This window comes from Arvicola amphibius, chromosome 12 (genome assembly GCF_903992535.2).
Source record: "Arvicola amphibius chromosome 12, mArvAmp1.2, whole genome shotgun sequence".
Lineage (NCBI taxonomy): Eukaryota > Metazoa > Chordata > Mammalia > Rodentia > Cricetidae > Arvicola > Arvicola amphibius.
The window spans coordinates 80,316,043-80,460,221 of record NC_052058.2 but is presented as its reverse complement, the minus strand read 5'-3'; the positions used below and the strand labels follow the sequence as shown (position 1 = coordinate 80,460,221).

Here is a 144,179-nt window from a genome sequence, read left to right as displayed (position 1 = left end):
CATCTGCGGTTCAGTTTCCCAACATCCATCAATATTCTTCTGGCTCCCGTTAGTTCTGTTCTACTGTCTCAATGGGTAAGCGCACCCCTTACGGTCCTGACTTCCCTGCAAGTCCAGTTGGAATGGGACTGATGGAACAGGCGACCAAGCCAGACTCTCTGAATGTGGCTGACGGTGGAGGAGGACTGAGAAACCAAGGACAACGTCGATGGGTTTGGACTCTTCAGCATGGACGGGCTCACTGTGAGCCTTATCAGCTTGGTTGCTCACCTTCCTGGACTTAGGGGGAGTTGGGAGGACCTTGGACTTAACATAGTGAAGGGAACCCTGATGGCTCTTTGACCTGGAGAGGGAGGGAGTGGGGGTATGGGTGGAAGGGAGGGGAGGGAAGGGGGAGGAGGAGGGGAAGAGATGGAAATCTTTAATAAAAAATGAGAAAAAAATATTCTCTGGCTTTCAGAGTCTCTATTGAAAAGTCAAGTGTTATTTTAATGTGCTTGCCTTTATGTTTGACTTGGTCTTTGTTGTGCCCAGATTATAACCCCCAGAGAGAGACCACCAGAGAGGCCCAGACTGTAATAAGCAAGGTTTAATCAGCATAATACAAACATGTTTGGAACTCATCTCCATCCCCAATACAACAAGGTAGAGAGGAGTTGTATCTCCTCTGTGGGGTAAGCTTTTAGAGGCATAACTACAAAGAGAATCTTTGAAGATGCTTTGGCTCTGGTAGAAGGACTTTTGCTCACTCCCATTCTTTTTCTTATTTTTAGAGCAACGCCACTGTTCATGAGTTAGGCCACCTTTATCAGCCTGTACCAGGTGGCTGGCTGGGCTGAGCTAAGTGACCTTGTGCTCAGAATCTCCTGGGTGGGAGAGGGGAAGGCCACTATCTTCCTGGGAAAACATTCTGCTAGGAAATTTCTTCTTGCCCCTTTGAGAATAAAGGGTGAGGGTCCCACAGTCTTTATCTGTTTCAACTTTTATCATGTGCCATGGGGATTTTCTTTTCTGGTTTTTATCTATTTCCTTTTCTATGTGTCTTTTATACCTTGAAAGCATCATTCTTTAGATTAAGGTACACTTTCTTTTATGCTTTGTTAAAATTACTTTCTATGCCTTTTATCTGTTTTTTCCCTTTCCTCTGTTTATGGGTCTTTTTTTATAGAGTCAAAAATTTTCTTAATAATTGGTTCCTGAATCTTCCTTCTTTCTTTCCTTCCTTTTTCTTATCTTCCTTCCTTTCTTTATCTTCCTTCTTTCCTTTGTTATTTTCTTCCTTCCTTTCCTTCTTCCTTACTCCCTTTCTTCCCTTTTTAATATTTCTTTTGACTGAGCTATCCATTTTTCTTCTATCATGTCTTCAAGACTTAATTCTCTATTTAATTTTATTCAGTAGTTTGAAAAGGTTTTCCTCTGAGTTTTTGTTTGGATTTTATTTTGAGTTTTAGTTCAGTTTGGCATTTATTTTTTTAAAAATTCTTTAAAAGAATTTTCTCATTTTACATACCAATCCCAGTTCCCCCTTCCTCCCCTCTCTCTGTTCTTCCCAACTTCCTGCCCTCCTAATCCTCTACCATTCCTCCGAGAGTGTGAGGCCTCCCTTGGGGAGTCAACAAAATCTGTCACATCACTTGAGACAGGACCAAGACCCTATGCCCTGTATGTAGGTGGGGCAAGGTATCCTCCATAGGGAATGGACTCTAAAAAGCCAGTTCATTCATTAAGGAGAAATACTAGTTCTACTGCCAGTGGCCCCACAAACTGCCCAGGAGTTTGACAATTCTTTAGTGATTTTATTTTGTTGTTGTCTCCTTTTATATCTGGGATTTTTTTCATTATTTCATTCAACCATTTCTGTGTTTTCACTGCCTTCATTTATTATTTATTGGTAATCTTTTTAAGTTTCTCCAACACACTCCCAGTTGCTCCTGTGAAGAGCTTGCTTTATTGCTTTTCTCATGGCATTCTACGATGGGGCCTCTGACTTCTAGAGAAAGCATATTGTCTTGTTTATTCAGGCTTGTGTTTTGTGCTAGGATCTAGACATCAAGAGGTATGCCATTTGACATTCTCCTCGCTGCAAATATTTCATCTGACCTTTGTTGAGTGGGACTTTCACACTTGGGTTGCTGTTGCCCACTCTGAACTGTAGCCATGTGTAGTGGCTCTAGGATCTCCAATTTTCAGACTTGTGTGCTGGCGGCAAAAAACTGTGCAGTAGGTCTATAAGGAGTCACAAAGGAGTGGAGACTGGAAGGAATGGATAGAAGCTAATGACTAGAGGGATTAGGGGAAACACCATGAGGCCAAGTCCCAAGGGGATGGAGGCAGGCTGGGAGGAGAGGCAGCAACTTGCAACACTGCCATTTATTAAGACAAACTTGGCTTTTATGTTTATTATATTTAATATTATTTTTTCTTTATTGTTTTGGGGGCAAAACTTGCCTGTTCTACAAGTTACACAAAATTTTCATAGGTTTTTAATGTCAATATTGTGTTAGTCAATGCATTCTTCTACCCAATTAAAATTTAAGTCTTTTTTATAATTACTGAAATATTTAAACTTATAAAAGTAGTATATTTAGAAGTTAATTCATTAAATTTTTCCTATTTATTAATTAGCAACAAAAGCAAAAATGCACAAATTACTTATATTCATTAGTAATATAAAGTATGACATTTTGTTCTTTCAGATTTATGAAATGTTACATTTTTGAGGACTGAGACACTATGTCTCATGTTCACTGCAAATCAGAACTGTATATCAGAAAGTATAGAAGAAGCTTTGGGAAAGTGGTGGATAGAGAAAGATAGGAAAGCAATTGTGTCTATTCCAAGACGCATCATGTTCTGGGAACTTTGAATAAACTGCTTGTGCCTGTGTGTCAGCATGCTCTGCTGCCAGATTAGTCACAATGCATCAATACAAGCTTATAAATGAAATTTAGTTACCCAATACTTCAAAAGTAAAATTAAAACTATTGATTATATGCACACACCTTAACTGGACAAAGGTATGTGACTAAATTCTACTAATGCTTTTAGTGTGATTTTGTGCAAGTGGGATAATTGATGTGAACGTTGATGCAGAATGTCTGGAATAGTTGAGATGTTGCCAGGTGATATCCATTTTTACACTTAAATTCTTGCATCTCCCCTGATTTGTAATACCGCTTTTGTTTTTCTTTCCATCGGAAAATTATGTTATGGTTTTCCATAATTTCTTCTGATACTATGCATGGATCTAAAAGAAAAAAATATCATAAAATTTCAACACATATATCTACAGAGATTTAGTTTTCACATAGAAACTATTATGTTTAAGGTATTTTTTGCTAAGCTGTTTTTATTTGTTTGCTTTTTTGAGATAGTTTTTTTTTTGTATAGTCATCCTGGTTGTACTGAAACTTGCTTTGTAGACTAGGCTGGCATCATACTCACTGATACCTGCCTGCCTCTGCCTCCCAAGTGCTGGAATTATAGATGTGTGTTACTGCAACCTGACTGATAAATTCTTAAAACAATGAAAGGAGCACATAAAGTTAAGTAAATAGAGAATAATACATGATGTAAAAGTTATAGCTTTAATATAATAATTAGATTCATCACCAAGTGCTCCTAACATCTGTAACTTGCACTTCAGGATATTTATGTTTGTTTTCTTGGTTTAGGTATTGGGCAAAGTTATACAATTTGAGCCATGACATGTATGATAATCAGATCTAATGTTCAGTGATTGACAATCATTAAAAATACTGTGAATGTTCTGCTGATGTCCACAGCTCCTTATTGGTAGTGTAGCAGAAGCCAGACCAATGGTTCATAGCAATGAACTCTTTAAAGGAAAGATGAATGGACATAAAGATAAACTGTGTGATTCACCAGGTCACACTACAGCTTCCATGATGAGATGATTTTCCTTAATTTTTGTTTGTTTGGTTTTATTTTTGGCTTTTCTTTTAGATTTTGTTTTGTAGTGATGGGGGAGGTTGCAAGGGTAGAGAACAGATGTGAGGGGACAGGGAGATAAGTGGCATCAGAAGCATGATATGAAATCCAAAAAGAATCAATAAAAGTTAAAAGAATTTAAAAAATATTGTGATTAGAAAACCTAATCATAATTGCATTCACAATATTCATCATATATTCACAAAGTAGTAACTATGAATGTGTCGTGAATTTTATTTTGAAAGTTCTTTTTAAAAGAAATTTCTATTTATCTATTGAATAACCAAACTGTACAAGTGGCAATCCTGGTGGAAATTAGATTACCAACCACTACCTTGGACCCTGGGCTTACATCATACAAGTATACCATATTGTCTTTCGGCATTCAACAATTGACAGGAATGTAACAAATTTCCCATCTTAGGATCTATGAAGTAGTATGTGCATTAACATATATTTGAAGACTGAGTAGGCTGACTTTATTTCTATGGGCATATACCAAAGAAGGGATATAGGAATGATATAAGGTAGGTTTATTTTCAGATTCTTAAGCAGCCTTTATATTGTTCTCCATAGTAACTGTACAAAATCACATTCCTAGCATCAGATTAAGAGGTTCGTTCCCTCTACACAGTCACGAACATTTGTTATTTTAAGGAATCCTTTCTGTGTTACAGCTCTAACTGGATGATATGGTATCTCATTGTGGCTTTGATTGGCAGTGCCATGAAAAGTATGGAATTAAGCATTATTTCCCTCACTGTCATGCATAGTTATTCTTTGGTAAATGTCTGCTCATTTTTCTCCAGTTTTGGTAGATTCACTTATCTTTTAAAATTTATTTAAATTGTTTCATGTATCCTTGATATAGGAAACCCTTATACTACAGATGTAAACCACTGACCATGAGTGGCTGACAATCTTTTTTCCAATTCTAGAGTCTGTGTAATAATTGTCTTGATCCTGATCTTTACTATACAGACATATTTGAATGTCTTATACTCCATTGCCTAACGTTTGCTTTTGTGTCTTGTGTTTTGGGATCCCATCCAAAATTTAGTGATTAAACCCACTTCTTTGTTTTCCCATTGTTTTTGTTGTACTTTCAGTGTTTTGTACTTACTTTTGATCCACTTGGAGTTGATTTTCTCCCAGAATGAGAGACAGGAATCAAATTTTAATCATCTCCATGTGGATCTCAATTTTCCTTATATCATTTATTGAATATTCTATTATTTTTTCCAATATCTCTTATTAGAATTCTATCCAAGTCAATTAACTATAGATGCATAGATCAAGTTCTCAAATATTTATTCTCTTTCTGTGCATCAGTTGTTATCCAAATATCATAATGTTTTAGTGGCTGTGCTACTGGTGAATCTTGGAACAAGATATTATAAAAGTCCATGTTTTTCTTTGTTTAAGCTTTTTATTGTACTTCTATAAGAATTTTTAAATTATTTCTCATATCTATGTGAAGAATGTTGTCCATATTTTAGTGGAGTTTCATAGATTCTACTAATTGCTTTGGGAAACATGGTAATTTTAATATTAATTCTTCCAACCCAATAATATATAAAATTTCTCCATTATCTTGTTTTATGAGTTTTTTTATCAATTAACTTCAGAATTCAGAAGTCATTCAATTCTGTTAAATTTATTGCTAGATAACTTTTTAAATTACTGTGAATAATAATGCTTTTATTGTTACTTCTCATAAAAATGGGATTGGTATATAAAAAAGACTGATTTTTTTTATATAATGATACCCATACTGTTTCTTTATCAGATTTGTTTTCAGTTCTTATATTTGGGTGCCTCTTCAGGATTTACCACATAGGACAATATATACTTTGAAATAAAATGAGTTGACTCCAATCTTCATATTTGGATACTGACTTTCCCAGGATCTCTGAAAATGAGGTACTCACATAGCAACATTTTGGCTTCTTTGACCACTCTCCATCTCTACATGTTATTTTCTTGTTGCCCTGAAGTTGGTAAAAGGACTGGCACTGATATTCAACTGATGATAATGGTGCATATACTGGTAAGGGGAAGGAGGTGATGTCCCCATTGTTAATAGGTGGAGGAGGCCCGCATGTCTTTGTTGAATCTAAGAACACACATTTGAGTGTTTGAGAGATCAAGTCAAAGTACAGACTAAAGCAAAAACCAAGAAAAGTGAGGTGGTAAACATAATATTAAGGTTTGGTGATTTTTGGTTACAAAAATGATTGTTTGAAGAAATTTTAATCATATAAATTGAGAGTTAAAGGGCAATTTCTCCCTTCTTTCTCACCTAAAGCACTTACTGAATTAGAACAAGCGTGTCTGCTCTGACACCTTCCAGTGCTCCTAAGAACAGTGCTGAACAGACAGACGTCAATGCAGACAGACAGAGTTTGTTTTCAAGACACTGTTCCTGTATCCACATATTCTTGATCTTCATCATCACTTTGTAGAAATACACATTTATTGACAAGAGGTAGATAAGGCTTGCTGGTTTCCTGATACGGTCAAGGTGAGTATAGGTATCTCTAAGTTATATTTTTCTGCAAACTGCCTGGAAGAGGCTGGCACCAGCATAGTTCCTGGGTAGATCTTTAGATCAACTGAGTCACATGGAAAAGACATTTTCCAGCCTGTTGAGCTGCCAGAAACGGTGCAATGTACTTCATGACCCATATTTTGTGAGCTGTCACCTATGATGGGGGAGAGTGCTTTGGTAATACAGCTTTCTTTGAGTCATATCTACTCCTGTAAGTCAAATTTTACTTATATTTCTATAAGTAACTTCACTAAAACTCATGGTTCACCAAGTTTGACTTTGGTGTTGGCTGTACATTGGTCTCTTTGGTCTCCTTATCTGGGGCAATTAGCTACTTGTTTATCGTATGCACAGGAAAAGTTTTGTCATGCAACAGAATTGTACATATACTTTCATATTATTTTTCATCTTATTTTCATAGATGGCCCTAAGGCCACGGCTTAGCCAAATGTTGTCCCAATGAACTAATAGTTCTACCCTTGCATTCTATGTTAGCATTGTTTTGAAGAAAGCCATGATTTCATAATATTGAAAGGCTTATAATCAGAGAGAAATTAGTGAGCACCATTTGTTTAGTTTGATTTTTATTTATTTTAGGGGTCGCAGGTTTCTTCTTGTTTGTTTGTGATAAGTATTCAAAGAAACCCCAAACTTGTCTAGAATTCAAGACACTCATGCTTCTGTCTCCCAAGTTCTACAATGACAGGTGTGTGCCACTTTGCCAGATATTGACATCCTTAATGAATTAAATTTGAATGGGCCTTTGGGCTGAGAATCAAGTTTCTCCGTCTGTTGCTATCCTTTCAAAGTTTCTACTCTGTTATTGTCCTTCATCTTCCCTCACAGTGTTCAAGTTTGCATGACCCTGCTTCCTACTGCAAATCATTATTTTGATAATCTCGACATACCTTTAATAAGAACTGGCATTTATGATAACAAAACAATTACATTCTAATCACAGATATAGGATATACACAGGTCAGACACATGAGTCATTAATTTAATATTTTGTTCATTTGTTTTTGGAAACAGGGATTCATTATGTAGGCCAACACATTCCCAAATTTAAAACATCTTACTTCAAGGCCCTAACTGCTAGAATCAAAATATGTGCCATCACACCTGATGAATGTCCTATGAGAAAAACAGATTATTGACAAATGAGAAGGCTTAGCCACAGAGAGTGCTTGCCTCCAAGCCTTGTGACCTATGTTCAATCCCAATGGCTTACTTGGTGAAAAGAGTGAGCTAACTCTCGTAGACATGGGACATTTACATGTGCAATGTGGCACACATACATCCATTAACACCCACATGCATGCAAATACACAGGATAAATAAATTAATGTAATGAATTAATAAAAACAAAATTACTCATCTTTGGACTTCCAAATAGTTTTTTTTTTCTCTTAGTTTACATTAAATCACAAGGAAAATTTTAGGAAATTCAATTTCTTAAAGTAAAACATAAATCTTTATTTTTTCGTGAAAAGAAAAATTCAAGAGACAACAGTACTCACCATAACATGAAGGAATATCAGACCATCCATCATCATTACATATTATGAAGTCTTTGGTACGTTTATGTTTACATATCCAGCATGGCATTCATAGTCCAATTTATCATTGAGTTTAAACAATGTGCTGTTATTTTCGATTCCAGCATTCTCAAATATAGGCCTATCACAAGACTCTTATGCAAAATAAAATTGAAGATTTAATTTGTAATATGTTAATGGATAATCTCAGTAATTCCCACAACAAGAACAAAAGGCTTTATAGACTAATATATGCTAACAGATTAAATACTGTATAAAAACATCTAAGAAGACCAACAGTAGATAATTTTACTAAAACATTTATTAAAATGAAAAATAGGTTTTTATATAACATTTATCTCCTCACTTAAGATTTCCAAAATTAATATTTTAAAAATCATTTCATAACTCAATTTTCTTTATATTTATGACATATTACAAATAAATAGACAAGTGCAGAAGTATTTTTTAGGAATGTATAATAACATTTTGTGTATTGAGGTTTCATATTTAGTAGTTAATATGAAACAGAATTTAGAAAAGTAGATTAGCTGAATTTAAAATTGATATATTCATTGTATTATATCAAAGGTTTTCTCTTAACTATATGAAAATCCAATGTAGGCTTATTAATTATAATTTAATTTAATATAAATGAATATTATATGGAAATAATTTTAATTGCTTTGTCTTTAATTAGATCCTGTAAAGTACAATGAGTAGAGAAAATAGAAATTAAGAAAGTAATGAATATTTGAAAGATCCCTTTCTAATATTAAGGTATGTTTAGTGGTTTTTGTAAAACACCATCGCTGTTTTTCTGATAAATAAGATAAGATGAACTAATTAATCTTAGAAAAGCTTCATTAATTGTAGGTCCTATAACAAGGGAAATTTCAAGACAGCAAAGTGTGTTACTACATGGAAGCATTTCTTTCCTTCCAATATCAAGATATTCGTAAAGATTTTCTAGGTGGCAGACATTACAAAATGGACTTTAACTGACAGTGGCAAATATATATTATAAAGGTTTTCATATATTCTGGGATTTAAAACGTGAATATATATCTTCACTAAAATATTTTACCATTGCACATGGAAACAAAGGCTTGTATATGCAAGGCAGAACATCTTTAAAATTTCAGCTGATCAGATAATCCTTCACTAGATTTAAAATTATATGATATTTTAAATCACTTAAAAGGAAAATGAACTGATATTCTACAGTATTGCAATGAGTCCAAAAGGAAAACCAAATAGTCGTGTGAATTTTTTTCTGAAGTTTAAAACTCATCTTTGAAATGAAATGACCACAGTCTCCTCAAAGGAGAACAATGCTAAAGTCTCATACATTACCAGTATAATGGCAGCAATACAACAAAGCACTCACTAATGCATGAGGGTTGAGCTGACCATCCATTTTGTAGGCAGGTGATTGATCCTGATATTTCTCCATTTGATGTTACATATCCTGGTTTACACCTATACTGTGTTGTTTTATTTAATGAATATTTATAATGAATTTCAGAAAGGAACCCATTTTCGATCTCTATATCTGCCTTTGAACATATCTCTAAAAGGGAAAAGAATAAGAAAAAGATGAATGCATGCTCAGTAGCTAAAAGATCTACAATATGAAAAGGTGCTAAGAATAACCATTAGTCATTATACACAAAGACCTGGAATAATCAAAATCATTGTCATTACTAACAAATCTTATGTTTAAAGATACACCATAATCCTCTGTGAATGTTTTCCAACAAAGCAAGATTTAAATCTTCTAAATCATATTCTTTTCTAAAATGTATTAAACTTTTTCTTGGCCCAAGTTTGTTCATAATCCTATGGAATATCAGAACTCTGAACAATACATTTTTTCTTGCACTTTTTTAGACTAAAAAGTAAATTGACCCTTGTAGGAAACTAGACTCATTTATCTAATTAGAATTTTAGGGGCTGGGTGATGATCTCAGAAAATGTATCTACATAGCTGATATAGATTGCAGTGCCAAAGATTGGAAATGTCATCATAACTGCATACCTAAAATGCAGTAGATGTTCAAGTTCAAAGAAGATCAGAAGAAACAGTAAGCTTATTTAATCTTCTTATGCCAAGATGATGTTTTCTCAACTACTCTGCAACTGAACATAAAAGTGCAAAATAAATCTCTTAATTTTATTTTTCTTATAAGCCGAATAATATTTCATTGAGAAATGTACCATATCAAAGTATATTGCATAAAAATTCAATTTAAAAAAGAAATTATAAAAGTATACTTCTTTCAATTATTAGTTTTTCTCAGTACACATATTTGCTTGTTTATGGACAGGCATAAAATCAGAAGAAAAATTTATATATTTTATATAAATGCCAATGAAACATTGCATAAAACATTGGCAGGAAACACTAAGTATTGAAGAGACAGGAACACCATCAAACAGATGGAAAAGAATAAAATAATAAAGAATAAAATTCAATAAACATTTTCATTTTGTTAATTGGAAAAGGAAGCAAATGCTAACATAAACACAAGTTGTGACAACCTAAAATGATGAACAGAGGGAGGGATCAAGAATGTGCCAAATAAAGGAAAGGAAATGAGTTGTAATTTTTGTAAAGGAATGTAATAAACTGTAAAGAAAAGAAAAAGAGAGCGCCAGACACAAACAAGAAGGGAACAGAGAAATATAGTTGAAAATTACCAATGCCTGTTATTGGAAGACAAAGAATACCAGACTAGAATTCCAGATAGCAATAGATTAATGAAGTCCCTTATCAACTACATATGGAGGGACTTTACAGAAAGTAGCACAGTGAGAAAGATGCCAACCAGAAAAAGTGAGTATTTTACTGAATTTAAACAACAAAAGTCATTGCTGTCAATGACATTGGAATTATTGGAAGCTATGGCACAGAAAAGCAGAGAAGAGATAACATTGAGTAAAATTCTCCAATCTCCACAGCCATCCTTTAGCTTCTGTCCAGAAGCCAGTATGTCCCACAGTACAAGACTGTAATGCAAAAGGACATGAGAAGAAAAACCACCCTAAATAGTAAGATTGAAGGTTCCCAGCACACCAACAATGTGAGGTATTCAAACTGGTAGAGTAGAAGTATTCCTTTGCATCCTCATGATCCTTTAGAAAGTCCACAAGAAGAAGTTGCCCCAATTTTTTCAGATTCTAGGTCCTAAGGCACATCCCATGCTTCTCCCCCTCCAATATCAATATGAGCAAGGCAGCTGAGATATGCCCCAAACTTGTGGAATTCCTTGCCCTAGTGTACTCTCCACCATCCAGTCAGGAAGTGAGGAATAGCCTGCAGACTTGACCACCACTGCTGCCACCCACTGGATTCTTTTTCCTGAAGATCCACTCTGCCACACGAAACCACTGACCTAATCACCCTCTCTGTGACCAGCCTTTACCACAACTTCAGTAGACTTCATAGGCACAGGTAGAATAGAACAGGGGAATAGGCTGGATCTATGCACCCATACCTCCACAAACCTCAGCCAAGATACCTACTGGACCTGAAGACATGCTAGTCACCAGAATTCCTGGCATTTCAGGGCAACACACCTGGGAGGCCAGTCACTCACCTGTTCTTCAAATTGGTATGGGCTGCACCTGTGCCTATGGAGTCTGCTGGAATTGCTGAAAAGGGGTGACCATAGGGAGGTTGGTGAGGTGGATGGGGTTTAACAACAGAGTGTGTCTTCAGAAAATATTCTATACATTTAATAACATAATTGAAGGCACAAGGTCTCACTCCTAGCTGAGGTGCTATTTGCAAATATTAGCAAGCAAATAGCACCTCAGCTAGGAGTGAGACCTTGTGCCTACCTTCCCAATGCTGGGATTTGTCTAGCTTGAGCTTGTGAAGGTCTTGTGCATGTGGTAATGTGGAATAGATGTCACACAGAGAGGGCTGGTCATGGACACACATCCAGAAGTAGATGGGCAGCACAAATTGGATTTGATATTTTTTAAGAACACAAGTTGGATGGGTAAGGACATGGAAGGAGTTAAGCAACAGAGGTAATGGAGGTGAATGTGGCTAAAATATGTTGTGTGAAATTATCAGAGTACCAATAAAAAGGAGGATGGTAAAAAGTAAACATTTGCGTGTGAGAGACCAAGAAAATGTAAGTATGACTGTGCTTACATTTGGTGAGGAAGTACTTGTGAAGAAGACTTGCCTATAGAAGGCTGATGGCATCAATATACTAACTAGTCTCAAAATCCATTAAAAGCAAGCAAACAGCAAAGGCAAAGTGGGCAAAGCTTTGAAGAACCCTTTTCAGTGAAGGTATGCAGATGGCAAATGAGAGGAGGAAAGTATGCTCTTTGGCTTTGTTCCCTCAGGACTGAGATGCCACCACTAAAGACTTACCATCACAATGCCAGGAAACAACTACTTTTCCAGAGTCTACATATGTGAATATAGAGTGTACTGACACAGAAAGCTAACATACATCTACAAATGATCCAGGAAGTCAATTTGCCAAGGGAGAAAATCAAGCCCTACCCTGGAGTACCTCCTATCAACCACAGCAATGACCACCAAGGCTAGATATTCTTAGTTGTGCAATAGTGGATTATATCATTATTCCTATATGTACACAAATATGTGTTTTTTATATATTTATATGTTTATATGGTATTCAAAAGATATGTATAACATTTATATATGTATCAACTGATATATGTGTGTATATGTGTATCTATTTATATCTATATCTATTTCTATATCTATGTATGTAGACTTATATCACTATCAACAAGAGGCAATTTGTGAAAACCAAAACAAGTAAATTAAGAAAAACTTATTACTACCACTTTATAAAAAATTTACAATTTCTAAGGGAATTTTGAATACTTATTTTTGTGTACACAGATATGTTCTGCTCCTACCCCACAAAAAAAGAAACTTTTCTTTTTGTGGTAAATGGAATCTACAACTGGTCATAATGCAGAGAACAATGACTATTTGTTGAATAATCCAAATAATTCATCTTTAGGACAACCTCTACACCCAAGGCTTGAGGATCAAAATGGAAGAAGGGACAGAAAGACTATGAGAGCCAGAGAACAAGGATGTCTGTTGTGAGATAGTGGCTTCTACTTAGTACAGGGAAACTATACCCATAAAAATCTCAAAAATATGATGATCTAAATGAGTTCAGCACAATACCAGTTGACATACAACCCATATTGATATTCTGATATTCTGATATTCACTACTTCTGATATTCTGGCAATCACTACTTCTAGAAGAAGAACTATATGCAGTGAATGTTTGCTGAAAGAGGAAAATCAATTTTCCATAAGAATGAGCCTGGCCCTGATAACTTATCCAGTCTTGAGTAATTTTGTTTTAAAACATTTAACACTTGTACATTTAAGCAGCACTAAATGGACTCAGTAAGTTATGTGTGCATGTGTATGTGTGTGTGTTTGTGGATTCCATGTGTTTATTAAATAAGTATAGTTAAAAAAGGAGAAGTCATGAATATGAGAGGGGAGGAAAGGGGAGGAGTCAGTGGGAGGAGAGAGATGATGAAGTGATGTAAATACAGTACTCATGGACGAGAGATGCACTTTTAGTAAATTAGCACATCTATCAGCTCTCACCAGAGACGCTTCTATTTGTAGTAAAATTAATTTGAAACTAATACTTAAAAGTGATCAGCATGCAGAAAGTAAGAGACTGAAATGTTCATAACCTTTTGGGATATCTTTATCTCATGCTCTCCTACCAAGTTTCAAGAAACACTAAAGAGGAAAGGGAAGGATTGGTAGAAGAGTCAGAAAAGGTACATGACTACCAGGAAGTAATATTTTCCAGAAATATCAAGGAAGATGCATATATGAATTCTGAGTGGTTGTGAGAGCATGCACAAGGCCTATACAAGTGTGAGTTAGGCCACTTCCTATCACAGAGAGGGGTGATAAATCAGCCATTCTCCAGTGTAATACCACAAAATAAAAATAGGACAAAATTATCTTCTTGGTCAATGAAAAATGATGAGTAGAGTTATTGGGTGGCTAGTAGAAGGGCATATACCTGGGAGTAGTTGATATGATCTAAAGACATGCTATGAAATTTTCAAATAATAACAAAAAGAACATTCTCAAAAATTAAAATTATTTTTAGGTGTCCTATATAAACAAAAATAATTCACAAGTATCTCTTGGGCCTCACTGGGTGTTAAAATATACTGACTAGAAATAACAATTAGAAATTTGTAAGATGAGTCATGTCATAAAAATTCAAGAGTTGCATCCTAGATATGTAAAGAACTGTAAAATAAAATTAAAAGAAATATTTATTTAAAATGGGTTTTTAGGTGATTGTTATTATTAGACAACCATGAATATGAAGGTAAAGTATGAACTACTCCTTTTGCTGATTCATTTAGAATCTAAAATGTGATTCTTGGGATTTTTAGAGGAAAACAAGTCAACTTGCTCATTGTTGTCATTGGTACAAAATATGCACACATCCTGAAAATCTACATGTTAGCTTCTTACAGAGTGAATTATAGACATGTCATAGTTCTCATTTTAGGTTTTAAGAATTACTTTATAATTTGAAAGCAATGGCTTATCTTCAAATCTTCATAAATGTCTTAAAAATTTCCAGAATTTAAAATAGCTTTCTGTTTGTGAACATGGTATAGAAAGGGAAGTTAGTATATATCTATGTAAAAAGAAATAAAGCTAAAGAAATCTATGGGGATAAAGCTGAAATAATATCTTTAAAAAGCACAGAAGTATGAAAAAGTTGTATCCTCATATAGATCAGGTCAGCTAACAAAGACCACAGAAAGAATCTGTAAAATTAAGAACATAAGCAAAACTAGCATGAAAGAAAGACTATCAAATAAAGATTCAGTATAATTTTTAAACAGGTCAATAATATTTATCATATAGAAATTTAAATCACAAAAGACAAAAAATTCATAAAGATGAAAAAATTAAGGAAATGTATCACAAAAATAATACTAACAAAAGTTTCTCATGAGTAAACTGGTACAATAGAAGGCAACGGACATACATTTAAACTGATTAAACTTTTAAAGATGTATCACATTCATAAATATGAAGATTCAATACCATGTGATTGATTGTTTCAAAGTGATTCTGAAAGGTCATGATAATATAATATATAAAACTAAGATGATTTTAAGAAGTTGGTGGTCCAAAGTAAACAACATATTTATGATACATGTAACTCAAAGATACTAATTTTTAGACTTCTTAAGATTCCAAGAAAAAGTCAAAATAATATAAATTAGAAAAAGACTGAATTTGAAAATTAAAATAAATAACTATAAAATTTCTTGGGATTACATTTTAAACTTTCAAATGTTAGCGAAAAGAATATCTGAAAATTATTATGCTGTAGTATTTATAGACTTTTATTTTGAATATAAAGTGTGATACCACACAGTCATCAGCAAGGGTTAGAACAAGAAGAAACCCGTAACGACACAAATTAATATTGCAACAGAAATTGGAGAAAACCATGAAAACTAGACAATGTCAAATATCCCGAAATTCCATTTCAATCACACATCACAAAATATTTAGAGACAACATTTCTATAAAATGGGTTACTTCTTGAATATATGAATGTGTGTAGCTACTATCATATGTGTTCAATTTTGAGCTATTCTTTTATAATTGTTATGAATCAAATGACAAAGTGGGTTCAAAATATATACTGTTTTAATTTAAACAAAAGTTTACTAAATGCTCTGTTGTGTTATGGCCTAATATCTGTTAGGTGTGTTCATTTTGATATACACCAGTATTCATATATACACACTTGAAAAGAAGCATTTGGCCACAGTTAATACAGATGGGATGGGGAGTTGAGAGCATCTTGTGATCTTCTCTGAGCCTGTTACTTATTGACATGGATGTATTTTGGTTAAGGAAACCAGCCATTGTCTGTACATGTAACTATGTCCTGACCATTTGGAAGACTGTAGCCAGAGTAACCACGGACTCTTACAGAGTAATCCTGAACATAATTTCCTTTTTTTGTTGCAGAAACTCCACATACTCCACATAGTGGAAACTACATTGCCCTAAGGTTCATAAATTTACAATAATTGTTAAAAAACTGATTTTTTAAATAAAACCTAACATTTATTTTTATAATAGTTAAATGAGCACGTGTGTCATAAAAAAACCAAAAGAAAATGTTTTAAGAAGTAGCATTTAAATTAAGTTTTTATAAATCAAACATTCAAACAATAGAGGCATTCTTAGAGTTCCATTTTTGTCATTCATTTCATGAAGAGCTGCTCATAAAGAACAAAAATTAGTCTTTATGCTCACAAACTCCTCTGTTTCTTATTTTTGTCATGAGAGACTTAACTGTATTATTATGTACGGGTTGTCTTTCCAGTCTTTGATAGAATTAAACACAATTTAATAGAGACATTGACTTACTGCGGCATGGAACTGCAGGATCCCACCCTTGTATAGTGCAGCAAATGTAGTCCCAGTTTGTCCCTGAAGGAGTCACAAATCCTCTGTTGCAGTGATAAATGAACTGCTTTCCGACAGGTACTGGGAAGTAGGATCTGAACCTCTTTATTAACTAGACCTCCATTTTTGATTTGTGGAAAATCATAAGGTGTCACTTGCAATAAAAACAAACAAACAGGAAAATACTCATATCATACTTGGTAGACTACTTGATCAGTGAGTTACTTTTTAAACTATTAAAGCAACTCAATGTCTCTGAGTGTCCAGGAGGAAACAAATAGAATTCAGATTGCTGCGGTATATGAGAATGTTTTTCTTCATGAAATCAAGTTACACCTTACAGCTTACCAGAGAACTGGGACAAGAATACATATTCATTATGATACCTGCTTATTCATGATTTTAATTGGAACTAAATCTAACATGATTACATCAAATTGACCTATATTTGTACCTTCATATTGTGGTACTACATTGTTCATTATATTAATGAATTTATATGGAATTGTGCCATTAAATTTTTCTCTTCCTGTTCTTATTTATAAATAATTAGTACTTTTAATATCAAATAGTATGAATTTTTTGAGGAAGTATGATTCTACTTCATGTAACCTCATGAAATATGTTAAAAGAATTTCAACAAACACAACTGACAAAAGGACACACATTCTTTATTTTTTAAAAAAATAATAAAATCTTTTTTACATGAAGATTTTTCTGTCCTTTCTTTTTTAATTTCTTTTTTATAACTTTATAAATAATACCAATCAAAATTTTCACTTCCTCCCCTCCTCCCACTTCTCTTCCATTCCCTCCACTCTCTTCCCCACCCCCTCCAGTCCTAAGAGAGGGAAGGTACCCTGCCCTGTGGGAAGCCCAAGGCCTTCCCCGCTACATCAAGACTTAGGAAGGTATGCATCCAAAGAGAACAGGATCACAAAAAGCCAATTCATGCAGTAGAGATAAATCCCAGTGATATTATCATTGGCTCCTCAGTCGGACCCATATGTCAGCCACATTCACAGCGTACAGTTTGATCCCATACTCTTTTAGTCCCAGTCCAGCTGGAGTTAGTGAGCTCCCATTAGTTCGGGTACACTGTCTCAGTAGGTGAACCAACCCATGTTGGTCTTGACTTCCTTGTTCATATTCTCCCTCCTTTAGCTCTTCAACTGGACCTTGGGAGCTCAGTCCAGGACTGAGATGTGGGTCTCTGTCTTTATCTCCATCCGAAGCCAGATGAAGGTTCTATGTTGATATTCAAGACAGTCATCAGTCTAACTACGGGACAAGGCCAGTTCAGGCACCCTCTCCTCCACTGCCCAGGGTCCTAGCTGGGTTCATCCCCATAGACTCCTGAGAACTGCTCCAGAGCCAAGCCTCTTGCTAACCCCAAAATGGCTCTCTCAATTAAAATATCTCCTTCCCCGCTCCCTTATCCGTCCTTCCTCCATCTTATCCATCCCATCCCCAAGCTCTCCATAACCCTCCTTTTCTCCTGTCTCTCTCCCCCATCCCCTTCTCCCCTACACTCACCCCATGCTCCCAACTTTTGCCTGGTGATCTTGTTTTTCTTTGGGTTCACCTTATTACTTGGCTTCTCTAGGATCACGAACTATAGGCTCAATGTCCTTTGTCTATGACTAGAATCCACTAATGAGTGAGTACATACCATATTCATATTTTTGGGTCTGGGTTATCTCACTCAGGATAGTGTTTTCTACTTCCTTCCATTTGCATGCAAAATTCAAGAAGTCATTGTTTTTTAGTGCTTTTCAGAGTCTGCTGAGTAGTACTATTTTTTTTTTTCCGAGACAGGGTTTCTCTGCAGCTTTTGGATCCTGTCCTGGAACTAGTTCTTGTAGACCAGGCTGGCCTCAAACTCAGAGAGACCGGCCTGCCTCTGCCTCCCAAGTGCTTGGATTAATGGCATGCACCACCACCTCCCAGCTCTGCTGAGTAGTACTCTAATGTGCAGATGTGTCACACTTTTTTTCCATTCTTCCATTGTGGGGCATCTGGGTTGTTTTCAGGTTCTGGCTATTACAAATAATGCAGCTATGAAGATAGTTGAACACATGCTTTTGTAGTATGATTGGCCATCTCTTTGGTATATTCCCAAGGGTGGTATTGCAGGATTCTGAGGTAGGTCGACTCCGAATTTTCTGAGAAACCGCCACACTGACTTCCAAAGTGGTTGAACAAATTTACATTCCCACCAGCAACGGATGAGTGTTCCCCTTATTCAACATTTTCTTCAGCATAAGCTATTATTGTTGTTTTTGGTTTTAGCCATTCTGACAGGTATTAGATGGTATCTCAAAGTTGTTTTATTTGCATTTCCCTGATAGCTAAGGAAGTTTAACATGTCCTTAAGTATCTTTTGGCCATTTGAAATTGTTCTGTTGAGAATTCACTGTTTAGTTCAGTACCCCATTTTTTAATTTTTTTTTTAGAATTTTAATGTCTAGCTTTTGAGTCCTTTATATATTTTGGAAATCAGTCCTTTGTCTGATGTGGGGTTGGTGAAGATCTTCTCCCATTCAGTAGGTTGCCTTTTTGTTTTAATGACTGTGTCCTTTGCTTTACAGAAGCTTCTCAGTTTCAGGAGGTCCCATTTATTCATTGTTGCTCTTATTATCTGTGCTATTGGAGTTATACATGGAAAGTGGTCTCCTGTGCTCACTTCCCACTTTCTCTTATATCAGGTTCATTGTAGTCCAGATATATATTGAGGTCTTTAATCCATTTGGACTTGAATTTTGTACAAAGTGATAGATATGGATCTATTTTCATCCATCTACAGGTTGATATCCAGTTATGCCAGCTCCATTTGTTAAAGATGCTTTCTTTCTTCCATTGTATAATTTTAGGTTCTTTGTCAAAAATCAGGTGTTCATAGGTTTGTGGATCAATATCCGGGTCTTCAATTCAATTCTATTGGTCAACGTCTCTGTCTTTATGCCAATACCAAGCTGTTTTCAATACTGTAGCTGTTCTTTCTTACATTCAAATTTTCTCACTTATGAAATGAGGCTATTGGGCTTTGAGTTCCTCCCTATTGCATATTCTGGTTTATGTATGTCCTTTCGCCAGGATATGCTGCATTAAAATTCCATTTATGATAAGGCATTCCCAATAAAACCTCATTGGGCTGACAAAAATTTCTTAAATCTTCCTTGTCCATTTAGTTTTCTTTTATAAGAGAAAATTTTCAAAATTTTAATGTACATTTGTACATAGTTTACAAATGTATAAGCTTTCTATCATAAGAGTTTGTCTTCAATAAATTAGAGAATTATGTTTTTCATAGAGCATCATTAAATAAGACTAGCTCATTGAAATTTCTCTTAAAAGGGTACCAACAAGTCACATGGTTTCAAAGAAGAATATCATTACTACCTACAACAGTCTAGCTCTTAGGTAATCATCCTTCTTATATGGGCATCGGATAATCTGTCTTTGTCTACTTTAGTGGCAATTCCTTAAAATATACCTAGTATTCCTTAAAGTGCATGATCAAGAGAGGTGGGCTTTACTTAAAATAGCCCCACCTCACATCTTACACTTCTCCAGATGCAGGCTGTGGCCCCATCAGAAGTGATGGTTGGTTCATCTCAGTGCTGACTCTGGATACTAGCAACATTGATTTATATATTTACCATTTTCACAAGTGTTCTAAATAAGTACTAACACAGCTCATTTTTGATCTATCCCTGGGCTTTTAGTTATTATTGACAAATTTCCTCCCACTACAGATCCAACATGGCACACATGATAAATTTGTAGAATCTCCTCATGTAGATTCATGATCATCATCCCCTATATTGTTCCAGCAGTGAAGTTTTATTGTGCTTTCCTCTAAACTGTAAACCATCTGATAAAAGAAATAAGTAATTGAAAAGATCTGAGAAGGGAGCACTATACCTTTTAAGTAGAACAAAGTGATTTAATGAAACCACAGAGAGATTTAACATCTTTATCTTATTCAAGAAAACATCATATATTCAGGTGTGAAATAATTCATATTCAGGTAAATTTAGTCCATAGACAGTCCAGATATGTTTAGCAAATCTATGTCATAGATCTACATTGTAGAATAAAAGGGTTTGAGGCCCACCTCACTACACTGATTGCATAATTGTGCTTTTAAACCTATCCAAAAGCCATGGCAGGTATTATAATGAGTAGAGGGCGTGGTAATTAATTCTGGTATTGAGAATGTTTTATATAATATTGAACATTAATCCCAGAAGCCATTCTATTCCAGTCACTATCATGAAGGCAGAGATTCATTAAAACTCAAAGTACTGGTAATAGTGAGTGTTTGATCACTGTAAAACCTCACATTACTCCATCACATCCAAAATTTAAGGAATATGTGGAGTAAGTTCACAAAGACATAAGAGCTAGAGTTTAGTAATAAGGGCTGTGTAATATCTTCTGGACTGTACAACCATTGTAATCACAAACACTCAACGACTACAGACACCACAATGAGTCTGTTTAAGAATGGGCTACCAGCATCCAGGGATGAACGGAGTCAGGTCTTATGGAACCATGGCCCTCACTGCTGAACTGTTTCATGCTGATAGATGCAGGCAAAAGTGCAGCCAGTGCCTTTGGAAATCAACTGCCAGTGACCAAAAAAGGTTCCACAAAAGAGTTCTAATTCACTGTTATGCATGTGGCCTGGATTCAATTAAATACACTACATATAAAACCTCAAACTTAAAAATCTGGGGAAAGAACAGGCAAGGATGAGGTGTTGTTGATAGAGTTGGATGGATGTGACAGAGGTAAGGAGGTAGAATAATTAAAGATATATATATATATATATATATATATATATATATATATATATATATATATATAGTTGCACACGGTTCTCAATTTTTACTGAAAATAGCTTCTTCTATTCTTAAATTATTTGGATCTCATATATTTTCTAAAATCTCATGTCAGATAAGGTTGGTTCCTCAGTGCTGCTCCTATTGGGAGATGGTGTAAAGTTCAGGAGGAGTGCTGATCTGGTTGAAATAATTCAGGTCACTGAGGCTATCTATGGCTTTGTGAAGGGGTATTGGGATGTCGGCCATTCCTTTCTAGCTATGTTTCCTGGTGGACAGGAGGCAACAGCTTTGCCTTACAACTCACGTCTTGACACAATACTCTAATACTCTGTCACAGACTTAAAATGATGGCACTAGTTGACAATAAATTCAAGTTACTGAAACTGTAAGTTACTTACTTCAATAATATTGATACAAAGACAGAAAGGTGACAGGAAGTGATCCTTGGCCACTCATTTGTCATTTTTTCTTGCTAATGGTTAAGTATGAATCTTAGGCTTAAGTATGAAAAATATTTACCATGGGCTGAACTGCTAGATAGAAATTAAGAAAAAAAAATAGATGCAGATAAGTAAAATCTGAAAAGGATGAAGGGGGTATCCCAGAAATAAAATACTCTTGACTCAAATGACACTGTGCTGTGAAGCCACTGATATCCTTGAAAACAACTACCTCCAAAGAGGGAAACTGGGATAGTGGACTTAGTATATGAAAACCAGCCATGGTAGACACAACTGTGTGTGAGTAGATCATGGGACAGGTTCTGGTGCCCCATTGTCTGTCACTGATGAGCAGCTCTGGAGCAAGTTTGCTGTCATCATCCAATCTTTTGCAGAAGCTTGTCTCATAGGGAAGTGAGGCCTCTTACCAAAGCCATATGAGTGTGACATGTTGGATATAGGGCATAAACCCAGCAAAAGCTCCTGATGATTAACAGCCATGGCAGTCTCTGAGAGTATCTCACTGATACAGAGCCAGTAGCCAAGCCATCCTCAGTTCTGGACCACATGGGGGATACCACATTAGTTCATTATGAAACAAATATATTTTATGGATATTTGCTGCAAAATAAATATAACTAATTCTTCCATGACAGTATCCTTACCATATAATTTGCTAAAAATCTTTGAAAAGGCTTATCATTAGAAAAATATATGAAGCGTTTACTATTTGTTCTTTATCAATAGAAAATTGGAAGTCAGATATTGAGGTAAGAATGATCAGAAAATCAGAGGAGCAGCTACCAGTCACCTCTTACCTCTTTCATTTCTTCCTACATAAATGCTGAGATCCTCTCTCAGGCCCACCTTACTACTTCCTGTCTCCTGTCTGTCTACAGTCCTCTGAACCTCAGTGGTTAATTTTGGTCAGTTAGTGGCTATCTTTGCCTCTGACTCCAAGCAAGCTTTGCCAGAACACAATCAAAATATCACACAACACATATACCAAATTTGAATATGTAAATTATGAATTTTTGTTTTCTAAAATGTGACCATAATATTTCTTGAAATCTTAAATTTTAATATTACTTATAAAGAATATATTACAAAAATATTGCTTTGAAATGTAGAGTGTTTCTATGGGTTGTATACAGAAAATGTCAAATATTTGCTAGTAATATATCTCTGTGAATATTTAAAATAATAATTTCAGGATTATGGGGATTAAAGTTCTGCATAAATTTACATATACATCTTGGAGGAGGGATCCAGCCAGTACTCGTACACAATAGCTTCCCGGGTTGCACGAGAGAAGCCATTTTTACATGTATATTTGATTTCATCATCAGCTCTGTGTTTAATTCTATGAGGTAAGTAGTCACCATTTTCAATAAAAGGAGTGCATGTTATTTCTGAAAAGAAGGATATATAAATTAGGAGAAAATTTAATCTCATTATGATTAATAATGGAAAACTGACTGATACTATTATGTGCACTGAAAGCTATACAAAAGACATTTAATGAGCTCATCTTTATATGCTTGACATGTCAATCAGGTGTCTGATAAGTGTTGCAGGTCTGGAGGGAAAAGTAGGCCAATGAGAAGCCAGGCTATACCTACAGGTTTGTTCTGGTGGGGAATGTTTTCCCTACAGCAATATAGCAGCTCTGGTCTTCTCTGGAAAGCCATTACAGCTCTGCTCTGCTCTGTTCTGCTCTGTTCTGCTCTGCTCTAAGAGAGTTTTCCAGCCGAAATGCAGCAGCTTTGCTCCTGCTCTGGTGAAAGTTTTAGCACAGAATTCTATCACATTTTCAGGGCAGAGTTATTGTCAATACTCCTTAAATTATTTAGAAATAGAAGGAGAAGAAACATTTCCAAAGTCATTTTATAATGCTACAGTTACCCTAATACCCACAGCATATAAAGGACAACCAAAAATTTGAGTAAGAAACTAATTTCCCTTATTAATATAGATACAAAATACTCAAGAAAATACTTGCAAACTGAATTTACAAACACATCAAAAATTATCCACCATGATCAAGGAAGTTTCATCCCAGAGATGCAAGGATAGTTTAGTATACAAATATCAATAAATGTAATCCACCATATAAACAAACTGAAAGAAAAAAATACACAGGATCATCTCATTAGATGAAGAAAAGACCTATGACAAAAAGCAAACACCCATTCGTGATAAAATCATGGAGAGGTTAGGAATACAACTTGATATGATAAAGGTATTTTTAGCAAACACATTGTCAACATCAACTTAAATGGAGATTAACTCAAAGCACTTCCAATAAAATTAGGAAAAGACAAGGCTGTCCATTCTTTCTATATATTCAATATAGTACTATTCAATATAGCACTTGAAGCCTTAGCTAGAACAACAAAACAACTTACGAAGGTCAAGGGAATACAGATTGAAAAAGGAGTCAAATTATCTTTATTTGTAGGTGATAGGATTTTATATATAAAGATGTATAAGATTGTATACACAAGTGACCCTAAAAATTCCACCACAAACACCTACGTCTGATAAGCACTTTCAGCAAAGTATCTGGATACAAAATTAACTCACAAAATCAGTAGCATTCATATATACAAAGGACAAAAGGACTAAGAAAGAGATCAGGGTAACATTACCATTCACAATAGCATCAAATAATATAAAATATCTTGGGACAACTCTAACCAAGAAAGTAAAAGACATAATAAAAGTTGATTAGTTGATTCTGTAAGCTGTGTTCTTGTGGTGGTTTTTTTTTTTTTTCTTTTTTTTTTTTTTTCCCTCTCTGGCTCCACAATCCTTCCTTCCTCTTTTCAACTGGATTCTCTAAGCTTTTTCTAATGTCTGGATGTGGGACTCTGTGTCTGCTCCCATCAGTTGCTGGATGAAGCCTCTCTGATGACGGTTATGCTAGGCTCTGGTCTATGAGTATAATAGAATCGCATTAGTAATCATTTCATTGACGTTTTTTTCTTTTGGGTCAGTCATGTTTGGTTCTATCCTAGGTCTCTGGGCTATCAAGTACCTGGTTCCTGGTTACTGACTCTTTTTGCCTGCCACTGTTACCCTTTTCCTCCTACTTGATTGCCCCATTCAGCCTTAATATGAGGGAACGTGCTTAGCCTTAGTGTAAGTTAGTATGCCACGTATGGTGGTTTGAATGCAATTGTCCCCCATAAGCTCATAGGGAGCGGCATTTGTGGCTTTGTTGGAGTATGTGTGGCGTTGCTGAAGGAAGTGTGTCACTGCAGGAGTGAGTTTTGAGGTCTCTATGCTCAAGCTCCATTCATAATTTTTCATTATCAGCAGATAAAGATGTGCTAATTTTCAGTTCCTTTTTCAGCACCCATGTTTGCCTGCACTCCACCATGTCATTTGATGATAATGTACTAAACCACTGAAACTATAACCTATGCCAATTAAATGTTTTCTTTTATAAGGGTTTCTATGCCTGTTGTATCTCTTCATAGTAATATGAACACTAAGACAGAAGTTGGAGACAGAGACTGGGGCATTCCTACAATATGCCTGATCATGCTTTTGTTTAGAGGAATTTGAACTTCGGGAGTTTAGTTTAGGAAAGCAGTGGGATGATTTAGTCACTGCTTAATGGGACATACTACTATGAGGGAGCCATGTTCTGGTTTACAGAAACTGAATGCTTCAATAACGCAGAAGACACTCTTAATTGGACCAAATGGCAACCTACAGAATGAGAAAAGATTTTTACATATGTGATAGACAAAATGAGAGGCAGAAAGGTATCTAGGCAGAGAGACAACAAAACTGATAGGAAAACTTTGTTAAACGGACTCCAGAGCATAACCTGAAGACATTAATGAGGCAAGCCATTTATTGCAGCCAGCTAGGGTGCCAAAGAACAGTTTCCCATTACAGGAGGCTTCCAAGTACAAAAATAAAACTAATGGAAAGGTCATACCATCAAATATTCTCGCAGATATCCAGCATAAACTGAGGAGGCACGTGTAAGGTTAGCCAGCTGGAGTTTCCCATCTGGATTTCCAGGAAAAGCAGAGAAAACAGTGAAAGATGAGCCCTGGAAAGTTTATCTGCGGGGTGGGGATGGGAGAGGAGGGAGGAATCAATCGGAAACTCCAGTTTACTGTTTCAGCTCTTCCAGTAAGTTCCCGCTGGATGTTGTGATCTCAGTCTGTTGGAATTTGCTTTTTTTTCTTAGAAGTTTCATCCAAGAGGACTCTCAAAGTGGAAATTCAGATACCTGCCATAAATTAGTCACCTTAGAGGACCAAGACTTGATATCTAAGGACCTGAAATACTGTTTTACTGTCTGCTTGCCTGCTTGCCTGCCTGTTTTTCATGTATTTATCTACCTCTTATTTACTATGTATTCTTCTACTTTTGTTGCTGTATACTTAGTAAACTTAAAAGTAAATTTAAAAGGGAAATTATGAGTACTTTAGGTCATTCTCCAGTCTGTACAGAATACCAGACAAACTTTTTTACAAATAGTACTGTATAGACTGAGCATGTATGTATACACATATACACACATATTCCATGCACATACACATACATGTGTACATATATATTTACATATATTCCATTTATATATATATACACATAAAGATGCATAAATATACACACATGAATGCAATAAAAATTAGTAAAAGAAGAGGCCATGAGACAGAGAAAAATGAAGGATATATGGGACAGTTTGGAATGAAGAAAGAAGGGAGAAATGTAGTTATATCAATCTTAATATTATAAAACTGTAAAAAAATTTAAAGTAAACATTTTCTGTTCTTTGACAGGATGGATTTTTCTCTCATTAGGTGACTGCTTTCCCACAACCAAAGTGAAATGTCATAGCATAATAAAATGTTTAAGATTTCTGGTATAAATTTGGTTAAAAATGTTAAAGGGTGAATTTTTTAAAAGTTTGAAATTGTCTTGATCCTAGCTTTTTCACATGAGTGAGAGGACTGGCAAGTTACATGTATAACCCTAATTATATGTAAACATGAGCAAACAACAAATAACACAATATAGAGTACCTAACACCAGAGTCAAGCATAGTGACAAAATTCCAGAACCCTATACCCGTTTAAGGCATAGTTTGAGATTCCTTAGATATGATGGCATTCTCAAACACTGAAAGACAGATGTAAAATTCTGGTAAAGCACAAAGTAATAATACAGAGGTGACATAATCTCCTACTTTCTAAGTTCATTGGAGATCAGAAAGAGCCAATTGTTGGCACTTTGGTGCCTTACATTCACAGTATAAATATTCTTGATTGACTTATTAAAAGACATTTATATCTGATGAATGATAATTTTGTTTAAATGGGAAATGTTACTCATTTTAGTGACTATGACATTAAAACTTGTACAACCTGAAAAAATAAAATCAATCCCACACAGACACAGGGATATTTAAAGTCTGTTGGGTGTTTTGTCTTGTTTAGTGGCTTTCTTTAATTTAAGTTGAATAGCATTTTGAAAATTGATCTTGCTATATTTATTATTTATACATTGAAAGAGTTTATTTTGTCTCTCAAAATTATATTTAGAAGCCATTCATACTTTGAGGTTTAGAGAACAGAGAAAAGCCCATTTTGTTAAAAATTTTCTCCATAATTCCTTATCAGAAACTCATAAGTTGATCAGTTTTTAGTATTTAAAAATTTTTCTAATTTTTCACTTAAAACTTTTTTATAGTTTATTTTCTATGTCCAACATTTTATAAAAAAGTTTAAAATTAACAAAAAATATCCCCATACACACAACAGATAAATACATTTGATAAGAAAGTATATTTTTCAAACTATCTCCACTTACCTTCTCCTTTTGCAGTAGAAAGCCATAGAGTTAGAACACTGGCTATGAGTAACACGCTAGACCACCCCATCTACTAAAGCCTAATGTTCTCCAGCAGCAGTGGTGCTTGTGGAAATCCTGTCATTAACAATACTGCGTGTGGCTTTGATTTTTAGTGCATTACTGGAAGCTAGTTCAGTAAATATCAAAAAAAAATCAGAAAGATGGATAAAATAAATAACATTCAAACACTGTTTTCACAATATTCAAACATTGTTTTCACAATAGTACTCTAATTTAGTCATTTTACTTTTGTTAAACAATAAAAACCATCCAATTTCCCAAGCACTTAGGAGGCAGAGGCAAGCAGATTTCTGTGAGTTCAAGGCCAGCCTGGTTTACACCACAAAGTATGTTCTAGGACAGCCAGAGCTGTTACAGAAAAAACCCTGTCCTGAAAACAAAATCATAACAAAAAAAGAAAAGCAAGCATCCAATTTCTTTATGCCAGTCTCCTAGACAATCAAACAAAAATTCAGAAAGGAGGACAAGAGATTAAATTTCTTTTTAATTTAAATTTATTTACTTAAAAAACTTTTATTGCATGTTTGTTTTGCATCCCAACCAAGTTTCCCTCCCTGCCCTCTTCCCAATTCCTGTCCCCTCCCCAACTACTCCACTTCCTTTTTTTCTCTTCAGACACAGGCAGGACCTCTATGGATAGCAAAGCTGCATGGGGCAATCTGTTAGGAGGAATGGGTCCTAAAATCAGGCAAGAGTTTCAGAGACAGCCCTTGATCTCACTGTTAGGAGTTTAATATGAAAATCAAGTTGCACAACTGAAACACATATGTAGAGCACCTAGATCATGCAGGTTCCCTGGTTGTCAGTTTGGTCTCTGTGAGCTGTTGTGAACCCTTGTTAGTTTGCTTTGTGGGCGTGTTTGTGGTGCCCTTGACACCACTGAGTCCTAGAGTCCTTTCTCCCCATCTTCCACAATATTCTTGGAGCTCCACCTAATGTTTGGCTGTGCATCTGTTTTCAACAGTTTCTGGGTGAAGCTTCTCTGATGACATTTAGGTTAGGTACTAATCTATGAGTATGGCGGAATATCATTAGTGGGTACTGGGAGAGACAACTGGAATCTGGGGGCATCTCTGGGGTGAGCTAGAAACCTAAAGCAATGGAATCTATCAGGGTAAGTTTACCCAAGACTTCTAGCAATGGGGGATGCAGAGCCTGAACTTGTCATTTCATGTTACCAGGAAAGACTTACAGTGGACACCAACCCATTCACAAATCCTTCAACGTATAATTTGTCCTTCCTACAAGATATAGTGGGGTAAAAATGGCACAGAAATTGTGGGAACAAACACTGAGGGCCAGAACTCAGGGCTGGGATACCCAGGAGACCTAGGATAGAACAAAACATGGATGGCAAAAAAGCCAAAAATTTATAATTTCTAAGGAACAGAGTAAAATACTAAAAGAATTGAAGAAGACAATGGAGATTATCATAAAATGTTTTGACTAGTTCTCAACATAAATTTGGAAATTAACAGCAGTTTAACTCGTGTTAGTTTGAAAGCAATTTCCCCCATAAGCTCATAGTGAGTGGTACTATTAGGAAGGTTAGCTTTTTTTGAGGTAGGTGTGGTTTTTGAAGTAAGTTACTATGGGAGTGATCTTGGAGGTTTCCTATGTGTCAAGCTATGCCCAGTGACTCAGTCCACTTCCTGTTGTCTTTCGATCAAGATATAGTCAGCATCATGCCAGTCTGCATTTCACTATGCTCCCTGCCATTGTGATTATAGATGGAAACTCTGAACCTGTAAGTGAGTCACCCCAATTAAATATTTTCTGAAGTGATGAGGTGAGCAGGCCTGCTTTTCGCCTTGCCCGGCTCCTGAACGGCTCGCTTAACACCGGAAATAACAACACACAAATTGTGTTCATTTAAACACTGCCTGACACATTAGTTCCAGCCTCTTATTGGCTAATTCTTACATCTTGATTAACCCATTTCTAATAATCTATGTAGCACCACGAAGTGGCGGCTTACTGGGAAGATTCTAACCTGCATCCATATCGGAGAGGAGAGCTTTGACATCTGCCTCACTGCCTTCTTCCTCCCAGAATTCTGTTCTGTCTTCCCCCACTACCTATGTTCTGACCTATCAGGCCAAGCAGTTTTCATTATTAATTAACCAATGAAACAATAGATAGAGAGAACACCTACCTACATCAATTTTCCTTATAAGAATTGCCACAGTCATGGTATCTTTTCACACTAATAGGAACTACATATGTCTGAAAATGTCAATGTGCTCTACTAAATCCACTCAAAACCTGATAAAGCTTAAAAAGGAATCCTAGACACAAAAGAACAGAGTTAAGCATGATTTGGTAGCAGCATTTTCTTGAGTGGGCTCTGTTTGCTAGAAGCAAGAATAGGCATGGCTTCTTTAAGAGAGGTTTCTCTGATTCAGCAGTAGCAGGAAAAAAGCCACATGGCTTTAAAATGGCAGCTTTCTGGGCCACGATGCCAGCATAAACTTTAACTCTTTTGTGAGAGCCAGCTGTGGAGCATTTAAATGGGGTTTATGAGCAGACTGATACAACTTGCTTAATGGTGACATAGACCCACTGTGTGCCTCAAATTGGGGCAGTGTACATGGCTCTCAGAAGCAGCGAACACCTCTGCCATAATGGAGTGGGTGGAGCAAGAAGGCTGGGCCATAATTGCTCTAGCACTGCCACAGCTTAGGTTTTAAGAAGCACTTAGCATTTTAAGAAGCAGCCCTGTTCAGAAAATAATTATAAATATAAAATAAAGACAGATTCAAATGGAAAAGACCTCTAAATGGGTCACAGTGTTGAATATATGTTCATTGGCTTAGGAGAGAGAAGAAAAAGAATATAAACAGTTATAAAAAGAAGTAAATGGTATTTTTTAAGAAGGTTAATTTGTTAAAGAGTACAAACAGTCATAGATTAAAGGAGTAAAGATAATAAAATAAATATTGAAAAGTAATAGAACAAAAACAAATAAGCCACATAAAGATGGAATATACACAGAGCATCTGGATTATGTATATTATTGTGTTTTCTTTTAATTTTTTGACTCTGAAAAAGCTACATAAGGAGAAACATTTCATTGTATAGGCTGCTAAGCTAAATTAATATATATATCTTTTAAAGTTATCTTGATTTCAAAATTTGGGTCTAAAAATATGTTGCTTTGAAAAAGAGGTTCTTCTTTTGTCTCTACAGAGGATGATAACCCATGGAATACTTCCAGACTAATGTGGTTTGTTATACCAAGACCCTCTGAAAGGTTGCCTTGAACACACTTCAAAAAATTACTTCACCCAAGAAACAGGAGGAAGCAGTTTGGAGAGAACTATGCCAATAGTCCCAAATATTGTTCATAAATGTTTCTTTACATTTAAAAGGGGATATGCTATAGAGATTTGCATTGGTATTGATCTTTATTTATTGATACAAATTTAAGGTCAATTTTATTATATTGTATATATATTTTTCTGCTCTTGATTAAGATATTGTATTTGTGTGGATCATTTTAAAATGTAATATATAATTAAGAACTATAGGTTAATAGATAACCATCTATAATAGTCAAGTTTGTACTCAAGTTAGTTAGGCTATATATATATATATATATATATATATATATATATATAGAGAGAGAGAGAGAGAGAGAGAGAGAGAGAGAGAGAGAGGGATTTCAGCTAAATAGTTATTCTTCAAATCTTTCAGAGACCCTCGGAATATGGCATTTAAATTTTTTTTAATAACTTAGGACTTTTTATGACAATGAGACACATCTGCTCCTGTCAGCATCAATGTACTTCAAGAGAAAGAAGGGCATCAAGAGTTTCCTTATGGAGTTTGTTAACCAGTTGGGAAACAAACTGGTCTTGCCTGTAATACTTCCTGGTATGCTGTGTGAACTGAACATTCAGGACTCACAGGGAAATGGCTACTGAACTTGACTAAAAGTGAGACCATCCTGCAGGTTTCATGAAACAGTCTGAAAGACATTCTGCAAGGCACAAAAGAAAGTTACTGACAAACTGCCAATACAGGTGGAACTGTCTTTGAAAATTACTGCTTCATGGAAAAGTCTGCCAGATACTATGGGCCTATAGGCTGAAGATGGATGCCCTAATGATACAGAAGAACTTTAGGTGACTGTCCAGGCAGCAATATGTCTCTATCAATTCTAGAATTTTAGACATTGCTTACAATGCACTCCTGTTTACTTAGGTAATATATCCCTCTTGAGTCTTTGACAAAGTTGAAGAATAAATGGTTATAGTTATAGTTTTCCTTAGTTATGATAAAAGATAAAGTAGACATAAATATTGTAACTGTAATTCTTGCTTGATAACTTTTGTCATATATAATTTTACTATGTTAAAGTTAAAACCTTTTAAACAGAAAAGGGGAGGTGATGTGGTATTCCCCTCTGTATGCTGTGAATACTATTGGTTAATGAAGAAACTGTCTTTGGCCTGCATAGGGAATAGAGGTGGGTGGGGAAAACTAAACTGAATGATGGGAGAAAGGAGACAGAGTGAGGGAGAAGCCATGTAGCCCCGCCAGAGATAGACACTAGGAATATTACCCAGTAAGCCACAATCACGTGGCAATAAGCATATTACTAGAAATGGGTTAAATTAAAATATAAGTGTTAGCCAATAAGAAGCTAGAGCTAATGGGCCAAGCAGTGTTTTAAATAATATAGTTTCTGTGATTATATTGGGTCTGAGCTGCCGGGCAGCCAGGAAACAAACAAGTGGCTTTACTACAAGATAGAACTTGTGGGAGTTGACAACCAATGTCTGATTTGACATATGGCCCACTCTACAAGAAGGAACCCATATGTCTTATTGCTTGGGTAATCAAGAATCAGAGACTAGATGGCTTAGAATTACTGATGTAAAATATATCAATAAAATGACTTCTAATGATTTTTCTATCATCACTGATCAGTGCCTCATCTAGTCATAATCAGAGAAATTTTCTCCAATAGAATATATGAATATGGGAATATATGAAGAAACTCACAGCCAGATATTATGAGAAGAGAATATCAATAGGATGTCTCTATCAAAACCCTCACCTCAGAACTCAGTGAACCTGCAGAAGAGGAAGCATTAACACTGTAAGAGCCAGAGGGGATGGAGGACAGCAGGAGAACACAACCCTCTGAATCAACTAAGCCAGGTATATATGAGTTCACAGAGACAGAAGCAGCAAGAAAAAAGCCTACATTTGTCTACACTGGGGGCACGCACACACGCACACAGACACACGTGTGTGTGTGTGTGTGTGTGTGTGTGTATGTGTGTGTGTGTGTGTGTGTTCATGGGAATCTTGATTCTGAGAAATACATTTCTCTCTGAATATTATTCTTGTTTTGGGGACTCATCGCCACCTGTTGGCTTACCCTGCCCAACATCAATATGAAAGTTTTTGCATCATCTTGTCTTTCATGTTGTTATGTTTTTTTTCTCTTAAAATTCTGTTCTTTTCTAATGGGAGACAGAAAGGGAATGGCCCTGGAGAGGAGGTGGGGAGAAAATTGGGGGAGTGAAGGAATGGGAAACCATAATTAAAATAGACTAGGTGATAAAAGAGTCTATTTTTAATAAAAGGGTGATGTAGGATGTCCTTCTGTATGTGTGTTGCTTTTATTAGTTGATGAATAAAGCTACTATGGCCTATAGCAGGGCAGAATATAACCAGGTTGGAAGAGACATAGAGAAAGAATAGGCAGAGTAAAGGAGATGCCATGAAGCTGCCAAACAAGGTAGATACCACATAGCTGTCCAAGAAAAAAGAGGTAACAAACCATGAACCCTGTAATAAAATTTAAAATAATAGAAATTGGTTAATTTAAGATGTAAGAATTAGTTAATAAGAAGCCTGAGTGAATAGGCCAAACAGTATTGTCATTAATATAGTTCCTGTGTCATTATTTGGGTCTGGGTGGTCAGGAAATGAACAAGGAGTATCTGTTTATAAGAGGGGACAAAAACTAAAACAAAATTAGAGACATTTACTGCTAAACTCTTACTCTAAAACCTAAACTTGACACTGGAAGCCATCAAGGAGGAAACAAAAACTGATAGACCAGAAATAGTTCCAGAGTCAACACACTGATACTGTGATACTATTTCCATTACAGTGCAGGATCTCTACCATAGGAGAGAGTATGACTGGGAACATTTCAGCAGGCTCCATTGAGGAGGATGTCAGGAACTTTATTGAAAATACTGGTAACCATGATTAGGAGGGGCTTAAGGAGGGGCCTTCTTACCTAGAACTAATGGCAAACTTATGACAAAGGTTGATAATTAAGCAATGGGAAGGGCTGTATTGGAAACATTGTGGCATAATTTCCTAAAATCTCCACCACAGCTGTGGATCAAGAAAGACTACCATGAAGCATTACGTGAATAAATTGGACAATCTAGAAGATATGATCATTTCTTTTCATAAAGTCCCAGAGTTCCTGAATGTTCAGTTTCAAGCATTTTACTTAGACATATCATTTATTGTCTCAGAGTAGTTCAGTTCCTCTACTTTGTCTTCAAGCCCTAATATTCTCCCTCCCATGGATCCCTTCTGTTTGTGAGACTTTCCATTCAGCTTTCTGTCAGACATGCTGTCATTTTCATTGCAAATTTTACTTTTTTTGTTTGTTTTTCTTCGGGATTTTTATCTCTTTGTATTGTGTTTTATTTCCAGATTACAAATTGTATATTTATTTCATACAACTCTTGGTTTGTGTTTTCTCGGTTTTTATTCCATTGTTTAGTCATATCTTCTTTGAGTTCTTGACACAAATTTGTACATGTTACTTCTTAAAAGTTTATTTCTCCCACATCTCTCCCTACCCCCTGTTTCTCTCTGTGTGTGTATTTCTGTGTGTTTTATTTACATACACATTTGTTCCTGTGAAAGGCATGAGATCATGTGGAGCAGGAGGGACGTTGATTTTTAACCTCCTTATGTGAGTACCATGAAAATAAAAATTCTATTCTTCTGAAAGAGTGGTACATGATACTGACCCCCCTCTCCAACTCCTATAATTGTTAATTTGAGTTCATTGTTTTTGTGTTATTTATTTCTCAATGAACATTATTTTTGGAGTACTAATTTTAGAGAATACGTATCATCTTTTTTTGTCATGTCTTTTTTAGTTTTGCAATGGGACTAGAGCAAGAAGGTCATCCTAGGACCCTGTCTGGCTTGAACTTGTGCATGATGCTAAAATCTCTACAAATTCTTATGTGCATCAATCCTGTTGTGTTTGGAGGACATTGTTTTCTTGGCATCATGATTCTCCTCTGGGTCTTGCACTCTTTCAACCTCTTCTTCTGCATAGCTCGCTGAACCTTGAGAGGAGTGATTTGATGAAGGTATCCCATTTAGTACTTCATGTTCCCAAATTTCTCAGACTCTGCATATTGTCTAGTTGTGGACCTCTGTTTTACTTCCCATCCACTGCCAGAGGCTGAGCAAAGAACAAAATGTCCTAAAGAGTCATTTCAGTGCTGAGAAAGGGAAGTGACATCTACCTGCACAAAATGGTTTCTCAATCATATTTCCTTGGGAATGTTAACTGAAGAGACTCATAGACCACAGGGTGCTCCCCTCTGGAACCAGTATTAGTCACAACCCACACTCAAACACCAGTTTCCAAAACAAAGGGATTTAAGGTGTTTGAATGTGAATCAGGCAGAAACAGTAGCAAATAGCTTTGCAGGTGTTAATTTTAAGAGGGACAAAGGGGCAGTCTGTGTTAGAATGGTCTAAGATGGGTTGTTAACTTCTGATTGGACATGTTAATTGGGGTAGCCAAATGGGAATTTTTGATTGCTGGACCTAGATGTTTTGATAGTTGGATTTTTGTGATCAGCTTCAGGAAGGAGTCAGGCATAACACAGTGGCCAAATAGATCACAGTGACTAGTATTAGGAATGCAACCGAAGGTTCAGCAAAGGAGATGGAACAGGAGGGCAAGACCTGTTGGTGCCAGATTTGCCACAGTTGGGCCTGCTAGAGTTCATCATTAACCACACTAATAGGTAGGCCCCACGCCCAGAGTTAGATGGCCAACACAAAACAAACTCAATGATATTTATATAGATTTTAATCTTAGATTTCTTTTTTGGAGGCATTTCTTTTGTCTTACTGCCCTTTTGCTTTTATAGTGTGGTTTCTAAAATTGTGTTTTTATTGTTTTTGTTTATATATATGCATTGGTTTCTTATGTTTTTTTTTCTTTCTTTTTCTTTTGCTTGTTTTTTCTTTTGGCTTGTTTGCTTTGTAAGATAAAGGAAAACGTGTGTGGATTGGGTGGTTGATAGTGCTTTGAGTGTCTGGGAGAACTTGGGGCAAAGAAAACCATGATTAGAAGATACTGGCTGAAAAATATTTGTTCCATTAAAAACCAAGAAGGTTGTCACTATGTTTCCTTCAAAATAAAAGGAATTAAAAATGAGGTGTGGGTGATCAATAGGGCACACAGGCATGCACAGGACTTCAGATGACACTGTTAGTTTTGCAATTTATAGGAGGAGGGAGAGCAGAGTGTTCCTTTGCAGTGTACCTGGGAGTGAAATGCAAGACATTTTCCACTCAGGGCTTGGGGTCCCAGGCTTGTGAAATGCTACCTGTGGAATGGACATGCACGTGGCTCCAGAGGCTCAAAATGCTGATCTTCAGATGGCATGGAGTAGCTTTGTGAGGAGGTGAGAGTAAAATCTCAGTTAGGTTTTAAAGTTGATTTTCCTTGCATAGTGTCTGCTTTATCCCTGGACAGTGTTTTATATGCCGTTTGATGTGTATACTACTCTATTTATATAGCATTTTCAAAATAAGTTCAATTACCTATATTTGTTAGTAGTGTGAAGTGTGTCCATTTGGCTTCACTTAATTGTGAACTAATGTAAATTTTGAAGATCAAGAGAATATGTATGTATAACATTCAAGTCTGGTGTTGTTTACTGTGTGTGTCTGTCTCAATAATCCACATTTAAAAGAGGGCTATGGAAGAACTCAATTGTTTATTCACTTAAATGTATTTCTTCTTCAGATTTATAAATATGTTTCATATATTAAATAAGTTACACACATATCTAATTTATGTATATATATACTTAGTAAATTTATTTTACTACTTTACAATTATCTTAATTTTTCATTTTTACTTTTTGCTTTATGTTCTATTTTGTCTGATGTGAATAACCATCCTGCTTTGTTTTTGGTTCCTGTTTCCATAGAATGCCTTTATCATTTATTTGCTATAGTCTTAATGTGGTGTCTCCCTAATAATACATTTTGCTTCCACATCATCTTCACAGTACAATGATACCATAGTGGGGTTTTCCAGGTGATTGTGTCCAGAAGCCTTTCCTCACTAATGGAGTTAGTTTCATTAAAAAGACACTGCAGAAAAACCCCCTCCCTTCTTCCTCCTTCCTTCGGAGGCCATAAGATCCCCCATCTCAGCCCCTTTGGGCACTGGGACGGAGTGGTGAGCTCAATCAGGCAGGAGTTCCTTTGTTTCAATAGCCTGCCTGCAGCAAGGTAGGCCTTTTGTCTGTGAGGTCCCTGGCCAGTTAGGGGAACTGATCCTGAACCAGAAGATCCATTAGGGATCATTCGGAGGGAGAGATGGGCAGGTGTCAATGCAAGAATCCCTCCAACAATCTGAAAAACAACATGAAAATACTGGAACCCAGTGAACTTACAACAGGAGAACTTGAACACCCTAATCAAGAAGAAGTAAAAAAAAATTGACTTTATGAAAGTAATAGAGTCCCTTAAACAGGAGGTGAAAAACTCCCTTAAAGAAATTGATGAGAAGAATAACAAAAAGTTTGAAGAAATGAGTAAATCCATAAATGATATCCTAGGAAATCAAGAAAAAAACAATCAAACAGATAATGGAAACAGTTCAAGACTTGAAAACTGAAATGGAGGCAATGAAGAAAACACAAACCAAGGGTTGTTGGATATGGAAAACCTAGGTAAATGGACAGAGACTACAGAAACAAGCATAACCAATAGAATACAAGAGATATAAGAAAGAATCAGATTCTGAAGACACCATAGAGAAAATAAATGCACTGATCAAAGAAAACAGCAATTCCAACAAATTCTCATCACAAAACATTCAGGAAATCTGGGACACAATAAAAGACCAAACCTAAGAATAATAGGGGTAGATGAAGGAGAAGAATTACAGCTCAAAGGCCCAGAAAATATATTCAATAAAATTATAGAAGAAAACTTTTACAAACTAAAGAAAGATATTCCTATGAAGTTTCAAGAAGCATACAGAGCACCGAATAGACTGGATCCAAAAAAAATCCCCTCGCCATATAATAATTAAAACACAAAATATACAGAATAAAGAAAGAATATTAAGAGCTGCAAAGGAAAAAGGTCAAGTAACTTCTAAAGGTAAACCTATCAGATTTACACCTGACTTCTCTATGGAAAGTATGAAAGCCAGAAGGTCCTGGATAGATGTACTGCAGAAACAAAGAGACCATGGATGCAAGCCCAGACTACTATACCCAGACAAGATTTCATTCACTATCAATGGAGAAAACAAAATATTCCAGTATAAAACAAATTTAAACAATATGTAGCCACAAATCCAGCCTTACAAAAAGTAATAGAAGGAAAAATCACAAACAAAGGAGTCCAACAATGCCCACGATAACTCAGACATCCAGCAACCCTTCACCAGCACAACTCAAAGAAGGGAAACACACAAACTCTACTACCAAAAAAATAACTGGAGTTAACAACCACTGGTCATTAATGTCACTTAATATCAATGGACTCAATTCACCTACAAAAAGGCACAAGCTAAGAGATTGGATACAAAAACAGGATCCAACATTCTGCTGTTTATAAGAAACACACCTCAACCACAAAGACAGACATCTACTCAGAGTAAAGGGTTGGGAAAAGGTTTATCAAGCAAATGGATCTAAGAAAAAAGTGGGTGTGGCCATACTAATTTCTAACAAATTTGACCACAAACTAAAATCAATAAGAAGAGATGGAGAGGGACATTTTATACTCATAACAGGAATAATACATCAGGATGAAGTCTCAATCATGAATATCTATGCCCCTAATATAAAATCACCCAGTTATGTAAAAGAAACATTACTAGAACTCAAGGCAGCCATCAAACCACACACACTCATAGTAGGAGACTTCAACATTCCTCTCTCACCAATGTACAGGTCAACTAGACAGAAACCTAACAAAGAAATAAGAAAATTAATGGAGGCAATAAATCAAATGGACTTAACAGACATCTATAGAACATTCCACCCAAATAGGAAAGAATATACCTTCTTCTCTGCAGCTCATGAAACCTTCTTGAAAATTGACCACATACATAGATACATAAAAATATTAGTAGCCACCTGTGTCTTATTGGATCACCATGGAATAAATTTAGAATTTAACAATAATTCTACCCCCAGAAAGCCTAGAATCTCTTGGAAGCTGAACAGTCAACTACTGAACCACCCTGGGTCAGAGAAGAAATAAAGAAAGAAATTAAAGTCTTCCCTGAATTCAACGAAAATAAAGACACAACATACCCAAACTTATAAGACACTATGAAAGCAGTGCAAAGAGGAAAATTCATAGCTCTAAGTGCCCACATTAAGAAAACAGAGAAAGCTCACATTAGAGACTTAACAGGACAGCTGAAAGTTCTAGAAAAAAAAGAAGCAGACTCACCCAGGAGGAGTAGAAGATTGGAAAATGAGGGCTGAAGTCAACAAAATAGAAACACAGAAAACAATCCAAAGAATCAATGAAACAAAGAGCTGGTTCTTTGAGAAAGTCAACAAGATTGACAAACCTTTATCCAAATTAATCAAAAGGCAGAGAGAGAACATGCAAATTATCAAGATCAGAAATGAAAATTGGGGCACAACAACGGACACTGAGGAAATCCAGAAAATCATTAGGTTTTACTACAAAAGCTTATATGCCACAAAGTTGGAAAATGTAAAAGAAATGGACTTGTTTTTAGATAAGTACAACTTACCAAAATTAAATCAAGACCAGGTGAACAATTTAAATAGACCTATAAGTCATGAGAAAATAGAAGCTGCCATAAAAAACCTCCCAACCAAAAAAAAAAAAAAAGCCTAGGACCTGATGGTTTTAATGCAGAATTTTATCAGAACTTCCATGAAGACCTGATACTTATTCTCCTTAATGTGTTTCACATAAGAGAAACAGATGAGTCATTGCCAAACCCTTTTAAGAAGCTACAGTCACCCTGATTGCAGAACCACACAAAGACACAACCAAGAAAGAGAATTATAGACCAGTCTCACTCATGAACATTGATGCAAAAATTCTCAATAAAATTATGGCAAACAGAATCCAAGAACACATTAAAAAATTATCCATTACGATCCAGTAGGCTTTATCCCAGAGATCCAGGGCTGGTTCAACATATGAAAATCTATCAATGTAGTCCATCATATAAATAAACTGAAAGAAAAAAACCATATGATCATTTCATTAGATGTGGAAAAAGCATTTGACAAAATTCAACACCCCTTTATGATAAAGGTTTTGGAGAGGTTAGGAATACAAGGGTCATATCTAAATATAATAAAAGCAATATATAGCAAGCCAACAGCTAATGTCAAATTAAATGGAGAGAAACTCCAAGTCATTCCACTAAATTCAGGAACAAGAAAAGGCTGTCCACTCTCACCATATCTCTTCAACATAATTCTTGAAGTTCTAGCAATAGCAATAAGACAACATCAGGAGATCAAGGGGATTCGAATCGGAAAGAAAGAAGTCAAATTTTCATTATTTGTAGATGATATGATAGTGTATATTAGTGACCCCCAAACCTCTACCAAAGAACTCCTATAGCTGATAAATAACTTCAGTGAAGTGGCAGGCTACAAGATCAACTCAAAAAAAATCAATAGCCCGCCTATACACAAAGGATAGAGAAGCTAGAGGGAATTCAGAGAAAGTTCACCTTTTATGATAGCCACAAATAGCATAAAGTATTTGGGGTAACTCTAACCAAGGAAGTGAAAGATCTATTTGACAAAAACTTTAAGGCATGGAAGAAGGAAACTGAAGAGGATACCAGAAAATGGAAAGTCCTCCCATGCTCTTGGATGGGTAGGATCATCATAGTAAAAATGGCAATTCTACCAAAGGCAATCTATAAGTTCAACACAATCCCCATTAAAATCCTGACAAAATTCTTCACAGATCTTGAGAGAACAATAATCAACTTTATTTGGAAAAACAAAAAATCCAGGATAGCCAAAACAATCTTATACAATAAAGGAACTTCTGGAGGCATTACCATCCCAGACTTCAAACTCTATTACAGAGCTACAGTAATGAAAACAGCTTGGTACTGGCAAAAAAAAATAGAAGTCTACCAATGGATTCAAATAGAAGATCTGCATATTAACCCACAAACCTATGAACACCTGATTTTTGACAAAGGAGCTAAAAGTATACAACGGAAGAAAGAAAGCATCTTTAATAAATGGTATTGGGATAACTGGATGTCAACCTGTAGAAGAATGAAAATAGATCCATATCTATTACCATGCAGAAAACTCAAGTCCAAATGGATTAAAGATCTCAACATTAAACTGAGCACACTGAACCTGATAGAAGAGAAAGTGGGAAACGGTGTACAACATATGGACACAGGAGACCACTTCCTACATATAACCCCTGTAGCACAGACAATAAGGGCAACAGTGAATAAATGGGACCTCCTAAAACTGAGAAGCTTCTGTAAAGCAAAGGACACTGTCATTAAGACAAAAAGGCAGCCTACTGAATGGGAGAAGACCTTCACCAACTCTGCAACAGACAAAGGTCTGATCTCCAAAATATATAAAGAACTCAAGAAACTAGACTTTAAAATGCTAATTAACCCAATTAAAAATGTGGTACTGATCTGAACAGAGAATTCTCAACTGAAGAAGTTCAAATGGCCAAAAGACACTTAAGGTCATGCTCAACCTCCTTAGCCATCAGGGAAATGCAAATCAAAACAACTTTGATATACCATCTTACATCTGTCAGAATGGCTAAAATCAAAAACACCAAGGATAGCCTTTGCTGGAGAGGATGTGGAGTAAGGGGAACTCTCATCCATTGCTGGTGGGAATGCAAACTTGTGCAACCACTTTGGAAATCAGTGTGGTGGTTTCTCAGAAAATTTGGGATCAACCTACCCCAGGATCCAGCAATACCACTCCTGGGAATATACCCAAGAGATGCCCTACCATACTACAAAAGCATTTGTTCAACTATGTTCATAGCAGCATTATTTGTAATAGCCAGAACCTGGAAACAACCTAGATGCCCTTCAGTGGAAGAATGGATAAAGAAAGAGTGGAATATATATGCATTAGAATACTACTCAGCGGTACAAAACAATGACATCTTGAATTTTGCATGCAAATGGATGGAAATAGAGAACACTATCCTGAGTGAGGTAACCCAGACCCAAAAAGATTAATATGGTATGTACTCACTCATTAGTGGATTCTAGCCATAAATTAAGGACAGTAAGTCTATAATTCATGATCTTAGAGAAGCTAAATAGGAAGGTGACCCCCCACCCAAAAAAAAACCCATGTAGTTTTCCTCCTGGATATTGGAAGTAGACAAGATTTTCCGGCAAAAATGGAGAGCTTGGGGGTGGGGGTGGGATGGGGTAAGGAGAGATGGGGAGAAAGAAGTGAGAAGGGGAGAATGGGGAGAACTTGGGGGAATGGGACAGTTGGGATGGAGGAGGAGTGGATATGGGGGCAGGGAAGTACATATCTTAATTAAGGGAGCCATTTGACGGTTGGCAAGAGACAGGACTCTAGAGGGGTTCGCAGATATCCAAGGAGATGTTCCCAGCTTGTTCCTTGAGCAGCTGAGGAGAGAGCAACTGAACTGTCCCTATACTATAGCCACTCTGATGAATATCTTGTATACCACCATAGAACCTTCATCTGGAGACGGATGAAGTTAGAGACAGAGATCCACATTGGAGCACTGCACTGAGCTCCTAAGGTCCAAATGAGGAGCAGAAGGAGAGAGAACATGAGCAAGAAAGTCAGGGCCGCGAGGGGTGCGCCCACCCACTGTGATGGTGGGGCCGATCTAATGGGAACCCACCAAGGCCAGCTGGACTGGGTCTGATGGAGCATGTGATCAAACCGGACTCTCTGAACATGGCTTACATGGAGGGCTGACTGAGAAGCCAAGGACAGTGGCACTGGGTTTTGATTCTACTCCATGTACTGGCTTTGTTGGAACCTAGTCTGTTTGGATGCTCACCTGCCTAGACCTGGATGGAGGGGGGAGGACCTTGGATTTCCCACAGGGCAGGGAACCCTGACTGCTCTTTGGACTGGAGAGGGAGGGGAATGGAGAATGGGGGAGGGGGAGGGAAATGGGAGGAGGGGAGGAGGTGAATATTTGAAATAATAATAATAATAATAATTAAAAAATAAAAAATAAAAAGACACTGTGGAGCATTTCCTTGCCATATGCTGCCATTCAGTGGCACCTACATAAGGAAAAAAAAAACATGTCATGGGCAGTTACTAAATTTTATGCCATAATCTTAGATGTGCCGTTCTGTACAACTTTCTGACATGAGTGCCTTTAAAGGCAGCAAATCCAGTTTACAGCCACTTGTTACAGTGGTGCTGACAGACAACTGCCTTCACAAGTGTTAAAGTTCAATACGATTATTCTAAAAACTATTTTAAGCTAGTAATAGTTAAGCATTTTCTTGGCATTTCAACAGTATGTCCACTGTTTAATATTATATAATATACAAGAAACCTGCTCTTTTTATCTTTTAGATTTCAACATTTTGAAACGTTAGACTTTGTTTTTGCCAAAAGTAATTAAAGGAGGGCTGTTTAAGATGAGTGAAAAAGATCACCTTAAATTATGTATTTGAAATTCCCAGAATTACATGCTGAAATGCCGAACAGAATATTCTAAACCATAAATCAATGAACTTCTATTTGATATTAAAATCATCACTGACATCTTTATAAATTTCCTAGATATTAGTGAACCTTTTTGAAATTCTTGTCTTAAGTAACTTATTGTTATGGTTTTAAATTGATTGTATTAATGATAGAGATATAGAAAAATAAAGATAAACATCTATATTCCTCAGTTTATGCAAGAGTTATATCCTTACTAGACATGGTACACTGAAAACAATGTTTAAAATTCATTTTACATACTAATGTTTTATTAATCAGAGTTAAGAGCACAGGGCTTTTGAAATGTTGCTTGTTTTCACTGGTCAAACAGGAGCTATGGTGCGTTACTGCCATGCATTTTACAGCGTCATGTTACATATTTATAGCCCAGAAATAAAACTATAAGGTTGCAGCATCAGTTGCTGAATATATATCACTTTTTCACCGTCATAAGGTACACAAGTTATGTTTGGTACTGTAAACTAGAAATTGTCTTTAATGATATCAAATAGGAACCCTTAACACTATTACCTCTAAAGATAAATATAGTCTTTAAATAAATTTTATTGTATTTATTGTTAATTTCCTTTTCTATTACTTTGGGTACAAGTATATGTGTGCTTATTGCCTGTTCAGAATAATTATAGTTTTTAATATTGACATTATGATAGCTATGGAATCATATACCCAGTTAATTTTAATTTCTTTGTGTAACTATTGAATATTTAAATTGAGAAATTAATATGCTCAGGAAATAATAAAAATACTTTTAGATCTGTTTATTAGCATAAAATATTATGTAGCATTATTTATATTAATTATCAGTGTTATGACAGTTTGGTTGACATATATTTGTGAAATAATACTAATTTGGAGACTGAGACAATATGGGTTCAGTTAACTGCGAATCAGGGAATTAGGTTCCCAGTACTGAAGAAAATTGGAGAACTGAAAAGTGGTCAAAACAGACACTGACGTCATTGCACTTTCTTGTCATTGTTTATTGTACTAGGACTTGCCACACTCTGGTTTAGGTATTTTGAATGTACTTTTTTTTGCATTTGTAACAATCATGTCTCAAGCTCCAAATTAATCAAGTTTATACTTATGAGAAGAAATTAGTTAAACAATACTTCAAACATAAATTGAAACGGTATGAGTAATATGCATGTATATTTCTAAACAAAGGTTCATTCATACACTAAATCAACTTCTTTTTGTACAATTGGGATAACTGATGTGACCATCATTGCACATTGTACGTAATGGAGGTGACGTATTTGTCATTTTATATCCATGTTTACATGTAAATTCTATATAGTCCCCTGACTGGATATAAATCTTTCGAATTTTTGTCCATTTGGGACTTATATTGTGTTTTCCCATAATTTCTTCTGATGTTATACAAGCATCTGAAAGAAAAAAATACCAAAATATTATTAAGTAATTCATAAACCTACAGAAACTCAGCTTTCAAGCATTATTTTTATTTGAAAAACCTGTGTAATACAATAAGTCTGACTCAAACTAGAAAATAAGCAGCCAACAAAAAAATCCTAAAGAAAATAAAAAAAAACTGAAGGAATGTATCTCTAACATAGCTTCCATAACATAATATTCTCTGGTTAGAGCAACATTTAAAAATGAAAAAAAAAATAGCTGCCAATATCAAACATTGAGAACATATAATTCTCACCACAGCAGAAGATTCATAAAGCAAGTGTGGGGAAGAAGTAAATATAGGTGCAAACATTCTCTTAAAAGTCCCTTTGAGATATTTCAGAATGAATGTGCTGAAAATGGCTAAGATGGGAAGCCATCTTGATTACCGTCAATTAATGAATGCATAAAGACAGTGTCATATATTCATATGATAGAATATTTTTCAGACATCATAGATAATTTTTTATTATTTGAATGAGAAAAATGACTGCAGGACAATAAGTGGAAATGAGCCAAAGAGAGGATGATAAGTTTTATGTATTCTCTTTTACAGTGAAAATAAAAAAATGTCCTCCTGAATATGTAGCAGTGGTAGCGTTTGAGTGGTATGAATGGGAGGGTGAGTTAATAGAGGTGGAGGGACATTATGTGAAATAAGACAAACACAAGAATAAAAGTCCTTTGTGATCTTTCTCACACAGTGGAAAGAAAAACAGATTCCTCCTGAGTGCCTGGCAGTGAATAGTAGAATTAGATGGTATATTTAAGGGGAGGGCAGGGTGTATGAGAGATGCTAGATTTAGTCACAGCAAAATGTAGACAGGTATGGAAATATTATGCTGGCATGAAAATTTATGAATATCTATACATGTTAATAAGCACTCAATAATGAATTGATGGGGAATCTTTGTCAACCAATTATCTTCAAGAAGTAGGACCAAGTTAGTGTGTGGCTTTTTGGGACCCAGAGAAAAATGGCATGTGGCCCAGGTGCCCTCTCTCTATGTGGTTTTCTCTCAGCACAGCTGAGTTTGGACATCTCATTCTTGTTTCATGAGTTTTCCCCTTATAATATATAAAATATAATTATTTTATCTTTTAGCTACCCTGGTTATTTCCCGAATTGAGCTAACTTCTATAATGAATAATGTAATTTTGTTAACTATTTTTATATAAAAAATCTAATAATCTTGTTTTCTTTACATGCTGATATTTGGTAATTGTGCTTATGAGACAACAGTAATTATAATGTATGAATGTATTATTATAAAGATAAAAATATCCCAATTATGAAACTGACTTTCCCATGATCTACGAAAATGAGTTACTTACTTAAACATTTTGGTGGCTCTGACCATTCTCCATTTCTACATGTTATTTTGTTGTTGCCCTGCATTTTATTGAAGGACTTGCACTGATATTCGACTGATGATAATGGTTGGTATTCTGGTAAAAGGAAGGAGGAGATGTCTCCATTGTCAATTGATGGAGGAGGCCCACATTTCCTTGTTGAATCTAAGAACACAATATTTGAATATTTGAGAGTTCAACCCAAAGTACAGGCTCAAACAGAACCAATGAAAGTACAGATTAAACATAGTATCAAGGTTTTAGTGGTTTGTGGCTACAGAAATTATTGCTTGAAGAAAGTTTAATTACCTAAACAGAGAAAATACATGTTATATTTATTTATGAAGAACCTTTGAGAAGAAAAACAGTGAAAGAAAATAAAAATATAGTTAAGTGGAAACCCACCTTAAATGAACAGCACAGAATGCATTAGTAACTGATATTGTTGCTATGAGAAAACACTTGGCAAAAGGAACTTACAAAGGTAATTTTTTTTGCTCTTTGGCTTTGCCTCACAATTGGAGGGTCCAGTCATTATGCTCTGAAACTCATAGTAGTGAGAACACAAGTAGCTTCTCAGACTGTGTTTGCAGTTAGGAAACAGAGAGAGGTTACTATTGTTACTCAGCGTACTCTCTCCTTTTATGAGTTAGAGGTTCCAGCACATGGAACAATGTTTACCAGTGCAGGGTGTTCCTTCCCATGCAGTACCCCAATCTATTTATCTTAGATATGCTCAGAGACATATCCAGATGCTTGTTGACTGGGTGATTCCTGCTGACAACCAATACTCATCATCACATTGAGATAACAAGTGTATGGTGCAGGATTAGCTTAATAGAAAGCAAAGTTACTTTTTTTCCTTTCATTCCCCTTAAATCAATTTTTGTACATTGCACAAGATATAGCATTTTCCCCTGAGATTATAAAATCAGACACCAATTGCTATTCTTTAATTTCTTAAAACCAAAGCCTAACACCTCAGCTTTTTCTCACATCTATTTCTGAACCATGATGATCTACACTTGTTTATTCTCTATATTATCAAATTATGGAGTAAAACATTAGGATTAGGGTATTCTCTAGAACTGCACTGTGGATATGCTCACCATACCCACAGTTTTATGAAGATAATATAAACAAACTATAGAACACATATAATTTAAATGGCAAAGAAAACTTTGCAAATATCTTATTTATAACATCAAGATGAAGACACCTATCTAGCTTCTTTTTACCCTTTACTCTCCATTCTCTTATTTTTCCTTCTTTTATCTAATTTTTTTCCTTAAGAAATGAGATTGAAATCAGAGGAGAAATGATCTCTTTGAAGTAGTGTAAAGGTACAACTGACTAGGTTAAAACAACTTCATATAGGTTTGTGTATTTTATTAATGTATTTTAAAATAGGTTTTACTTATTTTATTCTCTTTATATATCACCATATAATTCTATAAAATAATAGTTATTAATTCTTTTCTAAAACAAACAGCTTGACTAGCTCAACTATCTTTACTGAGGCAGACCAGGATGAAATGCTGTTAGAGCTAGAGGGGATGAAGGACACCAAGGGAACAAGGACTTCTAAACACATTAGGCACATGTAAACACATAGGGTGTGTGACATTATTCACAGAACATGCATGGGTCTAAGCTATGGTGTGGGAAGTCCTCTATGTGTGTGTTGCTTTTGTTGGATAATGAATAAAGCTGCTTTTGGTCAATTGCTTGTCAGAGTGGAGCTAGTCAGAGAAAACTAAACTGAATTCAGGGATAAAGAAGACAGAGTCTATATAAATCATGGAGCCACCAGAAGAGAAAGATAAGAGCCACCAACTGGAACCTTGCCAGTAGGGCATGAGTCTCATGGTAAAATATAAAATCATTAGAAATGGGTTAATTTAAAATATAAAAGCTAGCCAAAAATATGCTTAAGCTATTGGCCAAACAGTATTGCAATTTATACAGACTTCTGTGTGGTTATTTCAGGTTAGAATAGCTGGGAAATAAACAAGTGGTGTCCTCCAACAGAATGGCTCACCAATGTGGGTAACTAAATCCACAGAAAAACCTGAGAGAGCAGTATTTTATTCTAGACAAAATAAACCAGAGTTTAAAGCAAATTCTTGCTCTGTTTCTGACAGCAAGCAGAGACTGACTCCTTTAAGAGAGGTCTTCCTGATTCAGTGGCAGTAGTAAAAGGAAAAAAAAACTGCATGGTTTCCAAATGGTAGCTCCCTGTTTTGTGCTGCCAGCACGAGCTCTGGCTCCTTCAGGGTGGTCATGCCCTCAAATAGGGTTTGTGAGTAGCATTTACAATCTGCTTAATGGTGCTACATAGATCCATTGTATACTTGGAACTGTGTCAGTGTGCAAGGTTCACAAAAGACAGTGACCAGATCTCTGCCATGTGGACTGGGTGGAAGCAAAAGGCAAAGCAGCCTTAGTCCTAGGAATACCTCTGAGAAGCATTCCTTGACAGAAAAGGATTTCAGATACACAATAGGACAGATTTAGACATAAAAGACCTCTAAACAAGACACAGTGTGCATAAAAAATGTACATAAACATGGGAGAGAGAAGAAAAAGCGTAAGACACAGTAAATGAAGAGTACAGATAGTCATAGATTAAAGGAGTTCAGATAACAAAATAAATATTAAACTTGTAGAAAAAGTAATAGAATAAGAAAATAAGCCACATAAAGATTAAATATATACAGAGTCTGGATTATGTATATTATTGTATTTTCTTTAAATTTTTGACTGCGAAGGAGCTAAGTACAGCGAGACATTTCATTGTATAGGCTGCTAAACTAAACCAATCAGTATCTTGATTCTGAAATTTGGGTCTAAGAATTTGTTGCTTTGGAAAAGAGGTTCTTCTTTTGTTTGCCTATGGATTTCTTTCAGAGTAATGTGGTTTGATGGACCAAGACAACCTGAAAGATTATTGTGAACACCCCCAAATTACTTCATGCAACAAAAAGCAGGAAGCAGTTTGGAGAGAACTATGCCCAGATACCCTAAATGATTGCTTATAAATGTTTGTTTACACTTAAAGGGAGCTATTATAGAGATTTGCATTGGTATAGATCATAGTTTACTGATAAAAATTTAAGGTCAATTTTGTTATATGTATATTTCTGCTCTTGATTAAGGTATTGTGTTTGTGAAGCTCATTTAAAAATGTAGTGTATAATTAAGAAATATAGGTTAATAGATAACTATCTATAATAGTCAAGCTTGTAGTCTTGTTAGGTTTTCTAGATATATCGAGATATATTTCAGTTAAATAGGTATTTTTCAGATCTTTCAAAGACTACAGAATATAGCATTTAAAATGTTTTAAGAACTTAAACTTTTCATAACAATTAGAGAACATTTTGGAAGTTGCTTACAATGTACTTCCTGTTTATCTAAGTAATATTATATTTTTATGGGGTCTTTGATGGAATTGAAGAATAGGAAGTTATAGTTATAGTTTTCTTTAGTTATAAAAAGATAAAGTAAGTAGAAATATTGTAACTATAATTTTGTTTGATACCTGTTTTGTTATATGTAATTTTACTATGTTAAAGTTAAAACCTTCCTTTTTATTTAAACAGGAAAGGGGAAATAGTGTGGGAAGTCCTTCTGTATTTGTGCTGCTTTTATTTGATAATGGATAAAGAAACTGCTTTTGGCCAATGTCTCATCAGAGTGGAGCTAGGTAGGGAAAACTAAAATGAATTTTCAGAGAAAGAAGGCAGAGTCTGTAGAAACTATGAAGCTGCCAGATGGTAAAGACATGAACTGCCAGCCAGAACCTTGCCAGCAGGCCATGAATCTCATGGTAAAATATAAAATTATTAGAAATGGGTTAATTTAAAATATGGGAGCTAGCCAAAAATATGCTTAAGCTATTGACCAAACAGTATTGCAATTTATACAAATTTCTGTGTGGTTATTTTGAGTCAGAGTGGTTTGGAAATGAATAAGCAGCCTCCTACAACAAAGCTACATATGGCCCCAGTCCTTTAGAGAGAAGTAGACACAAGCCCAGAATCTATCTCCAATTGATTACAACTCACAACAGAAAAAAATTTTAGTTTTCTCCATGGTAGTCTCGCTGAGTATACAAATCATGGTAATAGCATATCTCATGCCTAGCAGCAGATAGCTAGCACAAAACAAACTCAATGACATTTTCAAACCTTTAAAAAAATAAAATTTTCAAGTCTTTTGCATATTATCATTTTCAGTTTTGTGTTTATGAGATTTCTTTGTGCATGTGATGTGGGATTACCCTCTGTATGCTGTGAATACGATTGGTTAATTAATAAAGAAAACTGCCTTAGCCTGTTAATAGAGCAGAACTTGGTTAGGTGGAGAAAACTAAACTGAATGCTGGGAGAGAGAAGGCAGCAGAGTCAGGGAGAAGCCATGTAGGCTGCTGGCGCCAGATGGAACTTTACCTGGTAAGCCACAGCCATGTGGCAATAGACAAATTACTAGAAATGGGTTAAATTAAGATAGAAGAGTTAGCCAGAAATATGCTTAAGCTATTAGCCAAACAGTATTGCAAATAATATGGTTTCTGAGTGATTATTTTGGGGCTGAACAACCGGAAAACTAACTAGTGGCCTCCTTACAATGTGTTTACAATGTGTGTTTTTGTTTCTCTGTTCCTTCCCATCCCATAGCCTCTTCCAAATAATCACTCAGAAACTTATATTAATTATAAATGTTCAGCTGGTAGCTCAGGCTTATTGCTAACTAGCTCTTATACTTAAATTATTCCATAATTCTTATCTATGTTTAACTACATGGCTTGGTATCTTTTTTCAATAAAGCATTCTCATCTTGCTTCCTTGGTGTCTGACTGATGCCTCCTGACTGTGCTGTTCCTCTTACCAGCATTCTTAGTTTGGTCACTCTGCAGATGCTTCCTGCTTGGCTACCAATTAGAATGGTAAATATTTACAGCATACAAGAGATTCCACACCATTTTTCTATGGCTAGCTGTATTTCTTTCATTTTTTCCTTGCCTCTTTTTCTTCTGTTTGTTTATTTGTTTTGTCCTACTTGACTTTGTTTTTATTTTATTCATATTTTTAAATGTCTCTTTGTTTTCTCATAAGAGAGAGAGGGAGAAGAGTTTTGGGGTTAGGATGAGGGAAGATCTGGGAGAAGATGAGGAAAGGGAATTTGTGTATTGAATGAAAAATAAATCTTTTCAGTTAAAAATATTTATAAAGTAATTACAAGCTTGATATTTTATTGTTAATTACTTTGGTAGGTTTAATGATATCCCCACCTGATTCTATATATTATGCTCCAAAAGCAAAAAAAAAAAATATGACTTTGTAAGTCAAAGTAACTTCAGAATTGTGATTAAGAATCTTGAAAGAGGATTACTATATCTTTTTTTGGGAGTTCACCTTCTTATTATCTTCTCAAGGATCCCAAATTTATAGGCTCGATGTTCTTTAATTATGGCTAGAAACCGATTATGAGTGAGTACATCCCATGTTCATCTTTTTGGGTCTGGGTTACCTCACTCAGAATAGTGTTTTCTATTTCCATCCATTTGCCTGCAAAATTCAAGATGTCATTGTTTTTTACCGCTGAGTAGTATTCTAGCATGTATATATTCCACAGTTTCTTCATCCATTCTTCCACTGAAGGGCATCTAGGTTGTTTCCAGGATCTGGCTATTACAAATAATGCTGCTATGAACATAGATGAGCATATGATTTTGTTGTATGATTGGGCATCTCTTTGGTAGATTCCCAATAGTGGAATTGCTGGGTCCTGGGGTAGGTTGATCCCGAATTTCCTGAGAAACCGCCACACTGCTTTCCAAAGTGGTTGCACAAGTTTGCATTCCCACCAGCAATGGATGAGTGTACCCCTTACCCCACAACCTCTCCAGCAAAGGTTATTATTGGTGTTTTGGATTTTAGCCAATCTGACAGGTGTAAGATGATATCTCAAAGTTGTTTTGATTTGCATTTCCCTGATAGCTAGGGAGGTTGAGCATGACCTTAAGTGTCTTTTGGCCATTCGAACTTCTTCTGTTGAGAATTCTCTGTTCAGTTCCGTGCCCCATTTTTTAATTGGGTTAATTGGCATTTTACCGTCTAGTCTCTTGAGTTCCTTATATATTTTAGAGATCAGACCTTTGTCAGTTGCAGGGTTGGTGAAGATCTTTTCCCAGTCAGTAGGCTGCCTTTGTGTCTTAGTGACAATATCCTTTGCTTTACAGAAGCTGCTCAACTTCAGGAGGTCCCATTTATTCAATGTTGCCCTTAAAGTCTGTGCAGCTGGGGTCATGCGCAGGAAACGGTTCCCTGTGCCCATTTGTTGTAGAGTACTTCCCACTTTCTCCTCTATCAAGCTCAATGTGTTCAAATTAATATTGAGGTCTTTAATCCATTTGGACTTGAGTTTTGTGCATGGTGATAGATATGGATCTACTTTCATTCTTCTACAGGTTGACATCCAGTTATGCCAGCACCATTTGTTGAAGATGCCCTCTTTCTTCCATTGTGTACTTTTGGCTCCTTTATCAAAAATCAGGTGTTCATAGGTTTGTGGTTTAAGATCCGGGTCTTCTATACGATTCCATTGGTCAACTTCTCTGTTTTTATGCCAATACCAAGCTGTTTTCAATACTGTAGCTTTGTAATAGAGTTTGAAGTCAGGGATGGTAATGCCTCCAGAAGAACCTTTATTGTATAAGATTTTTTGGCTATCCTGGGTTTCTTGTTTTTCCATATAAAGTTGATTATTGTCCTCTCAATCTCTGTGAAGAATTTTAATGGGACCTTGATTGGGATTGCATTGAATCTATAGATTGCTTTTGGTAGAATTGCCATTTTTACTATGTTGATCCTCCCAATCCACGAGCAGGGGAGATCCTTCCATTTTCTGGTATCCTCTTCAATATAGTAATCCTCCTGGATATTGGAAGTAGACACGATCGCCAGGCAAAATTGGGAACTTGAGGGTTGGGCAAGACTGGGCCAAGGGAAGATGGGGAGAGAAAAGTGTGAAGGGGAGAACAGGGGGAGCTCGGAGGAATGGGGTGCTTGGGATATAGGAAGGGTGGATATGGGAGCAGGGAAGCATATATCTTAATTTAAGGAGCTACCTGAGGGTTGTCAAGAAACTTGACTCTAGAGAGGTTCCCAGGTTTCCAGGGAGACGCCCCCAGTTAGTTCTTTGGGCAGCTGAGGAGAGGGAGCCTGAAAAGGCCAGTTCCTATAGCCATACTGATGAATTTCTTGCATATCACCATAGAACCTCCACCTGACGATAGTTGAAGAAAATGACAGAGCCCCACATTGGAGCACCGGACTGAGCTCCCAAGGTCCTGATGAGGAGCAGAAGGAGAGAGAACATGAGAAAGTCAGGACTGTGAGGGAACCTCCATCTGGCGACAGATGGGGAAGGTGACTGAGCCCCACATTGGAGCACTGGACTGAGCTCCCAAGGTCCTGATGAGGAACAGAAGGAGCGAGAACATGAGGGAGAAAGTCAGGAACTAGAGGGGTGCGTTCACTCATGGAGATGGTGGGACAGAACTAATGGGAGATCACCAACTCCAGTTGGAATGGGACTGATGGATCATGCGACCAAACCCGTCTCTCTGAATGTGGCCAACAGCGGGGGCTGATGGAGAAGCAAAGGACAATGGCTCTGGGCTCTGATTTTCTTCTGCATGGACGGGCTCTGTGGGAGCCTTCTCAGCTTGGTCGATCACCTTCCTGGACCTGGGGGGAGTTGGGAGGACCTTGGTCTTAGCATAGAGTGGGGAACCCTGATGGCTCCTTGGCCTTGAGAGGGAGGGAGGGGAGGTATGGGTGGAGGGGAGGGGAGGTATGGGTGGAGGGGAGGGGAGGGAAGGGGGAGAAGGAGGGGAGGGAAGGGGGAGGAGGAGGGGAGGGAGGGGGGAGGAGGAGGGAAGGAGATAGAAATTTTTAAATATAAAAAAAATAAACCATGAGAAAAAAAAGAATCTTGAAAGAGGTGGTTATCTTTATTATCTGCTATGGCAGAAGACAATGCTATGGCAGAGGTAGGAATCATGAGGAAAATGTTCAGATATGACAAACTACTGAATTTGAAATTGGAGGAAGATGATCCTCACCAGACAAAACAAGTAGAATCTTGCTACTAAAAAGGCAGGTGAATAGAACTGCTCTTAGAGAAAATAAAGTAACCATGGAGGCCAACACTTGGACTGGAGCCAAGAGGCAATGCCTTGGATCTCTTGTCTCCAAAGTTGTAATGGAATAGATTATACTGTTTTACTCCACCAAATTTGTAGTGACTTGTCATGGTAGTCAGAGAAATAAATCCAGTTGTACCAAGGCAATGATATGCCATTTTGTGAGAGTTTAATACTAGAAAAAAAAGGTTTTCTTGTGTTCCTCTAACAAATATTATCAACTGATGTTTACAAACATATCCCATGCAATCAAACCTGATTGTTTTCTTTTTCAGCAATGGTTTAAAAATGACAACCATGCTAAAAATTATTACATTAATTTTTGTTATGTGCAGACAGTGTTCTTCTGAATGTGTATCCACGCATCACCTGTACCCATGGTATCCTGAGATGTAAGAAGATGACACTGGAAAATCCAGAATTGGAGATACAGAGGGTTGCGAGCTGACACATGGGACAGAAAACACAGTCCTCTATGAGCAGTCAGTGTTCTTAAGTGCTGGTCCAGCTCCAGCCCCCTGCCCATGTTCATTTTGAACATATATGGGATTTAAACTCAAAGCACAAGGGCTTTGAACATTTAGATTTTGCTGTGTTTTGAAACCTTCCCCCCCAAAAAATAGTTTATGTTATATCAAAAAAAATTTAACCAGATGGTAGTTTAGGAAGTTATAATTGCAAGAATAGTTTTAAAAACTAGAGGGCCAGCTGGGAGGTTGTGGCACGCACCTTTAATCCCAGCACTCTGGAGGCAGAGGCAGAGCCAGGCAGATCTCTGTGAGTTCGAGGCCAGCCTGATCTACAGAGGGAATTCCAGGACAGGTTTCAAATCTACAGAAAACACTGTCTCAACAAACCAAAAAACAAACAAACAAAAAATCAAACAAAACTGAACAAAAAATAGAAGGCCAAAAGTAATGTTAAAACTGATGGAACATTTTAAAATGTCTATGTATATTTAATCATTCAAAAAATGTCTTGATTCCTATGAATCATGGTTTTGCAGACAGAAAATGGTTTGACTTTATCATGAGCAGTATGTCTTCAAAATGTACTCCTATGATATTTCTACTTATTACATCCACTTGAAATAGACACATAAACCAGTATATTTGGATATCCCTTTAGATGCATCTGTAAATCAAGTAGAAACGACTAGTGGCAAAAGTCAGAAAAAAGACCTTTAACCCATATCAGTAAACTTGATTTTAAACACTACAGACAATGGCAGGAAATGAGAGCACAGTGTGGTACTTACTGGCGGAAATGCATTTGGGAGGAATGGACCAGCCCTCTTCAGTGCATGTAATGCTGCTCTGATTATTTTGAAGGCTGTAGCCTTGATTGCAAACGACTTGTACAGTATCACCTTGTAAGTGTGTTTGTCCTGAAGATGTAGAATCACCATTTTCCACAAAAGGAAAGAAACATATCCCTTAGGAAGAAAAAGAGAGTAATTCACATTATGGGAGATATTAAGAGCATGTTAGATTGCATATTAAAGGATTGTTAGAAGACCGACACACCTGAAGCGAGCTATACGAATAAAGCTCCTGAAGCTTGCCAACTGCTGGCGGTCTATAGTGTGAGTTCTCTACGGGGATGCCATGTCTCTACTTTTGAAATAACTTTCCAAATTCAGTATTTTCTAACTGAAAGACATTTATATAAAATAGTTTTTTATATACTTATTTTCTTTTATTTCTGGATGTTTCTTCAACAAGTGATGATTTTGTCTGCTGTATTGACCTATCCTGTTTCCTATCATTTTCTTTTAAAACACCTGTCTTCCCAGGGTGTGCAGCACACATTCACTAAAGGATCGATGTATTATAGATGACAAGTCTAAGGATATAATGAGCTTTGGAACGTGCAAAAGTAAAATATCTTTCCATAGAATATTTGAGAGTTGTTTTGATTTGCATTTCTCTGATGGCTAAGGAGGTTGAATTTCTTAAGTATATTTTAGCCATTTTATATTCATCTGTTGATAGTTCTCTGTTTAGGTCTGTACCCAATTTTTAGTTGAATTATTTGTTCTTTTGATGACAAATTTCTTGAGTTCTTTGTATATTTTAAAGATCAGTCATCCGTCTGATATGGGTTGGAGAAGACCTTTTCCCATTCTGTTGGTGGCTGCTTTGTCTTGTTGACAAGATTTCCTTAGTAAACAGGGACCATGGGGATCATAAGATATGGTAGAAGGTGAGTGGGGAGGAGAGGAGGAGAGTAGAGAAAAATATATAGCTCAATAAAAACAGTTTAAAACAGAATATTTGAGAGAAAAGATAATCCAAACACAATGGATACACAAAGTGACTTTTATTTTTACACATAAAAAACATGGCTAAGTTGCTACTAAGTAGATGTTTGACAAGATATGTTAGTTGTCAAATATAGTCATAATCAGCTTTCAGTTAGTAACTATTTTTTGTAGATCACCTGTTGACAATATGTTCTCCATTGGATTTTCCTAAGAAAAATAGTTCACAAAATAAAGACTGTACCTGACCCTTCCACAGCCCAACTCTGTCATATTCTGGACCCCACGAACCCTTCTTCTCTTTCTATCACTCAGTATTGTTCTAATAGGCATTTACTCACTGAGACACTTTGGTGCTGGCGACCATCCTCCTTCTGTGCATGTTATGCGAGTCCAGAAGGAATTTGAAGGAGACACAAAATTATATTCACAAGAGTAGTATAAAACCTTCCCACTAGGAACAGGGGACAGTGGGTCATATTTCTTTGCATCATATAATATTCCATGGATTATTTTTGGAAAATCACAAAGTCTCTCTGGAAAAATAAAACAAAGACAAAAAAGCAAATGCTAATCATCACTAATTAAACATCAATTTTTTGTATTTGATGATTATTTTTATTTCAGATAGGTTAAGTGGATATAGTTTAAGTGTCTTCTGGTGTATTATTTCATCACTGAAGAACAATGATCACCAAGAAGCTCATAAGTATAATAATTTCTCTATCAACCCACTGCTGTGTTTAATTAGCCAGTACTCCTTGAGTATGTGAATATTTGAGACTGTTAGTATTAATAAACATGAAGTTTACATTTTGGATTGATATGAACTATAAAGTTTTTGGAAGTATTCAAAAAGGTAGCCTGACAAGACTTTTTAAAACCTGAAATAGGATGTAAGCATAGAAACTTGACTGCATAGTTATGGGTGGATGAGAAGGCTGTGCTTTGCCATCCTTCCTTGTTCTTCTTATGGATATCATTGATGTGTCTTCCAGGATTGTCACTAGTGTATGTTTCATGGTAGTAGTAAATATATTGAGTAGTTAGTTTAGTATAATATATAGGAACATAATTTTATTTTGTCGGGTTTCTTGATAAATGTACTTTCATTAAAATTAGCAAGGCACAAAGAATCAAAAAGATCAATCCAATTAATATAAATATAGCTTAATTCTGGTGACATTAGGTTGTTAGATACAACTTTCTAGAATAATGTGGATAATTATATGTGTATGTTCAATATCTACATATAAAGACATAAATACATTAAAACAGTTGACATGTAAATTGTTAGGTCTTTTATCAAATTTTTACAATTTTCTACAGGTAAACATTTTTAGACTTGTTTTAGGAAAGTTATTCCACATGAAATTTTAATAGAACACAAAAATCATATGCTGCTCTTACATGCACACTGCACAGCTTCGTACCAATTTAACTTTTACCTAGATTACATAGTGTATACTAGAAATTTTGATAATATTTTGTAGTCATATCCTCACGAATAGTGAAACATTTCATATTCATTTACTTAGGGTTAATTTGCCTGTTTATGTGTTTGCTTTCTTTTGCATATCACAGTGTGTCCTGTTTGTGGATTAAACTCCTTGGTGCCTAATGAAGCGTAATACATAAATGCTTTGCTGCTGTAAGTATGTAAAGATTTTGCTTATATAAAAATATTACTTTAGTGTATTGAATTTTTTGTTTGGTCAATATGTGAACAGGTAACAAAAATGCAGTTCACACAAGTATTTGCTTCAGACACTTGTGAAAGAGATTCATGACCCCTCCCCAGGACCCTAACTTCTCCTTCAGCTTTCTTTTCTGGGGATATCAAAAGTCCTTATATCATTTATACAATTTATATTTCCCCCATCTTCTTCTCCCCTTCCTATAAATTCCTTCTTAACACCATCTCCAACTGAGGTTTAAAGCATATAGATGATGAGTGATGGTCTTTGAACATCTGCCCTTCATTTCAGGCTTACCAGGATAGCTGTACTGTCTGGAAAATTATATATAATATCCATATCTTATGTTTCAACTAATGTAGTTGACCAAGAATATGGCAAGCCAAAGTAAAATAATAAATTGCAAGAGATGGATAGTTAGGTTGATGATATATATACCTTATATATATGATATAAAGACAAAATGGCTGATAACAAAATACCAAATTTATTGACTAGAATACCCTGAAGAAACATGAGGCAATCTTTTTTTTTCTTCCAGTCAGGTTGCTTTCAAAACATAGAACCATGAAGCTTCCAACAAACAAACAAACAAACAAACAAAACAAAAAACCCGAGCAAGATAACATCTTCAAATTAGTGTGTAGATTTTCTACAGAAACTGAATAATCATGTTAATGCAGCCAGCTGCATTCCCCCTCTGGATTCCTAAAAAGAGCAGAGAAAACAAATGAAAGATAAGCCATGGCGAATTTCTTTACTGGGAGGGGTGCATTTGGAAACTCCACTTACTGTTTCAACTTTTTCAGACAATTTCTGCTGGAAGTACCTGATTTGAGCATGTGATCTCTTTATGTTTCTATTTGTTCTTACATAGAAACATCAACCCAGAAGACTCTCAGAGGGCAGGTTGAGATGGCTGTCATAAATTAGCCGCCTTAGAGGATTAATGCCAAAGCTTGCCTCATATTTCTTCAGGGCCTGAAATAATGTTTTGCTGACTGTTTATCTTTCTGTTGGCTGATCTCTCATCTATATGTCAAGCTCTTATATACGACTTATTCTTTTATTCTGATTTGCTTCTTTCTTAGTAAATTCACTCATTCAAAATCAAAGGTGTTACTATTGTAGGTCATTTTCCAGTCTGTACAGAATCAGACCCACAGTATCCACCAATACAATAATATGATCTGGGCTAGCTATTGTATATATATCATGCAAATATGCATATATATATATATATATGCATGCAATAACAACTAATCAAAAAGGAGGCCATGGTTTGAGAACCAGCAGGTGACTATGGGACGGTCTGTAAGGAGAAAAGGAAAGAAAGAAATACAAACTAAAATTTTACTGTAAAATAAATGAAATTAATATTTTCTGTCATTTGGCAGGATATAATTTTTCTCTCATTAGGGAGGATGACTATAACTCACAGAGAAATGTGGTAATACAATAAATAAAATATCTTTAAGTCTCTGAAATAATGTTACAAATCTTGTAAGGGTGAATCTTAGAAAGGATTATCTTTTTTTTTTTCTTTTTTTCCATCCAATGCCAGGTGAAGGTTCTATGGTGATATGCAAGATATTCATGAGTATGGCAATAGGATCTGGCCATTTCTGGCACCCTCTCCTCAGCCGCCCAAGGACCTAGCTGGGGGCGTCTTCCTGGACACCTGGGAACCCCTCTATATATATGGGAACAAGGAATTATATATCTTACTTAAGGGAGCCATTCTAGGGTTGGCAGAGGCTTGACTCTAGAAAGGATTATCTTGTTCCTATCCTTTTTACTTGTGTGAGAAATGCAGAACTGTCTAACTTAGGCTTCATTATATGTAAAGATCAGCAAAACCCAAATAGCAGGATAAAATCTTTCTGAAATCAGAGTTAAGCACAGTGACTAAATTTTAGAATCCAACGCGTCTTTCAGGGATTGTGATTCTGGAGATATTGTGGAGTTGTCACTGAGGGATTGTCTTCAGACACAATGTCAGTTGAAAGGTAAGATAATTTCATTCTATTTTTTTTTACGTTCATTGGAGAGATCAGAAAAAAGCAAATAATTGGCATTTTTGATAGCTTAAAACAAAAAGAACAGTGCTCTTCATTGTATTATTAAAACCATTTCTATTTGATGAATGAGGATTTGATTGAAATAGAAAAAGTTACTATAAAGTGAAATGACTATAAAGTGAAAAACTATCCTATCTATGAAGATGAAATGAACCTCACACAGACTGAGCGATATTTAGAGTCTGTCAGGAGTTTTGTCTTAGTCAATGTTTGTTTAATTTTGAGAATTCATCTGGTTACATTAGTTCTTTATGAATTTGAAAAATAAAATTTATTCTCTCCAAATCATATTTAGAGGGTATTCACACTTTGAAGTTTAGAAAACAGAGAAAACCACCTTTATTCAATTTTTCCTTTAATTGCTTATACGAACTATATCCATAAATAAATTTGTTTCTATAATTCAAAATGTTTCCTATTTTTCGCTTAAGTACTTTTATAGTTTATTTTCTATTTCTAATATTTTAATAAAATTTAAAATAAATTAAAAAGTATTCTTGTACATATAGCAGAAAATACATCTGACTAGCGAGTAGATATTTCAAATCTTTCTCCACTTACCTTCTCCTTTGGTTGTAGAAAGACACAAGGTTAGATAGGCACTGGCTAAGAGCAACACGCTAGACCACCCCATCCTCTAGAGCGTAAAGCACTCCAGTAGTGGTGGTGTTCTGGGGACTCTGTGCATGACTTTGATTTTCAGTGTATTACTGGAAGCTAGTTAGGTAAATATCAAAGGTCACAAGAGAAGGGCAAAACAAACAATATTTACTCATTGTTTTCACATTAGTACTCTATGTTAATCATTTTCATTTATTAAACAATGAAAGAGCCAGTCTCCTAGACGATCAAACTGAAGTATTGAGAGAAAAAAGATGAGAGATTAAACTTTTTTTTTCTTTTTTGCTGGTGGGACTGTTGGTTGCTTTTTTTCTCGAAGTTTGCCTGTCAACTTCTGGTGTCATTAATGCTGGCCCAGCTCAGGTCCCTCAGACCCTGTGTTTCAACATGGTGTTTTTCTTCATTGGTAGAGACCTATCTTCCATCTTTTGGGGACAACCAGCTGTAATTAACAATAGTCTGTATTGCTTTGGGTTCAACAACTCAGAAGACTGTTTCTCTTGCCTAGTTTTAGTGTATTTCTTAGATTGTGTTTGGTTTTTAGAGCAAGTATTGTTAGCCTAATAGGGAAAATTTCATTTAATATTTCTTAGCTATTGTTTTTCTTCTTTTGAGAACTCTCCCTGAAGATTACAGGCCCATTTTGAAAGGGTCATTTGTATGTTTTTGTTTGATTTTTTTGTCCTTGAGTTCTTTCTGTATTCAGATATTAATAATATATATATATTTATAATCTTATATATACATACATAATAAATAGCAAAATAATATATAAATATATTAAGTAATATGTGTTAATATTGTGTAGTAATTAATATAAATTTAAAGGGTTGCTAACAAATATTTTCCTTATTCTGTGGGCTTCTTCATCCCACTGAATGTTTCTTTAACTATAGAGAAATAAGTTTTATGAAATTCCACATGCTAATTGTTATTCTTAATTCTTGTGACAATGTAGTACTATAAAGAAAGACTATTTCTATACCTATATTATGTAGGATACAAGCTCTGTTTCTTTTCTTAGTAGTTTCATTGCTTCAGATTGTAGGTTTAGGTCTTTTATGCCTGATAGATTTTTAAAAAGGTGGTAGATACTGACATAATTTTCTGCATTTAGACATCAGGATTTATTAGTAGCATTTGCTGAAAATAATTTTTCCAGGATATGTTTTTCATATCTTTGTCAGATATTAAGTGCTTGAAGTTACATGTTCTTATGTTTTGATGTTTGATATTGTTTTCCTAGTATACATGTCTGTTTTGTGCTTATAACATACTGTCTTTACTATAGTGACTGTAATATTTCTTAAAATCTGAAGGGTATTCCCTCTATAATTGCTTTGTTTCTGAATTACTTTTGGGTATTTATGCTTTTTACCCATAAATCGAATCTGGTTTAACATTTTCACAGTACAAGTCCTATACACCTGAGCTTAGGTTTATTCCTAAGTATTTTTAGGTTATTGTGATTGGGAATATGATCTCTTTCTTTGTATGTTTAAACATTTCCCCATTTTTTTGGCTGTCACTTTGTTTAGATGATTGTAGCTTTTGTTACAGAAGCCCCTTTGTTTTAGGAGATCCCATTTCACTAAAGTGTGCTATTGACTATGATAATGTTGTCTTCTTCAGAGAATTCTCTACTGTGCCAATTAGTTCAAGTGAATTCCCAACTCTTCCTTATATGATATTCAGGGTATCCAGACTTATGATGAGGTCTTTGATACATCTGGAGTTTTCATTTTTCAAAGGATGACAGACATAATTCTATTTGCAATCTTTCACATAGAGCTATCCAAATGAACATTTTTTCCTGAAGATGTCAACTTTTTCAGGTGTGTATTTTTGTCTCCTTTGTCAAAAGTTCACAGATCTGTGAATGTGTGCAATTATATCTGGGTTTTCAATTGTAATCCTTTGATCAATGTGTCTCTTTTTATGAAAGTATTCCAATACCATACTATTTTATTACTAACACTTTGTAATATAACTTAAAGTCTGGGATGGTGAGAGCTCCAGCTATTCTTTTATCATTCAGGATTGTTTCAGTCATCTTGAGATTTTAGTTTTTATGAAGGCAGTTGAAGAGTATTTTTTAAATTTCTGTGAAGAATTGTGCTGGAATATTGAGGGAGGATGCATTAAATCTGTTGATTGCATATAGAAGCATTTGTTATTATTATTATTATTTTTTTTTGGTTTTTCGAGACAGGGTTTCTCTGCAGCGTTTTTAGAGCCTGTCCTGGAACTAGCTCTTGTAGACCAGGCTGGCCTCGAACTCACAGAGATCCGCCTGCCTCTGCCTCCCGAGTGCAGCATTTGCTATTTTTATAATGTTAATCCTACCTATCAATAATCATTGGATATTTTTCCACATTCTGATGTCTTCTTTAATTTCTTTCTTCAATGTTTATATGTTTTTACTATTCAAGTCTCTCACTTGCTTGGTTAGAGTTATCCCCAAGATATCAAGACATTTCCTTCCTTCCTTCCTTCCTTCCTTCCTTCCTTCCTTCCTTCCTTCCTTCCTTCCTTCCTTCCTCCTTCCTTTTTTTTTGTTGTTGAAAAACATAAGGTTTTCACGACTTCTTTCTCACCATTTTTCTTATTTATTTGTGTACAGGAAGGCTACTGACTTTTGTAAATTAGTTTTGTCTACGATTACAGTGTTGCAATATCTATCAAATGTAGAAATTTTCTAATTCTACATTTTTTTACAAAATAATAGTTTAATGCTACATTTTTTGTTTTTGTTTTTTTTCTGTTCATTCAACTTTTTTTCTCATTTTTTTATTAAAAATTTCCATCTTCTCCCCTCCTCCTCCCCCTTCCCTCCCCTCTCCTCCACCCTTACCCCCACTTCCTCCCTCTCCAGGCCAAGGAGCCATCAGGGTTCCCTACTCTATGTTAAGTCCAAGGTCCTCCCAACTTCCCCCAGGTCCAGGAAGGTGATCAACCAAGCTGACAAGGCCCACACAGAGCCTGTCCACGCCGTAGAATCCAAGCCCATCGCCATTGTTCTTGGCTTCTCAGTCAGCCTCCACTGTCGGACACATTCAGAGAGTCCGGTTTGGTTGCATGTTCCATCAGTCCCATTCCAACTGGACTTGGTGATCTCCCGTTAGTTCTGTCCCACCGTCTCCATGGGTGAACGTACCCCTCACTGTCCTGACTTTCTCATGTTCTCCCTCCTTATGCTCCTCATCAGAACCTTGGGAGCTCAGTCCGGTGCTCCAATGTGGGGCTCTGTCTCTATCTCCATCCATCGCCAGGTGAAGGTTCTATGGTGATATGCAAGAAATTCATCAGTATGGCTATAGGATCTGGCCTTTTCCAGCTCCCTCTCCTCAGCTGCCCAAGGAACTAGCTGGGGGCATCTCCCTGGATACCTGGGAACCCCTCTAGAGTCAAGTCTCTTGACAACCCTCAGATGGCTCCCTTAATTAAGATATATGCTTCCCTGCTCCCATATCCACCCTTCCTATATCCCAAGCATCCCATTCCCCCGAGCTCTCCCCATTTTCCCCTTCACGCATTTCTCTCCCCATTTCCCCTTGCCCCCGTCCCACCCCACCCCCAAGTTCCCAATTTTTGCCCGGCAATCTTGTATACTTCCAATATCCAGGAGGATTACTATATGTTTTTCTTTGGGTTCACCTTCTTATTATCTTCCCAAGGATCATGAATTATAGGCTCAATGTCCTTTAATTATGGCTAGAAACCGATTATGAGTGAGTACATCCCATGTTCATCTTTTTGGGTCTGGGTTACCTCACTCAGAATAGTGTTTTCTATTTCCATCCATTTGCATGCAAAATTCAAGATGTCATCATTTTTTATCGCTGAGTAGTATTCTAATATGTATATCTTCCACAGTTTCTTCATCCATTCTTCCACTGAAGGGCATCTAGGTTGTTTCCAGGTTCTGGCTATTACAAATAATGCTGCTATGAACATAGCTGAACAGATGCTTTTGTAGTATGATTGGGCATCTCTTGGGTAAATTCCCAAGAGTGGAATTTCTGGGTTCTGGGGTAGGTTGATCCCAAATTTCCTGAGAAACCACCACACTGCTTTCCAAAGTGGTTGCACAAGTTTGCATTCCCACCAGCAATGGATGAGTGTTCCCCTTACCCCACAACCTCTCCAGCAAAGGCTATCATTGGTGTTTTTGATTTTAGCCAATCAAAACATTTAGTAAGATGGTATCTCAAAGTTGTTTTGATTTTCATTTCCCTGATAGCTAAGGAGGGTGAGCATGTTTAGGGTCTTTTCTATATAAAACAATTTCATCTACAAACAAAGGTACTTTTACTTCTTTATCCTATTTGTATTAATTTTATATCCTTCACTTTTCTTATTGATTTAGCTAAGACTTCAAATATTACATTGAGTATGTGTAAAAAATAGGACACTTTTGTCTTGTTCCTACTTGTAATGAAAATTTTCTGAGTTTCTCCTCTTGTTTGCTGTAAATTGCCTTTATTATGTTAATATTCAACTTCTGTTTGAGTGCTTGTGTGGTTTTTGGTATCAAAAATAACCTCCCTTCCTCCCACTTCCCCCACTTTCCTTCCCACCACCTATCCACTCCTCAGAGAGAGTAAGGCTTTCCATGGGGAGTCAATAGAGTCTCTCACATCACTATGAGGTAGGACCAAGTTCCTTCCCCCTATATCTAGGCTAAGCAAGGTATTTCTCCAAAAGGAATGGGCTCCAAAAAGAAATCCACAAGGATGACCCCAGCTTGGACCCTAATTAATAGTCAAGAGTGTACCTGAACTGGTTTTCCCTCTTAATCAGATTGTTGACCACCTTAATTGCCATCATAAAACCTTCATCCATCAAGTGATTTAAACAGATGCAGAGATTCACAGTAAAACACTCAACTGAGACCAGTTGAAGAGAGGGAGGAGCGATGATATAATCAAAGGGGTCGAGACTATAATGAGGATGCCCACCGAAACAGCTGATCTGAATGAGTTGGGGGGGGTCGCTGATGCTGGAATGATAATGGGGGACTCTGCATAAAATCAAACTAGGATCTCTAAATGTGGGTGACAGTTGTGTGACTTGGGCAGTCTGTGGGACCACTGGCAGTGGGGCCAGGCTTTATTCCTATTGTTTGAACATTAGTGTTTTTATTTTAAGATTTATTTATGAGAAAGAAATAACCTTGCTGACTGCACCTGAGGTCTATCAGTGATTTATATATTGCATGATGTCTTCTGTTTGAGTTTGACATGCAGAATCACCTTTCATTTCATGGCAGTTGACAGTCCTAATGGCTCAGCTAATTTGAAACTAACAACTTTGCTGTGTAAAAGGAAAAATGGTGTTGTGTTCAGTAAATGTTTGGAAAAAAAGATTTATTTATTTATTATGTATGGAGTGTTCTTCCTGCATGTACTTCTGCAGGCCAGAAGAGGGCACCAGATCTCATTATGTACAGTTGTGAGCCATCAACCAAGTGGTGGCTGATAATTGAACTCAGGACCTCTGGAAGAGCAGCCAGTGTTCTTAACCACTGAGCCATCCCTCTAAAACTTTAGTAATTTTTTAACCTTTCATGTCTTGAACTTTTTTTCATCATTTCATTCCACTGTTTGTTTGTACTTTCATTGACTTCACTAAGGGATTTACTCATATCCTCTTTAAGGTTCCTGAACATATTTATAACAGTTATTTATTTTGAAGTCCTGTCTTGTGCTTCAGCTGTATTGCATTTCTCAGGGCCACCCATAGTAAGTAAGGTGTCTGGGTTCTGGTGGAGACACTCTTTTGGGTGCTACTTGTTGTCTTTTGTGCTGGTGTCAAGGCATCTGAATTTGGGTTGGTTTTAATTTTAAGTGTTAGTATTTTGTCTTGTTGCATGGGTGTCATATTCTTTTTTTGTTTGTTTTTTTCTCATTTTTTATTAAAAATTTCCATCTCCTCCCCTCCTCCTCCCCCTTCCCTCCCCTCCCTTCCACCCATACCGCCACTCCCTCCCTCTCCAAGCCAAAGAGCCATCAGGGTTCCCTTCACTATGTTAAGTCCAAGGTCTTCCCAACTCCCCCTAAGTCCAGGAAGGTGAGCAACCAAACTGACAAGGCTCACAGTGAGGCCGTCCATGCTGTAGAGTTCATGCTCATCGCCATTGTCCTTGGTTTCTCAGTCCTCCTCCACCTTGTTTCCTATTGCCTTCTCTAGATCATAGAGACATGTGGTGGCCTGTATTTCCCAGTAGTGCTAGCTAACAGGTGTGGCTACTGGTTTCACCAGGTAAAAATGATTCTGAGTAATCATTATTGACAATCAGGATTAGTGATATTAGTAGGGGGAGGATCTTAAAATGTCCACTCTCAGACAAAAGATTTTTTTTTTTTTTACATGAGGTTCAGTAGAGTCTAGAGGGAGTGGAGTCAGAGAAAGAGGATAGGTTTCTGAAAGTTTCTACATGGCTGGGGATGGGACTCTGGATCTTATTATGTTATCACTTTGATTAGTCTGTACCTGTTGACTGAAAAGTTGAGACTATTGATATGGTGAGTATTATTGATCAGGGCTTATTGATTCTTGTTATTTGTTTGTGATGGTGGAAGAATTCCCCTACTTTTGATTTACTCTTCTGGAATTAGTCATCCTTTGTACTTCTTGGTGTAGTTAACTTCCTTAGACTGATTTTTTTCTTCTAGTTCCTTCTGTCAAGCTGGGCTGGTGGACAGTATTATGCATATATTGGAACAACATTTCCTGTAATGAAAATACTTTGCAGATTTCAATTTTTTATTTGTTCTGTACATTTAGTGTCTTATATAAAACAGAGGATTTTTTTTTCTGGCCTTGTCTCTTTGTTGTTCTATTTTCTTTTTTTTTAAATTTATTTATTTATTTTTATTTAAAAAATTTCCATCTCCTCCCCTCTTCCTCCCCCTTCCCTCCCCTCTCCTCCCCCCATACCCTCCCTCCCTCCCTTTCAGGCCAAGGAGCCATCGGGGTTCCCTACTCTATGTTAAGACCAAGGTCCTCCCAACTCCCCCCAGGTCCAGGAAGGTGACCGACCAAGCTGAGAAGGCTCCCACAGAGCCCGTCCATGCAGAAGAATCAGAGCCCAGCGCCATTGTCCTTGGCTTCTCCGTCAGCCTCCACCGTCGGCCACATTCAGAGAGTCTGGTTTGGTCTCATGTTCCATCAGTCCCAATCCAACTGGAGTTGGTGATCTCCCGTTAGTTCTGTCCCACCGTCTCCATGGGTGAACGCACCCCTCACGGTCCTGACTTTCTTTCTCATGTTCTCTCTCCTTCTGCTCCTCATCAGGACCTTGGGAGCTCAGTCCGGTGCTCCAATGTGGGGCTCTGTCATTTTCTTCATCTATCGCCAGGTGGAGGTTCTATGGTGATATGCAAGAAATTCATCAGTATGGCTATAGGAACTGGCCATCCTCACCTGAATATGGCTGTCTTTACCTATATTTGGGTAATTTTATTTTGTTTTTGGCTGAAAATATTTTGTTACTTTGATCTGTATTTATTCTGTTATGTTTTTGATGAAGAGGTTATGCCTTTTCACAGAGATCCAGAGCTCTTGAATTTTTTTTAACATAGTATGGAATTTTATATCATGCATCCCGATCCCACTCACTTCCCAGTCTTCCAATGTCTGCTCTCCATGACCTCTCCCCCACAAGAAAAGAAAAATAAGAAGAAATAAATAGAAAAAGAAACAAGTCGACTTTGTGTTAAGCAATGTTCTTCTTACCTCATTGTGTACTTCTAAGAATAATATAATTGTAATCAGAGTTGATTATTTAGTTGTTTGTCAAATCACTTATCTTTCATATATGTATAAGGATATTTTAAGTGAAAATATAGATAACAGTTTGAATAAGTTATGACAAGAGAATCTATTTATGAAAATATCTCCTCACATGAGATTAAAGAAAAAATTGTATGAAATAGTGTTGCCTCTTTTCTGTGTTTATATGTACATGTGTGCCAGGAAAAAAAATCAGGTCTCTTGGAGCAGGAGGTTCAGGTGGCTTTGGCCTCCTTATGTAAGTACTGTGAGGAAAACTCTGATCATCTGGTAGAGAAATACATGCTTTTAACTGTAGACTCATCTCTCCAGCTCCTATAATTGCTAATTTGAGTTCATTGTTATTCTGTCATCTATTTTGCTTTCTTAGAGAAGATTAATATGAGAGCACTAATTTTGGAGGGACATATCATCTTTATTTTTTTTTGCATGTAGGGTTTTTTTTTTTTCCCAATGGGACCTGAGATTCTGGAGGCAGGTCCATAGTTGTAACTTTTGGTAAGGTTATGTTTCTCACATTCATTGAGTGGGCATTTGGAATCTGTAGTTACTTTAACTTTAGTTGGAGATATTAAATATTTATTCCAACAAGGGGATAATGATAATGATGTTTTCAGGGAGTGTCCCATCCCTGAGGAGTGCCTCTCTGATTCTTCCACAGAAACAATTGAAAATGTGGATACTGTTGCTTATCCTGATGAGACCTAGAGAAGAGATGGCAAGACCTTCAGGACAACCCTTTGTGGATGGGCTTTCATGGATTCTTACCTGGCTTCCTTCCCCTGCTCAGACCCTTCCTTTTATATTATTATCCTCCTTACTGTTGGGCCTTGTGTGTTCAATAAGATCACACAATTTATTTATCAAAGATTGGAGTCAGTTGAATTACATCAGGTCAAGATATACTTGCCACTCGGGAGTCTGGACCCCTAGTATGACTGTATGACTGGTAATCCTCATATAAACACCACTCCTCCATCCTCCACTTGACCTAAGAAAGGGACCATGTCTTCCACTGTCATGACAAAAACAAAAGGGGGAGATTTTGGGCCTCATGAGGCCCAGTGTAACTTCTTGAGCTTAACTTGAGTTGGTGTGAGGACCATTGTAACTTCTTTAGCTTGAGTTTGGAGACCTGTCTTTGGTCATGACTTCTGCATGTATGTGACTGAGCATATCCTGACCTAGACCAGCCTCTTCCGAGCCACCACTAGCATGGCAGAATATTACTGACCCTTGTTTCTTACTCTGCCTCACCCATCCCAAGCTTCTCCACCCCCATCACAACCCTATATAAGTTCTTGTCTGATACCATTAAATGAGATCCTGCTTTGGCAGACTCCTGACGCAGAGCTCAGAGGGTGTGTTTATCCCCTGTGGCTGGGGTCAGGGGTGGGGCTGGGTTATCTGACACTTACCATCCTGCTCAGCCCCAGGAAAAGTCTGGCAGGTCAGGCTCTGCCCGTGCTCTTTCTGCCAGAGAACCCAACACCCAATCAGCAGGAAGTAGCCTATAAAACTATGCCCACATTCCCAAAACATGGTTTATGGATGTCTGTTTTTGTTTAAAGAGTTGGTTATAAGTTATTATGGATAATGGTCAGGGAAAAGCCTAAACAAAGGAGATTAGATTAAGAGTTCTTGTTTTTTTTTAAAGAGGGGGGTGCTATGGGGCAAATGTCTTGTGTTCTGTAAAGATTTGTCACTTGTACTGGTTTAATACAATGCTGATTGGCCGGTAGCCAGATAAGAAGTATAGGTGGGGCAACCAGAACAGGAGAATGCTGGAAAGAGGAAAGGCTCAGTCTGCAGTTGTCACCCAAATGTAGAGGAAGCAAGATGAGAATGTATCACTGATAAAAGGTAACAAGCCATGTGGATAACACAGACAGGAATTATGGGTTAATTTAAGATGTAAGAGTTAATAAGAAGACTGAACTAATAGGCCAACCAGTTTATAATTAATGTAGATCTCTGTGTGTTTCTTTGGAACTGAACAATTGCGGAAACAAGAAAGACAGAAACCTGTGTCAACACACTTTCTAATAGTGCCACCCATTTTAGCGGCCATTTTTTCCAAATCATCAAATTCTACCCCCTGGCTCAAAAAATACTTACAGCCATATCATAATGCAAAATTCATTTCGTACAATTTCAAAAGATCCTATAATCTACCACAGTCTCCAAAATGTTTAAAATTCTTCAACATTTCTTCTGAGAGTCATGCATTCTCTTATTGTAATTCCTTATAAAATCCAAATCCAAATCCAGATCACCTACTTCCAACATTTAATAGTACAAGATATTTATTACCATTCCAGAATGTAGGGAAACAACATAGTAAAGAAATACTGGACAAAATCAAGACCAAAAACCAGCTGGGCAAACTCCAATCTTTGCACCTCCATGTCCGATGTCATAACCCTCTTCAGACTTCCACCTCCATTCAGGATTAACTGCAACATATTTTTTTTTTCTTGGACTGGTTCTACTCACTGATAGCAGTTCTTTTTGGCAAGTACTCCACAACTCTGTCATGTCTAACATCTTGCATTCTCCAAAGCAATCCAGGATTCAGCTTCCCAGCTTCACACAATAACCTTTCTACTAGGGACACCCTTGACACAGGCCTGGCCTTGACAGTGTTATTCTATCATTCATTTATTCTGTCCTTAACTCTAAAGCCAGAACCATGTGGGTGAAGCTGCCAAATTCGGCTGCTTACTTGGGCTAGCACATGGCCACTTCATTCAATTACATCTTCCCCAGATTTCGGTTTTTCACTGACCTAGTTTATTTATTCCAAAACTTTCTCTGTTGTCCAGGCTGGCTTTACATGCAGAGATCTACCAGCATTTGTCTTAAAGGTGTGCTCCATTATAACCAGCTCTAAGCTTTTCTTCAATTTCTTTTCATAAGTTGGAAATTTAGTTGGGTAGAACCTTGCCCTGTGACCACCATTCCCTTTATTCAATATTTTAATTTGTTTATTTCCTTGAACAAAGAACTTATCTGCACTATGTTTGGATTCTCTTTTTCTCCTCAAATAAATATTTTTCTTTGCATAGCTTGCTCCTTTTAATTATAAATCTTCATTAGAGTTACCACTGATACCCACATGACAGATTCTACACTAGGCTGTTTTGAGATTTATTCTGCCAACCAAATTAATCTAAAAAATCTTCAGTTTAGCTTCAGTCAAACTCTTCAAACAAGGGCAAAATGTGGCCACTTACTATAGTGATATTTGATTTATTATGCCATACACAGAGATATTTCCAGGCTCTGCAGTGTGCTGCATGGCAAACTTAGCTTTTACTCATATATAACGGGTTTATATGGTGTACAGTGCTATGCAGAGTTAAGGTGGTGAGGATGACTCCAACTCAGCCATCCCAGAGCCAGCAGTGAACTTCTTCTGCCTTGTTGAAAGCCTAAGAGAGGTGGAACCAGCATCTAGGGCTGCTGGAACCATGCTGTTACAATTTTAAAAGTGCTACTGGTCAGATAATCATTACAAATAGGCGATAAAGACAAATTCAGATAGAAAAGACCTCTAAATGGGTCACAGTGTCGGATAAATGTATGTAGGCTTGGGAGAGAGAAGAAATAGTTACATAAAAAAGTAAATGGTTTAAAAAAATAAAGCTAAGTCTTTAAAGAGACAGAGCACAGACAGCCATTCATTAAAGGAGTAAAGAAAAATAAGCCATGTAAAGATGGAAAGTACACAGAGTCTGGATTATGTGTACTATTGTGTTTTCTTTAAAATTTTTGACTACAAATGAGCCAAGTACAGAGAGACATTTCATTGTGTGGGCTGCTAAGCCAAACCAATATATATACTTTAAATTTATCTTGACTTCAAATCTGGGTTTAAGGTTATGTTGCTATGGAAAAGAAGTTCTACTTTTGTTTCTACAGAGGATGAGAACCTTTGGATTCCTTCCACATTAATCTGGTTTGATGGACCAAGTCCCCTCCAAAGATCTCTGTGACCCCACCCCAGCCCCAAAAAGTACTTTGCCCAACAAAAAGTAGGAAGCAGTTTAGATGGACTATGCCCAAATTCCCAAATATTGTTTATAACGCCCAACAAAAAGTAGGAAGCCGTTTATGCCCAAATTCCCAAATATTGTTTATAAATGTATGTTTATATTTAAAGGAGGATATGCTATAGAGATGAATAATTGCATTTGTGTGGATCTTGGTTTATGGATAAAGATTTAAGGTATGTGTATATTTAAGGTATGTGTATATTTCTGCTTTTGATTAAGGTTATTGTGTTTGTGCAGCTCATTTAAAAATGTCATGCACAATTAAGAAATACAGGTTAATAGTTATCTATAATAGTCAAACTTATAGTCATGTTAGTTAGGTTTTCTAGATGTACAAAGATATATTTCAGTTAGACTTTAAACCTTTCAAAGACTAACAGATAATGGCAATTAAAATGTTTTAAGAGCTTAGGACTTTTTATGGCACTGAGATACATCTGCTCCAGGCAGCATCAATCTACTTTAAGAGGATAATAGGCATTAAAGAAGCTCCTTCTGAAGCCTCTTTGTTAGCCATTTGGGCAAGAAACAGCTCTGTTCCAGACTGCTTGATGATATGCTGTATAAACTGGGCATGCAGAACCCACAGAAAAATGACTGCTGAAGTTGTCTAAAGTAGAAGTAGCCCTTCAGTTTTCCTGCTTCATGAAAGAGTCTGCCAGACATTTTGCAGGACACAGAAGATAGTGATCTACAAACTGTCAATAGAAGTGAAACAGTCTTTCAAATTTCCTGCTTTATCAAAAAGTCTGCTGGATACTATGCGCCTGTAGGCTGAAGATTGGATGCCCCAATGTTAGAGAAGAACTTTGGGTGACTGTTTAGGCAGTGAGATGCCTGTGTCAATTCTAGAGTTTTGGAAGCTGCTTACAGTGCTCTTCCTGTTTACTTAGGTGATATTATAGCTTTCTGGGGTCTTTGATCAAGTTGTAGAACAGATAGTTATAGTTTTCTTTAGTTATGATAAAAGATAAAGTAAATATAAATATAACTGTAATTCTTGCTTGATACCTGTTTTTTATATGCAATTTTACTATGCTCAAATTAAAACCTTTCTTTTTATTTAGGCAGAAAAGGGGAGGTGATGTGGGATTCCCTTCTGTATGTATTGCTTTTATTGGTTATGAATAAAGATGCCTCTTTGGCCTGTGATAGGGCAGAATAGAGCAAGGTGGGAAAACTAAACTGAATGCTCAGAGAATGTAGACAGAAACTGAGAGATGCCATGTAGCCAATGGAGGAATCAGATGCCATGGAATTTTACCCTTTAAGCCAAAGAATTATGGCAATACATAGATTAATAGAAATGGGTTAATTTAAGATATAAGAGGTAGCTAGAAATATGCACAAGTTACTGGCCAAGCAGTGATTTAATTGTTAGAGTTTTTGTGCTATTATTTCAGATCTGGGTGGCTGAGACACAAATGAGCAGTCTCTGCCAACAGTGAGTCACATTCCTTTAATCCTCACACTAGAGGAGAATGTAGGATGGGTGGAGACAGAGGCTCTAAGCTTAGTCTTCAATCGTCCAAGACTTGGTAGAAGTAAGACTTCTCTAGTGGCTTGGCTGTTTTGCTTTTCTGATCTTTAGCTTGAAACCCAATATCTATCTCTGGGCTTTTATTATTCTTGTTACAACTTCCTTCACCAAAATATCATAGGAAAATTTCTAGGCAATATTCTAAAATTCTTATTTGAAAGTCAGCTCCCAACATTTTAAGTTATTATCATCACTATTGTCCAAAAGACTCCTTTTAGTATGGCCCATTAAGCAGTGCTTAAAGCATTCCACTGCTTTTTAAACCCCGAGTACAGAGGTCTGAGGATTCCTGCGGAGGGGTGCGGGCTCCTTCAGATTGTGCTGCCAGCTTTCCCTAGCTTTCTCAGGTGTCCTGCTCCTGTTCTAAGGCCATCCACCCAAAGGGGTCAGACTCTGGGCTCCAGGCAGGTCTGAGGATTCCTGCGGAGGGGTGCGGGCTCCTTCAGATTGTGCTGCCAGGTTCGCTGTGTGGTAATCCATCCCGCCCTGCCCCCACCTTGGCCCTTTTGTCTGGGCTGCGACCCTGGGCTGCCTGGAATCCCTGATCCTGTGCCCTGACATTCCATCTGAACTGGTGAGTGAATGCGGACCCTGGGGCAACCTGCCCTGGAAGAGAGCACAGACCCCCTCCCCCCAGCTCCCTCTGCAGGCTTATCTCTGTTTTCCCGTCCCTGTCTCTCCCAAGCTTTCCCTAGTGTTCTCAGGTGTTCTGCTCCTGTTCTAAGGCCACCCACCCAAAGGGGTCAGACTCTGGCCTCCAGGCAGGTCTGAGGATTCCTGCAAGGGAGTGCGGGCTTCTTCAGATTAAACCCCGAGTACAAAAGTTAAAATTTCTCAAAAAAAAAAAAAAAAAAAAAAACCATTTCAAACCTATCACAATGATACCCTAGTTCCTGGTACCTACTTCTGTCTTAGTTAGGTTTTTATTACTGTGAATAGACACCACAATCATAGCAACTCTTATAGGGAAAAATTAATTTGAGGGGACTTGTTCACAGTTTCAGAGGTTCAGTCAATTATCATCCCAGTGGGGAGCATGGAGGTGTGCATACAGACATGATGCTAGAGCTGAGAATTTTGCATATTAAGTCACAGAACACAGGAAGTTGACTGTCACAATGAGGGTGTCATTGTCAAATTTGAAATAAATTAAGATCACCCCTTTTATGTCCTCTCCAGGTTCCCAAGTTCCTCCAATCCCCAAAATGAGTCAAACTGTGCTCTGGGTATGACTGATGTGGGTATGGTTGACGACAGCTACTAACCACATGGCAAATGACAGCTACTAACTGCAGACCTCAGCTATGCCTGATATATTTTTAACTATTCTACTCTTCAATTCTGTACTTGCCCTCACCACAACCAATCAGTTTAAATGCCATCTTCCCCAAGACCTTCTGACAAAGCTTGGGATCCACTTGTAGTTTTCCTTTGTGGGTTTTCCCTTTATAACTTGTACCCTGGAAATGCTCAGGGCCGCTCTCTGTCTCCTAAGTGCTGAGTTTCTGCCTAAATCTGGACTTCTTTCAATAAACCCTTTGTGTTTGCATCGGATACTGGCTCTGGGGTGGTCTTGTGGCATAGGCATAACAAGCGAAGCTTGAGGAAAAGGGACCTCAAAGCCTGGCTCCACAGTGGCTGCTTTTTCAATAAGACCACACCTTTAGGGGCCACTCCTTTTAGGGGCTGTTTTCTTTCAAACAACAATACCACTGTTTCTTTTCTTTCTTTTCTTTTTCTTTATCTTTCATGCTATATATTCCAACAGTATCCTCCCTTCCCTCGATTGCTCCCAGTTTCCCCCCACTTCCCTTTCTCTCAGGTCTATTGCTCCTCTGTTTCCCTTCAGAGAAGGGCAAGTCTCTCAGGATATCAATCAAACAGGACATAACAAGATGCTAATAAGACTAGGCACAAACCTTCTCATTTGTTTATCTTTTGTGAACTCCATGCTTATTCCAGGCTCATTCTTTCAATGGGTTGTTTATTTTTGTTTTATTGATTCTTTATTTTTCTGAGTACTTTATATATTCTAGCTGTTAATCTTCTGTCATATATAGAGCTGACAAAGACCCACCCTCAAAGCTTTATAGGCTTCCATTTCAACTATTGATTATTTCTCTATCAATGTAAATGTTTTTAGGTTTTAGAAGTCTCACTTGTCAATTGTTGGCCTTATTTATTGTTTAAATAGAGTTCTATCAGAAAGTCTATTCCTACATCTATATCATCTAGAATATTGTCTATGTTTTCATCTCACATTGTCAATGTGTCAGTTTTCATGTTTAGGTGTTTCATACATTTTTAAGGAAGGTGGCAGATTTGGGTATAATTTCTTTCTTTTGCACACTCCATTCTTCCCAGCGTCATTGTCAAAGATGTTTTCTTTTCCACTAGGACATGCTTTTCACATACTTGTCAAACATCAAGTGATTTATGTTACGAGTAACTATGTTTGGGTCTTTGCTTTTACTTTCCTGGGCTGCATTTCTGTTTTTGAGCCTGTAACAATATGTTTTTATTACAATAACTCTGTAATATATTTTAAGATCAGCATTGTTCTTTTTGCTCAGGAACAATTTGGTACCTAAGGTCTTTTATGAAATTCAAAATGATTTTTTTTAAAATTCTGTAAATAATGAGATTGGGATTTTGATTGGAATTTCATTAATTATGAAAATAGTTTTGGTAAAATGGTCTTTTATGTCTTAACTATCCCAATCCAAGAATGCCTTTCCCTTTTACAGTGTTTATCACTGTTTTTTTTTCAGAGATTTAAAATTCTCATAGTAGAATTTCCTTACTAATTTTAGGATTATTCCTAGATATTTTGTTTCGTTGAGGCTTCTGTTGTTGGGAGTGTGTGTATGATGTCTTTCTCTGTATATTTGTTACTGTATAGTCCATTTTTAAGAAGTAATTTTTTCCACTCCACAGTCTGCAACTTTTCTTGGATGATTGTATCTTTTGTTCATGTTAAAAGAGCTAGTTCCAGGACAGGATCTAAAAAACAAACAAACAAACAAACAAACAAACAAACAAACAAACAAAAGCAGCATAAAAGCTTAAGCAGCATACAAAAGCTTTTTAGCTTTAGGAGATTACAGTATCCAGAGTTTGTTAAAAACAATTTGCAAATATGTAGATGCGGTGTCTTTATAAAAACTGTTATAGCAGTTTGAATTTAAACATGCAATATTATGTTTAAAAAGATCAAAAAGACTTATTTTGATATTTTGTTGGTTTAAATAATTTAGTAATACTCTCTACTGTCATATTAAAATTTTTCCACTAGATGAATTTTTCCTCTTAGTATAATTGAAATGGATAAATCACACATTTCAATTATTATGAAGTTAAAATTTATCCAATTGGTGAAAGTGAAATCCCATAAGGGACAATTGTGTAATCTGCCAATAGAGGGAAGCAATCAATAGTTCTAGTTGGAATGTCAATGACTTATAACACTAATGAGAATGGTAAGGGATTTCTAAGTGTAACAGTGACACTCACCTATTTGTTGGTGATGACAAACAGCTGCCTATTTGAACTTATGGCAAGTTCAATATATGGAAATCATGCATGGGACCAGAAATATAGACTACTATTTGGAGCTAGTGAGGGCATGGATCTTAGAAGAGAATCTCTTACTTTACTTATCCAAGATAATATCTAACTTCAGTCTAAAACTTATCCTTATAAACAGAGATACACATATGTTTCACCCCTTATCAAAGAAGCTTCTATTTGCAATAAACAGAGACTATTTCAGAAAACCACAATTCATCATAAAGTAGGAATCAATGGATCAATGAAAGCCCAGGACAGTGGATAATCTACAACACAACTTCTATACCTAAGGCTTCTGAAATAATACTGATGAGGTAAATGAAAGACTATAAGACCCACAAGATCAAAAGTCTGTTGTGAAACGTATCCTATAAATGACAAGGAAGCTATATAGATGATATCACAACAATGTGACTCCCTGAACAAAATCTAAATAGCGATAGTATCAACCGACAAATCTAAAGGGACTCTACACCAAACACAGCACTCCAGGCAACTAACGGCTTCTGAGAGTGGGAGAATTAACGTCTGTCAGGAATTAACTCTTTAAATGATGTTTCAAGAAAAATTGTAAGCCCTAAAAGTGTATATACCCCAACAAAACTAAATAAACTTAGCATGTTGTGTGTGTGTGTGTGTGTGTGTGTGTGTAAAACAACACTTATAGAAAAAAAGGCGATGGATATTAGAGGGAAGAAAGTTGGACATGAAGAAGGTTGTACATGAAGAAAGTTGTACATGAAGAAAGTTGGACATGAAGAAGGTTGTACATGAAGAAAGTTGTACATGAAGAAGGTTGGAGAAAATGAGTATGAGAGGGATTGGAGGAAAGAAAGAGAAGGGAAGAATTATTTATTAACCAAAAATTTAATAAGCAAAACTTTAAAAAAATTAATAAGCAAAAAAATGCAATCAATGGAAATGAAATCAAACTAACAGACATTCAGAGGTGTTTATATCTGTTGGGAACTTGTTACTGGTCAGTATCTTTGTTGTTTTTAAGTTGAATTTCACTGTACCTTCAACTTGTTACATTTATTATTGACATTTTTAAAAACAATTTCAGTTATTTCTAATTTTTATATTTAAATGCTATTCATACTTTGAAGTTTAGAGAACAGAAAATACACTATTTTATTCATTTTTTTCTTTTTTTATTGATTTTTATTGAGCTCTACACCTTTCTCTTCTCCCATCCCTGCCTCTCCTCTCCCCTTCAACCCTTCCCCAAGGTCCCCATGCTCCCAATTTACTCAGGAGATCATGTCTTTTCTACTACCCATGTAGATTAGATCTATATATGTCTCTCTTAGGATACTCATTGTTGTCTAGGTTCTCTGGGATTGTGATTTGTGGGCTGGTTTTCTTTGCTTTATGTTTAAAAACCACTTGAGTGAGTACATGTGATAATTGTCTTTCTGTATCTGGATTGCCTCACTAAAAATGATGTTTTCTAGATCCATTCATTTGCCTTCAAAATTCAAGATGTCGTTATTTTTTTCTGCTGTGTAGTACTCCATTGTGTAAATGTACTACATTTTCCTTATCCATTCTTCAGTCGAGGGACATTTAGGTTGTTTCCAGTTTCTTGCTATGACAAACAGTGCTACTATGAACATAGTGGAGCACATGTCCTTGTGGCACAATTGAGCATCCTTTGGATATATACCCAAAAGTGGTATTACTGAGTCTTGAGGAAGACTGTTTCTTAATTTTCTGAGATATTGCCACACTGACATCCAAAGGGGTTGTAACAGCTTGTATTCCCACCAGCAATGCAGAAGTGTTCCTTTTACCCCACAACATCTGCAGCATAAATTGTCATCAGTGTTTTTGATCTTGGCCATTTTACAGGTGTAAGATGAAATCTCAGAGTTGATTTGATTTTCATTTCTCTGATAACTAAGGATGTTGAACATTTCCTTAAGTATCTTTCAGACATTTTAGATTCCTCTGTTGAGAGTTCTCTGTTTAGGTCTGTACTCTACTTTTTGTTTGATTATTTGTTCTTTTGATGACCAATTTCTTGAGTTCTTTGTTTATTTGGAGATCAAACCTCTGTCTGATATGGGGTTAGTGAAGATCTTTTCCCATTCTGTAGGTTGTCATTTTGTCTTGTTGATTGTGTCCTTTGCATTACAGAAGCTTCTCAGTTTCAGGAGGTTCCATTTATTAATTGTTTCTCTCAGTGTCTGTGCTATTGTGGTCATATTTAGGAAGTGGTCTCCCGTGTGAATGTGTTCAAGTGTACTTCCCACATTCTCTTCTGTAAGGTTTAGTGTGGCTGGCTTTATGTTGAGGTTTTTGTCCATTTGGACTTGAATTTTGTGCATGGTAATAGATATGGGTCTAATTTTATTCTTATACATGGTGATTTTTTCTTTAATATCTTGTTTGGAAATATGTCTATAAAAAGATTTTTTTATTGATCACTTATTCAAAATGTTATCTCATTTTTTTTTGGTTTTTTGAGACAGGGTTTCTCTGCAGCTTTAGAGCCTGTCCTGGAGCTAGCTCTTGTAGACCAGGCTGGTCTCGAACTCACAGAGATCCGCCTGCCTCTGCCTCCTGAGTGCTGGGATTAAAAGCGTGCGCCACCACCGCCTGGCTGTTATCTAATTTTTTAGTTAAAATATTCTTATTCATGAACAACATATAAATGCAGGTGATAACTAAATCTGATTCCACCTATATTGATCTTTGACAGTAGAAAGCCATAGGGTTAGAAGGACATTGGCTAAGAAGAACATGCTAGGGGCTGGAGAGATGGCTCAGGGGTTAAGAGGACTGACTGCTCTTACAGAGGTCCTGAGTTCAATTCCCAGCAACCACAAGGTGGCTCACAACCATATATAATGAGATCTGGCTCCCTTTTCTGGCTTCCAGGCATATATTCATACAGAACACTGTATACATAATAAATAAATAAATATTTAAAAAAAGAAGAACATGCTAAACTATCCCATCTTCTGAAACATAAAGCTGTCTGTCAGTAGTGGTGCTTCTGGAAATCCTGTTATTAACAGCACTATGTGTTACTTTGGTTTTCAGTGCATCTTTGCAGCTAGTTTGGTAAAAATCAGGGTTCATAGGAAGAGCTAACCAAGCAAACAATCAATGTTCATTCAATGTTTCCACAGTAACACTCTAAGTTCATTGTTTTATATATACTGAGCAAAGTAACCACAGTCAATTCTCGTGCAAATTTCTTAGTGCCTCAGACTGAAGTGCTAGAGAAAGGAGAGGAGAGACTAAAATTGCTTTCCTTCTTTCTTGGAGGACAGCGTTTTCAATGAAACAGGGGTCTTTAGTTCTTCTGTTCACTCAAGAGCACCTCTTTGATAGTTGCAAAGTCCTTTTAGAGCTGACAGTGACTATATTCTCACAAAAACATTTTTATTCTTACACATATTTCAAAATCTAATTAACAATACATTTTCTAAATAATACATCATATTTTTTTACATTTCAAATTTATTTTGGTTTTACAGGACTTCAAGAAAGATTATGTAAGCAAATTAACAAGTGTTCCTCCAACAAATAGGCAGCAATAAGTTTAATTACAAAAGCATTCATTTGTTATTTCTGGGAACTGGAAAAAAATCTCAAAAATATCAATTATAAGTTCTCAATAAACTCAGTTTAAAAGAGTGATTATTATTGATCATCAGTTCTATCCATTTTTCTGTAGACAATGTAATTTCATTCATTCTTATTTAAGATTGGATAATTCTGTACTATGCATTCATATAGCTAGAAGTCTTCCAATTTTCATTCATCTATTCCTCCTTTCCTTTAAGGGATTTTTTTCTTCTTTAAGGGTCTTTATTATCTTCATAAAATTATTTTTAAGTTTGCTTTCTTCTGGGTTAAGAAGTTCAGTTCTTCCTGTCGTGCGACCACTAGGTCCTGGTGGTCCCATTTTGCTATTCAGGTTGTTGAATGTATTCTTGCATTGCTGTCTACCCATATCTTTCCCCAATTGGTACAGGTAGTCTTTGCCTCTTGGTCTGATCTTTGCAGTTGGGTGTCTGTGTCTCAGGGATCCTCTCATGGACCAATTGGTGTAGTTGCTGTCTGTGTTTCATGGAGCCGCTCTTGGTCTGCTCCGTGCACTTGTCTGCATCTCAGGCAGCCACTGAGGTCACAGGGGATGTGTGGGTTTGGGGTTGGAGTGGAATTTGAAGATTATAGGGTTTTATTGTGGACTGGTGGAACAGCTTGCCTTGTAGGAACCTTGCCAGCTGACCAGGGAGTACATCTGAGATCCGTGGAGGAGGGACTTGGAGTTTTGCTCTGGGTCTAGGGCCTAGAGACTGGGATGCACAGCTGGGAGGATGGTCAGTCACCTCTTGGTCCACTCTGTGCAGTTCCTGTCTGTGTGCCAGGGAGCCACTGAGGTCGTGGGGATGGATTGTAGCTGGAAGTCTTTTTTCTCTCCTGTTCAGTACCACTGGACGGGTTTCTCTACTGCCTTCCGGTCCCCACAGTTGCTATGAAATAATTCTTTGGAGGCTTAATATTAATTATAATTGTTTGCCAGATGGCCCAGTCCTCCTACTAGCTACTTCTACATATAACTTAAACTATTTCTAATAATCTGTATATCACCTATACCCCATGGCTTACCAGTAATGCTCTGACAACTTACCCCTTCTGCAGCTGCTGGTGTATCCTTTATGCCTCCTTCTTTCTCCCTGAATCTCTGTTAAATTACTCGCCTAGCTGGGTGATGGTGGCACACGCCTTTGATTCCAGCACTTGGGAGGCAGAGGTAGGTGGACCTCTGTGAGACTGAGACCAATCAGGTCTGCAGGATGAGTTCCCAGTTCCAGGACAGGCTCAAAAGCTACACAGAGAAACCGTGCCTTGAAAAATAAATCAAAACAACAAAACAAAAAAGTTTCACCTAGCTATATTCTTCTCTGCCATAGCCCAAAGCAACTTCTTTATTAACCAATGATAATAAAAACATATTTACAACATAAAGAGAGGCATCCCACATCATATACAATCATCACATTTTCTTTATTCTGATTCTGTGACTGTTTGGGAGAACTAAGGTTGTCTATGACTTTGAGGGGAACTCTAGCACGCAGTTGGAGGAACCTGTGTTTATATTCTTGCTTGCTTACCTCAGCCACATGCCCAGAAGTAGAAACCCAAGAAAACTGCTAAAGTCATTCTCATAAAGGCAACATAAGTTCCCCAACACTGATTGTTCACTAGTGTTTAATGTTTCATAGTTCCTTGGTGATTATCATCCTAACTGGGGTGAGGTAGAATTTCAATTATACTTCCAGCTTTCACCTCCATAATGGCAGAAGGGTTTTTTCCTAATCTTCCATGTGTAAATTGATATTTTCAATGTTTTGCTTTGCAAGCTGCATATTTAATTCAGTTGCCCAACTTTTGAATAAATTTTGCGTTCTTCGGTTCTTTAGTATTTGGAAACCTTTATATATTCTATATATTAATGCACTGCCATCTGAATAGCTAGAAAAGCATGGTTCTTTAGGTTGTCTCTTTTCCCTGCAGAACATTTTCTTCATTGTAGTGAAGAAACCATTGAATGTAATACCATCTTTTCTACTGATCTTCGACATTATTTACTCAACTATTGGGTTCTACCAGAAAGCAATGACCTACATGTATTTATTAGAAATTATCTTACATTTCCTTTCATCAGTATGGAAGTTTCAGGCCACATATTAAGGTCCTTAGTGCTGTTTGAGGGGATTTTCCCATAGGATATAAGGTAATTTGGTAATTACCAAATTGGTGTGGAGATCAAGTTGTTCCAGCACCATTTATTACAGATTTAATTTTTCCTCCAAAAGATGTATTATCTCCTCCATGAATACTCAAGCGGTTATAGCTTCATGGGACCATTCATATCCCACTCTTCCTATTGGTCTTGACATCTGTTTCTGTGTCAGCTGCATGGTCTGAGATATCATTTGTAATCAGTGTTATGTTACCTTCAGAATTGCTCTATTTGTTCATGATTGTCTTGACTATTTGTGTTTCTTTATAAACATTACATTTTTTATCTAATTATGATAAAAATGCAATGGGTTAGGGCCTGTGTTGAATATATGCAGATATGGGGGTCTGTAAGCTATAGGAATCAAATGTATTGCCTCTCCAATTCCAGGATTTGATACTTATGCTGTCATATCCAACTTTTGACACAGACACTGGGAAATCAAGCTCAAATCTTCATGTTTAAATGGCAGACACTTCACTGACTAATTCATTCTACCCCGGACCTATTCTTAGGTAACTTTTCTTTTTATTCTTCTCTTATATATCACTTCCCAAGTGCAATTTTCCCCACCTCTTCTCCTACCAGTTTATCCTAACTTCCTATCCACTCCTCTTTCATTTCCTTTCAGAAGAGGGCAGGAATATCAAACATGGTATATCACGTTGCAAAAAGACTAGGTACCACCCCTTGTACTAAAGCTGGTCTAGGCAAACAAGTAGGAGGGAAAAATGTAAAAGAATCAGAGACAACACCCATTCTTACTGTTAGAAACAACACATGAAGACCAAGCTACATAACCATAATGTATATGCATAGGGCTTAGGTCAGCTCCATGTAGGCTCCCTGATTGTTGGATCGTCTTTTTGAGATCCTATGAGCCCAGGTTAGGTGATTCTGCCTGTCTTTCTTTGTGATATCCTTGATGCCTCTGTGGTGATGGCCATGCCAGAGCAGCTGTAATCTGTAGTGGAGCTTGTGGAGTCCTCCTCACGCATTGGAACAGCTACTATGAGTGTACCCTGGGGGGACAAATCATCCTCTTGGGGGGCTTGTTTCCAGAAACTCCTGCTGTGACTCTCTTGCTTGCTGCAATTGTATATTTACTAAATTCAGTATAGTGTAAAGAATCCCACTGTATCTCTAATAGTGTGATTGTTTCATGGGAAAATCCCACTCCTCCCTAGGCCCTTTTCTTGCAGATCATAATGAAGATTTTTTTATAGAGTAATGATACTTACTTAGAGATGTGAGACTTACTAATGATGGAAAATGAAAACAAGGAAATTGCACACCTTATAGGTCTATGAATCTTACCTGTGGAAAACAGGCTGATGATCAAAAAAAGCAATTATGCCCTTATACTCAAGATAGGTCTAAGTTCCTTGGTCAAGTAGCTTACAAAATTAATCACAGGTTTTGGTGCACACCTTGAGAAAACGAAATTGTGAAAGGAAATTAAATAATTATATTGTGGGTAAAGAAAAAAGAAAAATAGATGGTTAGCTAGATTACTTGAGTAAGATTTTATAGAAAAATTTGATGCACTGAAACTGCAAACTAACATCAGATATGAAATAATCATATTGTACACTGTAAAGATTTGTTGCTCTCATTGTTTATAAAGAGCTGACTGGCCAATAGATAGGCAGGAAGTGGTTATGTGGGAGAACTAAACTAAGAGGACTCTGGGAAGAAGAAGGATAGAGGTGGGGGAGTCATCAGCCAAATGCAGAGAGAAGCAAGAAGAACATGCCATGCTGGAAAAAAAGTGCTTTACAAGTGATAGAGCGTAGATAGGAAATATGAGTTAATTTAAATTGTAAGAGTGGGCTAGTAACAAGCCTAAGCTATCAGCCAAGCATTTACAATCAATAATAAATTCAATAATAAGTCTCTGTGTAGTAACTGGGGAGCCAGCAATCTTAAAGAAAAATTCTACCTACAGCTGCCTATAGTACAAAGGAACTGCCTGAGATATACTTGACTTGCTTAAAACTTTGTTAATCAATAATAAAAGAATCATTGCTTTGGAGTGAAGATGTTATGGTGGAAACATTAATACAAAGAATGTTTACATTTGGATTTCTAAGAAAAATATATAACTTGTGATCATAATGTCATTTCTTCCTGTGTAAAGATTTTAATTTGTTTTTAGAATATATATATATATATATATATATATATATATATATATATATATAACATGGTTATGTGGTAATTTCTTTCTTTTTGTGTAGAAATTTTTGTCTTAGGTGATATAAAAAATGGATAAGAGAAACATAATGACAGAGAATTACATTTTGCTCCATCACATAAGTCTCCTGAGTGTGTTTAGCTGCCATCTCCACATCTCCTGTCTAGTTTCTCTGACTGTAGCAGGACTCCAGCACTCCTGGATTTTATAATCCTCGCTCCCCCAATTCCACAGGATTCTCTGAGATCTACCTAATGTTTTGCTTTGGGTCTCTGCATCTGTTTCCATTAGTTGCTAGAGTAGCATCTCTGATGACATTTATGCTATGTATTTGTCTATCAGTATAGCAGAATCATTTTGTTGACTTTTTCTGGTCATGTTTGGTTCTATCCTAGGGCTTGGATATCCAGCCTCTGGTTTCTGGCCCTCCACACAGTGTCAGAGGTGGACTGCCTCTCTTTGACATAGATGTATCAGTCATTGTTGACCACCCTTAGAAGTTTTGCTCCACCTTTTCCCCGGCACATTTTGCAGGCAAGACAAATTGTAGGTAGAAGATTTTGTGGCAGGTTTGGTGTCCCACTCAGTCGCTCCATTGGAAGTGTTGTCTGGTTATAGGAGAGATGGCTGGTTGAGGCTTCATATTTTCCATTACTAGAAGTCTTAACATCACCCTTGTAGATTCCTGGGAGTTTCCTTTGCACTAGGATTCTACCTCACCCCTGAAATGCATCCCCATTCCAGTTGTCTCCTCCAGTACTATCTCCCTACATACTTCCCAAACTGATCCATCTTGTTTCTGTCCTCAACTGTCCCCTTTTGAAGGAGATTCATGCATATTCTTATATAATTTTGATGGATTTTATAAATGAAGTTCTCCTGGTATATTAATTAGAAGTCATTACTTTCAAGTTATGAAAAGTACTGTTATTTGTGTGTTCACTCTGCATTATAAATCTATACAGCAATTGGCTATCAAATATTAAAATTTTCTGGAGGAATCACCAGTGGCTTTCAAGTACAAGATCATAATATATGCAATTTACAAAATTCACCTTGAGTATCTCATTCATTTTATCTTTTCCTTTATTGCTTTCACAGATATTTCAAGTATTGTATTGTTCAAGAGTGGAGATACTGGACAGTCTTGTCTTAGATTGAATATGAGAAAATTATTTTTTTCATTTAGGATAATCCTGGATGTTCATCATGGATAGCCAATTTTTTTGATATCTGAAATTCCTATTCCTGAATTTCTAAGGTTTGTTAGCATGAAGGATGTTGAATTCTGTCAAGAGCTTTTCTACAACCAATGACACGACCATGCGTTTTCTGTTGATTCTGTTAAATGCTACAATGTACTTATATATATGAATATATTGGAACAACATTCCATGTAATGTAAAATTTTTCAGCCTGCAACATGTTTTTTTTCTATACATTTACTGTTATAGCTTTAATGAAACAGAAGATTTAGTCTATTTGTTAGTTGTTCCTTATATCTCTTGCACCTGGATATAGATGTCTTTCCTTAGATTTGGATAATATTCTTCTGTAATTCGAATGAAAATATTTTGTGTTTTTTATATGGACTTCTTCTGTTTCTTTGTTTTAAGAGTGTGTCTTTTCAGACAATCCCAGAGTTCCTGAATATTCTGTTTCTGGGGTTTTATTTGTATTTATCATTTCCTTCCCCAGAATTGTCTAACTCATCCACCTTGATTTCAAGACTAGGTATTCTAGCTTTCACTTCATCCATTCTACCTGTAAAACCTTCCATTTAGTTTTTTGTCAGGTTTACTGACATTTATTTGAACTATACAAAAATTAACAAATTGACTTTTATTCTTCAGTCAAGTGCAAATCAAAGTAATGTGTACATTTGCAGGTTCTGTCTTTATAACAATGGGTGTCATCAATGTTATTAGGATACTGCATCCCCTATTTGAGTGCAGAGTGAAGCTTACTGACATTTTGATTTCCAGTTTTGTTTTGGCGTGTAATTTTTTCAGGATTTCTTTCTCTTTGTTTTCTGATCCTGAATTGTCTTACTTGTGTTATTCTACATTTAGTTTGTGTTTTCTTGGTTTTTATTTTATTATTTACTCATATCCTCTTTCAGTTTTTTAAACAAATTTATAAATGTTATATTTTTAAACAGTATTTTATTCTATATTTCTCTCTCTCTCTCTGTGTGTGTGTGCATGTGTGTGTGTTGTGTGTGTGTGTGTGATTTATGTGCATGTGTGTGCCAAAGAAAGGCATCAAATCTGGAACAGGAGACACAGGTTGTTTTGAGCCTCCTTATGTGAGTGCAGTGAAGGAAACGCTGATCCTCTGAAAGAACAGCACATGCCCTAAACTGCTGACCCATCTCCCAACCCTACAATTGATGAATTGAGTTCACAGTCATTGTGTCATTGAATTGGCTTTATCAAGGAACATTAGTATGGGAGTACTTATTATGGAGGAGACATGCCTATCATTTTGATTTTTCATGTTTCTGTTTTTGAAATTGAATCTGAGCATGTTTTGTTAGATTTTTGGTTTTAACTTTTGGTAAGGATATCTGTCTCACCTTTGTCTAGTGGGCATTTGGAACTGCATTTTCTGTTACCTTGACTTGGCAGGTAATGGAACATACGGATGGTGCTTTAAATTCATTTTGGGGGCTATTCATTGCTGATGTCAAATTGTGGTATCAAAAGTAGTCTGAGCCACAATAGTGCAAGACAAAGCTTCTCTCTACACAAATGAAATCTCTGCATAGAAAGTCGTCACTGCCACCCACTCTGACTTGAACCTGTCCCTGAACTTTGCATGATGTCGCAATCTTGGTAAGTTCATATGTGCTCAATCATTTTGTGTATTGAGGACACTGTTTTCTTGGTGTCATCCATCCCAGTTGGTTCTTAATCTCCCCACCTCCTCTGCTATATAGCTTCCTGAGCCCCGTGGGGATGACTTGATGAAGACATTCCACTGAGGACTAAGTGTTGCAAAATCTCTTGGATTCTGCTCATTGTCCAGTTGTAGATCTGTTTTAGTTTCTATCCACTACAAGAGGAAGCTTCTCTATTAGAGGTGAGAAAGGCACTAAACTAAGGGTAGAACAGGATGTTCTCTGAAGCCATTTTAGTGCTGAGAGAGAAGTGGACATGGACTTTCTTTCATAACCATTATGTTATCTGCAATTGACAAGTTTAGCAAAAGAAAACTCAGTTTTCATCAATGGAATCTTGTAGGGTATACTAACCACACTTAAGTTTAGGCACTATGTCCAGCAATAAATTACACACCAAACTCAATTTTTTTTTTTTAGATTTTTGACTTCTTATTTTATTTTTTGAGCTTTATTTGCCTTTTGGTCTTTTGCCTCTATATGTGGTTTGTTTCTATGGGTTTTGTGTATATATATATATATATATATATATATATATATATATATACACACATACATACATACATACATACATACATACATATGTATATACCCATAGTGTGTGTGCATATATGTGTACATATGCATTTATTTATGTGTCTATGTACCTCTTATTTTTATGTTTTGTTTATTTAAGGTTTTCCATTTGTTTACCATTAATTTGCTTCCTAAAGAGAAAGAGATAGAAGTTGCATGGGTTTCATGGGTAGGTATGTTTGAGGATATGATAGGTGTTTGGATAGAGAAAATCATGATCTGTGTATTTTATGAAAAAAATATTTTTAATCAAAACAAAAGAAGCCTGTCACTACAGTTGCTGAGAGGCTGAGGTTTGAAGGTTAAATAAAGAAGGAGGTCTGAGTGATCAATGGGGTACAGAGAGTGACAACCAGCACATGACTTTAGATAACACTGTAAGGGTCTCAGTAGGTAAGAGGAGGGTGAGCAGAGTGCTCATTTGTAGTGCACAGGACCTCAAATGCAAGTATTCATGCAGCCAGTGCTGTGAAGTGCTCCCATGCATGCAGACCTTCAGATGGTAGGGGCTTGGGATTGAGAAAAGGTGGCCATAAAATCCCAAGTACTTCTAAAGATGAGTTTCATTGTTTCATATGATCTATCCTGAATAATGTTCTAAATTTGGAAACACACAACTTTTGTTAGCCACGGCTGTGTCTGAGAAGCTCAAATACTTAAGTACAAACACTTTGAGAAGTTAAAGATCATCTTGACTTTCTTTTGTTAAAATAATCTATTTTTAATAGGTCAAAAACTATTATGTTAATGGTAGAGGTGTTGAAAAATAAAGAAATACTCCTCAGTGAACACTGGAGTTACATCCTGACTAGCTAAGATACGCTGGAAACAATGTCAGAATAAACCCATTTTAAATACCCAATGTTTTATTAATCAGAGCAAACACATGTGAGGTTTTGAAATGTTGCCTGCTTACCTTCGCCAAATACATACAGTGGTGAGTTGATGCAACCTACTTTTACAGTGCCATATTACATATAAAGAGTCTAGGGATAAAGACAAAATCTTAGCAGTTCTTGTTGGATACTTGTCACTTGTTCACTTTCATGAAGTTAGTAAGTCATACACATTCACTGTAAATCACAAACTGTCTATAATTAGTTATAAGTTTCCATGTTGTCATTTGGGGGCCGATGATCTAAAGAGTCTGACAAGAAAACTTGCTACAAAAACCTTTCTTCTCTCAGCTGCTTTACATTTGGACATTTCTCAGAGCAGCAAAAGAGAGACAAGGACAGCCTCAGAGCACAGAAGACACCAAACCTGAAGTTGTCCCACTGCAATAGCAAGTGTGGCAGAGCATGTGGGACACCTGGGATTCTATGTAATTGTTTACAAAATTATAAATTTGTATGGTGATTTAAAAGAAATTTTTATTAAAAGTTGAAAAGTTTGCAAAAAAAATAAACAAAAAAGAATTTGGCCAATCACAGTGATGAGTACATATACTTATTTTTGACATTATAATGTAGTTAAATTTCTTCCTTACCCTCCCTCCTTCCAATCTCTCCCATATACCACTTTTTTTTAAAGATTTATTTATTTATTGTGTACACAGTATTCAGCCTCCTTGTATGCCTGCAGGCCAGAAGAGGGCACCAGATCTCATTACAGATGGTTGTGAGCCACCATGTGGTTGCTGGGAATTGAACTCAGGACCTCCGGAAGATAAGCCAGTGCTCTTAACCTCTGAGCCATCTCTCCAGCCCAATACCACTCTTTAGTATGTTTTGAATTTATGTCTTTCTGTTCATTAGTTATTATTTACATGCATATTTGTAAATGAATAGACATATATTCTTTCAGTATTTCTTTTTATAAACTTTGTTGCATTTATTTTTATTCTCCTTTTTTTTAAATTTGCACAAAGAATGTATTGCTCATTGCCTGCTTATCAGTTATACAGAGTAGTTATAGGTTTATGTCATTGACAGAATCCTATACCCAGCTAAATTTTAATTCCTTTCTATAATTGCTTGAATATTTCAATGTGCCAAAGTTCATGAGTAAAATCTTTCTTGGATTTATTTATTAATACAAAAGTAGTATGTAACATTAACCTATATTCATTACTAATGTTAACATGGCAGTTTGATTATTATTTATATGAGCAATAATACAAATCTGAAAATGAAGCAATATGTCTTCAATTCACCATGAATTAGATCCTTACATCAAAATGTATAGAGGAAGATTGGAGAAATTTTGAAATGTAATAGTTAGAAACAGACACTGAAGTTTTTACTTCTATTTCTCTCCATTGTTTATTTTGCTAGGACACATTACATTCTGGTTAAGGTGTTTGAATGTGCTGTTTTTGCATTTATGGCAGTGGTCTCAGGCTCCACATTAATCATCATACATTAGCAAAAGTATATATTTATATAAAGAAATGAGTTAAACAATACATGAAAGATAAATTATAAGTATAATGTAAATTGTAAGATAAAATGTAAGTAATATGCATGCACATTTCTAAGCAAAGGTTCATTCATCTACTAAGCCAAGAATTTTTCTTGAGCAACTGGGATAATCAATGTGACCATTAATGCACATTGTACGTAATGGAGGTGATGTATTAGCCTTTCTATATCTATATTTACACATAAATTCAACATAATCCCCCGATTGAAGATAAATATTTCGGTTTTCTTTCCATCTGTAAGTTATATTATGACTTTCCATGATCTCTTCTGATAGTACACATGCATCTGAAAGAAAGATCACCATAAGTTTATTAATAGATAAACCTACAGAGACTCAGCTTTGAAGCATTATTTCTTAAAATTTTTAAAAACTTGTATTAAACCAACACATATGATTAGTTCATATTGTATAGCAAATGGTGACAAAACAATGTTTTTAATGTGATAATTATATTCCAACAGCAAGGATTCCTAATGTCAATAAAGTACTAATTTTCAGGACATCCATGTTTACATTGGTTTTGTTATTGGATAAGGTAAAAAAATTGAACCTTGACAAGTGTATGATGTTCAGATCTGATGTTCAGTTAGATGAGTATACAGAGAAATACTGCTACTAGAAAGCCAAATCATAGCCACTTCATAACGTTCATCATTCACTCAAATAGTTGTAACTCTGAATAGTGGTTATTGTGTTATGAATTTGATTTTCATAGCTTTAAAAATAAATCTATCAAATTATATCACTGAATAAGTGAGTGACTTGTTTGGAAAGCAGATTCTTCCTAACATTGCTAGAAAACCAAGAGAACTTAATGACCAAGTTTGTGCTGTCTCCAACCAATCATTTAGTGTTGCTATCCTGCCCCACAGCGCATCTCAGCATAGACTACAGTAAAGGGTGGGACTAAGTGCTACAGAGTGGGTACCAAATTCCTTAACTATCTCCCATTACAGCATCTGGTCTCACGTCTCTGTCTAGTCAGAGGGGACTTCTACTGACCTCTCTCTGAGGAAGGTTCCAAGAATAACAGCCATTGAGAGTAGCATTCTGGCCAATCACAGTTTCTGAGAAAACCTGCATCATCTTCTATGATCCACCCCAGCCACTGAAGGAATCTTGACACAACAATCATCCTATACCCTGAGCTCTCTCTATCACCCAGCTGAGCTGATAAGTGTCACATTTTCAGCTTAATTTATAAAAACATTGGTTCACGTTGTACACAAAGGTGTTAATTACGTGCAAACAACCCATAGGTGCTACATGGAAATAACTCCAGCACTGTTGCCCAATATACATCTCTAGTAGAGGCTCCTTAGTAAGGAAGTTTAAAAAAAATCTATCCAGCAGATACACACACACACACACACACACACACACACACACACACACGAAATATGAAAAAAAAGGAAGGCAGCAAGAGCCCTTCAAAGTTTCATTACTTCTGTAAGATACTGGAATAGATGAGAATTTTTAAATATAACACCAACAGTACAAAAACTAACACCAAGTATCAGCAGACAGAACTGCTTGAAAATGAAGTTTCTGCATAGCAAAGTCAATACCCAGCAGAGCACACTCAGCCTACAGTGTCGACACTTCAGACAAGGGGCTAATACATAGAATTTATAAAGATTTAGGGAGAGTCTAATTGCATGTCTCCCTTAAATCACTCCCCTGGGAGCTCAGGGAACTGCACAGAAAAGGTGCTGGAAATATTTTAAGATTCAGAGGGTATGGAGGACACCAGAAGAACAAGATCCTGAGACTCAAGCAAGCAAGGCATGGGGCCGGTATGGATCTGAATCAGGTTCTCTATTTATATACTATAGCTATTAACTTAGAATTTTATGAGACTCCTGACTGTGAGAACAAGTGGTCTCTAACTCTTTTGCCTGCTCTTGGGACTTTTCTGTTGGTTACCATGTCCAACATTTAAGTGATAGTTTTTGTCACATCTTATATTATTTTGTCATGCTTGGTTTTTCATCTCCTAGAAGCCTGTTCTTTTCTAGAGACAGAAAGGGATTGGGTCTGGATAGGAGGAGAAGTGGGGTGGAATTGGAAGGAATAGAGGGATGGGAAACTCTAATAAGGATATATTATATGAAAAATATTTTCAATAAAAGAAAAAAATGACTATATGATTGGCAATAAATAACAAGTGTCCATTAGCCTTAGTCTTTTTACTGCAGTTTCAGAATTTGAATTATAATAATTAGGAAGATAAAATATACAATTATTGAGCAGAAAGTGAAATCAATACATTACATAAGCATTAAACATTTCTATACATTGTAAATTCTAAAGACACACCCAAAATATAAGAACTGAAACAAAACTGATTAAGTAGTGAAAGTATTATCATTATACAAAATCACTCATTTTCTATAGACCAACTCCATTTTTCTGAGTTTTAACCAAAAAAGTAATCTTATTATCAGTAATTTCAAAAATTAATTTAGCAATAAATTTAACAACCGAAGTGAAAGACTTCAATCATTAATATCAATTAACTGGTATAAAAACATGAAAAAACAAAAATGGAGAAATTTGTATACTAATGGATCAGAAGAATAAATATTAATATTAAAATGTTCATGTTTCCCATGGCATTAGTATACTCTATAAAATGCAAATAAAATACCAATAATGCTTTTTTATACAGATATGTGGATTTACAGAATCAAACAAATTGGAGACATGGGCCTGCACCCTGTAATCTCTCTGAATTTTTACTCTAAGAATCAGGCGTTCATTCCTGATTTAGGTCAAAAAATTCTGGATCCACTTCATGAGGGCAAAAGTCACATCATTTTAAAAGTAAGCAAGTCTTTTCCTCCCCACCAGAAAACTGGTAGCAACATATGTTATTTTACTGATAACCAGCCAGCTGATAAGCTGAAGTATTTGTTGCATTTTTCCCTCTGCATGTTCCCTCTTTTCTCTTTACCCTGTATTGGAAGCTTTTGGTATTTGAACTTATAGACAGATGCCTGCCTGTCCCCAATCTGATCTTTGTATGCAAACTAGGTGTGTTTTGCTTGTTCCTTAATCTTCAAACTATATATAAACAAGCCTGTTACCCCAATAAACAAACTGCCCAAGACTCAGTCTCCCAAGTGGTTTTCTGCTCTTAAGAGCTCTTAGCTTTCTGACACTGTAGATTCTGTTTTCCACTGTGTCCTAAGACTGACCAACTTGCCATGGAGACTTAGGGCTAAGGCAGGGATAACAATACAAATGGGGGTGGGGATCAATTCAGATGGAAGTATAATGAATTGGAAAACAACTGGAACTTAAGCAAAGATAAAATCATAAAGAAAGATTATATCATAATACCTTATTTTAATGTATACCAGTAACCAGACCACCACAACACTGGGATGAGCAGTCCAAAGAATGAGAAAAATGATGTGAAAACTTGATGTATGCATCTATAGTTAATTGACATTAAAAGAGTTTCTAAAACTTATGCTAGAGAATTGATAGCATATTCAATAAATGATACAAGGATAATTGATATCTGCATGGACATGATTAAAATTTGATTCCTGTCTCTCATTCTGGGCATTAATTGACACAATGTTGATCAAAGGCAAATATAAGAACAGAAACACTGTACAAGAAAAACAACAGGCTCCCTTAAGTAAGATATATAATTCCTTGTTCCCATATCCACCCTTCCTATATCCCAACCATCCTATTCCCCCAAGCTCTTCCCATCCTCCACTTCACACTTTTCTCGCCCCATCCCCCCTCCCCCCATCCCACTCCACCCCTATGTTCCCATTTTTTGTCCGGCAATCTTGTCTACTTCCAGTATCCAGGAGGATAACTATATGTTTTTCTTTGGGTTCACCTTCTTATATAGCTTCTCTAGGATGTGAGCCTTGTCAGTTTGGTTGCTCACCTTCCTGGACCTGGGGGGAGTTGGGAGGACCTTGGACTCAACATAGTGTAGAGAACCCTGATGGCTGTTTGGCCTCGAGAGGGAGGGAGTGGGGTGTGGATGGAGGGGAGGGGAGGGAAGGGGGAGGAGGAAGGGAGGAGATGGCAATTTTTAATAAAAAATAAATAAACTGGAAAAAAAAGAAAAACAACAGGGAAAGACTTCACTGGTTTTGGACAGTGAATATTTGACTGGAATTCCAAAACATAAGACACAAAAGCAAACTTTGACCAATAGAGTATATCACAACGAAATACTTGTGTTTATCAGAAAACATAATCAATACAATTAAGGAATCACTGCCAGTATACTTGGAGAAAACTGTTGTGGGTTATTCCTTGTTAGGGGTTTATATATGTTATATAATGGACTTCGTATGTCAAGAATAAATAAATAATTGAAAATACTATTAGAAAGAAAAGTGAGTCACTCACACCTGAATAATATGAACAGAAATCAAAAGAATAAATATACATGTTAGTGAGTGGAAAAAGTTGATTAAAATCATTAGCTATCATTTCACTGACAAGCATATCTCCAATGCCACCCAGCTAGAATGGTATTCTAGAACACTAAAATTTACAAATGCTTGTGAGTGTGTGGTGGAAAAGAAACTGGAGAGATGTTGATGGGAAACATGAGTTTGTGAAGTTACTATAATTATAGAGGTTTCATTAAAAAAATCTAGAAATACTATCCCTGTATCCCTATTTTGGTACCCAGAGCAAATAAAACCAACTTACTCAACCTGCAAGTATACTTTTAATCCATATTTCTATGTCATGGTAGTTAAGAAGGGAAAACTGTTTGGGTGCCCAACAATTAATAAATTAATAAAGAAAAATGTGGTATATTTTTATATGAAATATTGCTCAGACATTATAGGTAATTTTTATTATTTTAGTTAGAAAAAAGACAGTGAGGGACATTAATTGAAGTGATCCCAACACAAGAATACAAGTCCTTTGTTTCCTTTCTCACATGGTGGAAAGAAAAAATAAAATTCCTCTTGAATGCCTGAAAGTGGTTAATACAAGTTAAATGACTTATCTAAGGGAAGGAGAGGTTACATGAGGTGCTAGAATTTAAATTAAATACAGGTGTGGTGATTTGAATAAGAATGGCCTCTTACTGAATGGTTTTGTATGTGTAAATGACACGATACAAGCTGTACTCATTGGAGAAGGAGTATTAGTTGAGGAAATGCCTCCATGAAATCCACCTGTAAGTCCTTTTCTCAATTAGTAATCAATGGGAGAGGAACCAGGCCATGGTAGGTGGTGCCATCCCTAGACTTGTAGTCCTCGATTCTAGCAGGTTTAGGAAACCATGAAAAACATGTCAGTAAGCAAAACCCCTCTGTGGCCTCTTCATCAGTTCCTGAGTCCAGAATCCTGCCCTGTTTGAGTTCCTGTCCTGACTTCCTTTGATTATGATTAGCAAAATTGAAGTGAAAGTCAAATAGTTGACAAAATTTCACTTCAATTTTATATAAAAATGAATCTAGTAACCTTGTTTTCCTCATATTTGTCTGATATTTGGCAGTGAAACACTAAGCAAAAACGTTGCTTTTAATCTGTGAACATTCTTTATTAACAAAAAATTTTATATCATGGAAATGAATCCCCTATCATCTATGAGAAAGAGGTACTTACGTAAACATTTTGGTGGCTCAGACCATTCTCCATCTCTACATGTTATTTTCTTGTTGCCCTGCAGTTGGTACAAGAACTGACACTGATATTCAACTGATGATGATGGTTCATATACTGGTAAAGGGAAGGAAGTGATGTCCCCATTGTCAATAGGTGGAGGCGGCCCACATTTCCCTGTTGAATCTAGAAATACAGCATTTCAATGTTTGAGACATCAAATCAAAGTAAAGGATTAATCGGAAGTAATGAAAGTTCTGTGCTAAAAGATTTCAGTAATTTCTGACTATAGAAATGATTACTTTAAGAAATTTCAATCAAATAAAAAGTTACACATTTTTTTCTTCCTTCTCACCTAAAGTACTTACTGAACTGAAGCTAGCCTATCTGCTCTGAAGCCTTCCAGTGCTAGTAAATATCTTAACAACTTCTGAACATGCAAATGCTAATGTAGACACTCAGAGTTTCTTTGTTTTTAAGACACTGGAGTATTTATTGCTTTATATATTTCTGATCTTCATGATAATTTTTGTAGAAACACACATTTATGGACAAGAAATTAAAGCTTATAAAGCTACAGAAGGCTAATTAGGCTTTCTGGTTTCCTTAAGGGGAAACATTTATTGGTATCTAGAGGTTATACTTTTGCTAGGTACAGCGGGGATTCTAGGATATAATCTATTTAGTAAACAATATAGGAAGAGGGAAGACTGAGAATTCTAGTTAAGAAATCCAGACTGCAACTAGCTGTACAGTGTTGTATACCATTTGTTTTTCTTTTGGGTGTCTGATTGTCCTGATGAGATCACAGGAAAAAACTGAAATCAAGTACTGGTTGTATAATCTGTTGAGTAAGATTTCAACAGAAACATCATGAAACAGAACTAAACTCCAATGCTGTTCACAAGAAAAATAAAATGTTTAAGATCCAATGAAAATGTTATACCATGAAGGAAAATGGAAAAAGTTGGGTAAAAGGCATAATTATGCATGTTTAAGAGCTGAGTAAACTCAAACAGAACAAGTTATGAAGCTCATGCACACACATGCATTGAAACTGCTTAAAGAAAATATTTTTTAAAAGAATTGTATGAAGTCATCACTATCCACACTGGATGAAGATTCAAAGAAAGTGACTTCTCATCTACCACCATGGAGGCCATAGGAGATGAAAGAAAATGAGAGTCAGCCTTGAAATCTTTGCCCAGTGGTATTAGCCCTTTCAAGGAAGACATTATCAGATAAAAGAAGATAAAAAGGATTTATCTCAGACCGAGAGTTTCTCAGAAATACTAACTACCTGAATTCATTGGAGAAATAAAAATGAAAGTTAAGACTTTCAATGAGAAGTAACTGGTAAAATGAGGGTTATATACTAAATAATCTTTCTGCTCATTAAATTATGTTTATGTCTGAGGGGAAACCTAGCATTTGAAAATGGTGTTCAGTATATATAGCAGGAATCTTTAAGTAAAACATGGAAAGTAGGAATTATAGGTAAATTCTAAGGTTGAGTGCAGTTTCCAGCTTCCACTGAAGTATAAAATGCCATCATTAGTAAAGGATGACAAACACACACACAAATACCTAGGGTCACTTCAGTAACAAGTAGTTAGGTGATGTGGGGTTCCCCTCTGTATGATGTGAATACCATTGGTTAATAAAGAAACTGCCTTCTCCTGTTGATAGGGCAGAACTGAGGTAGGCTGGGAAAACTAAACTGAATGCTGGGAGAAAGAAGACATAGTCCGGGAAAAACCGTGTAGCCCCACTGGAGACAGATGCTGGAACTTTACTAGGTAAGCCACTGCCAAGGAGTAATACACAGATTAATAGAAATGGGTTAAATTAATATGTAAGAGTTAGCTAATAAGAAGTTAGAGTTAATGGGCCAAGCAGTGATTTAAATAATATAATCTGTGTGATTATTTTGGGGCTGAGTTGCCAGGCAGCAAGAAAACAAATATGCAACCTCCTATAACAGTTAGGAAACAGAGATAGCATACTCAAATTGTGTACTCAAAACCAATAAAAATGCTTGCCAAAAAAGTATTGAGAAATATGTCTTCAAAGAAAAAGGAAATAAGACTGATAAACTGAGAAAGCATACACAAATTAACAAAAGAACAGATAAATCAAACATACTAGTAATTGTTTCACCTGCATATAATCTTAAATAGAATTTGAGCAGTGGACTAGGCAGTTAAAGTTTGTTTATAGATATGATGTAAATTTTTGCATCAAAAATACATAGTTCACATTCAATACTAAATGACTAATTGAAGTAATTTTGGAAATTTCTGTACTCATAAAATTAAGTCTTGGCATGTACTCATAAAAGTCTCATATTTTTAAATCAACATGTAAGAAAAAAGGAAATCCCATAGTCCCTTGCCCCTTATCACATATGGCAGACATCAGAGCTGGCCCTTGGGTCTTGGAAGTAGAAAACCTTGGCTTTGCCCCTTACAGGCTACTGCATCTGGGAGAGTGGGCTCTGCTCCTCACCTGGGCAGCACAGTAAACAAAGTTGGCCCAGTGGAATGAATAAAGTGAACATGCCCTGAGGGAGGGAGAGGAGAACTTGCTCCATCTCTTGCTGTTTGCTGACTTGGGTGGGCCATCTGGGCAGTGCTGGAGAGATCCTCTTGGTAATGAGAAAGAAGGAGAGTTGCCTGGCTGACCAACCCAGCTACCATCCACGACCAGAACCAGAACCTCCATTCTATCTATGAACTGCTGAAGCACATGAAGGAGCTATTCTTGCAGATCTAAAGCTTCAGAATCTCCATGACACAGGGTAACAAAAAAATGTCTAAGAGGACGCCCAGTATCAATAGTGTTGCAGAATTCAGAGGCCTTGAACAAGACCAACCAAACACTCCAATAAAAAAAAAATGGAATCCAGTCCTAAACAGAGAACTCTCAACAGAGGAATCTAAAATGGCAGAAAGACACATAAGGAAATGTTTAACATCCTTAGTAGTCATCAGAGAAATTCAAATCAAAACAACTCTGAGATTCCATCTTACACCTGTATGAATGGCCAAGATCAAAAACACTGATGACAACTTATGCTGGAGAGGTTGTGGGGAAAGGGGAACATTCCTACATTACTGGTAGGAATGCAAGCTGGTACAAACCCTTCTGGATGTCAGTGTGGTGCTTTCTCAGAAAATTAGGAAACAACCTTCAAGACCCAGTAATACCACTTTTTTTTGAAGTTTCAAATATTTATTTTACATTCAAGATTTTAGAGATAGCTGGACATTTAGGAGAGTATAGTCCATCATTTAATATGTTAAGAGAAATGAACAACATATGCTAGGTCACAAAGCTAATTAACTGCAGATCCAAGATTAATACCTGGATCCTCTGGGTACAGGCGAGTAAAATCCAGAGCTAGGATAAATGAGATGTACTGGTAGGCATACCTCCTATCTAAAACCACATGTTATTTTTACTTTTAGTTTTTAATGATCTTTTTCAGGTATCATTTGCTTACTATAAGTTAGACAATTAATATTGGACAAACATAGACAATTTGATTCTAGACAGGTACAGTTCTAAACAGATATTAAGACTTGAAAGTTAATTCTCATGTTTAATAATTCTCATATTTAATGTTGTATGGGCAACATTTTGGCATGGGAATTTTAGTGGTTGTCTTTTAGTTTGTTTGCTTGTTTTAAGGAAAATTTTATAAGCATGGGTTACACTGCATCTAGATTTGTATCTGCATTTGAGTATTATATAATGTTAGCATGCCTTATGATTTTCAGTTAGTATGATGATAAGGAGTAAAAGCATATCATTATGTATTTATTCATTCTTTGCTCACATCCAAAGTCTTGCTACTTCTTGACTCTTGTGGAAAAAAAGATTCTCCGGACAAGAATTTACAAATACTTGTGTGTAAGTAGTTTCTACCCTCTTATATATAATTGCTGGCCAAATTGCCAAGCATATGAGAAAGTCTGTTATTCTTTTGGTGAAATCACTAACAATTCTCTGAGGTATCATTTTATAGAATAGTACAAGAGTTTGAATTGTTCTGTCTCTTCAACCAGCTAATTAATATTTAATTATCAGAAATCATCAGGCATTTTAGTGATTTTAATGAATGTAGACATTCATCCATTTTCAAAATTATTTCAGATTTTCTAGACATTCTGTATCACCATCAAAACTGAGAATTGGACCATCAAGTCCACAAAATTCTCACGATCTTATGGAGATTAAATGGAATCTATAGATCATTTTAGAGAAAATTGTACAATGTTATGTTTTACAAAATATGTATTTAAACATAAAATTAGCTTTTCAACATTAAAAATTATTTATTTATTTATTTAATTTTTTTTCAAGGCTTAATATGCATTATTTTACTTACGTGCTGAAATAAGTTCTCCTCTGTACATATGTCTATAAATAAGTTACAGCAAAAAGTGAAAGAGGCAAAGAAAAGAGGATGAACATGAGCATTGCATTGTGGGTAGCAGAGCTGGACACACAGGTTAAGAGACCTACATGCAGGACTGACCACTCCCCATTGCTAGCCTTAGACAACTCCTTAGACTGCACATTTCCTCACAGGGAAAGGAATAAACCTTTTCTGCCTTGGTGATTTGAGATAGTCTAAAGATGAGTTTTATACAGAGTAGGGATGAAATGAATGTTTAACAGTAATATCAAATCTTATTCTGAATTTCTTCAAATAATAGTAAAATTGATCATTTCATAAATATCACTTCATGTTCTGCCTTCTAGAGAAATTTTCCATATTTCTTCTGTTTTTCAGAATTGTAACTTTGTTGGTGCAGCATTTTAATGATGCTTTTAACCCTCATCTGTCTGATATGATAGTGTACATAAGCGACCTGAAAAACTCCACCAAAGAACTCCTACAGCTGATAAACTCCTTTAGTAGCGTGGCAGGATACAAGATCAACTCCAAAAAAATCAGTCGCCCTCCTTTATACAAAGGATAAGGAAGCAGAGAAAGAAATCAGAGAAGCTTCACCATTCACGATAGCCACAAATAGCATAAAATATCTTGGGGTAACTCTAACCAAGGAAGTGAAAGACCTATTTGACAAGAACTTTAAGTCTTTGAAGAGAGAAATTGAAGAGGACACCAGAAAATGGAAGGATCTCCCCTGCTCTTGGATTGGGAGGATCAACATAGTAAAAATGGCAATACTACCAAAGGCAATCTATAGATTTAATGCAATCCCCTTAAAGATCCCATCAAAATTCTTCACAGATCTTGAGAGGACAATAATCAACTTTATATGGAAGAACAAGAAACCCAGGATATGGTGGTCTCCCGTTAGATCTGTCCCACCGTCTCAATGGGTAAAAGCACTCCTCGCGGTCCTGGCTTCCTTGCTCTTGATCTCCCTCCTTTTGCTCCTCATCAGGACCTTGAGAGCTCAGTCTGGTGCTACTATGTGGGGCTCTGTCATTTTCTCCATCCAATGCCAGGTGAAGGTTCTATGGTGATATGCAAGATATTCATGAGTATGACAATAGGATCTGGACCTTTCTGGCACCCTCTCCTCAGCTGCCCAAGGAACTAGCTGGGGGCGTCTTCCTGGACACCTGGGAACCCCTCTAGAGTCAAGTCTCTGCCAACCCTAGAATGGCTCCCTTAAGTAAGATATATAATTCCTTGTTCCCATATCCACCCTTCCTATATCCCAACCATCCTATTCCCCCAAGCTCTTCCCATCCTCCACTTCACACTTTTCTCTCCCCATCCCCCCATCCCCCATCCCACCCCACCCACATGTTCCCAATTTTTGTCCGGCAATCTTGTCTACTTCCAATATCCAGGAGGATAACTATATGTTTTTCTTTGGGTTCACCTTCTTATATAGCTTCTCTAGGATTTTTTTATGAATTATAGACTCGATGTCCTTTATTTATGGCTAGAACTTAGGGGGAGCTGGGAGGACCTTGGACTAAACATAGTGAAGGGAACCCTGATGGCTCTTTGTCTTTGGAGAGGGGTGGAGTGGGGGTATGGGTAGAAGGGAGTGGAGGGAAGGGGGAGGAGAAGGGGAGGAGATGGAAATCTTGAATAAAAAAATGAGAAAAAAAAAAGAAACCCAGGATAGCCAAAACAATCTTATACAATAAAGGAACTTCTGGAGGCATTACCAACCCTGAATTCAAACTCTATTTCAGAGCTACAGTATTGAAAACAGCTTGGTACTGGCATAAAAATAGAGAAGTCGACCAATGGAATCAAATAGAAGACCCAGATCTTAACCCACAAATGTATGAACACCTGATTTTTGATAAAGGAGCTAAAAGCACACAATGGAAGAAAGAAAGCATCTTCAACAAATGGTGCTGGCATAACTGGATGTCAACCTGTAGAAGAATGAAAGTAGATCCGTGTCTATCACCTTGCACAAAACTCAAGTCCAAATGGATTAAAGACCTCAATATCAATCTGAACACACTGAACCTGTTAGAGGAGAAAGTGGGAAGTCCTCTACAACATTTGGGCACAGGAGACCGCTTCCTACGTATAGCCCCAGCAGCACAGACATTAAGGGCAACATTGAATAAATGGGACCTCCTGAAGCTGAGCAGCTTCTGTAAAGCAAAGGACACTGTCACTAAGACAAAAAGGCAGCCTACTGACTGGGAAAAGATCTTCACCAACCCCGCAACAGACAAAGGCCTGATCTCCAAAATATATAAGGAACTCAAGAGACTAGACTTTAAAATGCTAATTAACCCAATTAAAAAATGGGGCACGGAACTGAACAGAGAATTCTCAACAGAAGAAGTTCGAATGGCCAAAAGACACTTAAGGGCATGCTCCACCTCCTTAGCAATCAGGGAAATGCAAATCAAAACAACGCTGAGATACCATCTTACACCTGTCAGAATGGCTAAAATCAAAAACACCAATGATAGCCTTTGCTGGAGAGGATGTGGAGCAAGGGGTACACTCATCCATTGCTGGTGGGAAAGCAAACTTGTGCAACCACTTTGGAAAGCAGTGTGGAGGTTTCTCAGGAAATTTGGGATCCACCTACCCCAGGATCCAGCAATCCCACTCTTGGGAATTTACCGAAGAGATGCCCAATCATATTACAAAAGCATCTGTTCAACTATGTTTATAGCAGCATTATTTGTAATAGCCAGAACCTGGAAACAACCTAGATGCCCTTCAGTGGAAGAATGGATGAAGAAAGTGTGGAATATATACATATTAGAGTACTACTCGGCGGTAAAAAACAATGACATCTTGAATTTTGCATGCAAATGGAGGGAAATAGAAAACACCATCCTGAGTGAGGTAACCCAGGCCCAAAAAGATGAACATGGGATGTACTCACTCATAATTGGGTTCTAGCCATAAATAAAGGACATCGAGCCTATAATTCGTAAAAATCCTAGAGAAGCTATATAAGAAGGTGAACCCAAAGAAAAACATATAGTTATCCTCCTGGATGCTGGAAGTAGACAAGATTGCTGGACAAAAAATGGGAACATAGGGGTGGGGTGGGATGGGGGAGGGGGGATGGGGAGAGAAAAGTGTGAAGTGGAGGATGGGAAGAGCTTGGGGGAATAGGATGGTTGGGATATAGGAAGGGTGGATATGGGAACAAGGAATTATATATCTTACTTAAGGGAGCCATTCTAGGGTTGGCAGAGACTTGACTCTAGAGGGGTTCCCAGGTGTCCAGGAAGACGCCCCCAGCTAGGTCCTTGGGCAGCTGAGGAGAGGGTGCCAGAAATGTCCAGATCCTATTGTCATACTCATGAATATCTTGCATATCACCATAGAACCTTCACCTGGCATTGGATGGAGAAAATAACAGAGCCCCACATAGGAGCACCAGACTGAGCTCTCAAGGTCCTGATGAGGAGCAAAAGGAGGGAGATCATGAGCAAGGAAGCCAGGACCGCGAGGAGTGCTTTTACCCATTGAGACGGTGGGACAGATCTAATGGGAGACCACCAAGTCCAGTCGGAATGGGACTGATGGAACAAAGGACCAAACCGGACTCTCTGAATGTGGCTGACGGTGGTGGAGGACTGAGAAACCAAGGACAATGGCAATGAACATGAACTCTACAGCATGAACGGGCTCACTGTGAGCCTTGTCAGTTTGGTTGCTCACCTTCCTGGACTTAGGGGGAGCTGGGAGGACCTTGGACTTAACATAGTGAAGGGAACCCTGATGGCTCTTTGTCTTTGGAGAGGGGTGGAGTGGGGGTATAGGTGGAAGGGAGGGGAGGGAAGGGGGAGGAGGAGGGGAGGAGATGGAAATCTTGAATAAAAAAATGAGAAAAAAAGTTTATTAAGTAATACCACTTTTAAGTATATATCCAAGGATGCTCAATTGTACCACAAGGATATGTGCTCAACTGTGTTTATAGCAGCATTGTTTGTCAAAACTAGAACCTGGAAACAACCTAAATGCCCCTTGACTGAATAATGGCTGAAGAAAATGTGGTACATTTACAAAATGGAGTACTACACAGCAGAAAAAAATAATAACATCTTGAAATTTGCAGGAAAATGGATGGAGCTAGAATACCTTATTTTGAGTGAGTTAACCAAGATACAGAGAGACAATTATCACATGTACTTACTCATAGGTAGTTTTTAAACATAAAGCAAAGAAATACAGCCTACAAACCACAATCCCAGAGAACGTAGACAGCAATGATGACACTAAGAGTGACTTACATAGACCTAATCTACATGAGAAGTAGAAAAAGACAATATCTCCTGAGTAAATTGGGAGCTTGGGGACCTTTGAGAAGGGTTGAAGTAGGGAGGTGACAGGCAGGGAGGGGAGCAGAGAAAAATGTAGAGCTCAATAAAAATCATTTTTAAAAAAGGAAAAAAAAAAGAGAGACAAGCCAGGCCTACTCCCCTGCCCCATCTGCCGAGGCAAGCTGATCTTCAGCTTCCACCCTGAGTCCCTTCTTTTCCTTCAAGAGGCAGCTTCTGTCTCTTCCTTCTCTCCACTTCTCCCCTTCTACCCCTCTCTTTCTCTCTCTCTCTCTCTCTCTCTCTCTCTCTCTCTCTCTCTCTCTCTCTGTCTTTCTCTCTCTCTCTGTCTGTCTTTCTCTCTTTCTCTCTCTTTCTCTCTCTCTCTCTTTCCTCTTCCCCCTCTCTCTGTTTCTTTTTCTGTTCTTCTGCCCCTTCTCCCCTTCCCCGTCCATAACCCACTAAATAAATAGCCAACCTCACTCTATGTGGCGTGTCTATCCATGTCTTTGTCTTTCACCAACTGGGAGACTCCCTGCCAGGGACCAGCTGCCTTTGGAGACCTGAGCCATGGTCTCCTGGTATAACCATCTGTCTGTCTCTCCTCATGGGATTGGCTACCCATTGAGGTCTTTCACCCACCTCATGGCTCCCTGCCTGGGACTGGCCCCTCATGGCCCACTGCAACCACTTGGGAAATTGCACCATCCCTGCCTAGTACTGTCTGCTCTTGGGACCCACTGCCTGCTGCCTTCTGCCACTTAGGGAACCTGCAGTGTAGTCTTGGGACCCGCTGTCTGTTGCAGCCACTTGGGGACCTGCAGCATTCTATTTAAACAACAACAACAACCAGGAGGACATGACCCTCTGAATAAACTAACCAGAACCAGGGCTCACATGTGCTTACAGAGACTGAAGCAGAAAACACTTGGCCTGCATGGCTCTGCACCAGGATCTCTGCCTACATGTTATGGTTTTTAACTTGATTTTTTTCTGGTGGGACTCCTAACAGTAGGAGTGACTGTGTTTCTAATATTTTTGTCTGCTTTTGGGACACTTTCCCTCCTGTCAGATTGCCTTGTTCAGCCTAGTTATAAAGCTATCTATCTTGTCTTATTGTAGATTGTTTTGGCATGTTAAGTTATTGCCTTGGAGGCCTTTTCCTTTCTGAAAGGAAAAGGTGAGGAGTGCATCTAGAGTACAGGGGAGAGTGAGAAACTAGGAGCAGTAGAGGGAGGGAAACTGTGGCCTGGATATATTATGAGAAAAAAATTTTTCAGTTAAATAAAAAGAAAACTTAAAAACTGTAGAGGCCCCCAAAATGTGAGCTTATTTCCACTTTGTCTGAAGGTTAGAGAGATTGTTGACAAGTGTGGCTACACACACTGATCTAGAGTATAGTTATTTGGTCTTTTGGATGTTAAGATGGCCCAATAGGTAGACCTGACCAAAGGTCAGAGAATTCAAACATATTTCTGCTCCTTCTTTTGAATTAATAGATTTGAGCTAGGGAGTTGCTGCCTTCAGGATATTTGGTATAGGGTGGGTTCACTACCTAAACAACAGAATGATTTTTTTTTTTATTAATTAATGGCTTGATGTGTCAAGTATTGAAGCAAGCAACTGTTGTAGTTGTCCTTTGTATCATATAAAGACAGTCTTTTGCCTTCCACTTCTATTGTATTGGGGTATAAAATTCCTTCTTGTATGACTCAGGGAACCAGGCAGACTAGGAGCCAACAGAAAGAGTATAAGAACCAGAAGGGATAGAGGACACAAAAACAAGGCCGTTTAAATCAACAAGATTGATGTGCCTATAAACTAACAGACTGAGGAGCACACACAGGGCCCGATCTGCACCAGATGAGGTCTTAGAATTGAAAGGAGAAGGTGGCACAAGCACACATTCCCAACCCAGAAGCAATCTCCAATTGAGAACTACTTGCAGATGAAAATCTAGAGTTCTCCAAGGAAGTATCAAATGAAAAACAAACTACTCTTAAGGGTAGTCTGCATCAAACAATTCAAGGGCATATTTGTAAGTTCCTTGTCTCATAATGTACTGTCAGGTCTTTAATTTTTCTTTCTTTCTTAAATTCCATATTATTTTTATTTTGCTTTAATTTTTATTTTGTTTATATTTTTCCTTCTCTCTTTTTACCCTACAAGTCATTTACATAGTTTCCATTACTACTTTTGCAGATTCCTGAGTATGCAAATAAGTGAAACTTTATTTTTGTATTACTTTCTTGTGTCTTTTCTTCAGCTCTTTCCCTTTAAACAGTCTATTTTGTCCCATTCTGATGTGTTTATTATTTGTTTTGTTCTTTTATTATTCCTTAGAACGCTTTTATTTTCTAATGACAGACAGTAAGGGTGTGTGTTCAGATGGGACAAGAGGTGGAGAGGAAAAAATCATAATAAGGATATACAAGTGAGAAATATCTATTTTCAATATAAGGAAGAAAACATTGTTTCAAGAATACCAAAGTTATAAGGAAAAGATGATCAAATAAAATATTCTAATATTCCAACAATTAGAGAAAATGAGATATATAGAAGATATTAAATGAAAGATTATTCTTTAACAATGCGTTTACGAATGCTTACAGTTTACAGCTATATTTTCCAAACTGAGTTTTCCCAGAACCCCTGAGAAACATTATAGTGAACTCAAGATCTCCCCTCTAGATGTTTCTGTTTAAGATCTCTAGGATGAGCTCCTCAGTATTAATTACATTCAGAAACCTGGTCCAAAGATAACGATGATGATGGCCACAGAAACACATTCTTGAGACAAGTACTCCATTTTCTTAGCCATTGGGTTTTCAACATCATGATTTTATTTTAAACATAAATCAACTTTGGCTTGATTTAAGAGATAATCTTTGTCCATCATTAAATCCTGCTAGACCTTTTTAATCAATCCTCTAAAACTATAATAAATACATGTTGAAAGTGCATCAAACTACCTTTGCATACCAGCTCTCCAATCCACATGCGATTAACACACGTCACACTGTTGGATCCATACATTTGATAAGATGGTGCACATTTGAACATCACTTGTTCACCTGACCTATATGATTTTTTTTCCTTTTCTATGAGTACAGCATTTTCAAACCTGGGTAAAATGTCACAATCAGTTTCTGAAAGAAAAAGAATATATCAGGTTTGTTTTCAGGACATTGAAGAACATACAATATATGAAACAATAGTAAGGTTCATTGAGAACAATAAATACTGTAGGTTTCCCATTTTGATTAGCTACACTGAATTGTCCCATATTTATGAAAATAAATGAGGTGGGGATGACATTGGATACAGAATACTGATAGTTATAATTCTTGAGATATTTTATTGTGTATTCAATTTTATCTCTCATACTTTCCACCCCTCTGATATATTTCTACTTTTTAGATTCATCAAAGGTAAATTTATTATAATTACTATTTCAATTCTTTAGAGCATATGTGGTTGTAGTAGTATTGTTGTTAAAACCATCACTGTAGTGATGGGCCTTTTGAATAGAGTCATTGTTTTCTAGAATTCTGAGGATACTGATTGCTCAGGACACATGAAGTGGAAATGAAATAATTGGGCTCAAAATATCAAACTGTGTTTTACTAGTTCTGTGTTTAACTGCCATCATCCAGAATATTCCAGCAAACCCTTCTGATATGATATAACTACAGCTTAGTTTCTTATTTATACCACATGTAGCTTGAGTTGGATAATCTATTATGAAATGAATGAAATAAAGTTATACTTATGCAAGCTGGTGGCTGGGACCACTTTCCTCCTACACATTTAATAAATGCTGATCCATCAATTCCAAAACCTTCAGAACAACTGTAAGTCACCACTTCTCCATGTTGGTAACTGTCTAGTTCATGAGACACAATACCGTGACGGATTGAAGGTGGAGGTCCACAAGGAAGTTCTAAAAATAACACAATGAGAGAAAGAGAGTGAAATGATTCCACATTTTACCAGTTTAGAGCACACTTGTATGTGTTAGGTCTATGTGTAGTAGTTCTAGAGGGAAATGTTAACAAGGAAGATGTTCCATCACAGAGGAGATGGATAGTGTGTCCTAAGAACACTTTCTGTTGTCATGAATCTGTTAAAACGCTTTACCACGGAGCAAGAACTTGACACCAAATGCCTGTAAAATCATGAGTGGCTAAAGGAAGAGGTGAGCAAGAAATAGTAATCTCAGGAAACATATATTGCAGGTGCAGCATATTGTGGGGAAAAGGAACCCAGTAATTTAACACCTGGTGGCGAGTGGAACAGTACAACTCACATGAGCAGGTGAAGACAGTAGACTACACTTCATATTTAAAAGCAAAGTTGAAAAATAAAAGTAGATTTCAAGACAATCAATACAATTAACAAAATCAGGATATATCAAATTATGAATATAGAAATTTATGGTTAATAAATAAAATAAAATTCTATGTACAATTCTAAATCGTTCCTTTTTCTGATTTTCATGACAAAAATTATTGGTAAAGACTTGTTCTGAAACCAGAATTGAATTTTCATGCTGCTCTCACCAACACAACGAGGTGGAGCACTCCACTTCCCCATGTGGCAGGTTACCCCATGCTCCTCAGCCATTCTAAATCCATCATCACAAACATAGCTGAGTGTAGTGCCGTGTTCATAACTTCTGGACTCAGCTGTGTCTCTCCTTTCTTCTGACAATCTGGGTAATTTAATAGATCCGTGGTTTATTTCAGGGGGCTGGGAACATGGGATTTTCGCTATATGAAGAAAAGAAAATAGTGAAGCATAGATGAAAATTTTACATTGGTAAATAAAGAGAAAGTGTTTGGGCCATGTCTCCACAGTATATATGTTAAGCCCTAATTTTTCACTGTCATCCCCTTCACTTGATTTCTCTTCAGTATCCAAAGAAACAATGTTTTAAAATAAGTCATAGCTACTGACCAACACAGCGTGGTAACAACTGCCACCTTCCATCTCTGCACACCATCTCTTCTGTGTCCTGAGTTTGGTAATTGTCTTGACAAAGAATAGAAACCTTTTCTCCCTCCCAGTATTTCACTGTGGTTTCCATCACTTGGGCATTTGGAATCTGTGGTGGAGGAGGGCAGGATTTTTTCTCTATTCCTAAAAAAATTCAACATCAGAGTTTTTGACTAATGATAGTATGTTAAATTATTAAAGCAATAATTTTTAAATATTAATTATGACAATGTAATAATTATATTTATTTTATACTTATGGAAAGTTTTGTCTAAGTAACTATAAAATCAAGATACCTCATATTTATCATTCAGATTCATAATAGGAAAGTCTTCTTTACTAGTGGTTGTTAATAATCAATTTTTTCCTATTTCTTCTGAAGTGGAATGAAACTACTAGAAAGAAATTAACACTTCCATCATTAATACATTTTCCCACATTCTTTGAACACTTAGCTAGCCATGTGGGAAAGAAAAATAAATATCACCTTACTTCACACAGTAATCAAAATTATATCAGACATGATTAAACCAGGAGGAACTACAAATCAACACATGCATTTCATGAAAATGTACATAATAGGTTGATTTTTGAATCACATGGAATTAATTTCCTTGAAAAATTTTCAGAAATGTTATAAAATACCAAGTGATATATGGCATTCAAAGTGACACTGGCAAATACATATAGGGAAGCAGAAATGGTCAAATAAAATCTTTGCTATTTACATAAATTTGGAGGTGTTAAATGAGTCAGTTTTCTACAAAACAGATCGATTACAAGAATGATTGGATTATTAAATTACTACTATGTACACTCATAGAGAAATGCATGATGATTATAAGCATAGACCTACAAATGCCATAGCACTTGTGTTGTGATGAAAGAATTAGAAGGGAATCTAAGAGTAAGAAATCATTATGACACAGAGGTGAATTAATTTTCATCAAATTTGCTTGAGTGTTTTATATTAAAGGTCAATAACAGATTCAACACAGTAATTTCTAAATCATCTTTGCTTTAAGAAGTATTTTTCTGGTATGTCAACTATGAGATAGTGTCTTCATACATGACAGGGTATTTTAACACATAAAATCTCAAAAGAATGGTCACCTAAACAAGACTTGCATGATGATGATACCAGTTGACATGTCAACATAGATAGAGAAAAATGTTACAAGGCTCTTCTCCTAGATGAAGAGCTACAGGTAATTAAATGGGCATGTAGAGAGGGGTAATCAACTTCTCCACAGAAGAGTGAGCCAAAAAATATGATATCCAATCCTAAGCACTTCTTCCTAAACACATACACAATGAAGAAGCACTAGATGGTTTTATCCAGTTCAAATATATAAACCAGTTTGAGGAGGAAGATGGAGAGTTGGAAATGACAAAAATACAGGATTCAGATATAAAACGCTTAAAACTTACATTGTTTTAAGGACTCAAAGCTACTACTATTACAGGTGAGAAAAGACTATACTAGTCATAGGAAGACAATGCAAAGATGCTTACTTGTACAGGTTGGCTCTGGATCCCATCTTCCATTGATGCAGACTGAATGTTTGTATTCCTGCTTTCCTCTACATTTGAAACTTATGCTAAAGTTGTGATTAAATTCACTCTTCTCAGGGAGTTTTGACCCCACTGTACTAAACCTCGGTGCTTTACACTTCTCCAGTTGATCTGTTGCTACAGAAAAATATTTCCATGAAAAAATAAAGACAAGAAGTGAGTTAGCTGCTATATAATAATTAAAAAATAGTTATGAAACTATTATTTATACTCCAATAAAAAATGGAGTACAGGCCTAAACAGAGAACTCTCAACAGAGGAATCTAAAATCGCTGAAAGAAGTGCTCAACATCCTTAACCATCAGAGAAATGCAAATCAAAACAACTCTGAGATTCCATCTTACACCTCTAAGAATGGCCAGGATCCAAAACACTGATGACAACTTATGCTGGAGAGGTTGTGGGGAGGGGGAACAATCCTGCTTTACTGGTGGGAGAAGGTTCTACTTTAAATGCCCTTTTTGATAGATGTGATATAAGAAAAGAATATCTAAGGTACATTTGTAAAAAACAACTATTTAAAAATGTTTTCTTAGCAAGAGAATTAGTATAAGAAATTAGGAACTTGTAGTCACCTTGTATGTTCTATTATAGTCCCTTCATAAGAATCTTTAAGAGGTTGTTACATGTGCTAGACTATCCTATAATATAACAATATTATGTCGTAATAATAAATCTGTATGGTTGTGTTATGAGTTAAGTACGAACTATATAGAGAATTTATGTTAGATATTTTAACTACTCAGTGAGGATGAGAGTCCTTTTTGAATTTGACAAAATTTCAGTATAGGTCATATATAATATTTGTTCATAGTTAGAAATGGAGAGAGAGAGAGAGAGAGAGAGAGAGAGAGAGAGAGAGAGAGGATAGAGCAAATAAAAGTAATAATGATCACTGCATTTCATGCACTCAAGAGCCTCAAGAATTATTCACTTCCTTAAGATTACCTCACAGGAAAAGAAAACCCGATGTTCTATGAAGGTAAGTGGGGAGAGACCTATAGTCTAGGGAGCATGGTGATTGTGTGATGGATTTGTTTCTGAAAGATTATCTTATTCATCAAGAGAAAGCAGAACATATGAAGAATCATAAGAATGTGTCAGGTAGAAAAAGTTTGCACTGTATGGTTAATGTTGTAGTGCAGCTTGTGATAAATGGAGAGGCTGATATGAAGGTGACTGTAGGTGGAGCAGCCATCAGAACAAAATCTCTGATGTCTGAACAAATGGTAAAGCAGAAGCTTGTAAAAAAAAATGCAGAATTGAGTTTTCAGGCCCGATGTTATGTTTGATTTTCTTCCATATAAAGTTTTTGTTAGTTTTAAAGAAGTGATGAATGTCTTGAAGAAAGTGATTTTACAAAGTTCATTTATTTACCAAATGATTAAGGATTAATAAACAGTAGAGGCACTGATTTATGTGAAAAACTGTTATGGAGTTGATAGGGCTTCTGTGTATGGAGAACATAGGACTAAAGAACGCAGGTATATATGACCTTTCTAAGGGCAATCCACGTTTCTTTGGCATTATCTTCATGACCATCTGGACACATACAGCAAATTATAAAAAATAAAATTTTGGATCCAAATTGTTTGAGACTCGATATTTTCAAAAAGAATACTAATTTCAGAAGTGTATAGTAGCAAATATCTCTGCAATGAAAACATGAAACTTATGAAGTCTAAATTTAAGGCACACAGACTTACCAATACATTGAGGAAGCTGGGTCCACCTTCCACTAATGCATGAAACTGCCCCGCTTCCAATCATTGTGAATGTTTCCAAGCAGGTGAACTCCACTGAATCTCCATGGCGGTAGGAGGGCATAGGAAATTTTACAGAGCCGTGCTCAAGTTCAGGAACGTTGTCACACATTCTCGCATCCGCTGTGGTTGTTTTCACAAACATGTATTTTTGATTAGGACGGCACATAAGACACAAACTAGTGTGCAAATATTAACACTTTAATTACCAACACATATCGGCAAGGTTGTCCACTTTCCATCAACACACTGGATTTTATTGGGTCCCTTCAGAAGAAATCCAGGCTTGCAATCATATTCCACCACCTCATCATGGCCGTATTCTTCTTTCTTTGTTCCCTTAACTTCCCCATGGAGGAGTTCAGGAGGCGGAACGCATGATCCTACTTGACCTATTGCACAGTATTGTGTAAATATAAATGAGAATGTACATTTTGCAGTCTAAGAATCTAGTCCATGGGGAAAATTGTTTTTTAAAAATTTTAACTGCATTACCTATTGATATCATTTTATCAAGTAAATACACTAACAACACATTTCAAAGCTGTAACATTCCTGTTGAAGTAGCATTGAAAGCATACTGAAGGTAGAAAAAGGTTTTATAAATGTGATATCTTGAAGATTCAGGCAAATAGGTCAGCAATTGTACTTATGCCAGTTATAAAGATTTTCACATTCTCTGACAATATTTTATCATCCAGTTATCACTCTGTAGAAAATACCATCACAGTGGCAATCACCTATTCAACCTGTCTAAGTTTGTTTATTACAGGCTATTGAATTATTAAAAATCAAAATCAACTTTCATATTATTTGGACATACTCCGTGCAATGGGCTAAAAGGCGTATCCTATAAAAATGCCAGCATTAATGGTACTCTAGACAAAAAGAAAGAAGTCTCTGTAGTCTCCCCTGTCATGTCTCCATGTGTAAACACATTGATTCACATTGTAACAAGTAAATTAGCCTGGGATTAATTTGGTAAATTAGTGACTGTGTATTAGCCACACAGCTTGATAATGGCTGTCAATATCTCTGAATATGCTTTAGACTATAGCATACTAGAAGACTGGGGGATATTAAGAGAAGGAAAATTAACTTCTGATCCTCATTCTTTAAATGCAAAATAGATACTGACCTTTACATGCTGGGAAACTGGGGGACCATCCAAAGTCGTAGCATTGCACTGAATCTGGTCCAACTCTGTGTCCTGGTCGGCAGGAAAATTTCAGCAAATCTCCAACTTTATATTTTTCCTTCTTGGGATCGACGATTAAGTTTGGATCTAGTAGGGGAATGCTACATTCTCTTTCTTTAAAGTAAGATAATCATAATATACAATTAATTACTTTTAAGTAGGTTTATCCCTCTCATGTACAGTCACAAGGAAACATCAGTAACTTTCTTCCTTACTAAAAATGCATTTATATAGCACTCAAATCTATATGGAAGTCTCAGAGAAATGTAAGGTGGTGCAATATACTAGTTGTAAAATTAACTTATTTTTAAGGATCTGATTTTCTGTAGGGTGTTATTAATGCTAAAGTCACAACTTTCTTATTTTCACAACATAAAGTATTCTCTCATATTTGAAATTAATTCTATACAATATCTAAATCACATATTAAAAATTTTCAGTTCTATATAATTGAGAAAATATAGCACACAAAATCAATTCTAATGTATTTGATGTTAGGAAAATATAATTAGTATATTTTAAATTAAAGAAGTAAAAGACATTTGCAAAACACTTATATTACTCTAAACTACTTTGTTATACTTTATATGAATATAGTTCTTATTCATAATTAATTGTTAATTATTCTGGTTCAAATTAGAATGTATAACTTACAGCATTAAAATAAAATTTTTCTTCAATATTTGGCATTGTTGTTACAAACACAACTAGATAAATATTTTATATCCTTGATATTTCTGTTTTTGCTAATTTATAAATTAAAAATCACTTTTTTAAAATTAGGATGATACATAAAAGATAATTCATACTTTTAAAAATTAACTGTTAGTATACAATCAGCAACAGATTTGAAAGTCACGGTTTGAAACTAGTATTAAAAATACTTACTACACATGGTTAATCATACTAAAAAATACTTACATGTGGATAGAGATGGATCTCAGATGAATGGCACATGCTAAGTGTATGAGAAAAAAATCCTCTGGGAACCCTCCCCAAAGAATTCCTTTCTTTTAATATTGAGTTTTAGATTAACTGGAAAAAATTGTTCAGAACAAGACTTACCACAATTATTCTATTCTAGAATTACAATAATTTAAAGATGCTCTTTTTGTCTGTGCCTGTTTATGTGTTTCACCTTATTTATAGAAATTATCTTATTAGCATAACATAATACTCTATCTTAAAGTGAAAAATACACCCCCTTCTTTTTTTACAATTTATATTTGTAATTCTTTTTTTTCCCTGGTTTTCAAGTCCCGATTTTATAATCTTGAACTGCTTATAATTAGACAGAAATTAATGACCACCATTTGTTTAGTTTGATATTTGGGGCATGGGAAGCGGGGGCAGGGTCACTTGCTTCTCTTTGTTTATGATAGTTCTTCCCATGCAGACCAGTGCAAGGAACGTTGAAGTTGGCACAAGACAATCAAGACCAAGTTCTCAGCACAAAGGAGATTTATTTGTCCCAGAGGGGAGAGAGGCAGGGAGCAAGGAGACAAAAACAAGAGATAAAAGACAGAGGACAAGGGAGGGTGGGGAACAAAGGCATGAAGAGAGAGGGGGAAGTGTATTTGTTTTAGAGGTAACAGAGACAAAGGACTACCTCTGAATAGAAAGAAGACAGACTTGGCTTATAGGAAGATGGTGATTTATAAGTGTAAAAGGAGAAACCCCTTGTTAGGAAGAAGAGTTTAAATTTAATTGGGTTTGTTAATTAGGTGAGCCAAAGAGGGCTTTTGATTGCTGAACTTCAATACTTTGATAACGGAACTTGGTAGTCAGCCTTAGGAGGAGGATGTGACCAAATGAGGTAATTAGACCTTGGTAGCTAGATAAGAATATAACCTAATGGTTTTTAGCCAGGCAGAGGGAATGGGGGAGAAGGGCAAGACCTGGCAAAGCATTGTATGCAATGCTTAGGGTGGTTAGACCTTCACCTAGACTGGTGTGGAACTCAAGACACTAATACTTCTAACTCCTAAGTGCTAAAATGAAGGGTGTGCACCACCCTGCCAGGCATAAACATCCTTAATGACTTCAGTTTCAGAGATTCTTGAGCTGCAAATCTGGTTTCACAGTTTCTGTTACTATCCTTTTAATTTTTCATTTCTACTCTTCCAATTATCCTGTCTTCTCCCATCACACTGTTCATGGTTGCATGACTTTGTTTCATATTTCAAATCACAATTTTGGTAACTGAGACTTAGTTTGAATTATTAAAAGCTTGCATCTATGATAATAAATCAATTATATTTTAATCAGAGATATGTGATATACACCGGTCATACAAAGGAATCCTTAACCCATTTTGTTCGTTAGTTTTCTTATTTTGGAACATAGACTCACTATGTATCCCAACATGTCCTCAAATGTAAACCCTCCTGTGCCTGGCTCCTAAATGCTGGAATCACAAGCATGTGGCATCAACACCTGAAAAAAGTATTATTTTAAAATAGATTATCAGGGCGGTGAAATGGTTCAGTCAGAGTCAATGCTGGCATCCAAGTCTGGTGACCTAGTTTCAATCCCTGGAAGTCCAAGATGAAGACAGGTAGATGCCTATCACAGGCTCTCTGACATCTACTTATGCAATGTGGTACATGTTAGTTCTCAAACTCAAGAAGAATGCCGAGCTGAGATGCCTACTTAACATATCAAAGCAGATGTTGACATCACCAATACTTGTTACAGAGGCCTTGCTCCTCTCAGTGCTTCCCACCACACCCCTTATCCCCATCCTCTCCAGATACTAGGTTTTACTGCTTCTGTCCCAGCTACTCTTTCATATATAACCCAGCCATTTTGGCTATGCTGTCTCTTTGTCTCTGGGTTTCTGGGTTTCCAGGTAGAATCCTTGCTCCCTTTCTCTTCTTTTCCTGTCTTGCTCTCTTACAACTCTCAGTGCCTGGCTCAGACTGGACCCTTTTATACACCCCTGGCTATGCTCTCCCTCATATCTACAATAAACCTTCTCTTCCACCCATACCTAAGAGCCGTCATGTCCTCATTCTTTTATTCAGTGTCCACACCTCCATAGACACACACATGCACGCATGCGCACACAGGATAAGTGGATGAATGTGCTGAAATAGTAAAAGCAGATACGATCACCTTTGGCCTTCTTTTTTCGTTTCTCACAGGTTACATTAAACAAGAAGAAATATTCTAGGAAATTTATTTTAAATTAACAAATAAATATTTAGTTTTATTTTTAAAAATTCAATAGAAAATAGTACTCACCATAGCATGAGGGTTTATCAGACCATCCATCATAATTACAAGTTATGGAGCCTTTGGTATCTTTATGTCTGTTTTCATATCCAACATGGCATTCATAGTCTAATTTGTCATTGAGTTTAAACCATGTGCTATTACTTTGAGTTCCAGCATTCTCAAATATAGGCCTATCACAAGACTCTAATGCAAAATAAAATGGAAGATTTCATTTCTAATGTGCCAATGGATAATCTGAGTAATTTCAATGGGAATAAAATATTCATATGTCAATATATGATAGCATATTAAATACTGTCTAAAAACATTTTAGAAGAGCAACAGTAAATAATTTTCCTGAAACAATTATTAAAATGCAAACTATACTACAGTATTGCGTATGAAACGTCACCTAAGCTTTTGTAAAATATTATTTTAAACATAGTTTCTCAGCTCAGTTTTTTTATATTTATCATAAGTGCCTGTGTGGTTTTTTTAGTGAGGTATAATAGCATTTTGTGAATTCAGGTCACATATTTAATAGCTAAAGTGATTCAGAAAATATAGAAAAGTTGATTAGTTGAATTTAGTACAGATGCATTTATTGTATTACAGCAAAAGTTATCTCTTCCATAATAAGAAAATCCAATAAAGTCTTCTTAATTGTAATTTAATATAAATGAATATTACATGGGAATAATCTTAATTGCCTTTCCTTTATCAAGATCCTGTAAAAATGCAATAAATTTAAATAATGAAGAATTAAGGAATTAGAGGCTATCCTAAATTGCCTTTTCATTTAAGGTATGTTGAATATTCTTTAAAAATATCACTGGCTAGCTTTCTGATAAGATAAGCTGAATTTTCAACATCCTTAGTCATCAGAAAAATGCAAATCAAAACAACTTTGAGATTCCATCCTACACATGTTAAGAATGGCCAAGATCAAAAACTGACGATAACTTAGGCTGAATTTAGTGTGGGGTAAAAGGAACACTCCTGTATTGCTGGTGGGTGTGTGAGCTGGTACAGCCCCTTTGGATTTTTATATGGCGATTTCTCAGAAAAATAGGAAACAACCTTCCTTAAGACCCAGCAATATCATTTTTATGTATATATCCAAATGAACTAAATATTATTCTTTAAAAAAATCTTCATAAAATCTAAGACAAGGAAAAATTCCAAAACAGCATGATTTGCTGCTACCTGGAGTCCTTTCTTTCTTTCCAATATCAAGTTATTTGGGGACATTTTCTAAGAGAAAAATGTTCTACATGGACCTTCAATGATAGTGTTAAATACATATTTTAACATTATTACATATTCTGGGGTTTAGAACATGGAGATAGTATTCATTAGAATCTTCACCTTACATCTAGAAGCTAAGGCCTTGACATTCAAGTCAGAACACTTTTTTAAAAAGGCAGTAAATCAAAGAATCTTTTTTTTTTTTTTTTTTTTTTTTTTTTTTTTTTGGTTTTTCGAGACAGGGTTTCTCTGCAGCTTTTTTAGAGCCTGTCCTGGAACTAGCTCTTGTAGACCAGGCTGGCCTCGAACTTACAGAGATCCGCCTGCCTCTGCCTCCCGAGTGCTGGGATTAAAGGCGTGCGCCACCACCGCCCGGCTAAATCAAAGAATCTTTCACTAGATTTAAAATTATATATTTTGAGGCATTGAAAGGCAAAATAAACTGAAATACTACCATACAGGAAGGAGTTATAAAGGAAAACAAATAGTTGTGCATACTTTTTCTTGAAGTTAAAAACTTATCTTTCGAATGAAATAACGTGAGCCACATAAAAGAAAAAAAAATCCTGAACTCTTATACACCAGTATAATGGCAGCATTATATTGAAGTACTCACTAATGCATGAAGGTTGAGATGACCATCCGTTTTGTAGACAAGTAATTGGTCCTGATGTTTTCCCATTTGCGGTTACATATCCCTGTTTGCACTTATACTGTGTTGTTTTATTTAGATGATATGCAAGATCAGATTCAGAAAAAAAACCATTCTCAATTTCTATATCTGACTTTGAACATGCTTCTGAAAGGGAAAAGAACAAGAAAAGCATTAGTGAAAGCACAGTAGCTTAAAGATTCACAATATAAAAAATATTAAAAATAGCCATTAACATCTATGTGTGAAGTCCTGGTTAATCAAAACCATTCACATTACTATGCAAAAGAGAGGAAATCATAGTTTTAAAAATACACAATAATACTGTCAGAATTTTTTTCTATAAAAGCAAGGTTTAGTTCACTCATAAATATTATGTTTTATCCAAGTATATCCATAATCCTTCATAATGTCACACTCTTGAAAATATATTATTTTTTAATTTTTAAATTTTTCTTGTACTTTTTTTTAAAAGGTGAGAGTAAATTGTCTCTCTTTGATACATAGACATTTACCTAAGTAGATTTCCTTTATTTGGGTGAAGATCTCGGAAAATACATAGCTGTTACAGACTCTTGTTAAAAGAATTTGAAATGTCCTCCTAACTGCATGCCTAAAAAACAATGGATGTTCAAAGTTCAAAGAAGTTTAGAACAAATAATACATTTATTCAGTGTTCTCATGCCAAGATGTTGCCTACTCAAATGTGAAACTGAACTTAAAAGTGTAAAAGTAAATTTATTAATTTCATTTTTATGTTAGTAACATTTCAAAGTGAAATAAACTAGATAAAGGTATATTACATAAAAATTAACATAAAGGGACTGTATAAAAGTATACTTCTTCCAGTTACTATATTTCTTCCAGTACACATATTTGCTTGTTTATGGAAATGAAAGAAGAAAATGTTAACTATTTTAAATCTTACTGAAAACATAAGATCAAACATTGGGAGGTAACACTAAGTAGTGAAGAGATAGGAACATCATGAAACAGATGAAAAAGAATAAAGAAAAAAATTTAATATTTTTTTTCAATTTTTATACTTAGAAAAAAGTAAATAGCAACATAAATTCAAATTTTGAAAACCTAAAAAAACAAAGGGAGATCAAGCAGAATCCAGACAAGGAAAAGTAAGGAAGTTGTATGATCCTGTAAAGAAAGGTAATAAAATTATAAATTTAAAAAAAAGCAGAGTGTCAGACATAAAAAAAAAAAAACAAAGAAACAGAGGTTTATAACTGAAAACCGCCAATGTCAGCTATAGGAAGACAAAGAGTACTGGACTAAAATTTCATAGGTATCAATAAATTAATGAGGTTCATTATCAAGTTGGCTTTATAAATGGAGGAATTTTCCAGAAAATAACATAGTGAGAAAGAACCCAGTCAGGAAAAAAGTTGGATATTTTAATAACAAACATCACTCTTTTCAAAGAGGTTTGTGCTACTGAAACCTGTGGCATAACAAAGCAAAGACAAGAGAAAGTAGAACTAAAGTAGAACTCTCCAGATCTCCACAGCTATCCTCTAGCTTCTTTGGCCATATGTCAGCATAGAGCAACACAATATAAAATGATGTGATGCAGAAGAACAGGAGATAAAAAAACCATCCCAAATAGTAAGGTAAATAATTTCCAGAACACCAACATTGTGAGATAATCAAACTGGGAGGGTGGAAGAATTGATTCTTTTGATTACCTTCATCCTCTAGAAAGACCCCGGTCTTTTGCCTTCTTCCCCCTTTTGTATGGCAGTATAAGAGTGTATGGTGTATAGAAATTAAACATGGGCAAACTCAGATTTCAGTATGCAGAAGGAACTGTGTGGCCCTCCTGATACTACTGATAGTTTCTTTCTTTCTTTCTTTCTTTCTTTCTTTCTTTCTTTCTTTCTTTCTTTCTTTCTTTCTTTCTTTCTTTCTTTCTTTCTTTCCCTTCCTTCCTTCCTTCCTTCCTTCCTTCCTTCCTTCCTTCCTTCCTTCCTTCCTTCCTTTCTTTCTTCCGTTCTTTCTTTTTTTGGTTTTTCGAGACAGGGTTTCTCTCTAGCTTTGGAGCCTGTCCTGGAAGTAGCTCTTGTTGACCAGGTTGGTCTCTAACTCCAATGTTAGGAGATGTATAGTAACTAACTTCTATTATGTAAAGATATATCTTCACATACATATGTAATAATTAAACTATATAATTTTAATTAAATTTTGGGTTTTATAATTATGACAGTTTTTGAGCTACTTATGAAAATTAAACATAAGTCATTGTATTTAATTTATAAATACCTTTAGATAGATATCTAGAAATGAAATCAAATAAATTAGAACTATGGCAGGTGTGTGGCTATGAGAATATTTCCTAGGGATTTAAAGGATATTAGGAATAAAGCTAGCCGGATAGCAGGACGCAGCCCGCCTCCACACTACAATAACTGTCTCAAACTTACTTAAAATCACATTCTTCCTGTATATTATGGCACAGGATATACAATACTGTTCCAAAACATAGTAAAGGGAGCCAGCTCTCCACAGTTTATATAACTTTTAGTACCACTGTCTTCCATGCTTCTACTAGTATGACCCTTTAAGCAGTGATTAAGCTTTCCTAACCCAAAGAACAAAAGTCTAAATTGCTCCAAACAAACATATGGTTAGGCTTATTACAGCAGTACCCCAGTCCCTGGTACCAACTTCTGTCTGAATTAGTGCTTCTTTTGCCGTGAAGAGTCAGAATGATCATAGCAACTCTTATAAATGGAAGCATTTAATTGAGGTGTCTCTCATACAGTTTCAAAAGTTTAGTCCGTTATCATCATGGTGGGATATGGCAGCATATCGGCAAACATGGTGCTTGAGAAGTAGCTGGGAGTCCTACATGTTGCAGGCAACAGTAAATGATTATGCTCACTTCTAAGGACTCATCTTTGAAAAATGATTTTTATTCAAGAATCAGTTAAGTCCATACATATTTAGTGTTCAGATCAATGACATTGACAAACGAGTGTGCTTTATGAATACAACCCTACCAAACTAGAACAAGTTTGAACTCTTTAGGAACTCTATAACATCTACAGGGAAACTGTATTCATTTAAACACTGCATGGCCCATTAGTTTCAGCCTCTTATTGGGTAATTCTCACATCTTGCTTTAACCCATATTTAGTAATCTGTGTAGCACCACAAGGTGGTCGCTTACCAGGAGAGATCTTAACCTGTGTCTGTCTCGGAGAGGAGAGGCATGGCGACTGCCTGTGGTGTCTGCCTGACTCTGCTTTTTTTCTCCCACAATTCTGTTCTGTCTACTCTGCCTACCTAATTTTCTGTCCTATTAAAAGCCCAAGGCAGTGTCTTTATTAACCAATGAAAGTAACACAAAACAGAAGACCCTCCCACATCAAGTTATAGACTATAGGGACTTTTGAAGTTGGTATGAATGCATTTTTGTATTATGATATGTCTTTAAGCCTTTGGAGGCCAGGAAGTAGCATATGGTGATTTGAAAAAAAAGAATATGACCCCAGAAGGGATTCGCTCTATAGGGGGAGAGGCCTTTCTGAAGTAGGTGTAAACTTATTGGAAGAAATATGCTACTGTGGGAGTGGGCTTTGTGGTCTCTTTTTCCCCTACCTTCCCTCAGTGTGATACTCAAACCACTTCCTGTTGTTTACAACATGTAGGACTCTCAGCTAGTTCTCCAACACCATATCTGCCTTCATGCTGCCATGTCCCACTATGATGATAATGGACTAAACCTCTGAAATTGTGAGTCACCCTAAGAAATGTTTTTCTTTATAAGAATTTCTATGATCATGATGTCCCTTTATAGCAATAGAAATCCTATGTAAGACAATGACCAAGCTATCTAAAAACGAATAAAGCTAAGTTTCTCATTAGCAAAATTGCATGGATCAATTGTTTTCTACACTATGAATATGTATTACTTTCATTGGCTAATAAAAAGCTGAAGGGCTGATAATTGGGCAGGAGTTAGGCAGGCAAACCAAACAGAATGATAGGAAGGAGGGCAGAATCAGGAGTCACCAATTAGATGCAGAAGAAACAAGATGAGAATGCCACATTGAGAAAAAGTACCAAGCCACATGGCTACACATAGTTAAGAATTATGGGTTGGTTTAAATATAAGAGCAGGTTAGTAATAAGCCTGAGCTACCAACTGAGCATTTATTATTAATATAAATCTCTGTGTGGTAATTTGGGAAGCAGTTACTGAGTATTTGGGAGTTGCTGGCAGGATAGAAACTCCCACTTACACCAAACAGTGTAAGAGAAAGCATTTGACAAAAATTCAAAACCAGATTAAACATTTAAAGGCATATCACATTTAGATGTATAAAACTCAATATTATTATATGACTAATTATTTCAAATTTGTTTTGAAAATTCAAGATAATATCAATCAAATCTTAAAAGGTTATTTAAAGGAAGCTGACGGAAATAAACAAAGAACACAATTGTGATATATACAACTAAAACAGACTGGTTTTTAGAATTTTTAATATTCCAGCCAACTAATTACAAATGTATGAATTAGAAAAAGAATTGCATTTGAAAAACTAAAATTATTACCTCTATATTAACCTAGGACTGCTTTTTGGAAACCCAAATCATAATTAAAAAATGCATATCAACAGTATCGTATTGTAATATTTATTAACATTTATTTGTGAAAATAAAATGTGACATCCTGCACTCATTTTCAAACATATGGACCATGAAAAACTTGACACAGACATATATTAGTACAGATTTTGAAGAAAATGTAAAAACAAGATAATGCACAGTGTCCCAGAATTCCTTTCCCTGTTACACATCACAGAGAATCCAGAGACAATTGTCAGTACTTTAAAATGGCAGGGTACTGCTTGAATATATGAATGATGTATATAGCTATTATCATATTATTTGTTTAATTTTAAACTATAGTCACATATTGTTTTGAGTAAAATAAAAAAGTGATTTCAAAGTTTATAGTACCATAAATTAAACACATTTTACTCAATGTTTTGTTGTATTATGGTCTAATGTTTACTAGATGTGTTTACTTTGCTATATACAAATTTTCTCATATATGCTCTTGAAAAGAAGCATTTTGCCACAGGTAATATAGATGAGATGGGAAGTCAAGTGTTTCTTGTGATATCAGAGCTTGTTACTTACTATCACAGATGCATTTGTGTTGAGGAGACCAGCCTCTGTACATGTAACTGTTTCCTGACCATTTGGAAGACTGTAGCCAGAGTAACACTGGACTCTAACATACTGGTCCTGTATGTAGTTTTCTGTCTGTTGTAAAAATTGCCCATTTTCTACATAATGCAAACCTCATTGTCCTAAGAACCATAAGATGATAAATTAAAAACATCAAAACATTCATTTATTCAAAAAACTAAATTAAAGCTTACCTTTACAATATTTAGTACATGTGTGACATTCAAAATAAAACCTATACTCAATGTTTAAAAGAGTGCAACTTTTCTTAATTTTTATAAATGAAATGTGCAAGCCATCAAGTCATTCTCATAGTCCCTGTTTTTGATCTGCATTTCATGAAGAGCTGCTCACAAAGAGTCTTTCTTTGCTCATAAAATCTTCTGCTGGTCTTATTTTTGTCATGAGGAATTTACATATAATTACGCATGTACTCTTCCTTTCCACTCATTGTTGGAATTAAACATGATTTAATATAGACATTGACTTACTGAGGCATGGAACTGCAGGCTCCCAACCTTGTGCAGTGCAGCGAATGTAGTCCCTCTTTGTCCCTGAAGGAGTCAAAAATCCTCTTTTGCAGTAATAACTGAACTTCATTCCTCTAAGTGTTGGGAAGTAGTACCTATAGAATCCGTGGTTCTCTTCATTATTTAGACCTCCATTTTTGATTCGTGGAAAATTACAAGGTTTCCCTTGCAATAGAAAAAAAAACAGAAAATGCTCAGGCACAAACCATTTGAATAATTAATTGCTTTTTATCAAAATAACTATGTCTAGAGAGTGTCTGGGAGAAGGAGACAGATGGAACTCAGACAACTGCAGTATGTGAGAATATCCTATTCATGAGATCAAGTTATCCCTTCCAGATCACCAGAGAAGTGAGTCAGGGATATTTAATAACCAATATGATGACTGCTGATTTATAACTTGAATTTGAACAGAAGGATAATGTGATTACATTATAGTGAGCTATTATAAATTCATATTTATGTGCTATATTGTTCATTGTATTTACAAGTTTATATGAATTGTTTAAATCTTTCCTTTTATGTTCTTCTTTATAAAGAAATAATATGTTATTATCAGAATAACATTAATTTTTTACATGGAGGGTGATTCTACCCCAGGAAACCCCATCCAATATGTTATAATAATTCCAACAAATATTTAACAAAAGCACACAAATTTCCAATGGCTTTGTCATTCTTTTTTTGTTTTAAAAGAGAAAATTTTCATGAAATCTCAAAATCTTATACATGGTTAATAAATTTAACCCATAGCAAGCAGGTAATAACATTGGTACAGGCAAACACTTCCTAAACATGATCCCAGTAGCACAGACACAGAGAGAAACAATTCATAAATGGGACCTCCTGAAACTTAGAAGCTTCTGTAAAGCTAATGACACGATCAACAAGACAAAATAGCAGCCTAGAGAATGGGAAAAGATCTTCATCAAGCCCACATCAGACAGAGGGTATATCTCCAAAATATACAAAGAACTCAAGAAATTGGTGATTAAAAGAACAAATAATTTAATAAAATAATGGGGTACAGACCTAAACAGAGAGCTCTCAACAGAGGAATCTAAAATGGCTGAAAGACACTTCAGGAAATGTTCAACTTCCTTAGCCATCAGAGAAATGCAAATCAAAACAACTCTGAGATTCCATCTTACACCTGTAAGAATGGCCAAATCAAAAACACTGATTACAACTTATGCTGGAAAGGATGTGCGGTAAAGGGAACACTCCTGCATTGCTGGTGGGAGTGCAAGCTGGTAGAGCCCCTTTGGATATCAGTTTGGTGATTTCTCAGAAAATTAGGAAACAACCTTCCTCAACACCCAGTTATACCACTTTTGGGTATATAAACAAAGAATGCTCAATTGAACTACAAGGACATGTGCTCAACTATGTTCATAGCAAATATGTTCATTGTTTGTCATAGCCAGAACCTGGAAACAACGTAAATGCCCCTTGACTGAATAATGGATAAGAAAAATGTGGTACATTTACATGATGGAGTACTATATACAACAGAAAAAAATAATGACATTTTAAGATTTTCAGGCAAATGGATGGATTTAGAAATATCATATTGGGTGAGGTAACTCAGACCCAGAAAGACAAAAGTCATATGTACTCACCCATAATGACTTTTAAAATAAAGCAAATAAAACCACTCTACAATTCACAATCCCAGAGAACCTAGACAATAATGAGGACCATAAGAGAGACATAGATAGATCTAATCTACATGGGAAGTAGAAAAAGACAAGATTTCCTCAGTAAATTGGGAACATGGAGACCATGGGAGAGGATAGAAAAGGAGGGGAAAGGAAGGGAGGGGAGCAGAGTAAATGCATAGCTCAATAAAATCAATAAAAGCATTAAAAATCTAGGGATAAATTATTCTGTAGCAAGATAATTTGACTACTGAACAATCCTCTAAAATATTTGTATTTATAGAAAATATACAGTGTCAACATTAATTATAAAAGTATCTGTTTTACATTAAACTACAATGAACCTATAGATTTAATAATATAAAAGATATTGGGAATAGTGAGAGTTTTGTGCTCAGTAGTAAACAAGTCATTTACACCATCCCATCCATGGTTCTGACAACATAAAGAAGGGGCACAATCATGCTAAGATCTAGATGTAGTGATCATGACTGTGACATATCATCTGTGCTGTATACTGACATATAATAATAAAGTCTCAAAACCCACAGATTCCTGCACTGAGTCTGCTTAAGAATGGGTTTTAAGCATTGAGGCTTGAGTGAAGTAAGGTCTCATGCTGACAAGTTCATGAAAAAGCCGTGTTAGTGCACTGAGGTCTGTACCTACCCATTAATGAGTAAACCACATTCCAAAAGACAGTTTTGATTTGATGTTATGAATATGCCTTGGTTAAAGCAAATACATAATACATCAAAACTCAAACTTATGAATCTTGGGAAAGCATAAGCAAGGATAGAATGTTGTTGTTGGAGAAGGGGGATGTAAGGAAACGTGAGGAGATAGAATATCCAGAGTATAATACACATTTAAGAAACTGTCAAAAAAACCAAATTTTTAAAGATTAAAATATAAAAATTATTAAATGCTTTCTTTATAATTCTCTTATATTTCTTACTGAAAATAGTTTCTTATATTACTTGGATCTGATATATTTTACAAAATCTTGTATCAGTTAGAAACTTGGCTCCTAAGTTTCTCTCCTATTGGGAAATGGTATATAGTTCAGGAACGGCTGATCTAGTTTAAGTAGCTTAGGGCACTAGGGTTGTGCCTTTGAAGGGATATTTGGATGTTGGCTATTCCTTTCTAGTTATTTTTTTTCTGGTGGACAAGAGGCAAGCATCTTTGCCTTAGCACTCACTCCTTGACTCTCCCTGTTTCAGGTCTAAAGTGATGGGAGTCACAAAAACTGAATAAATCCTTGTTCTAAGTTATTAACATTAGTAATATTGACAAAACCGAAAAGATGACAAGAAAGAGACCCTTGGTGGTGACTCCTTTCTCTCTCTCTCTCTCTCTCTCTCTCTCTCTCTCTCTCTCTCTCTCTCTCTCTCTCTCTCTCTCTCTCTCTCACACACACACACACACACACACACCACATACTGCTATATAGAAAGAAAGATTCAGATAGGCAAAAACCTGAAAGAATGAAGAAAGTATACCAGAAATAAAATACTCCTGACTCTACTGACACTGTGCTACATGTGTCTTAAGAAGACGCTGAAGTCCTTCAAAGAAATTGTATCCAAAGAGGGAAATACAATTTCCGTCTTCATGTGTGAGTTGGCCTTAGAACATGAAGAACTACCATGCCAAACACAATTGTGTGTAAGTAGATCATAGACTGGTACTTTGCTGCCACAGTAACTTTAGAGCAAGTTAGCTGTCATCAAGTAATACATGCAGACACTTTTCTGATAAGGAACTGAGGCCTTTTGCCAAAGCCTTGTTTGAGAGACGTGTTGGACATAGGGCCTAATGCCCAGCAAATGCTCCTGATGACTGACAGCCAGTGCTGAATGACTGACAGGTCCACAGTCATTCAGAGACAGTAGCCAAGTCATCCTCAAACTTGGAGCATAGAAATGGGGAGACAACAAAGATTATCTACAAAGTAAACTTGTTTCATAATATTTTTATTTATATATGTCTAATATATTTCTTACATATATATATATATATATTCTGTGATACAAAGTAACTAAAAGTAGGTCTTACATGACAATGTTCATATCCAATGATTTGCTGAAAATCTTTGAAAAAGTTTAATTAGAAAACTGTATATGTACATATACATAAATTTGAGTAGAAGTAAATTAAGTATCTTTTTAAATTGCATTTTTATAAATAATAATAAAAGTCTTTATTTAAATAAAATATCTAAGACTTTAAATAAATATCTTAAATATTAATATTACTTTAAGTTTAATATTAACTAAAATACTTACTTTGCAAAGTAGAATATTTCTAAGGGTTGTACACAAGCAAAAAGTAAAATATTTGCTATTAACGTATCTCCTCCATCTGTGTCTTTTTAAAAGTGTGATTTCAGGATTATAGGTTTTAAAGATGTGAATAAACTTACAGCTACATCTTGGAGCAGGGATCCAGCCAGTACTCGTACACTTTGCAACAGTTTCCCGGGTTGCAGGATAGAAGCCATCTTCACATCTGTATCTGATTACATCATCAGCTCTGTGTTTGATCCTTTTAGGTGAGTAGTCACCATTTTCAATAGAAGGAGGTCTGCATGTTATTTCTATAAATAATCATTTATAAGTAAGAATTATTTCATCACACTAAATTTAAGAATATGAAAACGAAATGGCAAAGTTTCATTTACTACTATATTATTATTTTATATTATTTACTTGTACAGATAACTGTAAAATTATTTTTGGAATATCAGTCAGGCTTCCTCTCTCCCTGCCTGGTGTATTTGTACCTTTATGATATTCTTCTCTCTTCATAATTTTATAACCGGCAATACTGTCACCATATAAAACAGTAACAATTTCTTCTGCTTTCTAATTCTCTGATTTACATTACCAAATTGACTCTCCTTGAGTTTATGTATTGATATTTGTAGACTTTTACATCTGAATAGTTGTGAAGACTTCACACCCCTTTCTTTTTGAAGTAAATGTGTCCTCTGACCTACAGAGGAAAACTACCTTATGAGAAAACTATATATTACACCTAGAAGAAAAATATAGTGTAATCTTCACTTATTTTTACTTGATGTTTTTCTTTGTTTTCTCATTTTTTAATTAAAAATTTCCATCTCCTCCCCTCCTCCTACCCCTTCCCTTCCCTCCCTTCCACCTATACCCCCACTCCGCCCCTCTCCAAGACAAAGAGCCATCAGGGTTCCCTTCACTATGTTAAGTCCAAGGTCCTCCCAGCTCCCCCTAAGTCCAGGAAGGTGAGCAACCAAACTGACAAGGCTCACAGTGAGCCCATCCATGCTGTAGAGTTCATGCTCATCGCCGTTGTCCTTGGTTTCTCAGTCCTCCTCCACCGTCACTCACATTCAGAGAGTCCGGTTTGGTCCCCTGTTCCATCAGTCCCATTCCAACTGGACTTGGTGGTCTCCTGTTAGATCTGTTCCACCGTCTCAATGGGTAAACGCACTCCTCACTGTCCTGACTTCCTTGCTCATGATCTCCCTCCTTTTGCTCCTCATCAGGACCTTGGGAGCTCAATCCGGTGCTTCTATGTGGGGTTCTGTCATTTTCTCCATCCAATGCCAGGTGAAGGTTCAAAATGAAAACACTTCTATCATAAATTAACTACTTGATAAGTGAATTTACTTTCTATTAATTAAAATAACTATAGAAGAAGTCAGAGGGTATCTTGGACAAAATAACAAAAGGAATTCAGAAACCTGAAGAAGATCAGTCAAGTTATTCTTACATTTCACCAGAGAAGTGGATTAGAGATATTTGTTAATAACCAATATGATAACAACATATTCATAATTTTAACTGGAACTTCAAAAACATGAATGAATCATATTGAGTCATACATGTAGCTTAATATTGAAATGCTATATTGTTCATTGTATTAACATGTTCATACTTAATATTGTTCTTTTCATGTTCTTATATTTAAATAATTAATATTTTAAATAATGGTATTAATTTTTTCATAAAGTATGATTTTACTTCAGAAAACATCACATATTTATATTAAAAGAAGGCTTACAAATACATACAAAGACACACAAATTTCTTATAGCTTCCTTTTAATTTTAATTTAGTTTCAAGAATTTTCTAAACATTTGATACATAGTTTATAATTTTAAATTCTTTATATTCTATATGTTCTATATCTCTTAATCCTGCCAAATCATTGAGAATGAAGGTCATACCATCTTTTAATGTCTTTTTAGATTTCTTTCTTCCCATTCATTTTTACATTTTGCAAGCTTTTTGCTTTTTTGGTTAATTAGTTTAATATACTTTATTCTAATTTTTGAGGCTATTGTGATAGGCAAAAATTTCCTAAGTTTTTCTTGAATATGTTTTTCATTTGCATATAGGAAGTCTACTGATTTTCATATATTAATTTTGTATCTCGTTGCTTTGTTCAAAGTGTTTGTCAGCTGTAGAAACTTCTTTGTAGAGCGCTGGAGTCTTTCAGATAGAAAATCATGTTGTCTGCAAATAAGAAGCTTTGACGCCTTCTTTTCTTGCTTGAACTCTTTCACTTCCTCCCTCGTCAGACTGAGGGTCTGTGTCTTTGCCCATTGAGTCATCCTAGCCACCTCATTCAGGATTCTCTTTGCAGTCTTTCCTCTGTACGTGTAAGTCTCTTCTTGCTCTGGTTGGAGAGCCAGGGCAGCTAGTGCTGGCTTGCTCTTCTTCTCTTTCTGTGCTGTCATCCCAGGTCTCAGATATTGAATGTGCTGTGTTCCAGAGACTATACCCCCATGTGATTTAGCTCAAAAGCGTAGCTGTAAAAGCCAGGCACAGTGTCAGGATGCAATCTCATTTCATGGCCTCAAAAATGTAGAAGAATGAAGATCAGGAGTTCAAGGACATCACTTCACTTCTCCAAATCCAGGCTCCCAGTCCTATCCCTAGTTCTGTAGCAGATCATCTGTTCTGGTCTCCCTTTCCTTTTGGGCCCATTCCCAATGGATCACAAAGATCTTCTCCTCCAACACTCTTCTCTCCACATATCCTATGATCTATTTTCTCATCCTTCAACACTAGCAGGCATTCCCTGGAACACAGCATATGATTAGGCCAAGAAAACAAGACAACTGAATACTCTCACAACCACTACTATCTCCTTTGCTCCAGATTCCATGTCCAAGTCTCACCCCAAGCTATGGAAAACAGTAGTCATATACTACCTATGTGAGCTTTTCTCCCCATCACCTGTGAATCCAGTAAATCTTCCCCTCATAGCTTCCATACTGGGTGTCCTATGGAAGTCCTTAAGACTCCTGCATGCACTCCCTGTTAATCCTCATGTCATTCTTCTTATGAAAGCAAGTAGGCTGACTATAGATCTTCACATTTTCTGTTTCTCCAAATATAATCACCGAGTCTCATCTACAGCTCTGCAGCAGAACATATGTGGCAGCTTCCATCCACCACATCTCTAGTGGATCCCATATACCTTCCCTATCTAACTTCCTGCTCTCCCTTCATTGCTTTATCTCAACCCCAACTACAGCAGGCAATCCCTGCTAACCCACCGGCCACTCCTGCTAGTCAAGCAAGTAAGCTAATTATAGATCTTCAGCTTTCTCTAAATCTCCTGGTTTTATCCCCAGCTCTATAGTAGACCTTCTGGGGGTGACCTGTCTTCACTATTTGCCCCCATTCCAAGGGGACTATATAAGTAGATCCTGGTGCAACACTCTGCTTTTCTCCCTCTTGTGAACCCCTTATATCCCTAATCTATTCTCAATTCTAAGTGTCTTTTCCATATATCTAGAAACATATTATACCTAGAATTCCCAGTGGCTATAGCTATCAGGTTCACAGAAATTTTCCAAACAAGCAACGGATAGCAATCACACTATCCTAAAATCCAGAAAAGAAACAGAAACGAAGAAATAAAAATGCACCGAACAAAGGCAATACCAGAAATTAGCACCTGCTCCTATATTCTTCAAAATCTCACATCCTAGGTGACAGAAAAAGCACAATACATAACTGCTAGCACAATATATCTCCACTAGCCCCACAACCCTACCACAATAGACTCTTAGTTTTACAACATACTGAACCAGAAGAAAAATATCTTTTAAAACTGAATGAATAGAATAGAGAATTTTAAAGAGAAAATGAAAAAATAAGGAAATCCTTGAAAACATTAATAAAGTGAAAGGAAAAAAATTAATAAAACTTTTTAAGACCTGAAAATGGAAACCCCCCAAAATGAGGGAATTTTTTAAATAAAAAAATTTGGAATTTGAATAGGAACTGCAGAGGTTTCACTAACAGAATCCAAAAGATGGAATGGAGAATCTCAGACATTGAAGACAGAATAATAGAAATGGGCACATCAAAACATGTGAAATCTAAAATCTTCTGACAAAAACATGAAGAAAACTAGAACACCGTGATAAGACCAAATATAACGATAATAGGAATAAGGAAAAGGCAAGACATAGGTCAAAGTTATAGAAAATATTTTCAACAATATCATAGAAGAAATATTTCCTAACCTAAAGAGGATTACTATAAAATTACAAAAATCATACAGAAAACCAAAAATTTTAAATCAAAAGAGAAAGTCCCCTTAGCATATAATAATCTAAATGCTGCACAAGGAGCAAGGAAGAATATTAAAACCTGCAAGGGAAAAAGACCAAGTAAAATATGAAATCAGACTTATTAGAATTATAGTCAACTTCTCAATAGAGACTCTAAAAGTCAAAAGGGCTAGGACAAATGTGATTCAGAGTATTTGAGACCCTAGATATCATCCCAGACTAATATTCCAAGCAAAATTTTCAGTCACAATAGAGGTATATAAGTATTTCCATGGCAAACTGAATTTAAATAAGATCTATTTCCAAATACAGTTCAATAGAGGGTTTAAAAATGAAAACTACAACTTGAAGAGGTTAATTACAACAATGAAATCAGGAAATTTTCTGGAACGCAGTCTAGAAATGGTTATCTGTGAGGAGAATTCTTAATGCTTGTGAGAACACCCCAAGTAAACAAGACAAGAGTCTTGTGACCTCTATTTTTTCAAAACATAGAATTGTTCTTAGAATGTGTTTCCATGCTCCTTTCTAGTACAGCAGAGAGGAGTGAATTTCCTTAGTTTCCTTCAGATTTCCTTCCTTTGTCTTCTTGCTCTTGTTATTCAATTAAATGTTTAAGCTATCCTTTATATGCCTCTCTGGAAAATTTGTTTCTTTTTAGATGTGGGGCTTGTATTTGAGATTGCATACATGTTGAACTCATAAGAATTTTACCCATATAGCCTTTGTTAACCATCAAAGTATAAGTTGGTTTCTGAAAAAAAAATAGGTATTGCATAATATACTTTAGCCCATCTCAGTTATCAGCTCAGTTCTAGCATGATAATGAGAAATAAATAATCTCAGCACATCAAAATCAAAAGAAGGAAAGAAACACATACACACCATCACCACCAAAACACAAATAATAGAAAATAAAAAAAAAACCATTGTTTACTGACACCTCTCAATGTCATGGTCTAGTTTCCCCATAATAAGACACAGACTAACTGAATGAATATAAAAAACAGTATCCATACTTCTGCTGCAACCAAGCAACACACCTCAGCATCAAGTATAGACATTTCTAAGGGTCAAAGGTTATAAGATGATAGTCCAAGCAAATGGACCTCAGAGGCAAAGTTGTGTAGACATTTTAATATCTACAAAATGACTTCAAATCAAAACTAATCAGAAGAGATAGGGAAAGACAGTACAAACTCATTAAAGGAAAACTTCATTAAGATGGCTTTTCAGTTCTTAATGTTTCTGCCTCAAACAAAAGGGCACCATAGGTTGTAAAAGGAAAAATAGTACAACTTAAGTCACATAATGATCCTCACACACTGATAGTGGGAGACTTCAAAACCCCATTCTCAGCAATAGATAGTTCATCCAGACAAAACTTAAATAGAAAATTGCTAGAGATAACAAGTGTTATAATACAAACAGACTTATTGGGTAACTAAAGAACATTTTACCCAAATATAATAGAATATACTTTTACTCCCCTGTAACTCATAGAACTTTCTCCAAAACTGACCACATACATAGACACAAATTCTCAACAGATATAAGAAAATGGATATAACCCCCTTCATTCTATCAAACTACCATGGATTAAAGCTGGATCTTAACAACAGAAAACTTAAAACTCATGGAAACTAAACAACTCCCTACTGAAGGAAAAATATGTCAAGATAGAAATAGAGAATGAATTTAAAGACTTTCTAGAATACAAAGAAAATAGAAACACAGTGCACCCAACTTATGGGACACAATTAAAGCAGTGCTAAGAGGAAAGACTGAAGTTTATAGCACTGAGTACATTAAACAAAAAACAAATACCAAACAAACATAGAGAGATATCATACTGCTTACTTAACAATACAACTCAAAGTTCTAGATCAAAGAAGAAAATCTCCTCAAAATGGAGTAGATATTAAATTTGATTATTTCTTGCCATCTACTCAGGGCTGGTATCAATCAAATAGAAACAAAGAGAAGATTACAAAGCATCGATGAAACAAAGGGTTTGTATTTTGAGAAAATCTGAAAGTAGTAAAAACCTTGGCCAAATTGGTAAAAAGGAAAGAGAGAACATCAAAATTAGCAAAATCATTAATGTAAAGTTGGAGAGAACAGTAGACAACAAGGAAGTCCAGATAAAACCAATACTTCAAAAACTTAGAGAACCTAAAGAAATGGATACCAAAGTTAAATCCAGATCAGGCAAACAATTTAAATAAACATCTAACCCAAAAGGAAATAGAAAATTCATTAAAATCGGACAAGCCAGAGGCCCAGAGCCAGAGTGTTTTAGCATAGTAGTGTGCCTGACTTTCAAAGAAGAGTTAAGACTAAAACTTCTCCAATTGTTCCATAAAAGGAAAACTGTCCAATTCATTTAACGAGGCCACAGTTACCCTGAAACCCAAACCACACAAAGATTCAATAAAGAAAGAGGATTACAAACCAGTTTTCCTTCTGAACATAGATGCAAAAATACTCAATAAAGTACTTGTAAATCTATTCCAATAACATCTAAAAATCACCCAGTGTGATCAAGCAGGCTTCATCCCAGACAGGGATGTTGAACATATGTAGGTTAATAATTACAATCTACTATATAAATTAACTAAAAGAAACCATGTGATTATCTCACTAGTTGAAAAATAATTTCTTAAAAAATCTAATTTCTGAGATTATGAATAAAGGGGACATAAATCAGCCTAATAAAGGCAAATAACATCAAATCCCTAGCTAGCTTTAATTTAAGTAGAGCAGCAATTCTGTTAAATCAGGAACAAGAAGAGTTTGTGCACTTTCTCTATATGTATTCAATACAGTGCTTGAAGTCTTAGCTAGAGTAGTAAGACAACTGAAGTAGATCAAGGGGGTACCAATCAGAAAGAAGTCAAAGTATCTTTCTTTGCAAATGGTATCATAGTATACATACGTGACTAAAAAATCCACTGGGGGAAATCCTACAGATGATAAACAATTTCAGCAAAGAAGCTGTATAAAATTAACTAAAAAGCATATATATATATGAAACCAATACTTCAAAAACTTAGAGAACCTAAAGAAATATATATATATATATATATATATATATATATATATATATACACACTTGATAAAATGGACACATAGAGAAATCACAGAGCAAACTGATCACAATAGCTTCAAATGATATAAAATATTCTGGGGTATATAACCATACAAGTGAAAGACTTGTATGATAAATCCTCAAGTCTTTGAAGAAAGAAATTGAAGAAGATATCAAAACAGGAAAGATTACCATGCTCATGGATAAGTAGGATTAATAACCTACCAAAAGGAATATATAGTTTCTATGCAATCCCCATCAAAATTCCAACATGTTTTTATAAACCAGAAAGATAAATATAGTATGTATTCACTAATATGTAGGTATTAGTCATTACGTGATAATAATCAAGATATAATATGTAGATCCATATAGATTCAGTATAGAGAAAAAGATTATGGGGAACACATGGATTTCCTTTTAAGGGAAAATAGAATAAATTTTATGGGTGAAATTGGGGCCAGGGTCAACTCAAATGGAGGATCAGGTAGGAAGGGAATGGAATGCAAGGAGAGACAGCTAAATTTGAGGGGTATTTGAAGGGTGGTATGGATATTTACTGTACTGCAATCGTCCTAAAAGATATGTGTATGATCCTGATGAAGTTCCCAAATTGTATGGCTGGAGTCCCATTTCTTGTCACCCAGGGAAGCTTCAGTTGTGGGATTGGTTTACATCCAACTGAGTTGTTGGACTAGTGGGTCCCATGGAAAGTCCCTAACAACCCAAGCTGTTGTTAAGGCGATAGGTTCCTCTCCCCAAACTGATGAAAAGGCACCGTTGGTGAAGGTAACACCCACACCACTCACTGATCATGGAGACGACAAGCTATCGCCTACATAAAACCTGCATGCCTATGTTTTATTGACTTTGGTAGAGGAAATTACACTCCAGGATATCAAAAGAAAAACATATACACTATCCCAAACACAAAACCTTTAATATACAATACTGTCCTACCTGCAAATTATGCAGTGGCAATAGTGGCATGCCACTTTTAGGAGTCACCAAACAATGTCTAATTTTACATAAAGACCACTACCTGAGATGGAACTCATACCAACACTTCTGGATGACAAGAGCCAGAGACTAGATATCCCAGAGAGAAAAGGTAAAACCAAATATACAGTTCTTAGAGTAATAAAATGATTTCGAATGGTATTCTGTTATACTGGTAGATCAGTGCCTTATTCAGCAATTATCAGAGAACCTTCCTCCTGCAGCAAATGGGAACAATTACAAATATCAAAAACCAGACATTTTATAAACTTATACAGACACACACACACACACACACACACAGAGAGAGAGAGAGAGAGAGAGAGAGAGAGAGAGAGATAGACAGAGACAGAGAGATAGGCACAGAGGGAGAGAAAATGAGAGAGACATGCCACTTTTAGGACTAACCAAAAATGCCTGATTTGACTTAAAGACCACTTCTGGAGATGAATTTCATATCGGCACTGCTTGGATAACCAGAGAGGGTAGATAGCCCGGAGACCTAAGATAAAACCAAATACTATTGTTCCTAAATAAAAGAGTGATAAAATCAGGTTCAGTGTGTTCAGATTGATATTGAGATCTTTAATCCACTTGGACTTGAGTTTTGTGCATGGTGATAGATATGGATCTATTTTCATTCTTCTACAGGTTGACAACCAGTTCTGTCAGCACCATTTGTTAAATATGCTTTATTTTTTCCATTTGATTTTTTTGCTTCTTTGTCAAAATTCAGGTGTTCCAAGGTGTGTGGATTAATATCCTGGCCTTCAGTTTGGTTCCATTGATCCTCCTGTCTGTTTTTATGCCAATACCAGGCTGTTTTCAGTACTGTAGCTCTGTAGTAGGATCAAAGACCTCAACATAAAGCCAGACACACTGAACCTCATACAAGAGAAAGTTGGAAGTACACTTGAATGCGTTGGCACAGGAGACCACTTCCTAAATATAACCCCAGTAGCACAGACACTGAGAGAAACAATTAATAAATGGGACCTCCTGAAACTTCTGTAAAGCAAAATACATGGTCAACAAAACAAAATGACAGCCTACAGAGTGGGAAAAGATCTTCACCAACCCCACATCAGGCAGAGGTCTGATCTCCAAAATATACAAAAAACCCAAGAAATTGGTCATCAAAAAAAAAAAAAAACTAAAACAAAAACAAAAAACAAATAATCCAATAAAAGATGGAGTACAGACCTAAACAGAGAAGTCTCAACAGAGGAATCTAAAATGGCTTAAAGACACTTAAGAAAATGCTCAACATCCTTAGTCATCAGAGAAATGCAAATCAAAACAACTCTGAGATGCCATCTTGCACCTGTAAGAATGGTCAAGATCAAAAACACTGATAACAACTTATGCTGTAGAGATTATGGGGTTAAGGGAACATTCCTGTATTGCTGGTGGGAGGGCAAGCTGGTACAACCCTTTGGATGTCTGAGTGGTGATTCCTCAGAAAATTAGGAAACAACCTTCAAGACTCAGTAATACCACTTTTGTGCATATACTTAAAAGATGCCCAATCTTGCCACAAGCACATGTGCTCAACTATGTTCATAGCAGCTTTTTTTTTTAATCTCAGCCAGAGCCTGGAAACAATCTAAATGCCTCTGGACCAAATTATGATTAAGGGAAATGTGATACATTTATACAATGGAGGACTACACAGCAGAGAAAAATAATGACATCTTGAAATTTACAGGCAAATGATGGAGCTAGAAAGCATCATTTTGAGTGAGGTAACCCAGACACAGAAGATAATTATCATATGGACTCACTCATAAGAGATTTTTAAAATAAAGCAAAGAAAACCAGTGTACAAATCACAGTCCCAGAGAACCTAAACAGGAATGAGGACCCTAAAAGAGATATACATAGATCTAATCTAAATGGGAAGTAAAAAAAGACAAGTTCTTCTGAGTAAATTTGGAGAATGAGCATGGGGACCTTGGGAGAGGGTTTAAGGGAAGGGGAAAGGCAGGGAAGAAAGCAGAGAAAAATGTAGAGTTCAATAAAAATAAATAAAAAACACATATGAAATCATAGACTGAAACATTAAACACAGGTCCTCTTTTGGGCTCTTATTCTTCTGTTGCATTGCCTTGTCCAAAATCAGTGTAATACTTTTGTTTTACTGTATTATATTTATTTGGTTATATTTTGATCTTAACTTTTAGAATCCTCCTCTTTTTCTAATGAGAGACAAAAAGGGTGTGAATTTGGTGGGGGAGGGAACTGGGGAGGAACTTGGAGTAGTAGAGGCAGAAGAAAAATGTAACCAAGATCTATTGCATGGGAAAAGAATCTCTTTTTCATAAAAAGAAAAAGAATACATTTAAAGAATAGAAAGATGGATGATAGACCGACAGACAGACAGGCAAGTGAGAAGACTGGTAAATCATCATCAAACTGGCTGCAGAGAATACCAAAAAACAAAGAAATGTCCAAGTGCACAAAGCTTTTAAGTAATAAACAACAATATCATAAAAATAACAGCATCAATTTTCTTGGAGATATCCAACAGAAATTGAGGAATCATATCTGAGTCAGCCAGCAAGAGTTCCCCATTTGAATTCCCAGGAAAACAGAAAAATTGAGAGACTGGCCAAAGAAAGTTTATCATGAAGTGGGAATGGTGAACATTTGGAAACTTCAGTTTACTATTTTAACTATTTTAGTTATTTTCTGCTGGAAATTATAAGCATCTCATTTGTTCATATGATCTCTATTTGTTGCTGTTTGTTCTATTACTTACCAGTCACTTCAAGGGGACTCTCAGAGGTGAAGTCCAGATAAGTGCCCTAAATTTGCTACCTTACATGATTAATGCAGGACATCTGGAGCCTGCAATAATGTTTTTCTGTCTGTGTGTCTGTCGGTCATTTTTTTATGTACCTTGTACTTGCTATTTATTCTTTTACTTTTCTTCCTGTACATGTTGTAAACTCAGTTCAAAAGGAAAAGTGGGACTACATATAGTAAGTCATTATCAAGACTGTGCTGAATACCAGATATACAGTATTTACAGTCAATTGAATAGACTGAGCAGGGTGTGCATAAAAATATATAAATATACATATTACATAGTTATATGTGTATGTTACATAATATATGTCTATAAAATATATACACATATACATATGTATATATAAGAATAAATATACATACATGTATGTAGAAACAATGAAAAAAGAGACTATGAGTCAGAGAACAAGGAGGAAAATATAGGATGGTTAGAAAGGAAAAAAGAACAGAATAAATATAATTGTAATATAATCTTGAAAATTTGAAAGAAAAATTTTCTGTCATTTGGCAGGATGGATTTTTTATTTTTAGAGGAATGCTTACTCATGATTACAACTAAAAATGAAAAGTCATAGCACAACAAAATGAGTTTCAATTTCTGAAATAATGTTACAAAATTTGACCACAAATAGAAATAAAGACTTCCTGCCGGGCGGTGGTGGTGCACGCCTTTAATCCCAGCACTCGGGAGGCAGAGGCAGGCGGATCTCTGTGAGTTCGAGACCAGCCTGGTCTACAAGAGCTAGCTCCAGGACAGGCTCTAAAGCTGCAGAGAAACCCTGTCTCAAAAAACCAAAAAAAAAAAAAGACTTCCTGAAAACAGGGTCAAGCACAATGACTAAATTCCACAATCCTATACCTTGTTTAAATCATTATTTGTGATTCTGTGGGTTTAGTGGATTTATGTGTTGACTTTATGAAGCATTAAGGGAAAGCTAATAAATCTTTTTTAGACACAATGTTAATACAGAGGTATCATAATCTCCTACTTTCAACATACATTGGAGAGATCAGAAATGAGCAATTTTTTGGCACTTTGGTGGTTTATAACAAAAGTAACAGTAATCCTTATTTTCTTATTAAAAATACTTATATTTGATGAATGATGATTTAATTGAACAAGAAAAAGTTAGTCATTTTAATGACTAGGAAGTTAAAAGTTATGAAATCTGTGAAGATGAAATCAACCTTACACAGACTCAGAGGTGTTTAAAGTCTGTCAGGAGCTTTTCCCTGGCCAGTGGTTTTGTTTAATTTAATTATAAGTTCATTTTGATAATTTATCTTACTATGTTTAAAATTTACACATTTTAAAAATGAATTTTTTTCTCTCAAAATTATATTTAGAGGCTATTCACAATTTGTAGTTTAGAAAACAGGGAAAATCCCCTGTCATTCAATTTTTCTCTTACTGATTATCAGAAGCTATTTCCATAAATAGGTTGTATTTTATCATTCAAAATGTTTTCTGTCTTCACTTAAAACATTTGATAGTTTATTTTCAGTTTGTAATATTATATTAAAAATTAAAATGAATTAAAAATATTCTCATGTACATACAGCAGATAAACACATTTGACTAGAAACTACAGGAATCAAATTTTTTTCCACTTACCTTTTTCTCCTTTGGCAGTATAGAGCCATAGGATTAGAACATTGCCTAAGAGCAATATGCTAGACCATCCCATTTTTTAAATCTTAGAGGTCTCCAGTAGTGGGGTTTCTGGTAATCTTGTCATTAACAGTACTGTTCATGACTTTCAATTTCACTGTATTACCAGCAGCTAGTTTGGTAAATATCAAAGGTCACAGAAGGAGAAGCAAAATAAACAATGTTTAATCTTGTTTACACATTAATACTCTAAGTTAATCATTTTACAGTTATTTAACAATAAAATATCATTCAATTTATTTGTGCCAGTATCCTATTCAATCAGTATCAATATAAAATCAAGTTATTAAGAAATGAAGATAAAAGATTATTTTTTTTGTCTTCTTCTAGGTATCATAGCTGGGCAAGGACTGTTGGCTG

At 36.1% G+C, this 144,179-nt stretch overlaps 3 protein-coding genes across 3 annotated transcripts; all 3 read right to left on the bottom strand.

Moving 5' to 3' along the window:
* Nucleotides 1-2,616: 2,616 nt before the first annotated feature.
* On the bottom strand, nucleotides 2,617-22,342 carry LOC119827144 (complement factor H-related protein 4-like). The gene is given in 8 exon segments (XM_038348575.2): nucleotides 2,617-3,247; nucleotides 5,883-6,067; nucleotides 8,023-8,094; nucleotides 8,097-8,195; nucleotides 9,431-9,613; nucleotides 16,510-16,646; nucleotides 16,648-16,702; nucleotides 22,270-22,342. Coding segments are annotated over 8 exon segments (816 nt in total). The 3' UTR covers nucleotides 2,617-3,235.
* Nucleotides 22,343-44,510: 22,168 nt separating this feature from the next.
* LOC119827251 (complement factor H-related protein 2-like) lies at nucleotides 44,511-61,517 on the bottom strand. Its single transcript, XM_038348711.1, has 5 exons — nucleotides 61,357-61,517; nucleotides 57,359-57,553; nucleotides 56,013-56,189; nucleotides 46,522-46,704; nucleotides 44,511-45,158 (listed from the first exon to the last, which is right to left on the bottom strand). The coding sequence occupies exons 1-5, from the start codon at nucleotides 61,427-61,429 to the stop codon at nucleotides 44,953-44,955; spliced, it is 834 nt and encodes a 277-aa protein (XP_038204639.1). The 5' UTR covers nucleotides 61,430-61,517; the 3' UTR covers nucleotides 44,511-44,952.
* Nucleotides 61,518-91,631: 30,114 nt separating this feature from the next.
* On the bottom strand, nucleotides 91,632-143,935 carry LOC119827250 (complement factor H-like). Its single transcript, XM_038348710.2, has 15 exons — nucleotides 143,763-143,935; nucleotides 131,095-131,268; nucleotides 126,967-127,170; nucleotides 121,223-121,405; nucleotides 119,386-119,562; nucleotides 116,080-116,253; nucleotides 115,151-115,333; nucleotides 114,885-115,064; nucleotides 113,119-113,295; nucleotides 111,565-111,747; nucleotides 111,168-111,377; nucleotides 110,375-110,548; nucleotides 109,578-109,754; nucleotides 97,861-98,043; nucleotides 91,632-92,534 (listed from the first exon to the last, which is right to left on the bottom strand). Exons 1-15 carry the CDS (start codon nucleotides 143,833-143,835, stop codon nucleotides 92,311-92,313), a joined length of 2,676 nt encoding a protein of 891 aa, XP_038204638.1. The 5' UTR covers nucleotides 143,836-143,935; the 3' UTR covers nucleotides 91,632-92,310.
* Between the last annotated feature and the right edge of the window lie 244 nt (nucleotides 143,936-144,179).

What these genes read in the sequence shown, in the direction of transcription:
- LOC119827251 (XM_038348711.1), bottom strand. Translation starts at nt 61,429, where the DNA reads ATGGGGTGGTCTAGCGTGTTGCTCTTAGCCAGTGCCTATCTAACCTTG. An exon ending in TTCTACAACCAAAGGAGAAG is followed by an intron (nt 57,554 to 61,356) that starts GTAAGTGGAGAA and finishes TTATTTTTCCAG; the next exon opens with AGAGACTTTGTGATTTTCCA. An exon ending in TCCCAAATGCATTTCCGCCA is followed by an intron (nt 46,705 to 56,012) that starts GTAAGTACCACA and finishes TTGTGTTCTTAG; the next exon opens with ATTCAACAAGGAAATGTGGG.
- LOC119827250 (XM_038348710.2), bottom strand. Translation starts at nt 143,835, where the DNA reads ATGGGATGGTCTAGCATATTGCTCTTAGGCAATGTTCTAATCCTATGG. An exon ending in GCCTGCAGTTCCATGCCTCA is followed by an intron (nt 121,406 to 126,966) that starts GTAAGTCAATGT and finishes TTTCCCTTTCAG; the next exon opens with AAGCATGTTCAAAGTCAGAT. An exon ending in CCAGCCACCAGCTTGCATAA is followed by an intron (nt 109,755 to 110,374) that starts GTATAACTTTAT and finishes TTTTTCTTTCAG; the next exon opens with AAACTGATTGTGACATTTTA.